Genomic DNA, 107,257 nt, shown 5'->3' on the forward strand with positions numbered 1-107,257 from the left:
ACAGCTGCACTTCAGCCAGGCGTGACGGGCCGGGTCTGGGCACAGCTGGGGGCGTCCGCTCAGGGTGAATTGCTCAGACTTGGGGCTCCTTACAGCCCCAGACTGGAGACCTTCCCGAACAGGCCACAAACCAGTCACACCGAGCTCCAATCTGGCCAGCCAGAAGCCTCACGAGCAAAACCCCTCGGACCTGCTCCGGGTCAGGCCCGAATGCTCTCGACTTCTGCTGACTCGGCTGGAATCCAAACACCAGGGCACAAAACTAGCCGGTGGCAGCCTGCGCTCTCGACCGTGCACCGTAGCGCGAGCCGACCACGGCCCGACACGCAGTCACTTACTGCTGGGCCAGGGAAGACAATGGTGCCAGTAATTAAGGGCTCCCTCTGCAAACAGCTAGAAGCTAAGAAAGGGCTCGGTGAAGCCAGCAGGGACTGTGCCGGACCAGCCCGCGCTCTCTGGCAGGGTAGCAAGCCCGTGGAGGGGGGGCGGCGGACGTGGTAACCTCGCCTGGAGAGAGGCTTTGACCCGGTCTCGCACGACCGTCTCAACAACAGCTGGGGAGGCACAACCCAGAGGGGGCTGCTGTGGGCGGGCGCAGGACTGGGGCTGTTGTCAGGGGCTCAGGTTAACTCCCAGGGCAGTTGTCAGTGGCTCAGGCCAGGGCGTGACGCATGGGGCTCTGGGGCTGTGACGGGCTGTACCAACCCGGCCCTGGGCCTGAAGGGGTTAACCTGGCTCCTCTGGCTAAGAAGGCCCCGCCCCATGGCCTTTCTGGGCATGCTCCAGCCGGAGGCGGCTATAAAAGCCTGTGGCACTGCTCAGTCTAGGCTGTTTGCACCTGGGCCAGGCGGCAGGGACCACAGCAGGAGCCCCAGGCTGAAGGAAAGAGACGGAGAAGACTCGGCAGGAGAGACTGGTAGGAAGGTATACCCTGGGAGTCAGCCTGTCGGGGGGGGGGGCCCTGCCAAGCTTGTGGGGCTCCCCTCCACCATGCACCAGCCCTGGGCTGGGACATGGTAGAGAGGACAGGCCCTGTGTGACTGACCGGGCCGTGTCTGGGCACAGCTGAGGGCGTCCGCTCAGGGCGAATTGCTCAAATCCGGGCTCCTTACAGCCCCCAGACTGGTGACCTCTCCACACAGGCCACAAACCAGTCTCACAGAGCGCTTCAGCTGCCTGCCTGAAGCCTCCCGAGCAAAACCCCTCCCACACCCCAGCAATATCCGTGCCCCCGATGGCCCTGGGCCTCTTACACAGGTGGGGGGTCCTAGCACCCAATCCCACCTACCCCGAACAAGTTCTGTCCAGTTCCAAGAAACCAGCCACAGATCCCTGGTCAATTTACCCTCTGGACCTTACCCACAAATCACGCTGGGCCAATCCTTTAGAATCTATATCTAAAGATTTATTATTACAAGAATGAAAAGCCTGAGAGTCAGGTTATTAAAGTACAGTACGTTACATGCACCGAATCTCCCAGTTCTCGATGCAGGCTCTAGCAGAGATGTCACAGCTGCTGGTTTAAAAGTCCTTGTTGCACATCCTACGATCAGGATGGGTTCACAGGTCTTCCGGGCTCTTCAATCCCTGCAGTGCTGCCTCTGGGATGAAGTGCTGAGCTGAGAACAAGATGGAGTCCCCCACATGGCCCCTGTATCCCTCCTTCCTGGCCTCTTCTTGGCTGCAGCAGGTCACCTGGCCAGCGGCCAATCTCTGTGTTCCCTGCTGGCAGCTCTCAGGTGACAGCCTCATTCTTTAGGTGTGTCCTTGGCCCATTGAGTGCCATTGTCCCACAGGGCCTCGCTAATTAGCATGTCCACAGGCCCGGCCCTGCCCAACGCTCAACCACATGCAGGGAAATCTTCAGTGTCCATACAAGTACATGCTAATAATTGCACACACAGACATTCTACAAACACATGAACAGCGTACATAGGACTATCAGACAGTAAGCTTCTAGTAAACACCTCACATGGCCCCTTTTATACCATTTCTGGGGCCAACACCCCCACCTATGGGTGCAGCAGTGATCTGGCTGCTCCCCTCAAAATCCAGTAACGTGACACCCTGCGTGACGGGAGCTGTACCACTGGCTCTGGCTGCTAGGCCACGCTGCCCTGCATGACGGGAGCTGTACTACTGGGTCTGGCTGCTAGGCCACGCTACCCTGCGTGACGGGAGCTGTACTACTGGCTCTGGCTGCTAGGCCACGCTACCCTGCGTGACGGGAGCTGTACTACTGGGTCTGGCTGCTAGGCCACGCTACCCTGCGTGACGGGAGCTGTACTACTGGGTCTGGCTGCTAGGCCACGCTACCCTGCGTGACGGGAGCTGTACTACTGGGTCTGGCTGCTAGGCCACGCTACCCTGCGTGACGGGCGCTGTACTACTGGCTCTGGCTGCTAGGCCACGCTACCCTGCGTGACGGGAGCTGTACTACTGGGTCTGGCTGCTAGGCCACGCTACCCTGCATGACAGGCGCTGTACCACTGGTTCTGGCTGCTAGGCCACGCTACCCTGCGTGACGGGAGCTGTACTACTGGCTCTGGCTGCTAGGCCACGCTACCCTGCGTGACGGGCGCTGTACTACTGGCTCTGGCTGCTAGGCCACGCTACCCTGCGTGACGGGAGCTGTACTACTGGGTCTGGCTGCTAGGCCACGCTACCCTGCATGACAGGCGTTGTACCACTGGTTCTGGCTGCTAGGCCACGCTGCCCTGTGTGACGGGAGCTGTACTACTGGCTCTGGCTGCTAGGCCACGCTACCCTGCGTGACGGGAGCTGTACTACTGGGTCTGGCTGCTAGGCCACGCTACCCTGCGTGACGGGAGCTGTACTACTGGCTCTGGCTGCTAGGCCACGCTACCCTGCGTGACGGGCGCTGTACTACTGGCTCTGGCTGCTAGGCCACGCTACCCTGCGTGACGGGCGCTGTACTACTGGGTCTGGCTGCTAGGCCACGCTACCCTGCATGACAGGCGCTGTACCACTGGTTCTGGCTGCTAGGCCACGCTGCCCTGCGTGACGGGAGCTGTACTACTGGCTCTGGCTGCTAGGCCACGCTACCCTGCGTGACGGGAGCTGTACCACTGGGTCTGGCTGCTAGGCCACGCTGCCCTGCGTGACGGAAGCTGTACTACTGGGTCTGGCTGCTAGGCCACACTGCCCTGCGTGACGGGAACTGTACTACTGGCTCTGGCTGCTAGGCCACGCTGCCCTGCGTGACGGGAGCTGTGCCACTGGTTCTGGCTGCTAGGCCACGCTGCCCTGTGTGACGGGAGCTGTACTACTGGCTCTGGCTGCTAGGCCACGCTGCCCTGCGTGACGGAAGCTGTACTACTGGGTCTGGCTGCTAGGCCACACTGCCCTGCGTGACGGGAGCTGTACTACTGGGTCTGGCTGCTAGGCCACGCTGCCCTGCGTGACGGGAGCTGTACTACTGGCTCTGGCTGCTAGGCCACACTGCCCTGCGTGACGGGAGCTGTACTACTGGGTCTGGCTGCTAGGCCCTGCTACCCTGCGTGACGGGAGCTGTACTACTGGGTCTGGCTGCTAGGCCCTGCTACCTTGCGTGACGGGAGCTGTACTACTGGCTCTGGCTGCTAGGCCACACTGCCCTGCGTGACGGGAGCTGTACTACTGGCTCTGGCTGCTAGGCCACACTGCCCTGCGTGACGGGAGCTGTACCACTGGCTCTGGCTGCTAGGGGAAGGATAGCTCAGTGGTTTGAGCATTGGCCTGCTAAACCCATGGTTGTGAGTTCAGTCTTTGTGGAGGCCACAGTCAGCAACAATGCTTGGCTGGCAGGGAGCTTGCTCAGCTGCCGTTTGAGTAACAGAAAAGGGGCAACATTCAGCAGGAGTGCTCTGAGCATGTGCTGGCAACTCCAGCTGGCTGAACACATGCAAACAGCACGTTCCCCCTTGGGAACTGGTGTGTCCACTGAAATCCAAACTTTCTGCAGGCTCATGCCAATGGTGAGGAAATTGCACTTTAGAAGAAAAGTCGAAAGGCTGCATTTTGATAATGCTGAAGGGGAACATTTCAACTTTTCAGGCAGAAATGCATTTGATTTTATATTGTAAGAATCCCCATGATAAACAGCCAAACTGAAACAAAACAAAAAAAGTTCTGAGTGACCCAAAATGAACTTTTGAAAATTTCGTTAAATTTCATTGTGTGGGAAATTTCAGAATTGGCTGTTTTGTTTGAATTGGAATCAAAACACAAGCTGAGGTTATTAATTATTATTACATACAGGCACAGGTTTAAAACAAACCAAAGGAAGTTTTTCTTCACTCACCACACAGTCAACCTGTGGAACTCCTCGCCAGAGGATGTGAAGACTAGAACTTTAAAAGGGTTCAAAAAAGAGCTAGAGAGGTTCATGGAGGTTAGGTCCATCAATGGCTATTGGCCAGGAATGGTGTCCCTAGCCTCTGTTTGTCTGGAAATGAGGGACGGGGGGAGGGATCAGGTGAGGATTCCCTGTTGTGTCCCTCCCTCTGGGGCAACTGGCACTGGCCACTGTGGGCAGACAGGACCCTGGGCTGGAGGGACCCTTGGTCTGACCCGTCTGGCCGCTCTCGTGGGAGGCTGAGACCAGATGGACGCGGGTGGGGCGCACAAGGCTACAGTGAGTGACAGATCCGGGCCTCCACAGCAAAGCGCCCACCTAACGTCAAGCAGCTTGTGGGTGCCACTGCCAAGGGCAACGTGAAGAGCAGAAAGGTGGCGCCCCCGAAGGCCGAGGGGCAGCAGGACAGGGGGGAGCATCTCGCCCGGGCATGGCCTGATGGCAGGGAGCAGGCGCTGCTGTCTGGTGCCCAGCGGCGGCAGAGCCAGTGGCGGGGTCAACGCGCCGGGCAGGGGGGACAGCCTTTGCTGCAGCACTCGGCGTGGACACAAAGGCCACGTCTACACTGCTGCGCCATTTCGGGCTAGTGGAGTAATCGAAGCAGCTACTGCCCGGCGTCCCAGCAAGCGCGCGATCTCGGGCTCGCCAGTCTGACGTCCCCGTAGCCCTCGTTCCGCGGGGAGCGCGGGCGCTTCGGACAGCGCGGTGCAGACTGTGCCAGGCTGTGCTGTTTCAAACCGGCAGCGAAAGAAGAGACGCGACTGGCGTGGCTCAAACCACGCCGCTCATTTCGCCCTGCGGTGCAGCGGAGACGCACCAGACAGAGCAGGGCCAGCGTCCAGGCGGGGCGGGCACGGGACCAGGCCTGGGGAGGAGCCAGGCTAGTTTGCTTGGGGCAGGCAGGTTCAATACAATGACACGCCCCCCCCCCCCCCCCCGCCCCGCTGGAATCATCCCCAGCGAGTTTCCGTCCCCCCGTGGTATCCGCGCCAGGCGCTCGCCCAGACTCACACCCGTCTGTGTGCCTCCCTGAGCAACCCACAGGGTCGTTCCGCACCCGGCATCTGCCGCCTGCTAATTGAGCTCATTAGATTTAATTACTGATTTTTCATATTACTGCCGTCCTCACGTTCTACGTGTCAAGGGAATAGGGAATAGGCTTTAATTGCAGCATAATATCAATCAGCTGCATACATCCCGATTTTTATTGCCAGCCTGATTTGCATATTCATTTACCTAAGTGGTATTTTTGGAAAACAAGCGGTGGCCTGCTGCATTCTTACATGACTGACGCGCTGCGCCCCAGGGCGGTTAGCAGGGCAGGGTGTGGGGGGGGGGGCAGTGCGTTTGTCCAATCCATGCTCCCTTAACTTGATGGCAAGAATATTGTGGGAGACCATATCAAAAGCTTTGCTAAAGTCAAGGTACATCACATCCACTGACTTCCCCATGTCCACAGAGCCAGTTACCCTGACATAGAAGCTAATCAGATTGGTCAGGCCTGACTTGCCCTTAGTGAATCCATGTTGACTATTCCTGATCACCTTCCCCTCTTCCAAGTGCTTCAGAATCGATTCCTTGAGGATCCCCTCCATGATTTTTCCAGGGACTGAGGTAAGGCTGACCGGCCTATACAGGCAGTCCCCGACTTACGTCGGATCCGCACTTACGAACGGGGCTTTCTCGCCCTGGAGCTCACAGGCAGTGGTCAGCCACCTCGAGCTCCGGGGCGAGAAAAGCTGCTCCCGGTGCCCCTGGTCTGCTGGGGACCGTCTCCAGCAGACCAGGGACACCGCGAGCGAACCCGCAGCCGCGGCGGGGTCCCCCGCTTCTGAGGCTTTGCTCTGGCTGCGGGTTTGCTCTGGCAAAGTCTCAGAAGCGCGGGGACCCCGCCGCGGCTGCGGGTTTGCTCCTAGTGCCCCGGTCTGCTGGGGACCGTCTCCAGCAAACCAGGGGCACCGGGAGCAAAGCGGTCCGGCGCCAGAGCAAAGCCTCAAAGGCGAGGCACATCTCCCCCCCCCCCCCCCCGCTGCCGCTTTGCTCCCTGTGTCCCTGGTCTGCTGGGGGGGGGGTGCAGCTAGTGTGCCCCCCCCCAGCAGACCAGGCTTTTGTTGTGGACACTGGGGCAGAGCAGGTGGGATGCTGCCGGTTGGTCCCGCAGCGCCGCTCTGGGCACTACTGGACCAACCCGGCAGCACCCCAGCTGCTCTGCCCCAGGCGTCCTGATTCAGCCACTGCTGGTCAGTTTCAGCAGCCGCTGAATCAGGACTCCTGGGGCAGAGCAGCTGGGGTGCTGCTGGGTTGGTCCACTAGCGCCGAGGAGCGGTGCTACTGGAGCAACCCAGCAGCACCCCAGCTGCTCTGCCTCAGACGTCCCCAAGTCAGCCGCTGCTGAAACTGACCAGCGCTGACTACAGGAAGCCCGAGGCAGAGTTGCTCTGCCCCCGGCTTCCTGGAATCAGCTGCTGATCAGTTTCAGCAGCAGCTGACTTGGGGTTCTTAAGTTGAATCTGTTTGTAAGTCAGAACTGGCGGTCAGTTTCGGCAGCGGCTGAATCTGGACGCCAGTTCCGACTTACATACAGATTCAACTTAAGAACAAACCTACAGTCCCTATCTTGTACGTAACCCGGGGACTGCCTGTAGTTCCCTGTATCGTCCTTCTTCCCTTTCTTAAAGATGGGCACTACATTTGCCTTTTTCCAGTCATCCAGGACCTCTCCTGATCTCCACGACTTTTCAAAGATAATGGCCAAAGGCTCCTCAATGACATTTGCCAACTCCCTCAGTACCCTCGGATGCATTAAATTCGGACCCATAGATTTATGTACATTTAGCTTTTCTAAATAGTTCCTAGCCTGTTCTTTACCCACCAAGGGCTGCCCACCTCCTTCCCATACTGTGTTGCCTAGTGCAGTAGTCTGGGAGCTGACCTTGTCCGTGAAGACAGAGGCAAAGAAAGCATTGAGTACTTTCCCCACATTGTCTGTCACTAGGTTACCTCCCTCATCCAGTAAGAGCCCCACACCCTCCCTGATCACCTTCTTGCTAACATGCCTGTAGAAACCTTTCGGCTACATCTAGACTGGCATGATTTTCCGCAAATGCTTTTAACGGAAAAGTTTTCTGTTAAAAACATTTGCAGAAAAGCGCGTCTAGATTGGCACGGACGCTTTTCCACAAAAAAGCCCTGATCGCCATTTTCGCCATCGGGGCTTTTTTGCGCAAAACAAATCTGAGCTGTCTACACTGGCCCTTTTGCGCAAAAGGACTTTTGCCTGAACGGGAGCAGCATAGCATTTCCGCAAGAAGCACCGATTTCTTACATGAGATCGTCAGTGTTCTTGTGGAAATTCAAGTGGACAGTGTCAGCAGCTGGCAAGTTTTTCCGCAAAAGCAATTGCTTTTGCGGAAAAACTTGCCAGTCTAGACACAGCCTTCTTGTTCCCTTTCACATCCCTTGCGAGTTGCAATTCCAATTGCGCTTTCGCCTTCCTGAGAACTCCCCTGCATTCTCAAGCAATATATTTATATTCCTCCCTGGTAATCTGTCCAAGGTTCCACTTCTTGTAAGCTTCCTTTTTGTGTTTAAGCTCACCATGGATGTCCTCGGTAAGCCAATCTGGACACCTGCCATATTTGCTTTTCTTGCTGCGTATCAGGATGGTTTTTTCCTCTGCCTTTAATAAGGCTTCTTTAAAATACTGCCAGTTCTCCTGGACTCCTTTCCCCTTCACGTTAGCATCCCAGGGAATCCTGCCCATCAGTTCTCTGAGGGAGTCAAAATCTGCTCTTCTGAAGTCCAGGGTGTGTATTTTGCTTCTCTCCTTTCTTCCTTTGGTCAGGATCCTGAAATCTACCATTTCATGTAGAATAGTAATAGAAATGTAGCAGTATTAGTCTGGTGTAGCTGAAACAAAATACAGGACTATGTAGCACTTTAAAGACTAACAAGATGGTTTATTAGGTGATGAGCTTTCATGGGCCAGACCCACTTCCTCAGATCAAATAGTGGAAGAAAATTGGCACAACCATATATACCAAAGGATACAATAAAAAAACACATATGAAAAGAACAAATCAAATTTTAGAACAGAGGGAGGATGGGGGGTGGGGAAGGTAAATGTCTGAGCTAATGATATTAGAGGTGATAATTGGGGAAGCTATCTTTGTAATGGGTAAGATAATTAGCGTCTTTGTTGAGACCTAGGTGTAAAGTGTCAAATTTAAGCATGAATGACAGTTCAGAGGATTCTTTCAAGTCTGGTGTTAAAATGTCTTTGAAGCAGGATGCAGGTAGTTAAGTCCTTGAGACAATGCCCTCTCTGGTTGAAATGGCAAGAAACTGTTTTTTCTTTGATCCTGTCTAATATCTGTTTTGTGGGCATTGCGTCTTTGGCGAAGTGTCTGAGATGTTTGTCCAACGTACATAGCGGACGGACACTGTCGGCACATGATGGCATAAATTATATTTCTGGATGCGCAGGAATCTGTGTTCTTGATCTTCTAACTGAATTGGTTAGGTCCAATAAAATCACTCTGCTGATACCAGAGGGTGGGGAGTAGAGGGGATGGTAATGCCTCTCTTCGGGGGTACTGGGTTTGGCGGGCGAGGTGGGGAATAGCGGGGATGGTAACTCCTCTCCGGGGGTATTGGGTCTGGCGGGCAAGGTGGGGCATAGAGGGGATGGTAACGCCTCTCTTCGGGGTACTGGGTCTGGCGGGCGAGGTGGGGAGCAGCGGGGACGGTAACGCCTCTCTTTGGGGTACTGGGTCTGGCAGGCGAGGTGGGGAGCAGCGGGGACGGTAACGCCTCTCTTTGGGGTACTGGGTCTGGCGGGCGAGGTGGGGAGTAGCGGGGATGGTAACGCCTCTCTTCGGGGTACTGGGTCTGGCGGGCGAGGTGGGGAGCAGCGGGGACGGTAATGTCTCTCTTCGGGGTACTGGGTCTGGCGGGTGAGGTGGGGAGTAGAGGGGATGGTAATGCCTCTCTTCGGGGTACTGGGTCTGGCGGGCGAGGTTGGGAGTAGCGGGGAAGGTAACGCCTCTCTTTGGGGTACTGGGTCTGGCGGGCGAGGTGGGGAGTAGCGGGGATGGTAACGCCTCTCTTCGGGGTATTGGCGTCTGGCGGGCGAGGTGGGGAGTAGCGGGGATGGTAATGCCTCTCTTCGGGGTATTGGCGTCTGGCGGGCGAGTCATGAATGTTGCACTGCTAGTTAATACAGAGAGCGTGGTCCAGGCTGTTGACCCTGGTAGCGTGACCTCAGGAGCATGCCAGGCTCCGGACCAATTGTGGTAGAAAGAAAAAATAAATGACACTGGGGGATGGCAAAGTGGCTACATGCATTTACCAGCGGTGGATCGGGCCAGGGCAAGCCGCTGTTCTCCCTAGAGACAGCCCTGCCGTGCTCCGCCACGGAGCGGGCAATAGACCTGTCACAATAGGAGCTGCTAAAGGGAGTCTGACTTACCTGAAGAGTAAGGAAAGGGTTAAGCAACTGGAGATACACTCAGGGAGCTGTCTCTTTGTTTGAGCTCAGAGCTGTTTCTCCCAGGTACTGAGGGAGAGGGGAGACACTTTCTCTCTCTAAGAAGGGACTTCTTGAAATGTGTAAGTAGGGAAAAGTGTAGCCAGGCTGTCAGGGTTGATTGTTTTCCCTGGTTGGGGATTTGGAAATCATGTCTGAGCTGGCTAATTGTTTTTCTCTTTGTAACTAAGGGACATCCCCTGAGTCTATGTCACTTCATGGCTATTTACCACCTAGTCAATGTACTATGCTTGCAACAGTAGTTTTGTTTTGGTAATAGAAGAGTTTCCCTTTTGTTTTTGATTAACTGGTATTGGTTGACTTTTGCGTCCTTGGGGTTACGAGCCTCGTTCCCCGGGCAGAGCCCCTTGTTCTCTGTGGAGTTCCTCTGTTTTCCAACTCCAAGCAGGGGGAGGGGGCGAGCTTTGCCGGGGGGAGGGGGGCTTCCCAAGTGAGCTCTTCCCTGGAAAAGGGGTTATTTATCTTTTCTTTTGATCACGTGGGTGGTGGCAGCAAGGGGCCAGTTTTGTGTGTGTCTTGGATCTCGGGGGCACTGAAATTGAACAAGTTGTCTCTGGGCATCATCAAGACAGGTTTGGCAGCGTTTACTCTGAGCCAGCCCCATGCTCTGCACTCGGAGTGGCAGGTGGGGAAGCGAGCCATGACAAGACCCAGGACTCCAGGGTGCTGCTGGGGGACTCGTTGGCGAAGGGCGAGACGGTGAGGCTCAGCACAGGCACAGCCCGCAGTAAGGCAGTAGCCACAGGCGCGAAGGCAGAGGGCGGAGCTGATGGATGACGTCTCGGCCTGGAGGCAGGGGGATGGGAGTGGTTCTCTAGCACCAGGACCAGTCAGTCGATATTGGCACTAATGGCCCGGCTTGAGGGAACACGGGTGCTTGGCTTAGCTGGACTCTGAGCCACCAGTCCGGGCGGAGGCTCATCACACATCTCAGCGCCCGGCCGCTGGGCTCTGGTCGCCACCCAGAGCCTTTCACTGGTTCTCCGCGCCCCGGAGCGGCTCTGTCGGCGGAAGATGAATTCCCCAGCTGGCCCAGGGCAGGCTGGCGCGGGACCCCGGCGGACGCGCTCCTCAGCGGCACAGCGACACAGACCGATAGCGACGCCCCCCAGGCAGCTGCGGCTCGGCCCGGGATCCAGCTGCCAGGCTGCTGCTCTTCTTAATAGCCCAGGCCAGTGATGGAGCCTGTCGCTGTGGTACCTGGGGCCCGCGTCTCCATCACTAATCAGGTGCCTAACTCCCACTGGAATCAAGGGGAGTTAGGCACCTAAATGAAAACAACAGTGTGGCCAGGCTGGGTCAGCCGAAGGCCCATCGAGCCCAGCGTCAGGGCTGCCCACAGCAGCTGGTGCCCCAGAGGGAGGGGACCCATCACGGCCTCCCTCCCCCATCACCCACTCCCAGGGCCTCTTGGAAAGTCCAAGCCCCCCCCCTTTCCCCACTAGCCAGGACTTGCCCCCCCACTGCTGCTCACAGTGTGGCCGGGCCCCTCAGCCTTGGCACTTCTCGGGGGTCCCAGCTGGGTGCCTGCTCGGAGGGGCGGCCCCCCAGGTTCCTCAGAGAATCAGAATTGGGCCCCAGCTCAGTGGGTCACAGGCACCAGCCTTCGCTCCGAGTGACCCGGCTCCTGGGGCTGTAGCCTTCCGGGCTGGGAGTGGCCACCAGAGCACTCAGCCTGGCCGCCTGTAAGTCACAAGCCGCCTCCCCACAGGGCGCACAACCGGCCCAAGTGTTCCAGCCACAGCTGCGGCACCTGTGTGTGGGGGGGTGCTAAAGTGTGTGTCCCTCATTTCCCCCCCCCCCATTGCAGTGCTCGCTGCACGAGGGGAGTGGCCAGGCAGGACTCACGGGGGCAGCGTGTCAGTCACCCCCTGGGGGGCCAGGTGACAAAAGGTTCCCCTTGGGGCTGGGCGCAGGACACTGGCGGGGGCGGGCGGCCTGGGGATCAGGGCCCAGTTGAGTCTTGGCTGGGCAAGCATGGTGTGACATTGTCACGTTGCTGGATCTTGAGGGGAGCAGCCAGATCACTGCTGCACCCATAGGTGGGGGTGTTGGCCCCAACAATGGTATAGGAGGGGGCCGTGTGAGGTGTTGAGTAGAAGCTCACTGTCTGCTGATCCTATGTACGCTGTTCCTGTGTGTGTGTAATGTCTGCGTGTGCAATTATTAGCATGTACTTGTATGGACACTGAAGATTTCCCTGCATGTGGTTGAGCGTTGGGCAGGGCCGGGCCTGTGGACATGCTAATTACCGAGGCCCTGTGGGACAATGGCTCTCAATGGGCCAAGGACACACCCAAAGAATGGGGGCTGTCACCTGAGAGCAGCCAGCAGGAAACATAGAGATTGGCCTCTGACCAGGTGACCTGCTGCATACAAGAAGAGGCCAGGAAGGAGGTATAAAGAGGCCATGTGGTCGATGCCATTTTGTTCTCAGCTCAGCACTTCATCCCAGAGGCAGCACTGCAGGGATTGAAGAGCCCGGAAGACCTGTGAACCCATCCTGATCGCAGGATGTGCAACAAGAACTTTTAAACCAGCAGCTGCAACATCTCTGCTAGAGCCTGCATCGAGGACTGGGAGATTCGGTGCATGTAACGTACTGTACTTTAATAACCTTACTCTCAGGCTTTTCTTTATTGTAATAATAAACCTTTAGATATAGATTCTAAAGGATTGGCCCAGCGTGATTTGTGGGTAAGGTCCAGAGGGGAAATTGACCAGGGATCTGTGGCTGGTTTCTTGGAACCGGACAGGACTTGTTCGGGGTAGGTGGGATTGGGTGCTAGGACCCCCCACCTGTGTATGAGGCCCGGGGCCATCTGGGGCACGGATATTGCTGGGGTGTCGGAGGGGTTTTGCTCATGAGGCTTCAGGCAGGTTGCTGAAGTGCTCTGTGGGACTGGTTTGTGGCCTGTTTGGAGAGGTCACCAGTCTGGGGGCTGTAAGGAGCCCGGATTTGAGCAATTCGCCCTGAGCGGACGCCCTCAGCTGTGCCCAGACACGGCCCGTCCGTCACAGACGTAGTGCGGGTACCTTGCTGGTTGCTGGGCTTAGGCTGTGGGTGACCCCCACTGGTTACTGTCTGTACCCCGGCCCAGCTGATGGGACAGGGAGGGGACCTGTTCGACCGGTTACACCCCAGGGAGAGGAACACAGGGAGGTGGGATGCTGCCCCTGGCTGGGGGGCAGGGCTGGAAGGGACAGTCTGGTAGTGTCTGTCCGGGAAGCAGGGGAGAAGGAGCTGGGGAGGGGGTTGGGATTGTAGGGCCCAGCCACCCCCCATCTCAAGGGGGGGCACTGAGGCCTCTTAGCCCCAGTTCCTGTAACCAGATTCCATCTGTGCTGTACCCTGGAGAGGCAATAAACTCCCCTGTTCTACGGGCTGGTGGAGTCTGTTTGAGCCACTAGGGGGATGCAGGAGGCGGGGGACCCCGACACGCTGCCACATATGGAGCGAAGAGCCTGAGCTGAGTGCTGGGGCTCAGGGGACAGTGACCTGCCCCAAGGGGTCTGGGCTGCCTGCCCCTGACTCCACTGCCCACGTGGGACCCGGGCCACAACCCCTCCCTGTTCGCGGGGTGGGGGCGGCGTCACCTCTGGCTGCAGACGGGGTGCAGGGTGGGGGCCCCGAGGTGCCGGCAGGGAGGCTTTGCCTTGGCCACGCTGCTCCGGCCCGGCGGGGACGTGGGGGCGCCGTGGCGGGGGAGGGGCAGTGGCTGTAGGGGGGGCCCCATTCCCGCCTGGCCAAGGCGCGGCCCAGCCCGAAAGGCAGCGTGTGAAGCCAGGCCCAGGGTGGGGGCAGGCTGGGGCGCTATTACAGGCCCCCTGGGGGGGGGTACAGCCCCGGTGGCCCCGTGACCAAGGAGCCGCACAGCTGAGAAACCCCCTCAGCTGGGGGGGGCGGTAGGACTGGCACAGGGCCCTGAGAGCTGAGCGGGCTGGGGGGGGGCGCTAAGGCCGGCACAGGGCCCTGAGAGCTGAGCGGGCCGGGGGGGGGGGGGGGCGCTAAGGCCGGCACAGGGCCCTGAGAGCTGAGCGGGCTGGGAGGGGGGGGGGGCGCTAAGGCCGGCACAGGGCTCTGAGAGCTGAGCGGGCCAGGGGCTGGGGGGGGGGGGCGCTAAGGCCGGCACAGGGCCCTGAGAGCTGAGCGGGCCAGGGGCTGGGGGGGGGGGCGCTAGGGCCGGCACAGGGCCCTGAGAGCTGAGCGGGCCAGGGGCTGGGGGGGGGGCGCTAGGGCCGGCACAGGGCCCTGAGAGCTGAGCGGGCCGGGGGGGGGGGGCACTAAGGCCGGCACAGGGCCCTGAGAGCTGAGCGGGCTGGGGGGGGGGGTGCGCTAAGGCCGGCACAGGGCCCTGAGAGCTGAGCGGGCTGGGGGGGGGGGGCGCTAAGGCCGGCACAGGGCCCTGAGAGCTGAGCGGGCTGGGGGGGGGGGTGCGCTAAGGCTGGCACAGGGCCCTGAGAGCTGAGCGGGCTGGGGGGGGGGGAGGTGCGCTAAGGCCGGCACAGGGCCCTGAGAGCTGAGCGGGCTGGGGGGGGGGGGGCGCTAAGGCCGGCACAGGGCCCTGAGAGCTGAGCGGGCTGGGGGGGGGGGGAGGTGCGCTAAGGCCGGCACAGGGCCCTGAGAGCTGAGCGGGCTGGGGGGGGGGGGGCGCTAAGGCCGGCACAGGGCCCTGAGAGCTGAGCGGGCTGGGGGGGGGGCGCTAAGGCCGGCACAGGGCCCTGAGAGCTGAGCGGGCTGGGGGGGGGGGGGGGGGGGCGCTAAGGCTGGCACAGGGCCCTGAGAGCTGAGCGGGCCAGGGGCTGGGGGGCGCTAAGGCCGGCACAGGGCCCTGAGAGCTGAGCGGGCTGGGGGGGGGCGCTAAGGCCGGCACAGGGCCCTGAGAGCTGAGCGGGCTGGGGGGGGCGCTAAGGCCGGCACAGGGCCCTGAGAGCTGAGCGGGCTGGGGGGGGGGCGCTAAGGCCGGCACAGGGCCCTGAGAGCTGAGCGGGCTGGGGGGGGGGCGCTAAGGCCGGCACAGGGCCCTGAGAGCCGAGCAGGCTGCGGGGGGGGGGGGGCGCTAAGGCCGGCACAGGGCCCTGAGAGCCGAGCAGGCTGTGGGGGGGGGGGCGCTAAGGCCGGCACAGGGCTCAGAGCTGAGCGGGCCAGGAGTGGGGTGCACGCGCCCGGCCAGCATTAGTGCTCGGAGCAGAGGGGTGCGCACTAAGGGGGCCATGCCCCACGGAGCCCGGGCAGGTATCACTGGGGCAGACGGGTTTGGAGCCCAGCACTGCCTGAACCGTGTCAGCCCATCGCTGGGGGGAGCCGTCCCGCAGGCACACCCGGCGCTGGGCCCAGGGCAGCTCCCTGACCCGCTACCCTCACGGGCCGGGCTCGTCGGCTCGCCTGCAAGTCCGTAGGCCCAGGGCCACTTGGGGATTGTCCCGCAGGGACGGGCCTTACCCCAGCCTGGGCAATGGTGCAGGAAGGGGCCGGGGCCTGCCCTCCCGCTGGGCACAGGGCTGGGCACGGGCGGATACAGACACACCACGAGCCCGGCGGCCGGATGCGAGGAGCTTTAATAAACCGTCCGTGTAGCAGAAAAATAGTTCTGAAAGTTTATCCCCCCGCCCCCCCCCCCCGCTCTCCGCCCGCCGCGGAACCAGCCCCAAAGCGCCCTCAATTGGGCTGGGGGACCCCGAGCACCAGGGACGCAGAACGACTGACCCCCAGCACCCGCCTCTGAGTGGGGCTGACAGCCCCCCCCATAGGAAATCAGCCGGGTGCCATGGTCAGGGGAGGGTCACTGTGTCCCCCCCCCCCATAGGAAATCAGCCGGGTGCCATGGTCAGGGGAGGGTCACTGTGTCCCCCCCCCCCCATAGGAAATCAGCCGGGTGCCATGGTCAGGGGAGGGTCACTGTGTCCCCCCCCCCCCATAGGAAATCAGCCGGGTGCCATGGTCAGGGGAGGGTCACTGTGTCCCCCCCCCCCCCCATAGGAAATCAGCCGGGTGCCATGGTCAGTGGAGGGTCACTGTGTCCCCCCCCCATAGGAAATCAGCCGGGTGCCATGGTCAGTGGAGGGTCACTGTGTCCCCCCCCCCATAGGAAATCAGCCGGGGGCCATGGTCAGTGGAGGGTCACTGTGTCCCCCCCCCCCCCATAGGAAATCAGCCGGGTGCCATGGTCAGGGGAGGGTCACTGTGTCCCCCCCCCCCCATAGGAAAACAGCCGGGTGCCATGGTCAGGGGAGGGTCACTGTGTCCCCCCCCCCATAGGAAATCAGCCGGGTGCCATGGTCAGGGGAGGGTCACTGTGTCCCCCCCCCCCCATAGGAAATCAGCCGGGTGCCATGGTCAGTGGAGGGTCACCGTGTCTCCCCCCCCCATAGGAAATCAGCCGGGTGCCATGGTCAGGGGAGGGTCACTGTCCCCCCCCCCCCACATAGGAAATCAGCCGGGTGCCATGGTCAGTGGAGGGTCACTGTCCCCCCCCCCCCCACATAGGAAATCAGCCGGGTGCCATGGTCAGGGGAGGGTCACTGTGTCCCCCCCACATAGGAAATCAGCCGGGTGCCATGGTCAGGGGAGGGTCACTGTGTCCCCCCCCCATAGGAAATCAGCCGGGTGCCATGGTCAGGGGAGGGTCACTGTGTCCCCCCCCCCATAGGAAATCAGCCGGGTGCCATGGTCAGGGGAGGGTCACTGTGTCCCCCCCCCATAGGAAATCAGCCGGGTGCCATGGTCAGGGGAGGGTCACTGTGTCCCCCCCCCCAATAGGAAATCAGCCGGGGGCCATGGTCAGGGGAGGGTCACTGTGTCCCCCCCCCCATAGGAAATCAGCCGGGTGCCATGGTCAGGGGAGGGTCACTGTGTCCCCCCCCCCCCCATAGGAAATCAGCCGGGTGCCATGGTCAGGGGAGGGTCACTGTGTCCCCCCCCCATAGGAAATCAGCCGGGTGCCATGGTCAGGGGAGGGTCACTGTGTCCCCCCCCCCAATAGGAAATCAGCCGGGTGCCATGGTCAGGGGAGGGTCACTGTGTCCCCCCCCCATAGGAAATCAGCCGGGTGCCATGGTCAGGGGAGGGTCACTGTGTCCCCCCCCCCAATAGGAAATCAGCCGGGTGCCATGGTCAGGGGAGGGTCACTGTGTCCCCCCCCCATAGGAAATCAGCCGGGTGCCATGGTCAGGGGAGGGTCACTGTGTCCCCCCCCCATAGGAAATCAGCCGGGTGCCATGGTCAGGGGAGGGTCACTGTGTCCACAGCCAGAGCTCTCTGGCCCCCAGGTTTGAAGAAAAGGGCGTGTGTGTCGGGGGGGGGGGGGGCGAAGCAGCATGGAAACCAGCTGGTTATCCCAGGCAGGGCCAGGGGACACTGCTTACTGCCGTCCGTGGGTTGCAGGGCGGGGGGGGGGGCCTTTCCTGTCCACCTGGGCGGAATGGCCCATGTCCTCTCCTGGGGTTGGGGGGTGCTAGAATGTGAGAGCGCGAGCGAGCGACTGAAGCGTCCTTTGCTGTTCTGGGTCTGTCGGCTCCGGGGCGGGCGGCCAAGTGTCTGACCCCGGGAGGCCGGGGACTCCTGCCCGTGGGCTGCTGGCCAAGCCGGTGCCGGTGCCTGAGCGTGTTCCCTGCGCGGGCGCGGCCCTGGCGCCGCCTGGCTGAAGCAGGCTTGGTTTGAGCCCAGGGCCCGCGCTAGGCCAGCGCCTTGCTCCACGTACTGAGCGTGGCTGGGGAGGCGCATGGTCCCGCCGCCGTTGCTCCCGTTTATATGCGGGAAAGGAAACCCCCAGCTCCGTTTTCTGCCTCCGGCGCCGCCGTTCTGTGCTCGAGCCTCGATCCCCCGCCTCCGGCGCCGCCGTTCTGTGCTCGAGCCTCGATCCCCCGCCTTCGGCGCCGCCGTTCTGTGCTCGAGCCTCGATCCCCCGCCTCCGGCGCCGCCGTTCTGTGCTCGAGCCTCGATCCCCCGCCTCCGGGCCGAAGGAAATGGGCACCCGTCCCTGCCCAGATCGTGCCTCTACGCGCCGGTGAGGGGCTCCCGGTGGAGTGCAGGGCAGTGTGGCCCCCGGAGCAGCTGGCGAGCCGGGGGGCCAGGCTCTAATGCTGCAGCGGAAGCGAGATCCTTGTAAACACAGTATTGCATAACCCAAGGGGCAGGAGACGAAGAGGTGCAGGATCAACCCGCTGCAGCGCCAGGGCCCCTCGTCCCAGCCCGGGCGTCCCAGGGGCACGTTGGAGGTCGCAGTCCCAGCCGGCCTGGCTTCCGGCGCTACAGCGCGGCCCGGCCGGCCCCTCACGGCTCATAGGTGGTTGTTTTTGGACAGGTAGGCGATCAGGGCCACGGCGACTCCCACGTAGATGCCGGTGCCGATGGTGATGGACAGCACGGCCAGGAAGAGCGCGCGCCGGGAGCTGGAGCTGGCTTGGTGGAAGTCGCCCTTGGCCACGGCCTTGTTCGTCTGCAAGAGAAACCGAGACAAGCGGCAGTGACTGACCCTGCCAGTGGGGCGGGCGCCCTGCCCTGCCGTGGAGACGCGCCTGCCGCTGCAGCGGGCTGGAGCAAGTGAACACGACCCACGGGGGCCTAAACCCCTTTGACAATGAGCTCTAGGCACCTAAACCACCCAGGCGGTGCGACGCTGGGCTCCCTTTAGAGATCAGGGCTGTACGAACTGAGCCCGGCCCCACGCAGGGACGCACCAGGATCTCATGGCACCCTCTCCTGCCAGCCCCTCTCCCTTCCGGACGTGGCCATGCTCAGCGCTGCCCTTCCCAGACGGCATAGCCCACCACGGGGCCCACGGCCGAGGGGCCTTGCCGAAGAGCAGCCTGTTGCTAAGCTGCCTGCGGCCTCAGCCGCCCTTCCCCTACGAGCGCCACGCCTGCAGCCTCGGCAGCCCCTCCCCTACGAGCGCCACGCCTGCGGCCTCGGCAGCCCCTCCCCTACGAGCGCCACGCCTGCGGCCTCGGCAGCCCCTCCCCTACGAGCGCCACGCCTGCGGCCTCGGCAGCCCCTCCCCTACGAGCGCCACGCCTGCGGCCTCGGCAGCCCCTCCCCTACGAGCGCCACGCCTGCGGCCTCGGCAGCCCCTCCCCTACGAGCGCCACGCCTGCGGCCTCGGCAGCCCCTTCCCATACGAGCGCCACGCCTGCGGCCTCGGCAGCCCCTTCCCTACGAGCGCCACGCCTGCGGCCTCGGCAGCCCCTTCCCTACGAGTGCCACGCCTGGGGCCTCGGCCGCCCTTCCCATATGAGCGCCACGCCTGCGGCCTCGGCAGCCCCTTCCCTACGAGCGCCACGCCTGCGGCCTCGGCCGCCCTTCCCATACGAGCGCCACGCCTGTGGCCTCGGCAGCCCCTTCCCTACGAGCGCCACGCCTGCGGCCTCGGCAGCCCCTTCCCTACGAGCGCCACGCCTGCGGCCTCGGCAGCCCCTTCCCTACGAGCGCCACGCCTGCGGCCTCGGCAGCCCCTTCCCTACGAGCGCCACGCCTGCGGCCTCGGCAGCCCCTTCCCTACGAGCGCCACGCCTGCGGCCTCGGCAGCCCCTTCCCTACGAGCGCCACGCCTGCGGCCTCGGCAGCCCCTTCCCTACGAACGCCACGCCTGCGGCCTCGGCCGCCCTTCCCATACGAGCGCCACGCCTGCGGCCTCGGCAGCCCCTTCCCTACGAGCGCCACGCCTGCGGCCTCGGCCGCCCCTTCCCTATGAGCGCCACGCCTGCGGCCTCGGCCGCCCTTCCCGTACGAGTGCCACGCCAGCGGCCTCGGCAGCCCCTTCCCTACGAGCGCCACGCCTGCGGCCTCGGCAGCCCCTTCCCGTACGAGCGCCACGCCTGCGGCCTCGGCCACCCTTCCCCTACCAGCGCCACGCCTGCGGCCTCGGCAGCCCCTTCCCTACGAGCGCCACGCCTGCGGCCTCGGCCGCCCTTCCCATACGAGCGCCACGCCTGCGGCCTCGGCAGCCCCTTCCCATACGAGCGCCACGCCTGCGGCCTCGGCAGCCCCTCCCCTACGAGTGCCACGCCTGGGGCCTCGGCCGCCCTTCCCATACGAGCGCCACGCCTGCGGCCTCGGCAGCCCCTTCCCTACGAGCGCCACGCCTGCGGCCTCGGCAGCCCCTTCCCTACGAGCGCCACGCCTGCGGCCTCGGCCGCCCTTCCCATACGAGCGCCACGCCTGCGGCCTCGGCAGCCCCTTCCCTACGAGCGCCACGCCTGCGGCCTCGGCAGCCCCTTCCCTACGAGCGCCACGCCTGCGGCCTCGGCAGCCCCTCCCCTACGAGCGCCACGCCTGCGGCCTCGGCCGCCCTTCCCATACGAGCGCCACGCCTGCGGCCTCGGCCGCCCTTCCCATACGAGCGCCACGCCTGCGGCCTCGGCAGCCCCTTCCCTACGAGCGCCACGCCTGCGGCCTCGGCAGCCCCTTCCCTACGAGCGCCACGCCTGGGGCCTCGGCCGCCCTTCCCATACGAGCGCCACGCCTGCGGCCTCGGCAGCCCCTTCCCTACGAGCGCCACGCCTGCGGCCTCGGCAGCCCCTTCCCTACGAGCGCCACGCCTGCGGCCTCGGCCGCCCTTCCCATACGAGCGCCACGCCTGCGGCCTCGGCAGCCCCTTCCCTACGAGCGCCACGCCTGCGGCCTCGGCAGCCCCTTCCCTACGAGCGCCACGCCTGGGGCCTCGGCCGCCCTTCCCATACGAGCGCCACGCCTGCGGCCTCGGCAGCCCCTTCCCTACGAGCGCCACGCCTGTGGCCTCGGCAGCCCCTTCCCTACGAGCGCCACGCCTGCGGCCTCGGCCGCCCTTCCCATACGAGCGCCACGCCTGCGGCCTCGGCAGCCCCTTCCCTACGAGCGCCACGCCTGCGGCCTCGGCCGCCCCTTCCCTACGAGCGCCACGCCTGCGGCCTCGGCCGCCCTTCCCGTACGAGTGCCACGCCAGCGGCCTCGGCAGCCCCTTCCCTACGAGCGCCACGCCTGCGGCCTCAGCAGCCCCTTCCCGTACGAGCGCCACGCCTGCGGCCTCGGCCGCCCTTCCCCTACCAGCGCCACGCCTGCGGCCTCGGCAGCCCCTTCCCTACGAGTGCCACGCCTGCGGCCTCGGCCGCCCTTCCCATACGAGCGCCACGCCTGCGGCCTCGGCAGCCCCTTCCCATACGAGCGCCACGCCTGCGGCCTCGGCAGCCCCTTCCCTACGAGCGCCACGCCTGGGGCCTCGGCCGCCCTTCCCATACGAGCGCCACGCCTGCGGCCTCGGCAGCCCCTTCCCTACGAGCGCCACGCCTGCGGCCTCGGCAGCCCCTTCCCTACGAGCGCCACGCCTGCGGCCTCGGCAGCCCCTTCCCCTACGAGCGCCACGCCTGCGGCCTCGGCACCCTTCCCGTACGAGCGCCACGCCAGCGGCCTCGGCAGCCCTTCCCGTACGAGCGCCACGCCTGCGGCCTCGGCAGCCCCTTCCCTACGAGCGCCACGCCTGCGGCCTCGGCAGCCCCTTCCCTACGAGCGCCACGCCAGCGGCCTCGGCCGCCCTTCCCGTACGAGCGCCACGCCAGCGGCCTCGGCAGCCCTTCCCGTACGAGCGCCACGCCTGCGGCCTCGGCAGCCCCTTCCCGTACGAGCGCCACGCCTGCGGCCTCGGCCGCCCTTCCCGTACGAGCGCCACGCCTGCGGCCTCGGCCGCCCTTCCCCTACCAGCGCCACGCCTGCGGCCTCGGCCGCCCTTCCCCTACCAGCGCCACGCCTGCGGCCTCGGCGCTCAGCCTGGGAGCGGAACGCGCTGCAGAGCACCGCGGGGAAAACACCGCACAGGCCATGCCCAGAGGCCCTGACATCCACAGGCTCCGTCCCCACCCCCAGGATATTCACCAATTCCAGGGACACAGGAAGCAGGTGCCTGGCCCCCTCCTCCTGCAGGGCGCTCGTCGGGCTCTGGGGAGGGAGGGCGGGAGACTCGCACTCGCCGGCCCCACAGGGAACAGTTTGTGGGATGTGGCCTGAGGCCGCTTCCCCATCGCCACCCGCAGTGTTCCAGGGGGAGTCAGACGGGGCCGGGACTGGGTGATGCTCACTGGTAACTGGATAACCGGTAGCCCAGCTGGGCTGGAGCATCCCCCTTGCCCCCAGCAGCCGCCCCTCCACCCGCTGCAGGCTCAGCCCGTCCTAGCCAGATCAGCCGGCCGCGCGGTGGGCCTGGCTGGGCAGGAGCAGCCCCCCACTCTCAGCGCCGGTGGGGGCACGCCAGCCCAGCCGGACCCGCTGCACCACACCCACGGGGTCCCGCTTAACCGTCACTTTTAAGCGTCTGCCCTGAGGCGGGTGCGGGGTGAAAAACACTCGTTGGGTTGATTGGCTGGCGCTGCAAACCGAGGGGCCCAAGTCTCCTGGAAGGCGTGGCCCTGGGCGGAGCACCACGTGGCCCTGGGCGGAGCCCCACCTGGCCCTGGGCGGAGCCCCGCCCACTCCAGGCACAGGGCCCAGCGCCTGCACCATGGGGGCCATCTCCCAAGGCCCTGCCTTGTATTGCGAAATGCCCGGCTGCCTCGCGCGCAGGATTTGCCACTGGCCGGTCGCAGGCGGCTGAGCACAATTCTCTTTTGACGTTACACAGGTCCCAGAAAACCGGCCTGCGCTTTGGAATCCGTCTCCATCCACCTACAGATTCGGCGCTGAGAGGGATTGGGGGGGGGGGGGGGTCGATTCTCTGGTGACAGGAGAGGCCGAGATTCAAAACGCCAAAGCTCTGTAACCGTTAAAGCACAAATTGTCAACACCACGTCAGCCCACCACACCGATCTCCAGCCCCGCTCCAGGCGCTCTCCGGCCGCGGGCTCCTGCCTTGGCCTGTCTGCGGACGGCAGCTAGGAGCCAGGGAATCGCGTCTGGTGAAACTGACCAATACACATCCACCCCCTCCAAGTCTGATCGCTATTAGATCGGTATGTCTGTGCCGGGGCTAGACAGTGTGATACCAACCACCGAGCACAGACCTTTGACCCAGGTCAGTCGGTGACCAGTGAGAAAGTGAGTACCAGCCCAGAGTCAGACTGCCGGTAAATCTCAGAGTGCTGTGCAAATGAGGTCAGCGTCGTTACCCTCATTAAACACATGGGGAAACTGAGGCACGGAGCTGTGCAATGACTAATCAGGCCGGTGGCACAGCTGGGAATAGAACTTAGATCAGGAGGGGCCTGCCCTCCCCCCCACTGCACTCCAGCTACCAGGCCACAGGGCCTCCCAAGTGGCTTCTCTGCTCTGTGGGCTTCCTAGTATGCTGCCCGAGTAGCCTGGTGACTGAAGTCCAGCAGCTCGGTGCGCAGGGCTGGGGGGGGCGCCCAGGCACAGCTCGGATGCCACTGCTTGGCATGCAGACACTGGCGCCAGCGCTTTGCTTTCCGGCCGCGTCCCGTGGCGCCTGCATTTGTCTCTTTCGCCGTCTCGCTCCTGAAGCAATTCGGAGCAGCCAAATGCCAATCCACGAGGCTGCGAAAAGGGCCGCGGCGGAGGGACTCCATTAGGAGAGCTGTCTCCTCTGATTGATCAGCCTCGTGCCTTGGGAGCAGAGCGCGCGAAGCGAACACAACACCGAGCAGCACATGAGCGGGGCTGGGCGCAGGCTGGGGAGAAGCAGCTCTAAGGACCGGCGCAGCCTCTGGGGCTTAAAGAGCAGCCTGCCCGGAGTCCTGCCGGGCCAGCGGGGGGGGAGCTAACAGGGCCGAGGGCAGAGAACACGATGAACGAGCTGGGGCCATTCAGCGCGCGTTGGACGGGGCGCTGGCTCCCGCACAGCCGGCTCATCCTTCCTGGGCCCCGGCTTCCCATGCACTTGAGTGCAGCTGCGCCCAACGCCCTGGCTGCCGGGCAGGCTGTGGCCCCGGCTGGAAGGAGCCCACAGCGGAGCCGAGTGGCAGGAAGGGCAGCGTGCAGCCACGCTCCTTGCACAGCCCGCGGTCGCTGGCTGAACGGTGTTCTCTGGAAGCCGGGGAAAAGCGCTGGGAAAATCCCCGGGCCTTGCTGCTTGGCCAAGCGCCTGACGTGAGGGCGGGGGCGTTTCCCCAGGCAGGGCGCCACACGTGGCTCGTGTCTGGGCAAGGGGCTAATCGGAATAGTGCAGCTCTAGGTGCACGGTACCAGTCAGGGGCATCGCGCAGGGCGCCTCACCGTCACCCACGGCGCTGCCACCTGGCTCCTCGGCCGCGCCGGCCCTTCCACCAGCCACGCAGCCGCCACAGGCCTCGGTGAGCCCCTAAAACCCACCCCGGCCTGAGCAGCGGGCGGGAAAGGCGGCTCCTGTCAGGCTGCGCCGCGTGGAGGAGGCTGCCGCCCTCCTCGGCCACAGAAACAGGGAATGTTACCTGGGCGGCTTTTGTGCGCTGGGTCGCGTCTGGGCATGAGGCCCCCTCCTCCGTGTGCAGTGGGTCGCCCCTGGGCACGAGGCCCCCTCCTCCGTGTGCAGTGGGTCACACCTGGGCACGAGGCCCCCTCCTCCGTGTGCAGTGGGTCGCACCTGGGCACGAGGCCCCCTCCTCCGTGTGCAGTGGGTCGCACCTGGGCACGAGGCCCCCTCCTCCGTGTGCAGTGGGTCGCACCTGGGCACGAGGCCCCCTCCTCCGTGTGCAGTGGGTCACACCTGGGCACGAGGCCCCCTCCTCCGTGTGCAGTGGGTCGCACCTGGGCACGAGGCCCCCTCCTCCGTGTGCAGTGGGTCACACCTGGCCATGAGGCCCCCTCCTCCGTGTGCAGTGGGTCACACCTGGGCACGAGGCCCCCTCCTCCGTGTGCAGTGGGTCGCACCTGGGCACGAGGCCCCCTCCTCCGTGTGCAGTGGGTCGCACCTGGGCACGAGGCCCCCTCCTCCGTGTGCAGTGGGTCGCACCTGGGCATGAGTCCCGCCCTCCTCCGTGTGCAGTGGGTCACACCTGGCCATGAGTCCCGCCCTCCTCCGTGTGCAGTGGGTCGCACCTGGGCACAAGCCCCCGCTCCTCTGTGACTGGGGCCTGGCCATGAGGAAGTCCATCAGATAAAGAGCGTCTCGCTATTACCATTTGGATGGCTGGTTCCCTTGTTTAAGGGGCTGTGGGGATTCTGCCTTCATGCACGGCTGAAATTTTGCATTCCAGGCGGTTCCAGAAAGTTGCATCGTAAGTAGAAATGCCGGAACTCAGACCCACAACCCACCCCGCTGAGGGACCAACGCTGGGAGGCCAGGACCAATGTGGCAAGCCGATTGGGGTGTCAGTTCAGAAGGCTGCAAGTGCTGGTCCTCATTGGCTGGAGCCGGAGGACGGCCTGTGTTGTGATTTCAGGCCGGTTGGGCTACCCCGCAAGCTGGAGCGGAACCCAGGTGTGGAAGTTGCCGGCAGGGTCCCGCTGCCGTTCAAAGGGTCGCAAGCTGCTGCCTGTCAGTGCGTCTGCTATTAAAAGCAACGGGACACTGCCCCGCGAATAGCCGGCTGTGGGAGCGGGCTCAGCCCGCCGCCGTGCGGCGTTTTGCACGTTCCTTCAGCGAGCCAGATTCCTGGCAGCCTCTCAGCACATCCGCGTGCGAGGTGTAAAAACCGACAGCACATCTCGTCCCAGTTCACACGCCGGCAGCTGAGCCTCCTGGAGCCAGGCCAGCGAGAGCTGCGCTGAGGGTGGAGTCCTGCCACTGAGAGCCTTGGCGAGATCCGCCCAGGCAGCGTGGGCCCCGTACGCGAGCGCCGAGGGCTGGGATCTCCAAGCGCACAGGCCTGGGGTTCTCTGCGCTCCCACAGAGACGGGAGAGCGTGACGGGCCTGGAAAGTCGTGTGAGCGACCCCCCCAGGCCGTGTCCCCGCTGTAATGGGCAGCATGGCTCTGGGCCAGGTTAGCAAAGGCGTCTCCCCAGGCCCACGCCTGCATTCCCGTGGATCGCTCCATGCGGCGCGGCGCCTCGTCCGTGGGGCACGCCTGCGTCTCCACCAGGAGCCCAGAGGCCGGGGCGGCGGCTTGCGAGAGCGCAGTGGAGACGGAAGAGCCAGTTTGTCAATGAGCGTGTCTGAAATGGGGGGTGACGAGAGCCCGTCCCTGTATTCAGACCCCGCCCCTCGCGGTGCTCAGCGCGGGCGAGCCTCGGAAGTATCACAAGACTCACAATTTGCTGGTCACTATTCTCCTAATACAAGGGCAGGCAATAATTTTAGATGGGGGGGGCAACTTCAGAAATGTTTGAAGTGGCCCTAGGCCCCCCCAGAAGGGGTGGGGCCTTGGGCGGAAAGGGGCGGGGCCAGGACACAGATCGATTGGCCTGGGGGAGGGGGAGTGCATGAGTGCAGCATCAGGGGAACCCCGAATGCCTTGTCACAGCAGGTCTCATCCTACACAAAGGGAGGGTGTGGCTGCCCGAATTCACTTGCAAGCAATAAGAATAGTCCTCAAGCAGGAAGGGAAAACAAAGGACGCTCAGCGCAGTAACACCCAATCCAACTGCCTAGCCAGGGACTTCCTCCCACGCTGCCTCGGCCTCCTTTCCAAGAGGGGCGCTGGAACGTACGAGGGGCACAGCGCCGATGGCTCCTCTCTTCCTTAGCGCTCACCCCCTGCGCCGGGGAAGGCGACGGAACAGCCCCTGGGCCCGAGGTCCTGGCGGGAGTTGGCCAGAGAGCTTGGCAGCCTGTGGCGGGAGAGTTTGCTTGGCAGCTCAGTTTCGCAAGTCGCTAATAGAAAGACTTTTCTCTATTTTTCTTGGAACCGTTTCTGCTGTTTCTGCCTCGTGACTTCTGCTGGCTTTGACCGTATCGCTTTGCAGCTCAACAACTGGCTTATTGTTTCACCCCATACAGGGGTCTGAGGCACAGCACCGGGGCTCTTCATGCCTCACGCTCAGGTCGTGTCTCAGTTCTATTTGTGGACCACCTGCTGGATGGGCAGGACTCGCATTAGGGGTCAGTGCGGGGGTGGGGGGCGCATTCGGGTCTCCCTGCAGCGTGACCCAGGCTGGCGAGAGCCCTGGTGCGACTGGCAGACCAGAGTTACACAAACCTGCGGGAGCGGCCCACATGCTGGCGGCTGGTGGTGAGCAGTCCAGGTTGGACTCTCCCGGGCACCTTGGGAAACTTCCTAGCCGGCTGGTGGCAGGAAGGGGGCTGGGTGCTCGGAGGGGAGGTGGCGCTCGGATGCCAGATGTGCTGGGAAATCTGGGAACGCTCGAGAGCAGCGACACTCTGGGCCGTCCCCAGCAGCAGCCGTTTGCCAACGCCCAGTCCCGGGGGCGGCGTGGTCAGGTGCAGGGAGACGCCCAAGCCTGACATGCCCCGCCCCACCCCTCCTGGCTTTCCCTTTTGTTCAGAATCTCATGGAGTCGGGGGCCTTGGTGCGTCCCTTTGGGAGTGACACGAGAAGGCCGGAAGCAGCAAATACCCACCCTGGCAGATTAGAAACGTGACTGAACGTCTGCCGGGAGGCTCGCGACACGGACGTCACGAGGGCACTGGGCGGCCGTTGGACAAAGACATGCCAAGCGTTCCACAGGGGAGGGGACGCCAGACACACACCGGCACGGCGGCGAGGTGGCAGGACTACGTGGGCGGGCGGGGGGGCAGTCGTCAAAAGTGCTGCAAAAAGGGTGCAGATCAGTTGGCGGCATGTCGAGCCCAGGAGCGAGTTGTCAAGACGCCGGTGGGCCCTGGGCGCCGCGCTCAGGGACCGAGGGGGACAACCTGGAGAGTCCAGAGGAGAGCCGCACACTGGCAAGACTGAGGCGTGAGGCCAGACGACGGAGCAGGGACGTGAGAGCGACCTCAGCCATGGGCGGGGCTGGCACAGAGAGGACAGCGACCGGCCATTGCCCATGCTCATCCTAGCAGGCTAAGCTTACATTCTTAAAAGCACGTGGGAGCGGCCGGACGGGGTCAGACCAACGGTCCATCCACCCAGGGTCCTGTCGGCCCGAGGGGCCAGTGCCAGGTGCCCCAGAGGGAGTGCACAGAACAGGGAACTGTCAAGTGATCCCTCCCAGCCTCTGACGCACGGAGACCAGGGACACCTCCCTGGCCACGAGCCATCAAGGGACCTGGCCTCCCTGAAAACAGATTTCTCTAGCCAGAAACGGGGCTTTCACCCCCCCACACACACTGACAAAACCAAATCACTTGGGGTTTTATCAAAATTGTCCATAGAACGGTTCCATTTTTCAGCAAAACATCAAGAAAACGATTGTAACCCAAGTATGAGGCTCCACTGCCATGGTGCCTTACGGGGCTGTAGTGTGAGCTCCTCGGCATGCTGGCTGGAGATGAATCATGTCTACTCATATTTGGGAGAGCATTGCATCATGGGACATGTAGTCTGGCAAGGGAGCCTGGCCCTCGAAGGAGAACAGGAACAGGGGGAAATGAAACTAGGCGCTCCAAGTCACCGTGTTTCGCTTTTGGTTTGCTTTTCTTTCAAAATCTATTTTTTTTCCTGCAAAATCCGACACTTTCTGGCAACCCCCCATTTTCTAACAGAACCCAGCTGGGAAACGTGCAGCCAGCCCCTTGGTTTTCTTAGTGAATCTAGCCCTGTGGAGCCCACTGGAGCCCGGCTCTGGGACCGCGGTGGTTTTGTTTGTCGGGAACTCTGGGCTTTACCAGCCACTAGGTTCATGGACTCAGCAAGATGAGGTGGGAAGGGACCCCAAAAAGTCAAGTCCAGTCCCCTGCAGCGAGGCAGGGCCAAGGAGCTCTAAACCAGCCCTGGTCTCAAACACGCCCTGCCCCGGGCGGGGATCCTGCAGCCTGCCGGGGAAGGTGATGCCAGAGGTTGGGGATGCTGGTCGCAGGAACGTTCCCGAATAGCCAACCTAACCCTCCCTTGCTGCAGATTCTTTCTTGCCTTCCCTTCTGTAGCATCTATTCTCGGAGCTCTGGAGCGGCAGCTCAGCACCGACGCCCACGCTGCTCGACGTCTTTCCCAGTTGATTTCAAAGGCAATTTTTAGAAGATTTTACTTCTGAAAAACAAAGCGCGGAGAGAGCCAACATTTCCCACTCTGAGCAGCTGGGAAATCGGCAATTCACAAGAAAGGAGCAGGTAACATCCAGGCCAGAAACCAACGCAGCCAACGAGCATCGAATCCCACAAGAGAACGAGCCAAGAGAAGCCGGGCAAGAGTTAGCCGTGCTATGACCGGGGAGCGCTCGCACCCCAGAGGGGGATGCAGCAAAGAGCTGCCCTGCGTGCGGAAGAGAAGCCGTGAAACGAACCCTGGCTCTGAAGGAGCAAGGGAAAGGCGGCAGGTGAATCGAATACACCCACAGAACTGACCCAGCCGCTGGATTCGTTCCACGGTTTAACAGCACGGGAGGAAGCGACAAACCCTCTCCCATCGGGTGCTGCTCCACCGCCAATGTCACGTTGAAATCACCCACAATTTCTCCCTCCTGACAGTGTCATTGGGTCTGGGGATCCGCCTGCCAAGGGCCCCCTCTCGAGCGCCTGTTGGCTGAGGACACGTGCCCACAAGCACCCACTGTGGTGACTGGCTCCGGGGGCCCGGCTGCCCTTTCTTCTCTGTTGCCAGCCGCCCGAGCAGCTACTGGGGTTGGGGAGGGGGACCCAGCTTGTCCGCTCCTCTGGGTCTCAGCCCAGGGACCCTGTGACTAGCAGCTGCCTGCTACAGTCCTTACTGCCCACTACTCCTCAGTCCCTGGGCCACGTCCCAAGGAGCCGCTCCAGCCTTGCCCTGGCTCAGGGCTTTGTCTCACAGTCCTCAAGCCCCTGGCCAGGGCTCTGCAATTCGCCCTAGTCCCCATGGCCCGGCCTGGGCTGCAGCCAGGACTGCGCTGTCCAAGGTACCGCTGCCTTCCCAGCCAGTCCCTGGGCCTGCCTGCCTTGAGCTGCAGCAGGGAACTGCCTGGCCCCGGCCCAGCAGCGGCTTTATACCAGCTTGCTAGGCCCTGATTGGCTGCAGCAGAGGCAGCCACTCTAGCTTGCCTGGAGGACTTCTCCGCTGCTCTTTTCCCTGGGATGGGGTGGGGCAAGGCGTGACACAGTGGGGGGGGGGGGGGTCCGCTCTGTAACCCGGTGCCCCCACCTGGCTGCGCTGCGCGATTCCCACCAACTCACCCACCTGTGGAGTGGCCCAGACACCCAGTCCCAGCCTGAGCAGGGAACAAGGCTCTTCCCAGGGGGAGACGGCACCTGGCTGGGGGCAGGGCCTGGGCAGAGGCAGCGCGTGGGGGAAGCAGACTGACCAGAGTAGGGGGATTGAGGGGCCTGTCACCCCTTCCCCCAAGGGGACCAGGGCTGTCGGCCTGTCCGCACAGGCCTGCATCGGCCCCATGCGGCGCAGTGTCTCGGAGCAGCAATAACCCCTCTCGATTCTACTGCCCGGCGGAGTCGCATCTTGCTGCAGACGGGGGTGCAGGGTTGGGGGCTCCCCGATGCGTCGTCCCACAAGGCCACAAGCCTGCAGCAGGGGGCTTCGGCCCTGGCCCTCCCTGTCACCCCCCCCCGGCTGTGTCTACATATGAGAGGGGGGTGGGTGTGATTCTCCTGCTTGAGCGCCCACAGTTGCGCCAGCGCGCACCGAGCTAGCCTGCATGGAAACGGGAGGGCAGCCAACACGGCCGAGGAGCATTGCTGAGCTGTGCCACACACCGGCCTGCCCACAGCGCTGCTCGATCTCGGCTCTCCCCGCCCCGGCCGCTCCAGCCCGCTCGCTGGGGTATAAGTCCCATCCCTCGCTCCCCGCTCAGCCTTCACCGAGGAAACCCCGCCTCCCGCGGTGACAGAGTGCACGGCCATAGCTGGTTGCCGGGCTGGTATTGTGTATTAGCGGGCGCCAGACGGGCAGGGGCAAGAGTTCCACTCCCCTAAAGCATTCTGGGATTTCAGACTCTGACCTCATTTGCATTCAGAACAAACCCAGTTTCAAAATCCTCCACGGAGGCAAACTGTGGGGGGAAGTCAGGAATTCGGAGGGTTCATTTTGACTCTTCTGAGTAGCGTGTTACACTGCACAGCGCACACTGCAAAACAGAGACAAGGCACAACCCCCGGAAGCTGCTTCAGAACAGCAGCTCGGGCCAGGTCGTTGCCAAGCCATGTCGCCGCTGGCGGAACGGGCCGTGCTCTCGCACAAGCTGGCCTGGCTCGGGCCCTAGCGCAGACGGTCCCACTGACGAGTCTCTGACCTGTTGCAGGGCGAGGCGCTGGCCCCCACCACACACAGCTTTGGAATCTCAGACCCAGCGCCTCCCTTTTGCCAACTTGCGCCCGCCGCGGGGTTGGGCGCCCGCCGTGGCCGTGGCTGGTTGCAGCTCCCACCGATGGAAACCCGTCCCAGGGGCTGTGGCACTGAGCGACCCTTTCAGGGACTCGCAGGCGTTCACAACGGCAGACGGCCAGATGCCGGGGTCTCTGCGGCAGCTCCCTTGTGCTGGGGGTGGGGCGGTTCCATTTTAGCTCAGAGGCAGCCGTGTGAACACGACCCCAGTGCCCGCTCCCTGCCGCTGGCAAAAGCTCTTCTCAAGCAGGAGGCGCCGGGCAGCCTGCGAGACCTGGTTCCCGGCTCCCGGCCGCCTCGGCCTTCCAAAGGCTCCGTGGCCATGTGGTGAACTGTCCAAAGGCAGGGCCACGGCTGCGCGGTTTGGACTGTGAAAGGCCCGGGCACTACTGGACTGGGCGCGTCGGGGGAGGGGCCGGCGTTTTAGTCTGTGCCGGGATCGGGGACTGGGGCCCCCGGCGTCATGTCACTAAATTACCAGCGCGATGCCCACGGCCGGTCCCGCCACGGGGCCCACTGAGCTCAGCGGAAGCTGCCGAGGCGCCGCGTTTCCAAAGCCCCATTGGCTCCATCCGAGACCTAAGCCCGTCAGCCGCCTGGTTTCACAGGGCTCAGCCGCAGCGCAGAGCTGGGCCGGGACGCCCCGCGACGGAAACGCAGAGGAGAGCCCGTAGCAACGGCCATGACGATGGCGTTTTAGCTCTGTGAGCCGGGCCAGGGGCCGGAACAGCCACCGCGCCCGGCTTTCCTGGGGAACCGGCTGGGGAGGGGAAGTCGGGCACTTCCCAGCCTCAGCCAGCAGACGGTCGACTTCCAGCCGCTGCCGCCTGCTGCGGGGCTCTCGGGAGCACGTTTCCCAGAGCTCCTGAGTCAGCTAATTCCACCGCTCAGTTCATTTGGGCCTGAGGCAGCGGCGAACGGTTAGTCCATTAGCCAGTATCACTGCAGCCTTCCCGAGGAGACAGGCTGTTTGTAACCCAAACGGCCCTTCGCCGCATTCAGCCGCCTTGTCTCCCAGAGGTGCCGGGTATGATGTAGTGGGGGTACCTTGCTGGGGCTGTGGGCGACCTCTGCTGTCTGTAGCACGACCCAGCAGGGCAGGGGGTGGGTCATTATGCAAAGGGGGCTCCAAACCTGTCTGACCAGCTACCCCCCAGGGAGAGAAACAAAGGAAGAGGGAATGCTGCCCTGGCTGGGGGCAGGGCTGGAAGAGAGGGCGTTAGTCTCTGTCTGGTATCATGGAGGAAGCAGCCTAAGCAACAGGCTGGGATTTAGGGGCCCAGTCTCCCCCCTCTCAAGGGGGCCTGAGGCATCCTAGCCCAGCTCTGTGACCAGACTACATCTGTGCTGTGCTGTATCCTGGAGAGGTAATAAACTTCCTCTATTCCACTGGCTGGTGCAGTCTGTTTGTGCCATTTCGGGGTGCAGGAGACGGGGGACCCCCAACGCGCCATCACACTTGGCTAGGCAGTTGGCGCATTGGGCAGAGGGGCCAGCTCTGGACCTGGGGGGCAGGGCACTGCCGGGGGGCAGGACTCCAGGCCTTGCTCCAAGGTGGGTGGAGCAGGGCTTTGAAAACAGGCCCCCACGCTCCAGCAGCCTGCCTGGCCTGGGGCCCCAGGGTGCCACGGAGGGAGGGCTCTCGCCCTCTGGCCTTTCCTGGGGAAACTCTGACCTGCTTAGGTGGCCACTTGCAGGGTGGGACTCCCCTGGGTGCCTGCAGATGTGGGGCACACAGGGGGATGGGTGGGACAGCCCACGCCAGGCACTCCTGGCTCCAGGCCTTGTGGGCGCTTCCGACTGTCCCCTTCCCGGGGTACGCCTCGGCGGTTCTGACTGTCCCCTTCCCGGGGTACGCCTCGGCGGTTCCGACTGACCCCTTCCCGGGGTACGCCTCGGCGGTTCCGACTGACCCCTTCCCGGGGTACGCCTCGGCGGTTCCGACTGTCCCCTTCCCGGGGTACGCCTCGGCGGTTCCGACTGTCCCCTTCCCGGGGTACGCCTCGGCGGTTCCGACTGACCCCTTCCCGGGGTACGCCTCGGCGGTTCTGACTGACCCCTTCCCGGGGTACGCCTCGGCGGTTCCGACTGTCCCCTTCCCATATCAACGTGTCCCACATGAATTCCGCCTGCCAGCCTGCCGTTCCGTCACACAGCTCCACAAGAGCCCTATGAAGTCCCTCGTCCACCGCATGGAAATCAGGCATTTCTGTAACCCCCTGGCCCTCTATCACAAGGCAGTGCGCTGACAGCGGAGGCTCTGCATGGAGTGGAACAGGCGGGAGGCTCCGTTAGCACTTCCTGGAGCAGCAGCGTTACAGTGACCCAGCAACAATAAATGAGGGCCCTGGCCAGAGCGCTGGGTCCCAAAGGCACCAGCACGGGACAGCTCTCTCAGCGGCAGGAAACCCTTTCACAGGGGTTGTCTCCAGGCCACTGCCAGCGTGGGCTGCAGGGTGCCAAGCCGCCGCGTTGCGTCACCAGCGAGGGACGCCCACTCCCAGCGTTCTCCTGCAAACCCCGGAGGCAGGCCTGGAGTAACCAGTGCCCCTCCCACAGGGAGAAACTTGCTGGGATCTCTGCCCACAATCGGTCTCCACCCTCTGCCGGCCGCAGAAGTAAAGCTCCAGGGCTCGCGACATTGGAAATAAAACAGCGTCCTGCCTAGTCCCTCCTTCGGTGGCAGGGGAGGGGTTAAAGGCCAGGGCTCCGAACAGCTCAGAGGTTTAGGTTCACGCCTGTAGGTGGATTTCCGACAAACAGGGCGAGTGGAGGACCACGCGGGGACACTGAACCATACAACCAAACAGTATCCAAAAGGAACAGCCATTCGTTAGGCAAGCAGCAAACCGTACGCACAAGTGCTACCATGACACCTTTGGCCTTGGAGTGTCAGCGTATCGTGAGTGGCCCGGCCGTCTCGGCCCAGGTCACACTCCCCTGCTTACAGGTCAGCAGCTTACAAATGAGCATTAAACTGCCCTTCCCCAGTGTGACACTACAGCCACCTTCTTGCTGGCCCTTTACATCGCACGTTATTTTAAATTAACATCCGCGCCCACGTCCTCCCATGGTCTCAGACAGCGTTCTACTGACAATCGCCAGTCTCAAAACCACTAACGACAAACCTTGCTCGAGCCAGCTATACCCAGCACAAACCGTCCCGGGTTACGTGCTTGCCGGCTCTTCCTTTCCCACAAACTGCCATCTCCAACCCATCTCTGACTTTTGTCACACGAGCAACTTCAGTTTCCCATATTCCTCCACGTGCTCAGAGCCGAACTCTGGCTGCATTTGTACCTTAAAACCATCCTCTAGGGGACATGACACGGGAACCTGCATTTTCAGGTTCCGTTGATCTTATGGGCCTCGGACGTACCTGGGTACATACATACAACACCGCTACACTTCAGGGCTGGGAGGTTCTGCAGTCAGCCTGGAACGCGAGTGATTGCAGGACTGCGAGGCAAAGCTCCAACCGGCATATGCTCCCATGTTCTTCTATGTTTGCCTGGCACTGGCAGCACGCTGCTTTAGAACCACTGATGGGTCCAGCGGTTACATTACCCAATGTGCCGTGGGGGGGGCTGTCTGCTCTAACCCGGGGTCCCCCTGCATTGTGATGTGATTTCCACTGACCCACCCACCTGTGGATTGGCCCAGACACCTAGTCCCAGCCTGAGCAGGGAACAAGGCTCTTCCCAGGGGGAGAGAGAAAGGGAGGGAGGCGGAGACGGCACCTGGCTGGGGGGCAGGGCCTGGGAGCTGGGCAGTCGGGTCTGGAAAAACATGGAGAGAAGAGACTAAGCTGAGTACTGGGGTGTGAGGGGTCGGTGGACCCCTCCCCCAAGGGGTCTGAGGCTGCCTGGCCCTGACCCCTGTAACCACATCACGTCTGTGCTGGGCTGTATCCTGGAGAAGCAAAACTCTCTCTATTCTACTGGCTGGCGGAGTCTCATTTTGCTGCTACGGGGGTGCAGGATTGGGGGGTCCCCGACGTGCTATCACACTCTCAGTCTGAGAGACTCGTCAGGCATGTCTGGCTTTACGAAGACACGCTGGCCGGAGCCGGAGCGGGGTCAGGGATACTGGCCAGACTGTGAAGTGGAGCTGGAAACGATTTCGGAGGCGAACGAGGACGAACAGTCAAAGGAGGAAGTTGTCTGAGTGCAAGGAATTCCCAGAACAATTCCGTCTCGGTGGGAACCCAAATGGAATTTTCAGCTCGCCCGTCTGCCCGCCTGGCACACGCTTGTCAATTTCCCAGGCCAGAAAATGAAATGGACAGAGCCTCCCATCTTGCTTCCTTGGGCAGGCAGAGCGCGAATCTGACCGGAGCCTCCCGGGTGGGCTCCGAGAACTCCCATTTAGTGTTTCCTGGGGCCACGGACGCTTTTCAGCAAAACTGAAATTTTCCCCAAATGGCATTTTTCAATAGAAATTGCCGACTCACGACTAAGGAGCAACACGAGACCAGAGCACGGGACTCAGAGCTCCGGGCTCTGCTAGCATCGGGACGGCTAAACACGCAGGTAGACCAGAGCACGGGACTCAGAGCTCCGGGCTCTGCTAGCGTCGGGACGGCTAAACACGCAGGTAGACCAGAGCACGGGACTCAGAGCTCCGGGCTCTGCTAGCGTCGGGACGGCTAAACACGCAGGTAGAGCAGAGCACGGGACTCAGAGCTCCGGGCTCTGCTAGCGTCGGGACGGCTAAACACGCAGGTAGACCAGAGCACGGGACTCAGAGCTCCGGGCTCTGCTAGCGTCGGGACGGCTAAACACGCAGGTAGAGCAGAGCACGGGACTCAGAGCTCCGGGCTCTGCTAGCGTCGGGACGGCTAAACACGCAGGTAGAGCAGAGCACGGGACTCAGAGCTCCGGGCTCTGCTAGCATCGGGACGGCTAAACACGCAGGTAGACCAGAGCACGGGACTCAGAGCTCCGGGCTCTGCTAGCGTCGGGACGGCTAAACACGCAGGTAGACCAGAGCACGGGACTCAGAGCTCCGGGCTCTGCTAGCATCGGGACGGTTAAACACGCAGGTAGACCAGAGCACGGGACTCAGAGCTCTGGGCTCTGCTAGCATCGGGACAGCTAACCACGCAGGTAGACGCCGCCGTCTGTGCACACCCTGTGACGCACTCACCAGAGACCCACACGCCCCAGAGCTCCTAGCTCCCCGTGGCCTGGGGGTGGGACCCAGCGGCCCCTCCCCACCCCAGGCGGCCGCGCTGTGAGCGAGCAGGCGAGATTCTGACCTTACCTCGTGGGACAAGTAAAAGGCAGCGATGCCCAGGGGCCAAAAGCAGCAGAGCATGGAGAAGACGCTGAGGCCGAGATGGTCGCGGGGGGGCATCATGAGGAAATCGTCTTCGCTCTCGGTGTCGCTCGAGTAGTCGCTCTGCAGGAGAAAGCAGAGGCCGGTCAGCGCGGCCGTGGCGCAGCCTGCGAGGATCCGCTCCGGAACCTCCCCAGCCTGGCCGCTGGCCGGTGCTGGCTCTGGGCACGGGTTGTGCACCCACGCGCTGGCCCAGTGTCCAAACCCGCCTCCGCCATGAGAGGCCTCAGGATCCCCTTAACTGGGGCCACTGGGGTGCAGTGTCAGTTCCTTGCGGGTCGCTATGCGTGGGCTGCGGGGGACCCCCCGGCGGCTGTCTGCAGCACGGCCCAGCGGGGGGGGGGGGCCCTACCGCCCCAGGGCAGTGGCTAAAACCAGTTCCACAAGCTCAGGGAAGAGGCTGAGCACAGGAAGCGTGTGCCAGGGGAAGGGGCACTTTTTTGGGCTGGAATCGTGGAGGAACCAGTCTAAGGAGGGGCTGGAATCCAGGGGCCCAGGGACCCATCTCAAGGGGGCTGAGGTATCCTGGCCCAGACTCCGGTAACCACACACGCCTGTGCTGTGCTGTATCCTGGAGAAGCAATAACCCCCCGTTCTACCAGCTGGTGGAGTCTGTTCTTGCTGCTCTGGGGGTGCAGGAACGGGGGAACCCCAACTGCGTCATCACAGCCACAAAGCAAGCCAGCCCGGGACCTCGGAGCAGGCTGGGGGCCTGGCTTTGCCAAACTCCATCCCATGCCCCCCTTGACGGCACTGGGCAGGGCGCCCCCAGCACCGGCCTGTGACTCAGCAGAGCTCGATCTCAGCTCCCCCCCATGTGGATGAGAAGCTGGAGAGGAGTCAACAGGGCACCCTGGTAGCCAAGAGGGCTAATGGCATGTTAGGAGGCATTAAGAGGAGCACTGCCAGCAGATCCAGAGATGTCATTATTCCCCTTTATTCGGCTTTGGTGAGGCCACATCTGGAGTATTGTGTCCAGTTCTGGGCCCCCCACTACAGGAAGGATGTGGGTGCATTGGAGAGGGTCCATGGAGGGCGACCAAAATGCTGAGGGGGCTGGAGCACACGACCTACAAGGGGAGGCTGAGGGACTTGGGTCTGTTTAGTCTGCAGAAGAGAAGAGTGAGGGGGGATTTGAGAGCAGCCTGCAACTCACTGCAGGGGGGTTCCAAAGAGGCTGGCGAGAGGCTGTTCTCAGTGGGGCAGGTGGCAGAACAAGGAGCAATGGGCTCAAGTTGCAGGGGGGGAGGTCTAGGTTGGAGATTAGGAAAAACTCTTTCCCTAGGCGGGTGGGAAGCGCTGGGCTGGGTTCCCTGGGGAGGGGTGGAGTCTCCATCCCTACTCCCTAGGGGTTAACGACTCTCGGTTTGACAGGGCCCAGGCTGGGCTGATTGAGTCGGGTTGGTCCTGCTTTGGGCAGGGGCTGGACGACTCCTGAGCTCCCTGCCCGCCTGGGGCTGTGATTTGAGGACGACTAACTACCCTTCCCAGTGCTCGTTACAGACGCCAGACGGCTAAACAGAGACAAGGCGGGGGAGGGGGATGAGCGATTTGAACGGGCCCGTGGGAAATTAGAGAGGAAACAAAAACCAGGCGGCAGTAAAACAGGGATTCCACGCAGGCCCGTTCTGACGGGGCCGGGGCCTTCTCAGGGCAGGATGCAGAGGTAAAACGTCCAGACGTGATTAAAACTGCTGCTGGCCCCCACGGGGAAAGGCAATTCCCCATCTAGTCCGACCTGGAGCGCAGGATCCGACCCAGAGCTGGATACAGCAGGGCCACTGGCTAACGGCAGCCAGGAGAGAACAGACCGAACACGCGGGGGTGGGTACCAAAAAACGTAACAGCATTTCACTTCCAAAAAGGGAAGGACGCCAACGGGGAGCCAGTGAAATGGGAATGGAACGGAACCGCCACAAAGCTGAACTGCCGCAGATTGTGGGAGAACTATTTTTAAGGAGCGTAATAGAGGCTCACATGAAAAGCCCAGGACATTACAAACAGTGAGACCCCCCCCCCCCCCGGCCAAACCAAGCAAACGGGGGAGTGAGGGGCAAAAAGAGATTCTGTACAAAATGCAAATCAAACCCTGCTGAGGAAAACAGAAAGGAGCATCAGCTGTGGCCTAGGGGTGGCCAGCCAGTTAGAGACGAAGAGCCAGAGTGCAGAGCCATGTATTCGATATTTATCTGCATCTAACTGTCTATAGAAAGATCGATAGATCGAGCACACCATGGAGTGATAAAAATAACGTTACAGGACATTTCAGACAAAAACCAATAAAAAAGTCTCCAGTCACTTAAACAATTCACGGCCAGTCCATCGATCCTCAGAGAACTTGACAAGGAACAAACATCAAATTAAAAAAAAAATCCTTTAAAAATACAGTAACATTCTCACACTAAAAAAAAAAAAAAAAAAAATCATCCCCACCCTGTATTTTAAATGGAACCCGACGGCCCTATGAGGTCCTGTGAGGTTTTTTTTAATTAAAACTGAACTGAGAAGTAAGTTAGCACAATTTGAAGTGCCTGCGCCAGACTGCAGATATGAGCGGTTCAAAAACAATACGGGAGAGACCCAGATCTCAGAATAATGGCTTCAGCCTGGCCAGCAATCGCCTTTACATTTTCTTTAAAGAAACACAGTGTAAACCACGTACATGCTGATTCTTCTTTGTCCTGGAAGTGAAACAGGACATCTGTGCTGGCTGCCTTATTCAGCATCCACGAAGACTGAGTTTAAGGTGCACCCCCTCCCCCAGAGCCAGGCACCCCCAGGTCCCCCCCTTGCTCTAACCCTATCCCCTGCCCTCCCGCAGAGCCAGGCACCTCCCCAGTTTAATTGGGCCACAGAACCCCTTTCATCTTAAAAGAATTGCGAGGAACCTTTAGGCTTGCCAGGGTAATTTGTCAAGCAAAACAAAAAACAAAACCCCAGAATTGGTCAAGTTAAAAAAAACACAAAGCCAAACTCAAAATAGACAAGTATCAGAGGGGTAGCCGTGTTAGTCTGAATCTGCAAAAGCGGCGAGGAGTCCTGTGGCTCCTGATAGACTAACTGAAGTGTAGGAGCATAAGCTTTCGTGGGCAATGACCCACTTTGTCAGATGCATGTAGTGGAAATTTCCAGAGGCAGGTATAAATATGCAGGCCAGGATCAGGCTGGAGATGATGAGGTGGATCCAATCAAGGAGGATGAGGCCCACTTCTAGCAGCTGATCTGGAGGTGTGAATTCCAAGAGAGCAGAAGCTGCTTTTGTAGTTAGCGAGCCATTCACAGTCTTTGTTTAATCCAGAGCTGATTGTGTCAAAACTCAACTCTGGATTAAACAAAGACTGTGAATGGCTCGCTAACTACAAAAGCAGCTTCTCCTCTCTTGGAATTCACACCTCCAGATCAGCTGCTAGAAGTGGGCCTCATCCTCCTTGATTGGATCCACCTCGTTATCTCCAGCCTGATCCTGGCCTGCATATTTATTCCTGCCTCTGGAAATTTCCACTACATGCATCTGACGAAGTGGGTCTTTGCCCACGAAAGCTTATGCTCCTACACTTCAGTTAGTCTATAAGGTGCCACAGGACTCCTCGTCGCTTTTTCAAAATAGACAGTGTCTCTTTAAGAGGGGGCGGGGCAGTTCCGTGTTCTCATGGAACCCCTACTTTCGCTTCGCAGAACCCCGGGTTCCCGCGGAGCACCAGCTGGGAACCGCTGCTCTACCCGAATGCCTGGGTCCCGGAGCCGCTGCCACCCCACACGCTGGGTGCCTTGCGCAGAGCGGCCGGCCGTGGGCAGTGCGGGCACACGGCTCAGACGCAGAAGGAGCCGCATTTTTTAAATCAAAGAGCTGCGGGGTGGCCACCCCTGCTCTGGCCAATCAGGTGTCAATGCAGAATTCGGCAGGCCAAAACCGACAGAGCAATGAACAGAAGACACCAAAGCTAACAGCGAAGAGCAGTAAGTGAGGCGCATTGGAAGCAGGAAGCTGGCGCCCAGGCAGCGAGCCCCGGGCCCGTTGGGATGCCGACGGAGCACTCCAGAAACTCTCGGCCACCAGGGAGACGCGAGTGGGCGTCACGGCTGGGGACGTGGATTCCCTGGCCCGGCCCCTTCTTCCCAGGTAACAAAGCTGAGGGCGAGGGCTCTGGAACCGTTTGCTGATGAAGCAGCGATTAGTCCCCAGACCAGCCGCTCTTCGCCCCAGTCTGGGAGAACGCCTCGCGGGGGGCACCGGGGAGCCAGCTGGCAGAACGTGCGCGGTCTAGGGGGCCTGGGCGTTCAGAAAGCCCGAGCTCTCTGAGCGGAGCGGGACGGCCTCTCCAGGACACACGAGTGGTCGGAAGGCCGGGAGCGAGTGGTAGGATAAGTGGCCAGTTCTCGCAGCGGAGAGGGGTACCTAGCGGGGGCCACAGGCTCTGCAAACTGAGCTGCACAAAGCCGAGCACAGGGAGGGCGGCCGACAGGACAGATGACTCAGGGCAGTTAAGTCCAAAGCACACTGCAGTTACCAAGGGACCTGGGTAAACCGGGGCACTGGCCCACAAGCCAGCAGAGGGTCCGTTCGGCGTGTAGCTAACCCGGGTTACGCACTGGCTGTACATTCAAGCCAGTAAAACCTTCCCCTGCAGACAGGGCCCTGGCCACAGGTTGGCCTGCCAGGAAAAGATCTGCCACGGGGTGAGCCCTGGAAAGAAGCCACAACGCAGATGCCTCCCCTCCAGCTTGGAGCCTGGAACGGCACCATGCCATGCAGCGCTGCTCCTCCCACGACGCAGGGCGCTGCTCCTCCCACGACGCAGCCCTGAGCCCTGCACGCTAGCAAGCTGGACCCGCTGCTCCGAGTCTCTCCCACCAGGGAGGGAAAGAGACTCGGCTCGCTGCTCCCACTTCCCTTGGCTGCCGCCCAGCCGCAACCCAGCCACGAAAATGGCTACCCACCCAGCCACAGCCCGGCCACGAAACCGGCTCCCCGCCCAGCCACAGCCCGGCCACGAAACCGGCTCCCCGCCCAGCCACAGCCCGGCCACGAAACCGGCTCCCCGCCCAGCCACAGCCCGGCCGCGAAACTGGCTCCCCGCCCAGCCACAGCCCAGCCACGAAACCGGCTCCCCGCCCAGCCACAGCCCAGCCACGAAACCGGCTCCCCGCCCAGCCACAGCCCAGCCACGAAACCGGCTCCCCGCCCAGCCACAGCCCAGCCATGAAACCGGCTCCCCGCCCAGCCACAGCCCAGACACGAAACCAGCTCCCCGCCCAGCCACAGCCCGGCCACAAAACCGGCTCCCTGCCCAGCCACGAAACCGGCTCCCCGCCCAGCCACAGCCCGGCCACGAAACCAGCTCCCCGCCCAGCCACAGCCTGGACCAAGCCGGCTCCCCGCCCAGCCACAGCCCAGCCACAAAACCGGCTCCCCGCCCAGCCACAGCCCGGCCACAAAACCGGCTCCCCACCCAACCGCAGCCTAGCCACAAAACCGGCTCCCCGCCCAGGGGCACCCAGACCAAACCCGGCTCCCCGCCCAACCACAGCCCGGTCACAAAACCAGCTCCCCGCCTAGCCACAGCCCGGACCGAGCCAGCTCCCTGCCCAGCCACAGCCTGGCCACGAAACCGACTCTCTGCCCAGGGGCACCCAGACCAAACCCGGCTCCCCGCCCAACCACAGCCCGGTCACAAAACCAGCTCCCCGCCCAGCCACAGCCCGGACCGAGCCGGCTCCCTGCCCAGCCACAGCCCGGCCACGAAACCGACTCTCTGCCCAGGGGCACTCGGACCAAACCCGGCTCCCCACCCAGCCACAGTCTGGCCACGAAACCGGCTCCTCGTCCAGGGGCGAGTGCAGGAGATGACTCTCCCGGTGCGTGGGAGGGGCTCCAGCTGCCTCAAGCCAAAGCTCTCGACCTACACACAGCTCTGCCCACGTGAAGCCACTAGCCACCCAGCGCAGCTCTGGCCCCGCCTTGGCGACTGCTGCTCGAAATGCCTTCCCCCTTCCCACGGGGGGAGCCATGCAGCGGAGGCCAGCGCGCTGATGCCGGGGGGCAGGCGTGGGCCACATGTTCCCATCCCAGGGGGCTGCAGGGAGACCCGCCAGGGTCCCTGGTCCCCATCACACTGGGGCGGGGGTTGGTGCAGGCTGGGGTGAGCCACAGGGCAGAGGCTCCGGCTGTGGAGACGGAGCTGGCGGGGGCTGGACCTCAGGGCTCTGCGTTGGAGGCCTGGGGCTGCCACAGACCCGGCTCTCGGGCTCCGACCCTCACAGCCCCGAAGGCGGCCGAGGTCCATTGAACTCACTGGAACTCGTTCAGGTTCCTCCGAGACCCTGGGCCCCACCTGCTCCCTGCCCCCATTGCGTGACCCTCTGCAGGCTCCCGGGGCTGTGGTGATGGAGCCGGCGGGGCGCAGCCGCTGGAGCAAGGGGCAGGCAGGCAGGCCGGGCGCGGTGGGGGCAGGCTTGGTCACGCGCGCTGACAGCGCTGGCTTGACACGAGAGGTCCAGCGCCCGCCGGCTGCTGCCAAGGCCGTGTCCTGCCGCTCAGCGGGCAGCGAGCCAGCAGCCTGTGAGCGGGGAGCCGCCGCAGCCTGGCTCAGACCCACCCTCCCGTCTCACGTGCCAGCCCGCAGCCGGGCTCCAGGCGGGTCGAGCGCTTAGCCCAGCCCCTGCCCCCACACGGAGCCAACGGAGCCCTGCAGTGCAGAGACGCTGGGCCCAGCACAAGAGCCCTGCCCGCCGGCTGGGGCCGGGGGACCACTGCTGTGTGTCTGCGGCATTAGGGAAGATCGGGGCCCACGCCACACATGCCGCATCTGTGCTGGGCTGTATCCGGGAGAAGCAATAAACTCCCTCTGTTCTCCTGGCTGGCGGAGTCTGGCCGTGCCATTACGGGGGTGCAGGAGGCAGGGAACCCCGACATGCCCCCACGCTGGCGAATTCCCCTTTCCCGGGCCCCTCAATGCCGAAACGGCGAAGGAAAAGCCGTTCCGGCGGCTGCTGAGTGCCAAAGGGCAACGACAGCCAAGACATGTGGGCCTCGACTAAAAGGGAAGGGAGCAGGGTGGCGGGTATCAGAGGTGGGGGAGGCCCTCAAGCACCAGCCTGGCCCTGCCCCCAGAACGCCTGCTGTAGGGGTGGAGCGTTGCTGCCCTGAGCACCTGCTCCAGGGCTGGGGCCACGTGCTGGGCGGGGCTGGGCTCCCATGGGGGTGGGGCCTGGGTAGAAGGGGCGGGGCTCAGGGCTTGCTTCCCCCAGCCCTACCTTCACCCATCACCCATGGAAGGGAGGCTCCGGATTTGCCCTGACTCGCAACCCCTGCCTAAATCTGCTGGGGAAACCGGCCCAGGCCTCCGTCCAGCAAGGCAGGTGTAGGGGAGACGGGTGCGATCCTGGCCCTGCTGACGATGGTGGGCCCAAAGTTTCACCCCAGGAGGGGCAGTCCCGCCTGCGCTTGAGCGCCCCCCCCGACCAGCCACCCCCAATGTCTGACCTCCAGCTCCTGGAAGTCCTCGTCGTCCTCCACCTCGTAGGAGAGGGTGTGGATCTTGCTGTCGCTGCTGGCGAGGCTGGGGGCAGGCGGGCGCTCCTCGATGAAGGTGGTCTCGCAGCACTCGGCGCCCACGCCCTCGCCCCAGGAGCGCAGCACGTTCTCCGAGTACAGGAGGAGGTTGGGGCGGAGGTGGGACTCCGCCGTCTGCTGGAGCGTGGTGGGGTCCAGCAGCTGCTGCGCCGGGTCGCCCCGGCCGTTCTGCAGGCAGCCCAGGGCAGCCCGAGTGCCCATGAGGTGGCTCTGGTAGTGCGGTGCCGGGTACACCGAGACCAGCCCCTCCCGGCTCTCCGCCAGCAAGCTCCGGGTGTTAATCAAGCCGTTCTTCCCCGCGCCCGCCCGCTTGCTGTGCAGTAACACGCCGCTCGGCTCCAGCAGCCCAGCCATGCTGGGACTCGCCGTCCTGCCCCGGGACTCGGGACCGCTGCTCACGCCGGCGCCACGGCTCCCATCCTCCTGGGGGGCGACAAATACCAGGGTGAGAACGGGAACCTCGGGGCCCCCAAATCCGCCTCCGACACCCGACCGCAGACACACGGCCCCGAGCCACGCGGACAGGTCACCCGGCCCCCCAGGCACGCACCAGCTCGCAGGCCCGGGGGCTGCCTCTGCCCGAGCTGTGCCTGTGGGAGCAGCCCCCCGCAAGGGGGACCAGCCATGTGGCCGGCCCAAGCCAGCCTGGTGGAGGCTTTTGGCAAAGCACTGACCCACAGGAGGCCGCCTGAGCCTGCGGCCGCCTTCCCAAGGAAAACACACGGCGCACGGGGACTGCCCGCCCCTCTCCCACGAGAGGCGCCTTGCCCGGAGGGGCCACGTGCCCCCCCGAGCGCCAGAGTGTCCCAACCCCGAGTGGCTCGCCACGTCCACAGGACATCGCTGGGCGGGCGGGCGAGGGGCCAAACCCTAGGCCAGTGTGGGCAGCGGGGTTCTGGGCGTGGCCCAGGAGACACTGTCCCCGTGCAGGTTGCCAGATGCCGCTGGCTCCTGGCCGCACCATGTCCCTACCGGTGTTACTACGGCGACGGGCCCGCACAACCAGGCCAGGCGACACAAGGGCGCGCCGGTTGTACCCAACAGTGGCGGTGAGAGCCGGGTGCTCCCTCTGCAGCCAATCACAGCGCGGCTACGGTACAATCGGCGCCGCCCGCACGTTCCAGGGGCGCCAGCGCCGGGCGCACAACGCCCCTAGCCCGGGGAGCACCTCGGTTACAACAATCCTGCAGCCCCCGCAGACGAAGGGGGCCGCTCGCCGGCCTGGCTTGCCCAGCGCTGCCCAGACCTCCACGCGACGGCAGCCACGCTGTGGCTCGAGCTACGGCACAGGCCTGTTCGCCCCTCACCCTCGTACTGACCGGCCACGAGAGGGGGCGGAGCCATAACACGGAGCGGCGTGCCCCTCCCTCCGCAGCTGCTGGTTCCACCGGAGCAGGAGAACGGGCCGGGGGGCCATGTGTGCACAACAGGCAGGCCCTCCCCCGCCCCGAGAGCAGGCACCAAGGCGCCCCCCCGCGGGAGCAGTTCTCTTCCCACCTGCGGGAGGGGGCGGCTGTCTATGGCTGAGTACGGGCTCGGTGTCAGACGGGACTGGCTTTCGGGTCACAAGGGGCGTCTACCCAGCAATTGGGCACCCGCAGCTAGTCTCTGCCCCGGCCGTTTAATTGCAGCGGCGACCTTCCGGCTGCAGGCTGAGCTCTGGGACTCGGCCCCCTCGCCGGATCCTCCCGCCTGGCTCCCAGCCCGAGTCACTGCAGAGCGGAACATTCCTGCGGGGAGCCCAGGACGGGGGAGAGCTGCGGTTCCCCACGCTCAGCCACGGCCGGCTGGAAAGCACCCGGCCCTCGCAAGGCCAGCCCGAGACCCACAGAGCAAGGGGGCACGCTTGCAGCGTGGACAGCAACATCGACCCCCCAGTTCTCTTAAAGGAAATCAACAGCAACTTCGGCTGCAAGGGGTTTATCGTTACACCGAAAGGTACTACAAGGATTTAAAAGAACAGACGCAACGAGGAGCCCTGTGGCACTTTGAAGCCTAACAGGTTTATTTGGGCATCAGCTTCCCTGGGTAATACCCACTTGGTCAGAGGCAGACAATGACGCATCGGACGCAGGGGGTTTAGCCATGAAAGCATCTGCCCAAAGAACTGTGTTGGGCACCACGGGACTCCGGCTGTTCTGGCAGTTGCCGCGGGCACCCTGCTGGAAAGAACGTTTCTTACAATTGGGAGCCCACCAAGTCACCGCAGGGTGTGTGCTCGGTTTAAAAGCACTATAAGGATAAACACAAGTCTGTGCTCTAGAGCAGCCACGGGGAGCTTGGCACAAAGCTGACCTCTACCCGCCCCAGTGGCTGGACAAAAGGGCCTCTAACGACCCCGCCGGCGCTCACCAGCCCCACCCGCAGCTGTAAATAGCTGGATCTGAACTGCCCTACCCCGTACGCCTGCGCGTGACCCCGAGTCCTTTCCAGGCCAGGGAAACGCGCTTGCCTCGGTCGTGCCGTGGACGGAGGCGCCGCGCTGCCGATTCATTGCCGCCGCCTCTGCAAACAGCTGCAGTTACCAGCGCGTGGGTTGTAAAAACCCCAGTAACCCCCAGCATCCGCACACCCCCCAGGACCCCCGGCCCGCCGCAGGGCTCCCGGCAGTGCAGACATGCCCCTAGGGGCAGCACGACCAATGCTGCCTGGCTCGCCCAGCGGGTTCGGGCGCAGGCCCTGCAGCCCGGAAAGCAAACACACCTGCTGCTGGCGCTAAAGCACCAGTGTCCCTAGCCAGGCCCAGCGGGAGCCTCAGCCACCTCTCATGCCACTCAGCCTCTGCGAGGGGTCCCAGCCAGACACTTGACGTGCCCGGGGCGGGGATCGGGCTACGGCACTTGTGACGGCTTTGCCGGGGCCCTGTTTGCTTCCAGGGCTGCGTCCATTGCTGGGTGACGTCCACAGAGCCCAGAACACCCCTCCCTCTCCCAGTCTGGCCCCAAGCCCGGACGTACGTGTGGGCTTCAGTGGCTTTGGCGCAAGCTCTCCAAGGCCACGCAGCCTCCTGGGGGGCCACGGCCCTGCGCACTGTCTAGAGACTCAGCTGGGTTAAGCAGGGGCTCGTGAGCGTCTCTGCCCTCTCTCCAGCCCAGCGGATGGCGGGGAGGCAGGACATCCTCATGGAGGGAAGGCGACCAGCAGAAGCCCCGTCTCGCATGCCGGCTTCCTCCAAACAATTCCAAGTTTCATATTTGCCGTCTCCCTGCCCAGCTGTGGGGACACCCAAGCACTTGTAACAGCTGCGCCCCGGAGACGGGGCAGGGAAATTGTTTGGAGCCCAGGAAAGCGGAGAGAAGTACTTTCCAGCTGCTGCCCAGGGCTCCTCTTCATGGCTCCGGGACCCGTCTGGCTGAACACACAAAGGATCCCCGTCATTCCCGGGGCAGAGTCTCCCCTTGCCCTGACACAATTCAGGCTGCCGCAGGGAGGAATTGGACTCTAAACTGGCTGAACCCACAAGGAATATTTAAGCTCAGTCCCAGAGGAAGGTAGCTAGGAACTGGAGGGTCGGTTCTTTAAATCCCCTTTCCATAGAACGGCCGCGAGACAACGTCAGAGGAGCCAGAAACGGGGCCTTGTCTTTACGACTAAAACTCATTTATGCAACGACGCTCGTCAGCCCCTGAAACAAGCAGCCGCTGCTCTCCTTTCGCCTGCGCCGCTGCAAAGCGGGCCAACTCCTCCGGCCACCCACAGCAGCGACGCCAGCGTACATGTGGCGCGAGCCAAAGGGGAACTGCTTCTCCAGCTGGGAAGTGAAGCTGGCTGCTGCAGAGCAGCGATTGCGCCGCCCTGCGTGGAACTTGGAGAGCGGAGCACCGGGTGCAGGAGGGAAGACTTTGAGAAACGCACCAGAAAGCCAGTCTGTGCGCACATGGCTGCAGCCTCAGCGCACAGCCACGAAGGCGGCGTAGATTACCGCTAGGGATGGACTAGTGCAGTCGATTAACCAATTACCCAGTGAGCAAAAGCTCACAGGTTAATGCTACAGACCACAGGCATCCCCCCGACCACCGCCACCAGAAAATGTTTTAGCAGGCTGGCCAGCAGCCTGGCTCTGGGACCTACCCCTGCTGCAGCTCTGCATTAAAGTGCATTAGGAGCCGGGCAGGCAGGCAGCCCGGCTCAGTTCCAGCTCATGACAGGTCCAGGAGCTCAGGGCCCCCCCAGACAGGGGTTGCTGCCACCTGTGTGAGAGGCAGCCGTGCGGGGCAACAGGCAGCTGGTCCGTGAGGGGAGCTGGCTTTTAAACCAGTTCCCCTCGCCAACCAGTTCCCGCCCGGCACCTCGCACTGTGGAGCAGCAGGGGGCTTCTGGGAGAGTGCCTGGAGTCCACAGGCTGCCGGCCCCGCCCCTAGGGGCCACTGAACAGTCGACTAACCGATAAGAATTCACGTGGTTACTCGACTATTCGATTAGCCAATATCGACCATCCCTTGTTACTTCCTATTCGTGACACGTGGCAGTGATGGCCCAGGGAGACCCATCTCGGAGTCCGTTCTCACTGAGCTGGACACCACCCATGTCTGAGGCCTCAGGCTGCCATTCCCCGACCCCCACGTAAAAGGGGGTTTTCAGCCTAACACCAAACCGCTCTGTAGTGGCGGGGTCTCCGCTCGGCCTCGGAACTGAAAGTCGCCTGCATGGCGAGGCCACGAACGGGAAAGTGGCCCGATGGTAACAAGCCGCAATATTTCTGCTCCGCTGCTTTGTGAAATAGCCTCCCCCTGCTGCCATGGGGCTTCCCGACCACGAGCCGGGCCAGCCACCAGTGGGGGAACACTCATCCTGCACCTGCCAGGGGACAGCGGGGCCCCAGAGCTGGCACAAACCCGCGTCGCCTTGCTGAGCCCCGCGCTACCAGCATTACACCCGGCACCTGCCGACGGCGTGCGGCAAGCACCTGGGAGCAAAGCCGAAGGACAGTCCTGCTGTGCCTGTGCAGAGCTGCCGACAATTTCCTTTGCTGTGTGCGGGTGTCACTTTGTTAAGACTAACTCGGCATCTCAGGTCTACGGGTCTATCCCGCTGCTGGAAAGGGCTGTCTGTGAAACTCTGAAAATTCGCAGCCTATTAATAGAGCCAGCTGGGAATCCCCCCCCTCGCCCCTCATTACTTTTTCATTACAAAATGCTGATTCGTGACGCATTCTGGTGCTGACACAGGGCCACTGTGCACAGCTCTCCCGAGGCCAAGCGCTGGGGACAAATATTCCTAAGCTGTTGAAACACTTTGCTTTGTGCAAAACAAAAAAATGCCAGTTTGCTGGTCCGGCGAGTGTGAGGGGCAAAGACAGAGCACTTCTAAATTACTGACACAAAACATTTCATTTTAAACCTCTGTTTTCACTTAACATTTGCAAGGTGGCCTTCCCCAGCTACCGAGGGTCGATTTGACGGATGGGGTCCGCTGCGCTCTTCCCCTCCCACGGACGGTGGCGGGGCTTTTGCCGAGGATTTGACTGAGGGGAGACCTAAGTCATTGCCCCCCCCACCACAATCACAGAATCACAGAACACTAGGACTGGAAGGGACCTCACTAGGACTGGAAGGGACCTCAAGAGTCATTGAGTCCAGTCCCCCACCCTCACGGCAGGACCAAGCACCATCTAGAAGATCATCCCTGACAGGTGTCTGTCCAACCTGCTCTTAAATATCTCCAGGGATGGAGATTCCACAACCTCCCCGGGCAATTTATTCCAGTGTTTAACCGCCCTGACAGGTAGGAAGCTTTTTCCTAAAGTCCAACCTAAACCTCCCTTGCTGCAGTTTAAGCCCATTGCTTCTTGTTCTATCCTCAGAGGTTAAGGAGAACGATTTTTCACCCTTCATCTTGTAACACCCTTTTAGATACCTGAAAAACGCTCTCATGTCCCCCCTCAGTCTTCTCTTTTCCAAACTAAACAAGCCCAGTTCCTTCAGCCTTCCCTCACAGGTCATGTTCTCTAGACCTTTCATCATTCTTGTTGCTCTTCTCTGGACCTTCACCAAGTTTTCCACATCTGTCTTGAAATGCAGTACCCAGAACTGGACACAAGACTCCAACTGAGGCCTAACCAGCGCAGAGTAGAGTGGAAAAATGACTTCTCGTGTCTTGCTCACAACACACCTGTTAATGCAGCCCAGAATCAGGTTTGCAACACTGTCACACTGTTGACTCCTATTTAGCTTGTGGTCCACTATGACCCCAGGATCCCTTTCTGCAGTTCTCCTCTCTGGACAGTCGCTTCCCATTCTGTGTGTGAGAAACTGATTGTTCCTTCCTAAGTGCAGCACTTTGCATTTGTCCTCATTAAACTTCATCCTGTTTACCTCAGTCCATTTCTCCAGGTCATTTTGAATTATGACCCTGTCCTCCAAAGCACTCGCAACCCCTCCCAGCTTAGGATCATCTGCAGACTTAATAAGCGTCTTCTCTATGCCAATATCTAAATTGTTGATGAAGATATTGAACAGAGCCAGTCCCAGAACACACCCCTGCAGAACCTCACTCGTTATGCCTTCTTCTTGGGGGTTAATCAGTCGTACTCAGGGACCCCGCTCCTGGCGGGAGTCCACCCCCCAGGACTAGGCAGAGCGCCACGAACAGGCCAGTGCTGCTCTCCGTCAGCCCCTTAGCCGGGCCAGTCGGAGCCTGCAGACACAGCTGCGTGCGGGGTGGCGGGAAGGGCTCTGCCCTTCTTGTGAGAGCCCCTCGGTGGCCGAGGGGAGTCTTACGGTCTCTCCCCGGCTGTCTGTGGAGAGGAAGTGTCCAGTACGCGGCCTGGGACCAGGCTGCTTTTTACCCCCTTTTGTGAGTGCTGGGTGTTGGGGGGACCCAGGCCCACACACTCCGCTGGGTCCCGGGTAGCTGTAAGTAGCAGTTGCCTGCTGAGTCTCAAAGAGATCCGTTGCGGTCACATTCCCTGGGCCACTCCCCCGGGACGCTGCTCTGTCCAGCCCTTTCTCTTGGGCCGTGTGGTCAAGTCCTCCCTGTGCAGGGTTCTCCAAGGTTTGCCGTGGGCTTAACCGGCTAGTCTTCTGCTGCTGGACCTGGTTCTGAGCCGGTCTGAAGTGCCGCTGTTCTCCCAGTCAGCCCCTGAACCCGCCTGGGTCGAGCTCCAGGAGGACACTAACAGGCCCTGGCCCGGCAGCTTCTTTTATATGGGTCTGCTGGGTCCTGATTGGCTGTCTCTGCAGCAGCCACTCTATCCTGCCTGGAGGACCTCCTTTCTGCTCCTCTTGCCGGGATAGGGTGTGGCAAGGCCTCTGGCCTCCTGTAGGGGGCGTCGAGCTTAGTCCTCCCCATCACAGGTGGAGAACTCACTCTCGGTTGGTGGGAAGCCAAAGGAGGGAGAACACGTCCACCTTGGACCCAGACTGCGCCTAGCACAGGTCACTGCGGCCCTGGCTGTGGGTTTTAGCAAGGGTCAGAATGGGGCACACTCCGGAAACTCAGATTTCTCCGTGTCACAAGGGACAGATCCGGAACCAGAGTGCCTCCTATTCCAGGGTCTGCAGCCCACCCAGCTCTGTGGGGTCTCATCAGCCTACAGGGGAGGCCGAGGGCTCCATGGGTGAGGCCTGAGGAGACCTGGCTCCTGCCTTGGCTCTGCGACTAGTCTTGTGCCTCAGTTTTCCCAGATGTCAAATGGGAATAAGGACACTTAAATCCTGAAGTGCTTTGCCCAGGAGCACAAAGGGCTCTCGCAGCCAAATTACCTGGCTGTACATTGCCCCTGCCGGCAGGCTTCCCACCCCAACCCGCCGGTCTCCGCGCTGGTCCCTGGGCCGTGTGCCCCCAGGCACCCATAGCCTGGCTGCGTCATGTGGAACCAGAGCCGTTCCTCATTCCTCCTCGTAACACCGATGCCAGGGGTCCTCCCGCTGGCACAGCACACATCACGGCCAGTGAAACGTCGGCTCCAGAGCCCACTCAACAGGATGCACCAAAGCCCTGACGTCAGGCACCCGGCCTGGCTTTGCAACCGGAGCGTGGCGGTCGCCCAGCAGGTTTGAACGCTGCCCTGCACCGAGACACGGACGGCAGAGTCCAAAACGCCTGCGGCGAGGGAAGGAGCCACGCAGAGCAGGGCACGGGCAGAATATGCCACCCCCTCAACCGCCAGCTGGCCACGCTGGATCGAGATACCAACCACCAAATTAACACGGTGCCACGGCTGTCCTCCGCACTGCTGTGCCAGGCACTGCAGGGGTGTGCGGTGTGTTACTGTGCGGGGATGTGCCAGGTGCTGCAGGGGTGTGCGGTGTGTTACTGTGCGGGGGTGTGCCAGGCACTGCAGGGGTGTGCTGTGTGTTACTGTGCGGGGGTGTGCCAGGCGCTGTAGGGGTGTGCAGTGTGTTACTGTGCGGGGGTGTGCCAGGCGTTGTAGGGGTGTGCTGTGTGTTACTGTGCGGGGGTGTGCCAGGCGCTGTAGGGGTGTGCAGTGTGTTACTGTGCGGGGGTGTGCCAGGCGCTGTAGGGGTGTGCAGTGTGTTACTGTGCGGGGGTGTGCCAGGCACTGTAGGGGTGTGCAGTGTGTTACTGTGCGGGGGTGTGCCAGGCACTGTAGGGGTGTGCAGTGTGTTACTGTGTGAGGGTGTGCCAGGCATTGCAGGGTGTGTGTGGTATGTTATAGTGTGCGGTGGTGTGACAGGTGCTGCAGGGGTGTGCAGTGTTACTGTGCGGGGGTGTGACAGGCATTGCAGGGTGTATGTGGTGTGTTATAGTGCGCGCAGTGTTACAGGGGTGTGCGGTGTGTTACTGTGTGGGGTGTGCCAGGTGCTGCAGAAGTGTGTGTGGTATGTTACTGTGCGGTAGTGAGACATGCGCTGCAAGGGTGTGCGGTGTGTTACCCGGGGGCGGTGTGCGGTGTGTTACCCGGGGGCGGTGTGCGGGGTGTTACCCGGGGGCGGTGTGCGGGGTGTTACCCGGGGGCGGTGTGCGGTGGGTTACCGGGGGGCGGTGTGCGGGGTGTTACCCGGGGGGCGGTGTGCGGGGTGTTACCGGGGGGCGGTGTGCGGGGTGTTACCCGGGGGCGGTGTGCGGTGTGTTACCCGGGGGCGGTGTGCGGTGTGTTACCCGGGGGGCGGTGTGCGGGGTGTTACCCGGGGGGCGGTGTGCGGGGTGTTACCGGGGGGCGGTGTGCGGGGTGTTACCCGGGGGCGGTGTGCGGGGTGTTACCGGGGGGCGGTGTGCGGTGGGTTACCCGGGGGCGGTGTGCGGGGTGTTACCCGGGGGGCGGTGTGCGGGGTGTTACCCGGGGGGCGGTGTGCGGGGTGTTACCCGGGGGGCGGTGTGCGGTGGGTTACCCGGGGGCGGTGTGCGGGGTGTTACCGGGGGGCGGTGTGCGGTGGGTTACCCGGGGGCGGTGTGCTGTGTGCGGTGTGCCACGTCCCTCCGCTTGATTTACCGACCTGCAAACGCGTTTCTCGGTCCGCACGCTCGGGAGCCGCTGAAATGTCACCTTGGCCAGGAGGAGAACTCGGATCCCGCGGGGCCCGGCCCGGTGCGACCTGCCCTCCGGCTGCGCCCTCTCCCGGGCGCGGGGTCTGAGCGCGGCTCCTCCCTGCCCGGCGCTCGGCCCCCCGGGCTCCCGGGAGGTCTCTGCCCAGCCCGGCCCTGCCTGGCAGGGAGGAAGGAGCCGATGTCCCCGGCCGGGAACGAGCGAGCAGCGCCCGCCGCCTAGGGCCGAGCCCGGGGCGCCCGCAGCAGCGGAACCGGCACGAAGTTCCCCCGGATTTGTGGGGCCGGGACCCCCCCCGCCCCGCGCCCCGGCTCGGCCCCCGCGGGGAGCGGATCCGCAGCGCCGGACCCTCCGCGCGCCCCGCCGGGGCCCCGCTCACCTGCCCGCAAAGCGCCCGCGCCCGGCTCCGGCTGCCCGCAAGGCGCCCCGCGCCCGCATGGCCCCTCCCGCGCGCTGAGCCGCCTAGGGCGCCGCGGCGCTGGGCTGCGGGCGGCGGGCAGAGCCGGCGGGGAGCCTGCCCGCAAAGCGGCCCCGCATGGCCGAGCAGCCCGGTGCGGAGCGGGGATGCCGCAGACAGGGCGGGAGGGAAGCGCCGCAGCCGCCGCCGCTCGGGCTGGCCGGGGACTGACCGCCCCGCCCCGCTCCGCCTGGTCCTAAAGGCAGCTCGGCGCCGCTGTGCCCCCCCCGCCCCCCCAGCACCCGCAACCGGCCCCGCACAGCCCCCCCCCCGGCACCCGCAACCGGCCCCACACCGCCCCCTCCCGGCATCCGCAACCGACCCCGCACAGCCCCCCACCCCCGGCATCCGCAACCGACCCCGCACAGCCCCCCCCCCCCGGCATCCGCAACCGGCCCCGCACAGCCCCCCCCCCCCCGGCACCCGCAACCGACCCCGCACAGCCCCCCCCCCCCCCGGCACCCGCAACCGGCCCCGCACCGCCCCCTCCCGGCATCCGCAACCGACCCCGCACAGCCCCCCCTCCCGGCATCCGCAACCGACCCCGCACAGCCCCCCCCCCCCGGCATCCGCAACCGACCCCGCACAGCCCCCCCCCCCCGGCACCTGCAACCGGCCCCGCACAGCCCCCCCCCCCCCCCCCGGCACCCGCAACCGGCCCCGCGCCGCCTCCCTCCCCCGGCACCGCGACTAGCCCCTCCAGCGGGTTCCTTAAGCCCGGCCGGGAGGAGACGTGGCTGCGCTTTGGCTCGGGTCTGACCCCGGCCCGCATCCCGACTGGCTCCCGTGAGGCCCCCGGGGCTTTGGCCAGGCCCAGGAGTCTGGGGTGAAACGCGGCTGCAGGCCTGAGTCCCTGCCCTGCACAGCAGAGGGGAAGCGGCTCCTGCCTGGCTGGAGCAGGCCCCTGGCCTAGGGACCAGTCACAGCCCCAGGCCCTGGGCGCGGGAGCAGAAACAGCCCTGGGGGGAGCCCAGACTCCCACTGCAAAGCGGCTCTGCTCTGCCTGTACAGCACCGAGCACACGGGCTAGGCTGGCTGCAGGGCGAGGCAAACACAGCAGGGGGCGCTGACAACTGCCAGCCGGGCACCATCAGGCCACAGCACAGGAGAGCTCGCCCTGCCTCAGTCATGGCACAGCCCACCGGGGGTGCTACCCCATGCCGTGGCGCCTGGGCCGAGAGGACCCGCTGCACTGGGTGCTCAGGGTGAGCTTGCACGTTGCCATGGCAGCCAGGTGCCCTGGAGGGAACACACCAGGGAATCCTGGCATGGTCCCGCCCGTCACCCACTCCCCACATTGACACAGGCCAGGGACCTGGCTCGCAGCCCCTGATGGACCTGTCCTCAGCCGTAGCCTTGGCGCCCCTGCCTCACTGGCCCTGTGGCTGCATTCGTGCCCGACAGCTGAGCCGGGCCGGCGGAGGCCAGGGGTTCGCAGCCTCCCTTCGCATCCTCTCTCCTTCCTCAGCTGAGAAGCTGGGACAGGCTAGTGACTCCAGGCTCTTGGCCAAGAGGCGGCCACGGGCGCTGTTCCCAGCTTGCCCAGCCTGGCGGGAAGCCAGTGAAATGGAGCCATCCCGGGACCGAGCGCATGGGGCCGGACCAGGGCCCTAGTGCTGGGAACGAGCCGCCATTCGCCATCCGTTTGGTCACTGACGGGGCGTTTCCCTGGCCCACGCCACGGCCTACCCTCTGGGCCCCCCTCGTGTCCAGGGCGAGCACGGGGCTAGAGCCACTGACTCGCTCCCCCCACTGGTGGCAGCAGTAGGCTGGAATCCTGCCATAGGGGAAGGCGTGGGCCCTGCTGCACGGGTGGACCCGTTAGCCGAAAGGGAACAAGGATCGCTCACCCCCTTCACGGACGTGGAAGATAAGGGCGACCAAAAGGGTGCAGCCCGCGGCTCGCCCCCCTCCCTCCCCCCCACTGGTACAGCCAGCGCCCACTTAGCTCCTCCACCCTTGGAAAGGTCAAGCCAGGCCTCTGCTGCAACTTGGCACCCACCTGGGAGAACCAGCCCTGAGGAAATCTGGGGAGTGCCCCTCTTCCTCCAGCCTGCAGCCAGGCGGGCGAGGGGCCTTGTGAGTGGGGCAGCGTGCTGGAGGGAGCAGAGCTCGGTGCAGCCGGTGGCGATCGGAGGGGGGCACTTACCACAGCACCGTGAATTGTGCACATCAGATACCGCTGGCCACGGAGCATGACCGGCACCAGAGCCCCGCACGACCGGCACCAGAGCCCCGCACGACCGTCGCTTAGCAAACGCTGCTGGAGGGATCTGGGCCTGTCTCCCCACTCACCCGACTCGCAGCTGTGCCCCTCGGCGCTTCGGCCAGTCCCGCTCCTGCCGCGAGGTGCTGGCTGCGGCGGGACCAGGAGCCACGGCAGGGAGGGCTCAGCATTCGGAGTAAGCCAGGGCCTGGCTCTAAGCGTGGACGAGAGCCTGGGCATCTCTGCCTGGACGGGGTCAGACCCCAGCCTGGAGACGCACCAGAGGCACGTGCAGGGTTAAGAGCAAACGGGCTCGGTGCAGAGCCATGTTTCTGCATCGAGTCAGCTGATTCCCGCGGAGGGCAACTTGGATCTCGCCAGGGCTGACACCCTGACTCCCTGCTGCGCTTGCTGGGACCAGGTACAATCTCTTCTCTGGCTCCCGGCCCAGGAACCAGCCCAGCCCCCCAGGGGCCAGGCCCACAGAGCCACGTAGCTCTTACGGGCAGGGGTGGGGCCTGTTTACACGCCCAGCGGCGTAAGTCAAGGGTGCGATCTAATCCTTAAGCAACATGGTCCTTTTTGCCCCACGCTGCTGCTCCAAGGGCCCGTGCTAGGAAGGAACGCCCCCTCCCCCCGAATGGAACAGATGTTTCCCTCCAAACACACTGCCAAGCGGCGTCAGGCCTCATCACACCGGGGCGGCTGAGAAAAGGTCCCAGCTGAAATCAGTCGGGTTCTGCTTCCAACGGAATGGCTCACGCTTCGTGTCTGGGCACCACGTCAAAACCGCTGAACCAACAAAGCCGCCAAGAGCTGCTGCTGTAACTACCTCCCCTCCACGGCGAGCGCCTCGGCTGAGCACGCGTGGCCCGTCAGCCCAAGAGGGGCCACGAGGGACGGAGAGCAGCCGAGCGCGTCACACGAGTTGCCAGCGCTCTGACGGTCTGTCTGCACGGCTGTCCCGAGCGGCGCTCCCATCGCTTTACAGCTGCAGCTGGGACGTGGCATCGCATTGGCCGCTCCCCTCCTGGGAGCCGAGGGCCGGATCTCAGCCGGGGTCAGCTGGCGCTGCTCCGCCGGGGTGGAAGGAGTGCGTGGATGTGCACTGGCCGGGGGCATGGCACACGTGCTGCTAAAAGGGGAGAGCCCAGTCCAAAGGAGAAAGAGCCCCCAGCATGACGGAACCTGCCTGCTCCGAGCCAGGGTAAACCGAACACAACGGGCTCGGTTCTCGCTGGCACGACTCCTCCGAAGCCAAGGGCTCCCCTGACTGCTCCCATGCGGCCTGACACACGAAGTGCACACGAGGGGACCGGTGTGACTGAGCAGCTAGTGCACTGCCCTAGAACTCAGGGCCCCTGGACTCCAAAGCCCGTCTTGCCACTGGCTTCCTGGGTGACCTTGGGCAAGTCACTGTGCCAATCTGTGCCTCGGTTTCCCCATCCAGTAAAACAGGAATGACAGCAGTGACCCCCATGGTAAGTCACTTGGCGATGTACAGAGGAGCTGGGTATTATCAAAGGGCTGAAGGCTCCCCCCAGCAAGTACCTGCTCACACGAGCAAGCCCCCGGAGTCTAGGGAGCTGCTCCTGTGAGTAACTGCTCATCCTATGGGAGCCGGCTTCCCCAGCAGCCCGCAAAGGCCCACGCCTGCGTTCACACCCAGCATGTGTTTGAGGATGGCTCCCATTTCCAATGTTAAGCTTCCACCAACCCTGCTGATGTGCCAATCCCATTCTGAAGGCTACATAGCGACTAGCATGGGAGGGATTGCCTCCGGGACGGCTCCTCCCTTCTCATCTAGCCAACGGAAATAGCCCACCGCTTATTCCTGGGGAATTGTCGGTTCCGCGCGTGGGAGCCACGGAAGAGCCGGCGCAGAACTCGCCCTGCTCCCCCGTGCTTCATCCTTCCCAGCAATCTCCCAGCCACTTGCACCAGAGATACCCCATCTGGTCCCTGCTCACTGTCTCCACTTTCCCACCAGCCACGGGCAGCGCAGTACAGCTGGGCCAGCAAAGAAAAACTCAGAAAAGAGAAGACTAAGGGGATAGGATTGAGGTCTATAGAATCGTGACAGGTGTGGGAAAAGTGGATAAGGGAATGTTATTTACTTATTCCCACAATATAAGAACTAGGGGTCACCAAATGAAAATAAGAGGCAGCTGGTTTAAAATAAAATGAAGTTTTTTTTTTTTCACTCAGCACACAGTTAACCTGTGGAACTCCTTGCCAGAGGATGCGGTGAAGGCTAGAACTTTAACAGGGTACAAAAAAGAGCTCAATAGACTAATTGAGGTTATGTCCATCAATGGCTATTAGCCGGGAGGGTAGGAATGGTGTCCCATCTTCTGTGTTTCTGGAACTGGGTGACAGGGGAGGGATCACGTGAGGATTCCCTGTTGTGTCCCTCCCTCTGGGGCAGCTGGCGCTGGCCACTGTGGGCAGACAGGACCCTGGGCTGGACGGACCCGTGGTCTGACCCAGTCTGGCCGTTCTATGTTCTTAGCAGAGGGGAGACCCAGGCCCAGAGGCACAGGGGTCCTGCCGAAAGGAAGTGTGGTTTCCCAGACACTGCGTCATTCAACGGAAGGCGCCGGCAGGACAGCTGGGCTTGGAAGGCCAGAGCTGCAGAGGAAGCAGAGCTGGGAAGAGCTGAGCTGATCTCCCTTGGGAAGACTTTCATGGTCTTTGGGGCAGGGTCCTAGTTTTGAAATGGGCTAGGGAACGACTTGAGCTGTGCCCCCCACAGGAGAGTGCGGTGGGGGGGGGCAGTGAAACATCAGCCACAGATACTGACAGCCAATCCCCAGCCAATCCCCAGCTGGGCCGTGATTCTGCACCAAGGAGGCCGAGAACAGAAGAATGGGCCCTGGGCCCCCTTGGTGCCCTGTTCTCTGCCCCGTGCACGTGGCGGATCGGTCTCCCCAGGGCTGTCCCACATACGTGTGGCTGTGGCTGGACTCATCGCTGGGGGGCCGAGGGTCTCGTGGGCCAGACTCCGGAATCCAGCTGCCCTCTGGCCTGCCCCCCCGTGAAGAGAGGCTGTTCTTTTGCAGCAGAGGGGGGCACGTAGAAGCCAGACTTTCCTCAGACTGGTCGGCTCTCTGCAGCCCAGGGCACCGAGCTCACGGGGGGGATTGTTGGGGGGCGGGACAGCCCCTGACAGGAGTGTTCACATTCACAGCGTCAGCGGCGAGCAGTCCTGTGGCTCCTGATAGACTGACCGAAGTGTTGGAGCATAAGCTTTCGTGGGCAAAGACCCACTTCGTCAGATGCATGTAGTGGAAATTTCCAGAGGCAGGAATAAATATGCAGGCCAGGATCAGGCTGGAGATGATGAGGTGGATCCAATCAGGGAGGATGAGGCCCACTTCTAGCCGCTGTTCTGGAGGTGTGAATTCCAAGGGAGGAGAAGCTGCTTTTGTAGTTAGCGAGCCATTCACAGTCTGTGTTTAATCCTGAGTTGATTGTGTCTAACTTGCAGATGAACTGTAGCTCCGCAAAAGCGGCGAGGAGTCCTGTGGCACCTTAGAGACTAACTGAAGTGTTGGAGCATAAGCTTTCGTGGGCAAAGACCCACTTCGTCAGATGCATGTAGCTCAGCAGCTTCTCTTTGAAGTCTGGTCCTGAAGTTTTTTTGCTGCAGGATGGCTACCTTGAGATCTGCAAGTGTGTGTCCAGGGAGACTGAAGTGTTCCCCTACAGGGTTTTGTATGTTGCCATTCCCAATATCTGATTTGTGTCCATTGATTCTTTTAGGTAGGGACTGTCCAGTTTGGCTGATGTATATAGCAGTGGGGCATTGTTGGCACGTGATGGCATATACTACGTTAGTAGGTGTGCAGGAGAATGAACCAGTGACGGTATGGCTGATCTGGTTAGGTCCTGCGATGGGGTTGCTGGTGTAGATATGTGGGCAGAGTGGGCACCGAGGTTTGTTGCAGGGATTGGTTCCTGAGTTGGTTACTGTGGTGCGGTGTATAATTGCTGGTGAGAATTTGCTTCAGGTTGGCGGGTTGTCTGTGGGCGAGGACTGGCCTGCCTCCCAAGGCCTGGGAGAGCGAGGGATCATTGTCCAGGACGGGTTGTAGATTCACAGCGTCCTGGCCCTGCAGCTCAAGCATCCAGCCACGAAGCAAAGAGCTGGGAATCAGCCCTTCACAACTGCGCAAGCGGCTTTGTTCGGGCTGCGCTGCCTGAGAGTCCTGGTTCTTCCGGGCAGAAATCTGTCTCCTGGGTGGGGGGGCCCGCACGACCCTGCCTTGGCAATACATGGTGATGCCTGCCTAAAAGCAAACCCAGGCCTCACGCAAGCCTGGTGCAAACAAGCATGCAGGCCAGGCCCCAGAAGAAGGAACGTTGGGATTACAATGCAGATTCAGCCTGGGCGCGAGACCGCATTAAGAACACAGGAGCAGCGGCCTTGTCCCGGGACTTCTGTTTCTGATGAGCAAAAATTACAGATGCAGCCACGAACTGTCAACTGCGCACAGAGCAGCACCCCCCTGGGCAGGAAGTACCCCAAACAGGGGCATTGTGACGGATCCTCCACAGCACGCAATCAGTCGGTGAATAGTATTGGAACGACCAAGTCTCGCTTTGCTCTCCAATGGGCTTAGGAAGAGGGAGTGGGCAGGACTGACCCACACATCCTGCGCGGTGTAACTAGAAGTGATTAGGCCCTTCACACCGGCGACCCAGTGCCTGGCGTTCCGATGCGTGGGAAGAAAAGGAACCGCGACCTCCTGCCTGGCATGCGGGTGACGTGTAAGTGAATTAGGCTGGTTGGGGACTTGAGGGGTTGTGTCCTTCCCCTAGGGCAGGTCTATTTGCTGGCACAGTGAATCGCTCACACTCCAGAGCCATGGGGAGCCTGAGTTATTGGTTTGCCCCCCCCAATGAAAGCCGTGCAATGGTACATAAAGGAAACGGGAGAACGATGCCAGGTGAGTCTGGCCTCGAGCTGACCCGGGGCAAGAAAACCCTGCCTGGGGATTGGTCTGCTGTCCACGGGTTCATCCTGCCAGGGAATCCGCTTGGAGGCCCGTCACTTGGCCGCAGTCTGTTCCTCCCCCTGACCTACAACCCACCCTCCTCCTGCGACTCCGCGCAGGCAGGGGGTATCGCTGGCCCGCCCCGGCACAGCCAGCCCCATTCTCCAGCCCTTGGGCTGCGCCGCCTGGCTGCCGCACCCCCGCCCGCTCGCTCGGCGCTCTAGGGAGAAGCGCCTCCCGCCCAGCGGCCTGCGGGTGCTTGAACGGCCTCACATTCACTCTCCGGCCAGGCCCACGCCCACGGGGAAAGGCGACTTACGGGATGCGGCTCCAGCGAGGTTCATCACGTAGCGGAGTCGAAGTATCCCCTGTCGCGGTTGGCGCCGTCCACGCAGCGGGCGGTCGACGGGAGCACACGCTCCTCTGGGCCTCCCTTACTCCTCCTAGGAACAGGCCCACCGGTGCCCACAGGCGTTCCTCTTCTCCGGACCTGCTCATTGGAACCCCGGCAGGTGGACAGCGGCGATCTCCGCAGCGCGGACACACCTGAGGGCCTGTCTCCAGGGATATGGAGAGCCCCTCAGCTTTTGCCTCCAGTTTTCACACTCTTTACAACGGGGGTTCAGGCACCTCCAGGTCCTCATGAGGGAACCAGGTTCAGCAGTGTTACCACAGACATGGCCTCAGGCGAACCTTCAGCTCTTCTTGTGTCCTCTTCACACCAGAGTGCAGGCTCCAGGTTTGTCAACCGCTGCGTCTTCACTCGGTGTTGTCAAGCACCGCGGTCCTGGAGCGCTGTCACGGGACGTCGTTACCAGGGCCGGCTTGGCCTTTTGGCGCGATACAGCTGAGCGCTGCCTGCCCCGAGGCTTGGTGTGTGCTCGGCGGCTGCTCTGCACTGGCGCTGCTGGGGAAGGTCTCCAAGCAGATTTGCAATCTCCGTCGGGGGGCGTCTCGCTAACTCCTACTGCAACCGCTGGAGAGGTGCCCAGGGCTCTTATTTCCCTAATAAATATTTTACAACATTCATAAAAACCCTTCACTCGAATCTCTTCCTCCCCGGGCCCAGCCCACCCACGGGCTTGCCCAAAGACAAAACCAGTTACACAACTAAAATCCCGATAGTTTTACTGGCTTTCAACCGTCGGTCAGCTGTAACCACTAGAGGAGTTTCCTTTTCAGCGGTCTTTCTTTCTGCTTGTAATTGCGTATACACTACGGTAGAAGGGTCCCTGCGGTTTTGACTGTATTTGCGGGAGAGGGAGAGCAGCAGTATTACAGAATACATGAACCGGTCTTGTACAAATGGATACATTGAATAGTAATTAGGGTCGTTTTCTACTATTGAAAAGGGTTGTTGTGTTATAACAATCCATGTCAGCTGTGAAACAAGCACTCACACATGCCGCTGCCCACACGGGGTTGGGTTTATTTCTACCATTTGTGGTTTTTCCCAAAACAGACATTCTTGATACAAGCCCCTATCTCTTGGATGTGCCCCAAACAAAGTTTGCCACAAAGTATTTCACTCCTGTGCCTCCCTCCCCAGTGCGGACATTTCCCCGTAGAGGAGGAGGGGCGGGAGACACATGGCACATACCCCTAAATCACAACTGAAACATTAAAACCAACGTTTTAGCTATTTTAAACACACATGAAACACACTTTGCACAGAGTAATCTCCCCCCCATATTTGAAATACACAAGCCAAACCATTTGCAGCATACTTTTAAAGAAACCCACACACCTGTCTCCCCTCCTTTTCTAAAGGCTGGCATACGTTCCATGGGGCGCGGGGAAAAGAAAGAGGCACATGTGGCATATCCCCCCAAATCCCAGACAACAATTTCACTATCAAAGCTAACTTGGTTAAAACCTCCATTTAAAGCCAAGTTTCAGAAATGTATCTTCCAGTACTGAGTAAACAGGAGAGGGCACATTGTCATTCTGTTTCCTCCCATGCACGTTTGATTAAACAAACAAGCAAAACGTCCTTAGCATTATTCTCCCCCAAGACACTAGCTTTTCAAACCCAAACAGCACTGAACACAACCATAGTTAGAAGAGGATTCTACCTTGCCCTGGGGAAATGCAATTTGCAGTTGCTGTTTCCATATTAATCAGCTCTCCCTGCAAGAAGGACACACAGTGTTATTAGTCTGGACAGTCCGGACACAGAGTAAGAATCTACAGCATATATTTTCAAGTTATAAACCCAGCAATATACATCACCTAGCAGCAGTCTCTCTCTGTTCAAAACCAGTCCCTAAAAAAAGCCCACGTCCTGCCTCTTTTTTCAAACAAACTCCAGTGTTTGCTGTGAGTGGGTTGAGTTGATCCCTGCAGGTCTTAATTAGAGCAGGAATGTATACGCCCCTCCCCAAACATTCCCCTTTGTGATCTGTGAGTGAAAATTAAATTGTCTACACACCAGGGCTGCTTTACAATCTATTTTCCTGCTTTAATTAAAACCAGAACTCGCTAGCCTTCTTCACAATATGAAACACACAGTTCTTGATGCTTTTGCCCCTTCCAGGCTGAGGACCCTGCAGATGTTCATGTGCAACTTGATGGTTTTTCATTTTAAACATTTTTCTTTTATAGACTAGTTTGTTTTTAAATGAAAAATCACTGTAGCACAACCACCACAGTGACCACCTCACAATCCCAGAATCACAGGACACTAGAACTGGAAGGGACTTGAATCATTGAGTCCAGTCCCCTGCCCTCACGGTCGGACCCAGTATGGTCTTGACCACCCCGACAGGTGTCTGTCCCACCTGCTCTTAAATATCTCCAGGGATGGAGATTCCACAACCTCCCTAGGCAATTGATTCCAGTGTTTGACCCCCCTGACAGGTAGGAAGCTTTTCCTAATTTCCCAGCTAAACCTCCCTTGCTGCAGTTTAAGCCCATTGCTGCTTGTCCCATCCTCAGAGGTTAAGGAGAACAATTTTCTCCTCCTTCCTTGTGACACCCTTTTAGATACCTGAAAACTGCTGTCATGTCCCCTCCTCAGTCTTCTCTTTTCCAAACTAAACAAGCCCAGTTCTTTCAGTCTTCCCACATAGCTCATGTTCTCTAGACCTTTCATCATTCTCGTGGCTCTTCTCTGGACCTTCTCCAATTTCTCCACAGCTTTCTTGAAATGTGGTGCCCACAACTGGACACAAGACTCCAGCTGACGCCTTATCAACGCAGAGTAGAGCAGAAGAATGACTTCTCGTGTGTTGCTCACAACACTCCTGTTAATGCCTCTCAGACTCATGTTTGCTTTTTTTGCAACAGCATCACACTGTTGACTCATTTAGCTTGTGGTCCACTCTGACCCCTAGATCCCTTTCTGCAGGACTCCTTCCTAGACAGTCACTTCCCATTCTGTGTGTGATACGGATTGTTCCTTCCTCAGAGCACTATGCATTTGTCCTTATTGAACTTCATCCTGTTTGCCTCGGACCATTTGTCCAGTTTGTCCAGATCGTGTTGATGATCACTTGCAACCCCTCCCAGCTTGGTATTATCCAAAATCACTTGCAACCCCTCCCAGCTTGTTATCATCTGCAGACTTAATAAGCAGGGCTTGACAAACTGCGGCGAGATCTACTCGCCAGCCCCGCCCCGCGCATGCGCCAGACCGGCACTGTACATGCGTGCAGCGCTGGTGAATGGGGCGCACAGAGTGAAATCTACTTGCCACGGACGAGTAGAAACAGCGGTTTGTCGAGCCCTGTCAATAAGCGTACTCTTTATGCCAATAGCTAAATTATTGATGAAGTTATTGAACAGAACCGGTCCCAATACAGACCCCTGCGGAACCCCACTTGTTCTGCCTTTCCAGCATGACTGTGAACTGTTAATAACTACTCTCTGAGCACGGTTATCCAGCCAGTTATGCATCCTCCTTGTAGTGGCCCCATCTAAGATGTATTTTCCTAGTTTATTGATTAGAAGTTCATGCGAGACCGTATCAAATGACTTACTAAAGTCTAGGTACACCATGTCCACCGCTTCTCCCTTATCCACAGGACTCCTTATCCTATCAAAGAAAGCTATCGGATTGGTTTGACAGGATTTGTTCTTTACAAATCCATGCTGGCTGTTCCCTATCACCTTATTATCTTCCAGGTGTTTGCAGATGGATTCCTTAATTACTTGCTCCATTCTCTTTCCTGGCACAAAAGTTAAACTGACTGATCTGTAGTCTCCTGGTTTGTTCTGATTTCCCTTTTTATAGATGGGCCCTAGATTTGCCCTTTTCCAGTCTTCTGGAATCTCTCCCGACTTCCATGACTTTTCAAAGATGATAGCAGTTGTGTAACCTGTAAAGTTCTCCTGTTCCTCCAGCCAATTCTCAATGTATAGATGAGGGGAGGCTTGTGAGCTCTTGCGGCAGTTCAGGTTTGGGTTAGAGCCAAGCATACTTTTCATTTGTTTAAACTTTAAGGATTTTGAGTTGCTAGAAACACTGACCCGCCACGTCCTGCAAACTCCTGAGGTTTTACTTGCATTATAATATTCATAGAATCACAGGGCTGGAGGAGACCTCAGGAGGTCACTGAGTCCAACCCCAACTAAACCAACCCTGCCAGGGCTGTGTCAAGCTGGCTGGGACCTCTAGGGATGGAGATCCCCCCCCTCCCCCGGGAACCCATCCCAGGGCTTCCCCACCCTCCTAGGGAAAGAGTTTTCCCTAATCTCCAACCTGGACCTCCCCCACTGCCACTTGAGCCCATTGCTCCTTGTTCTGCCACCACTGAGAACAGCCTCTCGCCAGCCTCCTGGGAACCCCCCTGCAGTGAGTTGCAGGCTGCTCTCAAATCCCCCCTCACTCTTCTCTTCTGCAGACTAAACAGACCCAACTCCCTCAGCCTCCCCTTGTAGGTCGTGTGCTCCAGCCCCCTCAGCATTTTGGTCGCCCTCCGCTGGCCCCTCTCCAATGCACCCACATCCCTTCTGTAGTGGGGGGCCCAGAACTGGACACAACACCCAATGAGGGATGTTAGATATCATGCACCTGAATAGTTGTGTAACTGCATGAATTCTTAGTGGTAACACGACTATTCAACAGTGCCCTCCACCTGTGCCCTCCCCTCCCCTCCTGAGCATATGGGTCAGTCTGATCCCTGCCCGCCCTCCTCCCCACGGACAACTGGGGTCCTTCTGCATCTCCCCAGGCCCGGGGCTGCACAGTACCTGCTCCCAGGCCTGGCTGGGGTGGGGATGACCTCCTGGAACTGCAGAAGCTGAGGGGGCGATGGGGGACTTGCTAGAGGATGCTGTGATTTCTGACCCCCTCCCCTGCCCGGTGTTTGGTTTTCCCCACTGTGGGGGGCCCCACTCTGCCTGCTCACTGGAGGAGTGGGGCAGGGCTGGGTGTGCAGGGCTCACCTCTCGCAAGCGCCCCCTTTGTGGCAGAGGGCATGGCCGTGACTCCTCCGCCCGGCTGGCTCTGGGAGTGGCCGTGGCCCTGACGGCTTTCCTGGCTGGGCGCCTGGGAGCAGGCTTCTTCTTACCCCCCTTTTGGGGGGCACCCAGGCCTGCCCCCTCCTCTGGCTCCCGGTCCACGGAGCCCGTAAGTAGCAGTTGCCCACTAAGGATCACTCAGTCTCCTGCTCTCTGGGCCACCTCCCCAAGAAGCGGCTCCGTCCAGCCCCCTCTCAGGGCTCTGAGGTCCCGTTCTCACCGCACCTGCCCAGGGCTCTGCAAGTTCTCACGGTCTAGCACAGGCATGTCCAAAGTCCGGCCCGTGGGCCAATTGCGGCCCGTGTTCCGGTTTAATACGGCCCCACAGGTAATTTGGCAATATCTATCTTTTATGGCCCCCAACGAATCCATATGTATTGAGATGAATACATTGTAAAATCTCAGTTAATGTCAGTTGGTCTAAATCAGTTATAAATATATTTGGACACAACATGTATACTTGGTGTTATGTTCCTGTTCATATTTTTTGAACTTAAAAGTTGACAGACAACCTTTATTACCAATAATATGTAATGTACTTTACAATGTTCCTGACGTATATTTCAGCTTCCTGGATTTTTTTTTCATCTGGCCTTCAGATATGAAAGGCAGAGTGATTTAACACCTGTTTAGATTTGTCATCCATGTGACGAAATGAAAAGTATGCCGTGTGCAATAAACTTTGCATAAAATAGTTCATTTGCATTTAATTTTAATGGTTCAAAGAATGTCAGGCAAAATGGTCGGCCCTCACGCATGTTCACTTCATCAAATCTGGCCCTCTTTGAAAAAAGTTTGGACACCCCTGGTCTAGCATGTCCCGTCCTCAGCCGCCAGACACCAGGTCTGAAGTCCGGCTCCAGTCGGAGCTGTCCGAGGTGCTGCTGTCCTCCCAGCCAATCCCCAGGTCTGACTGGGGAGAGCTCCAGTGAGGAGCTGCCAGACCCTGCACCAGCAGCATCTTTTATATCAGCCTGCTGGGCTCTAATTGGCTACAGCAGAAGCAGCCACTCTAGTCTGCTTGGAGGACCTCTTTTCTGCCCTTCTCCCTGGGGCGGGGTGCTGCAAGGCCTCCAGCAGGGGGCGTCAGACCTAGTCCATCCGTCACACTGGGCTTCTTGTTCAGTTAGGGTGGGCTCTCCCTCCAGGTGCAGCCACATGGCCCGGCTGGGCGCTCACCTCCACAGCCACCCTCCGGCCCCTCACACTCGGCTTGTCAGGTTGTGAGCTGGGGGTGCCGTGCACACAGCCTGGTGATCGCAGCACACACGTGGCTTGTGCAGCGGACGGCGAGCGGCTGCGCTGGGATGGGCCGACTCTGCGCCGGGGGCTTGGCCTGGACACTAGGAACAGGTGCTGCCTGTCCGGCCGGTACGCTCCGGAGCAGGTTCCCAAGGCAGGCCGGGGGCTCCCTGCACTGGGGCTGGACAAACCCCTCTTGGGCCGGTCGCCGTTGGCTTGCCCTGCTTCAGCCCAGGCAGACGCGCTAGCTGAGCTCCTGAGGGCCCTGGCACCCACATTTCTAGCAGAGTCCCATCTCCATCTCTGCCCAGCACATCTCGGGGCGTGTCCTTCGCACCGACAGGCCATGCCCAGGTCTCCGTAGCACCCGCCTGAACCCGCAGACAGAGGGCAGCCCCTGGTGTGTCTGAGAGCAGATGGCAGACCCCGTCCGAGTCCCACCCTCTCCTGGCTTCTACACGGAAAGCTCTTCCCATCCCCACGCCTGCGTGGTTCCCATAGGAACTAATGCACTTCAAGTGGGAACACAGGAGTGGGAAGCAGAGAGGGAGCAGGCCTGGGAGTTAACCCAGGCTGTGACTGAGGCCGCTTTTATGGCCGTTTGGGAAGATCTGCAGTGTGCCCCCCTGCCCTCCCCAAGCGCCGGGCGATGCCCCGCTCCCACCACAGAGCTGTCACAGGCGCTGTTAGTCACAGCAGGATGCGCGGGGGCCACCTGCGGCATGGCGGGTCGGCAGGGGAAGTCAGCCCGGGGCCTGCCCGGTGCCGAGATGCCCAGCGCTGTTGCATAGCACTGTGACGGCGCGTTGGGGGTTCCCCGTCTCCTGCACCCCGAAATGGCACAAACAGACTGCACCAGCCAGTGGAATTGAGGGTGGTTTATTGCTCCTCCAGCACAGCGCAGCACAGATGTAATCTGGTTACAGGAACTGGGGCTAAGAGGCCTCAGTGCCCCCCCTTTGAGATAGGGGAGTCCCAGCCCCCTCCCCAGCTCCTTATACCCTGCCTTCCAGCGAGGAACTAACTAACCCTCTTCCAGCCCTGCCCCCCAAGCCAGGGCAGCATCCACCTTCCTTTGTTCCTCTCCATGGGGGGTGTCTGGCCACTGGTTCAACAAGTTTGGCCTTACCTCTGCCTAGTGAGGCTTTCCCTGCTGGGTCTTGCTCCAGACAGCAGGGGTCACCACATCCCAGCAAGTACCCCCACTACGTCACAAGCACCGTGCGCCACGGGCCGGCCGGAGAGGACAGACTCCAAAAGCCATGCGTGAACGCGCTAAGCAGAGCTACCGCCGGCCCTCCCATGGAGACTGGCGGGAACATTCCTGCCAACCCCCGGTGGTGGTTTTCTTGGGGTTACCCGCTCAGCTCAGCTCCAGGCAGAACAAGCTCCCAGTCGGTCCCACCCTGATCCCTGGGACCCCAGAGGGCCAGGGGTCCTGTCTGCAGCTGGCATCCCGCAAGGCCCTGGGCCAGTGTGAAGCCAGGCTCTTTAGCCACCCTCCTTTCTGTGCCTGCTGGTCCCTGGAGAGTCCAGTCTGAACTCGTCTGCCTGTGGCGTGCCAGGGAGGTGCCTTCTCCGGAGAGGTTACAGCCTGCGGGAGCGGGCTGGACCCTCCCCAGGGCAATGCCAGGGCCCCTCCGTAGCAGCCATGGAGCGGCGTTCCACGGGCGTACGCAGGAAGCCCGTTGCACTGGACCCAGCGGCGTTCCTCCCGGACACGGCAGGACACTGGAGTCTGCGCACTGGTGGGAGGCGCCTACAGACACTTGTGGGGCTGAGCCCTCTGGGGCTCTGGAAAGCTCCAGCCAGGCTCTCCAAAAAGAGGCAAACCGCGCTCTGCATGCCATGTCAGCGGCTGCCTCCCCCTGCGCTCCGCCCCCAGGCGCACAGGAAGGAACACAGCAATCGGCGGCGGCACAGCGCGGAGCGGACAGCCATGCAGGCAACGCGAGGGCCCTGCTCTTCTGTCCCGGGCGGTGCCCAGGTGTCCGTCTTCCCTGACCCAGGGTCGCCCTGCCCCCAAGGCTGGCTGCTGGATTTGCCACCCACCCGACCGGCTGCAGGACACGGCCTCCCCTTTCGCTAGCCGCAGCGGCTGACGCAGGGGGAGCGAGGAGAGACGCTGCCGGGCATGCTGCCCAATCGACCCCCATTCGCCCGCGGGCTCGCCAGGCTTCGGAGCGCGGGATGAGGCGTCATGGGGGCGTCGGCTGCAGGCACCGGTGTGACCCCCAGAGCTCAGCTCCAGGGCACATGTTGGCAGGTGTCAGCACCTCCCCGGCTCAGAGCCCCCCAAAGGAACAGACACAGGCCTGCTGCTGCCAGGGGAGACCTCCCGCTGGCTGGGGATGGGTCAGCCCCTGGGAAATCTGGTTTTGTCTCATCTCCAGAGGCCAGGGCGGGAAGAAAGTCTCTTCGCTTGGTGACCACGCTGGGGAGCTAGTGGGGTGTTCGTAGCCATGCTTGGCCTTGCTGCTCTATCACACGGGCTTGTCTGGCCCCTGCAGTATGTATCCTCACAGCTTCCTGTGGAGCAGGGCAGTGCTGCTATCCCCACAGCGCAGGGGGAAACTGAGGCACAGGGAGACTAAGGGAGTTGGCCAAGGTCACACAAAGGAAACCGCAGCTCCAGGAATTCCTGTGGGGCAGTTCTCTGGCCACTGCTGGACAGGAGGCAGATGAGATGATCACAGTGGTCCCCTTTGGCCTGGGAGTCTCTGAGCATGGAAGTAGCCTGCATCTCCAGGAATCCCTGCTGCTGATTTGCAGAGGAAAGCGCACAGCTATTCGGGGATGGGCAGGAGGATAGAGCCCTGGCCTAGGCAGACAGATCTCCCAGGGCAGGGCACCGCCTTCCTAGCTGGCATTGAATGGCCAGCGCCTCGCAACACTCAGCCCCGGGACACAGCTGCACTCCACTTCCTCGCCGGACTCACGCCAGGTTCTAACGCCCTTCGGCTCTGGCTCTGGGGATGGGCTGACCACGCGCCCATTCTCCTGTGCGCTCCTCATCCCCACCCTCCCTGCTTTCATCGCGCTACCAGACGCACCAGCGGCTCCTGATGGCCCAGGGGCACCAAAAGTGCAACATGGCAATAGCCTAAGCCCAAAGCGGCTTGCCCAACAAGGTAGCTCAGAGGCCAGCCTGGCTCTCGGTCTATCTCCGTCTCCTGGCTCGTACCCTGCTCAGAGATCAGCCTGGCTCTTGGTTTGTCTCTATCTCCTGGCTCGTACCCTGCTCATAGATCAGCCTGGCTCTTGGTTTGTCTCTATCTCCTGGCTCGTACCCTGCACGGCTGGGTCAGGTCTGTGGTTATCTAGCCAGCCTGGACGGCGCGACTGTGACACTGGGGGGTTCTTACATTGTGTCAAAGCCGACAGTGCCCCCTTCCAAAGTGGCAGCATTAGGAAGTGACATTCCCTGACCGCTGCCCCCTCCAGACAAGGAGAAGAGCTGGATTTTGCCACCCGCCCTCCCAGGAGAATTCCCACTGGTGGCTGCGTCCCATGCAGGGTGCTACTCAGCACCCGTCCTGCCAGAGCAGCCACGAGCGTCACTCCGATGCTTCCCTGGCAGGAAGCCGCACTAACATTGCCGATTGCCTGTCTTCCCTCGCTGGGATGAGTTCCAAGAAGGGGTGGGTGCTCCAGCAACAGAAATAGCTTTGAAAGCGCTTCCTCGGCCCACTTCATCCCACCCCCGGCGCGTGGCTCATTGCCCACATTTCATGTGGCTGCCTCTGCACCCGCAGGGACTGGAATAAGGGTCCCTGGGGTGCGGGGAGCTGCAGGTCTTTGCACCAGAACTCCAGTGCAGCCGGTAAGATTAGTCCTGCCAGTTGTAGCGGCTAGTGGCTCAGGCACTCGCATGGCTCAATCAACACTCATCACACGCAATCTCCATGTGGACAAACAGATACCTTGTGTGACACCGACGCCCCTTCCTTCTCATTCCTTCTCCCTCCTTTCGATGACACTAGCTGTTGGAACAATTCCAGCGCCCTCCCCTCCTCTGCGTAGGTATTTCCAGTGATCAGAAATGGCACCTCCTGGCCAGTCCAAATATGTCTGTCTTTAACGTCCGCTCAGGAAACGTGCTCCACTGCTGGCGGCTTTGGAAGCAGTTAATGTGATTTGGACACATCAATCTTCAAAGGAGACCCAGCCGCATAGCTTGGCACTGGACTGCACAGGCGCGTTATTTTACGGTGTCGGTACTGTTGTTAGTATCAGTGGGCTAAGAGCTCAGAAATCGCTACACTTCTAGCCAACTTTTACCCTCAGCCATTTAAAGAGAGCAAAGGTCAGACAGAGACAGAGCAGCGGCTAGAAACCATTAAACCAGTTACGATTACGCAGTCGCTGTCTCACCTGAGAAGCCGGCTCCATTGTGTCCACTGCCGAGTGAAGCAGCAGCACTAGACAGCCCCTTCCACAAAGAGACCGTGGCTGGAACAGACCCAGCCGACGATGAAAACGTTGTGATCTAGAGCTCAAGAACTAACAAGAACTGGTTGGAGAATTCTCAGCTGACCCTCTTTTTGCCCCAAAGTACCAATTCACCAACACTGAAACAGCGACACAGGCCCTGTTTGGACAAAATCCCCAGCTCAAAAAAGGTTTTTGTTTTTTTTTCAGAATTGTCAAACTGTCTCATTCTTGACGTTTTTAAAAGGGAATGTTTTGGGGTTTATTAGTCAAAATGACTTTTTGTTTAAACAATCTAGATTTTAAAAGATTTTAAAAAATGATTGTAAGAGGCTGAAAGTAAAACGAATGGTTGTGAAGTGACCAAAGCAAACCGTTGGGATTTGCCCAAACCGCGTTGCTTTTTCACTTTGTCAGTTTGCAAAAATCTTGACATTTCCTCCCAATGAGGAACCGGAACGTTTTTCCCAATCTCATAATTCCTTGCGGGACAGGCAAGCCATTTCTCCCCCACCCCAGGAGTCACCCACAGGCTACGTCCACACGGCACACGTATTTCGGAATAAGCTATTCCGGAAGAAATACTCTGAAGTAGCTCATTTCAAAATAGCGCGTCTACACTCCAGGGAAGCCTCAAAATGAGTCCGAGGCCAGCTCCCTAATGTGGACGCGCTACCTCGACTTAGAGCCCCAGGAGGAACTGGGGAGTCATTACTTTCAATGGCCCGTGGCAGAGCTACTTTGAAATAGCAGCAGTGGCGCGTCCACACGACTGCTATTTTGAAATAGCCGTTCCTGAAGAGGCATTACACCGCGTGGACTGAGGCTCACCGAAGTCGGAAGAGGCCAAAGTTATTATTTCAAACTGACGGAATTGCTGTGTAGACGCTCGCATTGTTCTTTCAAAATAACTGTGCTGTGTAGACGCCCCCACAGAGATAAAGCGGTCCCACAGGAATTGAGCTCACATTGCTGGACTCCTGAGACTGCCTGTCCTACAAGGCCACCCTTGTCACCCATCCAGCCTGACAACCATCCTGTACACAAAGTGGAAGAACAACCAGCCCTCCACAGCTCGCAGGTGCTGCTCCTTCCCACAGCAGACTCAGATGTTCTGTGACCCCATGCGAATATGGGGCAGTCTGCCCTTTAGAAAGGCAGGCTTGCCTCCAAAACGCGAGTCCTTAGCCCTCACCCAGACCTAACCTGGGCTCGCCAGCAAGCTGCGACTCCTCTCTACACCTGCCCCGCTGGGAGAAATCAATGGAGCTCTGCTGATTTACACTAACGGATGATCAGGCTCCACTGGGTACGTGAGTGGTTGTTTCCCTTTCCCCGCCAGGCTGCTGGAAGTGCGAGTGAGCAGAGAATAGCTTGTCAGAAAGGAGTTGGTCCCGGCATTTCTGCAAAGCAGCCGTTCCCATCACAACCCAGAGCAGCCCTGGCTAACTGACTCCAGGCTGGCTTATCTGCTATGATACTTCCCGTGGTTAAAGTGTCAGGGTACGTCTACACGGCAGTTTTTCCAGGATACCGGAGGTAACCCAGAAAAGCTCTGCCATGTCCAAGGAACGTGTCTGCTTTTCCGAAAAAAAAATTCAGCAAAGCAGATGCGTTTTCTCAGCATCCCTGTAAACCTCATTCTACGAGGAAGAGGAGATGTTCTGAAAGAGGCTTATTCCCGCCATTTGGCCCAGTGTAGACGGACCAAATGTCAGAAAAGCCTCTTTCGGAAGAAAAGTGGAAAAAGATACACAAATTGCGGTTTGCAATTTGTGTATCTCTTTCCTACTTTTCTTTGTAGTCTAGACACAGCCTCAGAGGGGTAGTTATGTCGGTCTGCAACTGAAAAACCCTCAGGTGCTGCAGGACCATTCCTTGTTCCTTAAGTGTCCCTCCCCCACCCGTGGCTAGTTATATAAATAAGTGCTCCTAAAACCTGCCTCGGACAGAGGGCCATGCGACAGCAGATGCATGACTTTTTTCACTCAGCTGCAAGCCACAGTGCTTCCTGTATGCAAAGGCCCGCTCCAGAGAGCACACATGCATTGCGAATGCCAGGCACACGTGTGTTATACAACGGGCTGATACTGGATGCTGCTCGCATCCCCTTTTCTTACAGATCATTGGCCGCATTTCAAGCCATTTCCACTAGCAGCTCAGGCACCGTCACGCTCTGCAATTGGGATCACTTGACTTGTCTTAAAATAAATGTGCAGCAAACCCCCGGGCCCTGGAACGAGCCATTTGCATTAAGACAGTCAGTTTAAATGTGAAGAAATGCTAGCTGGGCAGAGAGAGGCGTTAGCTCATAAGCAACAACTCCGAGTTCTTCCAGGGGGAATTTACTGGTGCCCATGTGGGAACACTGAGTCATCTGCACGCCAAAGGAAATTGTTTCTCCATTAATGCCTCCCAATTTACATATTCAGATACCTTCTTAATCTAGCATTCTGCCTTCAGCCATGTACGCCAGCCCGTCGGAGCCAACACAGCGGCAAACTCAGCTGCGCTCTGTATGAACAGAAACAAGGCCCAGAGTGTGCTGGTCCTGGAGGGAAAGCAGGCCGCCTTTTCCGGGCAAGATTGCTCCGCAGCTTGAAACTGAGGGTTGGGTTGTGGCTGGAGTCACGCCCGGCAGGACGCCTGGGGGCCTAGGGACGCCCTCTCTGGTGATGCTGCCTCCTGGCGTGGGATGGGAAAGCCACTGCAGCTTCTCCTCCTTAAACTTGGCCAGAGGGGCGGTTGCGGTCTGGCCTCTGGGATCCGACAGTCCACGGGACCATCCTGAACAGTTCCCGCTTGGACCTCCTAGCGCCGTGAAAACTCGCCGGAGCGGGGAGTCCACCCTGGCCTGGCAAAGTGCCTCCCATGGGGCTGACGCCCACTGCGAGGCAGGCCCCCTGCGCGCCAGTCTGGCCGTGCCTGGGTTCCAGCCCTGGGCCATGCTAGGCCTTTCCCCACTAGGCAGAGAGTTAAACGATTAAACATGAGCTGCCGGCACTTGCCTCCTGCCCGGCCGCTGCCTTCACCCTCATCAGGCCTCTCCACCCGCAGCGTTACAGTCCTGCCCCATGGCAGTGCTCATCCCTGATTTCCTGGGCTTTTCCCTCTCAGGTCCCGCTGGGGAGCAGGCACAGTCCCGTGGCTCACGGTCGCCTCCTGCACGCAAGGGCCTCGGTGCGCCATGACTCTAATCGCGTCTCCCACTCATCTCGTCTGCCTAGCAGCCGCCCTCTTCCTCGCTCACTGCCGAGCCTCCTCTTACGCGGCACGGTGTCCTCTCGCCGCCTGTAGCTGCATCAGCTCCTGCTTCCTCCCCGCCCCTTCTCCTTCACCTCTCCCAGACGGGGTGAATCTGGCCGGGCCTCCTTCTTAATTAGAGTGCCAAGTATTTTAACCGGCATCCCCTGCACCTTCTGCTGGCCCTTGAGCTCCGCCTGGGTCCCTTTGGTGATGGGCTGAGCCCAGGTCTCCATCTGGGTCTCTGCTGCAGCCACCTCGGCACCCGGATGGGTTCCCCTTTCTGGCTGGGTTCCCACTGCAGCCTGCAGGTCAGCGCTAGGCCCGTAGCGCCCCCTTGGGGAGCCCCGCCCAGCCCAGGGGCAGCACACACTGGCTCCCAAGGGGCACCTCCGGACACCGCTCCACTTGGCACAGCGCTGACTGGTTCCAGAAAGCCAGGACCAGGATCCGGGGAGAGCCACAGAAGGGCTGGAAGCAAAGGGCTGCGTCTAACCCAAACTCAAAGCCCCTCCCCCCGAGCCAAGCTTGGCAAACAAGGCACCGTCTCTTGGGAACGAGGCCGGTTCCCGTCGCCCTTCCTGCAGCTTTGGGCAGGCAGGGCAGCTGACAGCCTCTTATCCTGGGGACAAGCCTGCTGCAGCCGGTCTCCCCACGCACCGGACGCCAGGGCATCTCAGTGCCCCTCTGATCTATCTGGCCAGTTCTTTGTTCTTCCCAGTAACCCCGGCCCGGCCTGCTGCTCACCTCGCCCTCCCGCAGGTCCCACCACTCTGCCGGATGGAAACAGGCTTCTGGCTCCACACTCTGGAGGCTGGCCAGGGAGCAAAGTGTCTCCCACCTCTTGTCGGGAAGAACCTGGCTTAATGCATGTTCCCCCCCGGGTGACCTGCCTGTAGCTTCCCGGCTCCCAAAGCCTCGCTTTCCATGTGAGCACGTCTCCTTCCCTCTAGCCACACCTACCTGCCACCAAGCCACCGGGCCAGTGTGACACAGGCTCCGGCCGAGCCCTGAGCCACGCTGTTCAGTGGCCTCGTAGGTAATACCAGAGCCAGGGGATCCTATTCGTGCACCCTCTGCCAGCTTCATCACAACAGGGGCTGGGCGTCGCTTCTGTGGGAGAGCCAGTCCCTGCCCTGCCCCTGGTGGGTTGCCACAGGGTGGAGAAAACATCCTTCCAGGGCCACCACTCCCGCTCCAGCAGGGGGCCGGGGATGCAATGAGTGGGAGTGGCTAGGGCTTTAGGTCCACCCCACCTGGCTGCGGGAGTCAGGGCTGAGAAAGTGCCACGTAGGAAGGGCGCCTCCCTAGGCACAGGGCTGGCACAGCCGGCATCTGCCCTCGGTCACAGTCTGGTTCCCAGGCTGCCGCTTCCTCAGGACACAGCTACAACCCTGGGCCGAAGGGTGCAGCCCACTGGCTGGATCGTGGCTGGTGACCACAGGCCGGGGGCAGATGGATTCTGCGGCTTGTCTGCACAGGGCAATTGAGCCTGACAGCTATTCTGGAGTAAGTGTTCTGCGCGCTCCCACAAGCCTGCGCACTGCAGACCACCATTCCACAGGCGCAGCTGCAGGTTCGTAAGCCATTTCGTGGCCTCCTCTGGGATGCTGTGGACAGCACCCAGGCCTCCTTTGAACCCATATTTTGGGTGGTTTGGAGGACACACCAGGGGGAATCCTTCATTTTCCACTTGTGCGTCAGCTAGCTTCCTCGTCCATGTTTGTAGGGTAAGGTGTGTATGGTGCAAAGTCTGCCGGGCAGGCTGAGGCTGGAGGGGTGGCTGGCCGGGCCCATGGTGCATATGGATGGGCTGGATCCAGTGACCCTGAGTGGTCAGGCATGATCCATTGTGGTTTGTGAGATTTCAAGCCTTGCTGGGCACATGGTCCATAGCCTGCGGGGCAGGAAGTCCTGGGTAGTTCCAGGGGCGCTGCAGCTCGCGTGCTGTGGCTCTCGACGGACAGCTGGAGGCTCAACATCTGCCAATACAGAACACTGCGGTAGAGGTGTCGCGTCCACAGGCCCCAGGATGAGTCAGCGGCCGAACCACAAGGTAAGGTGCACACCGGGGCCAGGCCCGGGGCTAGTAGCCCGGAGCAGCTGATCCCCAGTCCTGCTCACTTCTGAAGAAGGCTGACGCGAGTCTGCGTTGGAGGCTGCTGTCCGGAGGTGGCCAGGAGCGGTCAGTGCGCAGGCAAGAGTGGCAGCCAGCATGAAGCGTCGGCTTTGGGGCGTAGCACTGTCCCACCCCACAACGCGACGCTTGTCAAGCTGGAAAGCTGAGACTCCTGCTTTGCTCGGGGCGGGCCCAGCGCTCTCCATGCCCCAAAGGCCGGGAGAAGGCCACCTCAGGTCCTTTACAGCTCCAGGCCTGAGGGGCGAGCAGCAAATCAGCAGCACCCACAAGCGTCTGCACGTCGCTCGTAAACACGGACTGGCAGAGCCACCGCAGAACCTTGTAGGAGCCCGTTACTGGAAGGGAGGACAAGCCAGCAAGTCCCCTGTGGACCCTTCACCCGCTAAGCACAGTGTTCAGCAGCCGCAGCAGGCTAGGTTCAGGACCTCAGCATCCTTCCAGCGTGTCAGTCCAGGCTGGCAATGACCGACCGCGGAAAGCGGAACCAGTCTGGAGTTGTTGTTAGAATCCCGCCTCCGCAGAACTTCCCAGGTGGCGCTCTGATTGCAGAGTGGCCAGGACTCTCCACAGCCTGCGCTCGCCGGGAGTCATGTCCCAGACTAGGGGTACATCTGGCCGGGGTTAATATCCCTAGCAGGGGTGTGATCTGAACGAGATGAGCTCCAACCCTGGAGAGTCGGCAGAGACGTTGCGGGACCCTAACTAGCAACAGCATCACCCACCAGAGCCCTCTCAGTGAGTCACTTGGGACATCTCATCTCGCGCTGGTTTTTAATCATGCAGCTGCTGTCAGAAACCAGGTTGCCCGGCTGGAGTGGGCAGAGCGCCAAGGAAGGAAGGCATCACATCACACGCAGGAAAGAATCTGGCAGCCGAGCAAGTTGCATGCAAATGTTCCTCTGGTGGAAGAGACACCAACACTTTGATTCATTCCAAACCTTTTGATGTAACACTCCACAGAGCCTCTGTTCCGCTCATCTCTCTGTTGCGTTTCACCTTCGGCCCACTGCAGCTGGTGTGTATTAGCACCTAGAAAATGGATTTTATCTCCTGTGGGAAATTCTGGCATCTCCAGCTTTGTTTTCCTTCTGGCTTGGAACAAAAGGCCAGCATTGTGACATTTACCGGGAAGCAAAGATGCCAGAAAATTGCTGTTTGACACATTGGTGTGTAAGTGATGTTAGAATGTTTTGTGCAGATAATGTTGCAATAGCACAACAAACAATAATCTTAACTAATTTATTATAAACTAGGGTCTATTACACGTATCACAACTATAATGGACAAGTTGAAACAAAATGAGGAAACCCAAACAAAAAGTTTCAATACGTCGCTGTAATTGGCACTCTCCTGGGAAACATTAACGTGTGGACAAAACTTCATTTTCCAATGGGAAACTCTTCTGCAAAGCTTTGGGGACCAGCCAGCAAATGGCCTAGCCGCCCGAGACCAAGTCCCTAGCCCTGGAGTCACAGTGTTGCCAGCACTTGCCATGTTCTCGCAAGGCTTGGTGGTTTTCTTAACGCCCCAGCTCCTGGAGCCAGGCTGACACACAAAAGGCCCTTGCTAGCCCGCGCGGGCGTAGAGAGAACCTTGGAAATGACACCTGGGCATGCCCTGGAGGCTCAGAAGCCGACGTGCAGACTGACTCTGAAACAACCGGACGCCGCGCTGTGGCCGGCCTCGAGGGCGGGGCTACCCAGGGAGCCCCAAACGTCCTGCTCTGGTTTACACAGGACCACAGAGAATCGGTGTCTGAGTGCAGACCAGGAAAATGGCCACGTGTAGCGGGGAGCTCGCAACCCGGTACAAACAGGACCCGCAGCCACGTTTTCGTGCTTGGGCCAGATCCCAACGTGGTTCCCCCTTATCTGTCCTCTGTCTGGTCTGTGCCACGTCCCCAGTGGCTGGCAGGGAACCGGGCCCTCCCTTTGCTCCAGGGCTGTCTGGTTAGCAGCCAGGGCCTTGCTGCCTCCCCCCAAGCCCTTTCCTCCCCTCCCCCCGCTGGGTTTTCCAGCCTCCCCATCCCTCCTCTCACACAGCAACTACCCATCTCTGCAAGCACCCCTCCCCCGCCAGCAGCCCCCTCTGCGGTCAGCCTCCGGACCTATATAGGCCCCTCTGGGGGCATCTGCTTCCATTCACTCCCTGAGGCCTGGTTCTCCTCCAGGTACAGCCTGTGGAGGTCCCAGTGGGGCGATACCTCTCCTGCCGGCCTCTGTGGGGATCTGGGTTCAAACTGTGACCTGGAGCAAAGCACTTATTCTCCGTGCCTCAGTTTCCCCATGGCAAATGGAGATCATCACGCTTCCTTGCTCCCACCCTTTGTCTTGTCTTTTGAAACTCTCACTGGGCGGATACCCAGGCCAGCTGCAGCCAAGGGTCACGCTGATGAGAAGTCACGCACTGTGCACTTCTGTGGGGGGTGCCGCTGGACTCTGTTTACACTGGCGCTATTAAATCAAAGGGACGAGGACCCAGTTCTCACTGCCCTGTGTGTGGTCTCAGGGCCCAGCAAGGCAGAGCCTCGTGGCAGCAGTGAAAGCGAATGTGGGGATTAAGCTGGAACCTCTGGAGCGTGGGACTGCCGCACGCTCTTAGGGGCGCATTTCTCACCCTCTGCTCCTAATACAAAACTGAGTGATTAGCAAGAGAGCTGCAGGAGCGGAGCGGCTGTCACACGGAGCCGTCTGAAATCCATTACTGCCAAGGTCTGCTTTCGTCACCCGGGGAGCTGGGAGGTGAACACGGCCAAGCCTCGCGGGACCCTCGTCTTTCCCTTCGCTGTTTTATAATTTCTCACAGTCCCAGGCCTGGTTCAGAGCCCTGTAACGTTCCCAGTCAAAACCTGGCCTTCACCTCCCTCGCCTCACGCAACCAGCCAGCTCCTCGACATCCCCAGGCCTGGCCTGCTCAGCCCGAGAGGGCCTGCTGCTCTCTTATGAATTCATCGAACCCGGGACCTTGGCATCCCGTCATCGGACCTCCTGTAGAAAACAGGCCACAACTCAGAGCTTTAAGCCCATCCAATCCGGATTTTGAAGTGGCCAGTGATGGAGAGCCCCCGTTGCTCCTGGTGCATTGTCCCACCCATTAAAACATTTGCCCTAGTTCCCCTGCGGATTTGTCTAGCTTCGACCTTCAGCCAATGGCTCCTGTCAGGCCTCTCTCGGCTAGACAGAAGAGTTCCCCATCTCCAGACTGTGGTCAAGCCGCCCCTTACCCGTCCCTTGCTCCTGGGTTGATGTTACCACCATCTTTAGGCCTTGTGCACACCTCGCGGCAGACAGCGAACGCAGCTGGAGAGGCGTTGCCATTGCCCTAGGGGGGAGAAGGCCTGTTTGTGCCCTTAGGGCGGTGACACTATGCCCTGGGATGAACCCTCACAGCCCTGGCTGGCACAGGGACGCTGCAGCGACAGCCCACACCGGCCCGGGCTAAGGCCCCGGCCCTGCGACGCACGCGAAAAGCCCCATTGGCGGTGGGCTTGGCTACGGCCCTGCTGCCAGTGTGTAGAAGTGCTGGGTTGGAGCAGGGCCACAGGGGCTCCTGGCTGCCCCGCCACAGAGCAGATGGTCTAGGGCAGCATCCTTGGGTGCTGCCCTCACTCGACACCCCTACCCCGGCTCCTTGGGCTTCATTTGCTGCACTGCATCCGTCCTGGGAGTGGGAGGCGGCTTTCTTTCACGTGCTCCTCCTGCTCCCAACCCCTGCCCCCAACACGTATGGGGGCACGTGACATCTCCTCCCCCCCACGAGGGGCTCAGCACTAATGTCACTGCCAGCTGCTGCTCAGCTGGTGGGTGACTCTAAGCAGGGCCCTCTTGCAGGGCGGGGGCAGGGAGCGAGAGACGTCATGTGCTCCCCTCCCCAGGCCCCGATTGACCTGGGTGCAGCAGGGGGGACCATGCAAAGTCTCCTCCCATTGCCGGGGGCGCGGTGCCTAGAGGGAACCTGTTCAGAACAGCTGGTCGTTCTGTGGGGGGCGGGGCAGACTTTGTGCACTCCCCCACCCCCAGACCAGTCAGGGTCTGTGGGTGAGGAAGCAGGGAAGTGTCCTGGCCCCGCCCCTTCCACCTGAGACCCCGCCTCTTCCGGGGCAGCCTGGGGCCACTTCAAAAATTTCAGAAATTTTTGAAGTGGCCCCCAGTCAAAAATGATTGCCCACCCCGGGTTAGAATCTGCAGAGAAATTGTTAACAACGAATGTAAAGTTGTGAGAGCACGATGTGATTCCAGGGTAACATCTTTACATTCCGTGCAGAAAGCAAAGCTGCACATTGCAGAAACAAACATCAACACCTGTGAATAGTCCAGGTCAGCCAGCTTCAGTCGAGCTCCGGGCCTGGATTTACAACATTTCTTGTATTATTCTCTTCGGCTAGTCTACACAGTCTACGTGGGCCATTGGTCTACGTTACGCAACCTCAGCTATGGGAGTAATGTAGATGAATTCCAAGTACTTAGATCTACTTACCACGGTGCCTCCACTGCAGTGGGTCGATGGCAGACCCTCTCCCGTTGGCTCCACCTGCACTTCTTGTTCCAGTGGAGTATGGAGTTGACGGGAGAGCGCGCGGTGATCAATTTATCAAGTCTATACTAGACACAACAAATCAATCCCTGCTGGATTGATCGCTGCCCGGAGATCCGGTGGGCAGTGTAGACAAGCCCTTATTCATCCAAACACCAGTGGTCACTGATGTTCCTCCTGCTTTCTGCTGCACCGGCAGTGTGAAGCTTTGCCTAGCCTCGGCCTGAGGATGTGTGTTAGATTTTGGTAGCTCAATGAAATTAGCGCTTTCTAAAGCTCCTGGAGACAAAAGAAGCAGTATGTCAGCACCTGCTAGCGGACTGTTACCTGCCCTCCCTCTCCCATCCACTGGCGCAATGCAGCACTGCCTGGAGGTCCCCTCCCCCAATTTACTAGCCTGGGCCCCCTAGGCTCTGCTGTGTGAGGGGAATGTGGGGGGAGGGTCTTTCTGCTTCCCAGTCGGGGGCCATCTCAGTGAGGTGGGAGGGGGTTTGTTTGCTTTTTGCTTCTCACTTGTGCACGTCCATGGACCTCGGCGCTGGGACACCACAACGTCCTGGGCAGGTGCTAGGTCCCAATCGACCTAGGCTGCAAGCAGAGTTCAGATGGCTGCAGCACGTCCGACTTCCTCCATCGGGGGGGTCTCCATGCCTCCTGCGTGACGTCCACGTCTTCCTCACGGACGCAAAAGCCCTTCTGTGCTGAGCCAGCGCTCAGGGGCTATCGGACCTAGCGCCGTGCAGGTCGGGTACCGGGCCCCACCGCCAGGCCGGCCCAGGGCAGCTGGGGGCGTTCCTGACGTGCAGTCAGTGCTGAATCCCGAGCAGAACGTGGTTCGGCTTTGTGCCCAGGGCCATAATCTCAGCACCGTCCTTAGCTCACCGCCTTCCCCAGCGGCACTGCAGGCGCCTCAGCCCCATCACCACGCTGAGCTTTTGCGCTCTCCAGCCACGGGCCAAGGGATGCACGCCCTGCCCCTGCCCTGGCGCTCTAGCATGTCGGGGATTTGCAGGGTCAAGCCAGGGCTGGGAACGCCACTGCAGCAGGCCAGGAGCGGTGCCATCAGCTGATGCAACAGCCCCCAGGCGACGATCCGCATTAGACAGCGTGGCTCAGGAGGGAGGATACGGGGCCCTTTGACATTAGGGTTTTATAGTCAGTGTGGCTGAGTCTCTCCCGCCGCGCTGCGTCATGAGACGCCGGGGAGGGCCGACGCGGGAGAATGGCAGCGACAGAGCAGGGGAGCCTTTCTACTGCTGACGGCCTGGCCTTACCGACGGTCTCTCAAGCAACAGCGGCCTGGGCCCCAGGCTCCCACTGCCGGCGGAGACAGTGTCGGCGCTAGCAGGGCGAGAACCGCGGTTCAGCTTGTCAGAGGGTCGGAAACGCTAGGAGCTGCTGAGGAATGAGGCCGCGGTCACAAACAACACTCGCACTTTTATTGGTCACAAGCCACAACCACTGGGACACCCCGAGGCCTCCGGCACCTGTGACGTCACACTCCCGCCCCTGGGCCACCCGGAGAGGGGTGTATCTCTCCGCGGGACCAGCCTTTGTGAAGGGTCGAGTAGTGCATCCTCCCTGGCTTACTCATGCTGGGGACCCCTTTGATTCTGTGTTACAGGCAGGCCCACAACCCTGAGACAGACGCGTGGCAGTTCAGCCCCTTGTCTCGTCTCTGGACTTCCACACCCCTTTTCACGGGCCAGCCTCTCAGTTCGCACGTCTTCATGAACATTTATGTCACAAGCCACCGCTGTAGTTAGCATCCTGGGTCAGCCACGGGCAACGGGGCATATTTTCCTGAACATCCCCCCAACATCTCCTGCAATAAGCTCATAATTTTACTAGTACAGGGTTACGCCCGGCTCAACCCGTCAGGCCCGACTTGGCTAAGCTGGAATTTGTTTTACAGCCTGTGATGGACCGGGCCGTGTCTGGGCACAGATGAGGGCGTGCGCTCAGGGCGAATTGCTCAACTTCGGGGATTCTTACAGTCCCCAGACTGGTGACCTCTCCAAACAGGCCACAAACCAGTCCCACAGAGCGCTTCAGCTGCCTGCCTGAAGCCTCATGAGCAAAACCCCTCCAACACACCAGCAATATCCATGCCCCAGATGGCCCTGGGCCTCATACACAGGTGGGGGGCCCTAGCACCCGATCCCACCTACCCCGAACAAGTTCTGTCCAGTTCCAAGAACCCAGCCACAGATCCCTGGTCAATTTACCCTCTGGACCTTACCCACAAATCACGCTGAGCCAATCCTTTAGCATCTAACATCTAAAGGTTTATTATCACAAGAAAGAAAAGCCTGAGAGTAAGGTTGTTAAAGGATAGTACGTTACATGCACCGAATCTCCCAGTCCTCGATGCAGGCTCTAGCAGAGATGTTACAGCTGCTGGTTTAAAAGTCCTTGTTGCACATCCTAGGTCAGGATGGGTTCACAGGTCTTCCGGGCTCTTCAATCCCTGCAGTGCTGCCTCTGGGATGAAGTGCTGAGCTGAGAACCAAGATGGCGTCGACCACATGGCCTCTTCATACCTCCTTCCTTGTCCCTTCTTGGCTGCAGGAGATCACCTGGTCCTCAGCCTCTCTCTGCTGGCAGCTCTCAGGTGACAGCCCTCATTCTTTAGGTGTGTCCTTGGCCCATTGAGTGCCATTGTCCCACAGGGCCTTGCTGATTAGCATGTCCACAGGCCCGGCCCTGCCCAATGCTCAGCCACATGCAGAGAAGTATTCAGTATCCACACAGACTACAGATTCCTAACTACACACACAGACATTATACAACCACATAAATAGCTTACATAGGATTATCAGATAATAAGCTTCTATTGAGCACCCCACATGGCCCCCTTTTATACCATTTTCTGGGGCCAACACCCCCACCTATGGGTGCAGCAGTGATCTGGCTGCTCCCCTCAAGATCCAGTAATGTGACTGTGACAGACCGGGCCGTGACTGGGCACAGCTGAGGGAGTCCGCTCAGGGCAAATTGCTCAAATCCGGGGCTCCTTACAGCCCCCAGACTGGTGACCTCTCCAAACAGGCCACAAACCAGTCCCACAGAGCGCTTCAGCAGCCTGCCTGAAGCCTCACGAGCAAAACCCCTCCGACACCCCAGCAATAGCCGTGCCCCAGATGGCCCTGGGCCTCTTACACAGGTGGAGGGTCCTAGCACCCAATCCCACCTACCCCGAACAAGTTCTGTCCGGTTCCAAGAAACCAGCCACAGATCCCTGGTCAATTTACCCTCTGGACCTTACCCACAAATCACGCTGGGCCAGTCCTTTAGAATCTAACAACTAAACGTTTATTATCACAAGAAAGAAAAGCCTGAGAGTCAGGTTGTTAAAGGATAGTACGTTACATGCACCGAATCTCCCAGTCCTCGATGCAGGCTCTAGCAGAGATGTCACAGCTGCTGGTTTAAAAGTTCTTGTTGCACATCCTAGCATCAGGATGGGTCCACAGGTCTTCCAGGCTCTTCGATCCCTGCAGTGCTGCCTCTGGGATGAAGTGCTGAGCTGAGAACAAAATGGCATCGACCACATGGCCTCTTTATACCTCCTTCCTGGCCTCCTCTGGTATGCAGCAGGTCACCTGGTCCTCAGCCTCTCTGTGTTCCCTGCTGGCTGCTCTCAGGTGACAGCCCTCACTCTTTGGGTGTGTCCTTGGCCCATTGAGAACCATTGTTCCACAGGGCCTCAGTAATTAGCATGTCCACAGGCTAGGCCCTGCCCAATGCTTAACCACACGCAGGGAAATCTTCAGTGTCCATACAAGTACATGCTAATAATTGCACACACAGACATTCTACAAACACCAGAACAGCGTACATAGGATTATCAGATAATAAGCTTCTATTCAATACCTCACATGGCCCCCTTCTATACCATTTTTGGGGCCAACACCCCCACCTATGGGTGCATCAGTGATCTGGCTGCTCCCCTCAAGATCCAGCAACGTGACAGTGACACAGCCGTGTACCTAACACAGACGTACCACTAATATGTTTCTCCAGCCTATCCCCCCTAAAACTAGCCTACAAATTCCCAGATTTCCACCTACAGCGTAATCCGCTCCTCCGTACCGATGGGCTAGCCCCAGTAGGTGACAGGTAAAGGAGCACACCCGGTGCTGAGCCACCATCATACACCGATTCCGTATTTGTAAAAGGTGGGAACAGATCTGTTGAAAAGGAAGTGGTGGGTTTTGCAGAGTGCCTAATGGCTTTTGAAAAACAAACTGCATGGAAAGCCAATGGGCCAAACTCTCCCTGGGGCGCCTTTGAAGAGCTCTCCCTCTTCTCCCTTCTCCTTTCCCCTGCGTGAGGGATGGGCAAGCAGGCAAGCATCGGGATCCTGGCGCTGCAGCCGTATCGGCTTACACGGGCCTCGTAATTGTGCTAATTATTTCTAATTGCTTCACTTCTCATTGCCACGCTCTCGTTAGTGCTGGTTCACAATCATTCAAAGCAGCGATTCTCTTCACGTGCTGCTCGCTCTGTATCGGCCTTTCATGCTCATGGGGGTGGGAGCGGAGCGGTGACGTCCTGCTTATGGACTACAGACAAGAGAAACGGCTAAGAGATAAGAGAGGAAGGATGACCTAGTGGTTAGGGCATGAGCTGAGTATTTAGGAGAAGTCTGTTCAATTCCATGCTTTGCCACAGATGTCCTGTCTGACCCTGGGCAAAGCTCCGTGCCTCAGTTTCCCCTTCTGCAGAATGGGGATAATAGCACTGTCCCACCTAAGCGGGGGGCTTGAGGATAAGGACACTCCAGACTGCACAGTGCTCACATGCTATGGTGAGAAGGTCTGCAGAAGTATCTCAGGAAGGACAGAGGGTTGATCTCCTGAGATGGTTGTTCTCAAGCATGCGGAACTACAGCCCTCAGAACAAGACAGCAACAAGCTATGCACAAATAGGCAGGTTTCCATCTTCTGTCAGTTACTAGTACGCACACCCTCCTGCGGCACGTCCAGTGCAACCCAGCAATATCGAATGGCTGTGCAGCATGACTCGCAGTTAAACGCTCGTCAGCTCATTCAAAACCCTCCCGCGAGCAAAAGGGACAATTTGCAAAAACGTTTGCAATCCCCTCCCCCCGCCCTAGTCATCAGAGCTCCGTCTCGGTGAGTCAGCCAGCTCCATAGCTGGGCAAGACTCACGAGAACAAATTGAATGGTTAGCACAGCCACCTTCGATCTTGGGCGCCTTCTCCAACCGGCCCCGCTGCAGCAGCTGTTACCTGGAAGTCTTTCACAATTCCATCCGCAGTGTTCTTGGCCTTACGGGTGTAGGGCCTGCACACAGCTCCCAGGGGCCCTAACGCTCCCCGTTATCGAAACCTGGAGAGGTTCAGACCTTACATTAAGGTCTGAGCCAAACACCCCTTTGGTAGCTGTGCTCTCTTGCGCTGCCCTTTAGCAGTAGCATGGCTTCCCATTTTTCCATATTTGTGCGTAGTTTTCACGACTAGGACCCCTCTGTGTGGGACGCCGCAAACACAGAACTAAAAGACAGCCCCGGCCCACACAGCTGAGGTTTCTAGCAGCAGCTAGCCCCAAGACACAGGGCAGCAGCACCACGGGTGTAGGTCTGGACGCTCTGCTTCAAGGGAGGCTTTCGCTTACTCAGGACGTGAGGCACTAACACGGCTACGTTCCCCTGGGCAGAGGGACCTCAGGGGCCGTGCTCCTACACCCCTTAGTCCGGAGCTGGGACTGCCCTGTTGTATCAGCCACGCCCCCGCTCTACCCAGAAACGGAATGGCCCAAGTGCGGGGAAGGGTTTGTGTGGGCGGATTAGTGTCCATTTCCCCATGTTTTACCAAGGGACACGGCGGATTCCGGGCAGGCCTCTCACCCCTGGCTGGGGAAGGGAGGGCGCAGGAGTAATTCACGGAATCCAAGCACTTTCCCCTCGCTCCCTCAGCGTCCAGGGAGCTGCCCCCTGCCCTGCCAAAACGCTGCCCTTGGGGCCCAGCCCAAGGCCAGGGGAGGTAATTGGAGCCTTCCTGCTGGCTCCCACTGTCACAGGGTCACGGCCAGGTGGGTTTGGCGTTGACACTGTGTGTTTTACGAGAATGACTCAATCCTTTTATGAGTCCCGTGTTTCAGTGCTGCGTGCCGCCACACTAGCTGTGCTGCTTGACAGCTAAAGAGAAGAGCTTTAAAGTAAGAACACGATGAATTAATTAGCTAACGTCAAGCCCCCAAAGATGGAAAAGGCTGTAAAATAACAAATATGACCCTTATTACAGTAATTATTAAACCCATAAAGAAATTCTGTGGGCCTTTGCAAGATGTTTCTTTCGTTTGTTCCACATGTAAAAGCTTTTGCCAGTAGTGAGGGAATCTCTTACTTAAAAACTATTTGTATTTGACACAAATTTGGACTGGATTCCTATGTGGGTGCCAATATGAAACAATGCTGAGATTAATTTCCACAAATATTTAAAAAACAGGCAAAACATATGGCACGTATACCAGATCCCAATACGATAGTTGGGTCTAACGCCCATTGTGCCTACTACATCTGTTTTTCAAATCTGATTTCCAAATGCCTTTGAATCCTTTTTTTCTTTGCCCTTCATACAAAATATTGCTTATGATGACAACTTCATTGCTGCTCAAATGATTCCTTTACCGGCTTTCAGATCATAATAACCTTGTTCTCCTTGTGAGTTGTACGTACTTTGGTTTTCTCTCTGTGATAATCATATTCATTATTTCATTCGTTTTAAAAAAATTTCCATAGTGATGTCTCCATGGCTGCAAGAGGCAAATTAATTAAAGGTATGGCTTGTCTCTTGGTGTTTGAAGCCCATGATGTGTGAAATACTGAAAATCATTAAAGAACACGTCATGCTGGTTATAACGTCTTTGGAAATGCAGCCAGAAACTTCAGCATGGCTGTTTGTCTTTCACCCAGTACTTACACAACATTCCTCAGCCTTGCCTCCTTTCCAGTGTGTGTCTGCATGGGCCCTGCTCTGAGCGTTCGAATGGTGCTGTGAATGGTGTCACTGATGCTGGAGTCATGCTGGCCCTGCACTCCGCTAGATTATATGCACTGGGGAAATATTTTGTAAGCTCCAGCATTTCAGCTTGCAGCAGCTGAGCGCCTGGCATGGTGTGCCGAAATCTTTAGACTATTTCCTGTCTTTGTTCCGAGCTGGTTTCCTTTTTCTTTCGTTGTGCATTTCATGGATACAGGGTTAAAGTGGGACCCTTCTGTGGCTGGGCCACGCTCCTACACCCAAACACGGGTTGTCCTGGTCTTTCTGGGGCGACAGCTCATTGGACCGTGCTCACCAGCTTCGGGGAGCAACCTCAGTCTAGTGAAGGTCAATCAGAAAAGAGGCGCTGGCCTGGTGCACAGGCAGCAAGGAGAGAACGTTATGGGCAGCCGGGCGTGGGGCTCTGCCGTCACACCTCCCAGGGGCTAGCAGCCCAGGGTCTGGAGAGGGGTGGAAACAGGGTGTAAGGTGTAACGGGGAGAGTGAGCATTCATTGGGACAACGGTGGAGTCTCCATCCCTGACAACTTTCCAAGCAAGGCTGGATGCCGTTCGATGAGCTCTGCCCTGGCGGGTGCTCGGGGGCAGGTCCCTGGCCTGTGTTGCGCAGGGCAGACTAGATGATCACAGAGGTTGCTTCTGGCCCTCTGATCTCTGCACCTCGCCACACAGAGGGCAGGCAAAGTGACAGTAGCTATGGCTGGATGGGAGGTGACTCAGCCCCTCCGTGGCCACCCTGTCGTTACTGGCAGGAGCTCGGGTCTGCCTCCACAGGCTGCGATCGCCCCTCCGGAGTACAGCACAGGCCAACCCCGGGGGCCTGGCCCCAGCACAACGGGGCCCGGATCTCACCCCGGGGCCCCTCCTCAAGGCTCAGCTTGGGATTAGCTCTCAACCAGTGTGGAAGTCCCTCCTTCGCTTGCTCACGCCGGGGCCTCCCTCCCCCGGACTTCAGCTGCTCTTCCCAACTCGGCCTCCACCCCTTACGGGGTATCGAAGCCAAACTCGGGGGCTCTTCCCAGCAGCCACAGTCTGACCATGGGGCTGTTTCCCTGGGCTCTTTCCTGTCCTCTGGTTCCGCCCCCCCCCCCCCCCCGGGTTACCACTGGTGCGGCATCTGCCCCCCTCCCTCCTGGCAGCATTACCAGGGCTGAGAGTCCAAGGCAGGCCCCCCGGCTCTCGCCCCGGTCTCTTGCCTCCTGGCTAGGTGTGGGTGCAGAGGCGGGTATGGCTACAGGCTCTCTGCTCCTGGTTTTGTACAATATCAGCTCCGCCCCTCCTCCAGGTGCCGGCTGTCTGGTTCATTAGCCCTTTGCAACCCCGGCCCACGCCTCTCGCTACTGTAGGGCCACAGGGAAGCCTTCCCCTCATCCCATCGCCATGGCCTTGGGGACGGGCTGCGTTTGCCACACGAAGGCAGCCGGTGAAGCTGGCCCGTCCCAGCTGGCGCGGGTGCAGGGCCCCTCAGGCACAGGGAAGGGTGTCTCCAGCGCTTAGCGGCTGCAGGGTGATCAGTTGTGACAACGCTCCAGTGGAAGCTGCCCGAGCGGCTCTCATTGCCTGGGGACAGCGGGCTCTGCCCGGCCTGCGGGGGCCATCCCTGCCCCCCTGCAGCCAGAGCAAAGCCGGAGTGGACATGTTAGCAGCTGCAATTCATCACGGAGCTGCACAGGCAGGCCGGGAGTGACAGGGGCTGCCGCTAGCAGGGCTTGTCTGACACGGTGGCAGTGTGGTCTAATGGCTAGGGCACTGCCTGGGCAATGAGTCGTCCCAGGTCCTATTGCAGCAGCCATGACCTTGGGCAAGTCTTGGCCCAACTCCTCACAGCAGGCAGGCCCCAGCGCCCAGGGCCAGGCCTTTGAGGAGCCCGGCTTTGCCCATGGGGCGGCTCCGTGTGCCTCCCACACTCTGTCAGGTCTCTCTGGCTATGAGAACATCCAGCAACGAGCACAATGGGACCCCCGTCTCAGTGGAGCCCTATGCACGACTGGCACACAGAATTAGTGCACACGGGACTAGAGCCTATGCACGACTGGCACACAGAATTAGTGCCCACAGCACTAGAGCCTATGCACGACTGGCACACAGAATTAGTGCCCACAGCACTAGAGCCTATGCACGACTGGCACACAGAGTTAGTGCCCACAGCACTAGAGCCTAAGCACGACTGGCACACAGAATTAGTGCCCACAGCACTAGAGCCTATGCACGACTGGCGCACAGAATTAGTGCCCACAGCACTAGAGCCTATGCACGACTGGCGCACAGAATTAGTGCCCACAGCACTAGAGCCTAAGCACGACTGGCACACAGAATTAGTGCCCACAGCACTAGAGCCTATGCACGACTGGCGCACAGAATTAGTGCCCACAGCACTAGAGCCTATGCACGACTGGCACACAGAATTAGTGCCCACAGCACTAGAGCCTAAGCACGACTGGCACACAGAATTAATGCCCACAGCACTAGAGCCTAAGCACGACTGGCACACAGAATTAGTGCCCACAGCACTAGAGCCTATGCACAACTGGCACACAGAATTAGTGCCCACAGCACTAGAGCCTAAGCACGACTGGCACACAGAATTAGTGCCCACAGCACTAGAGCCTATGCACGACTGGCACACAGAATTAGTGCCCACAGCACTAGAGCCTAAGCACGACTGGCACACAGAATTAGTGCCCACAGCACTAGAGCCTAAGCACGACTGGCACACAGAATTAGTGCCCACAGCACTAGAGCCTAAGCACGACTGGCGCACAGAATTAGTGCCCACAGCACTAGAGCCTAAGCACGACTGGCACACAGAATTAGTGCCCACGGGACTAGAGCATATGCACGACTGGCACACAGAATTAGTGCCCACAGCACTAGAGCCTAAGCACGACTGGCACACAGAATTAGTGCCCACAGCACTAGAGCCTAAGCACGACTGGCACACAGAATTAGTGCCCACGGGACTAGAGCATATGCACGACTGGCACACAGAATTAGTGCACACGGGACTAGAGCCTATGCACGACTGGCACACAGAATTAGTGCCCACGGGACTAGAGCATATGCACGACTGGCACACAGAATTAGTGCCCACAGCACTAGAGCCTAAGCACGACTGGCACACAGAATTAGTGCCCACAGCACTAGAGCCTATGCACAACTGGAGCACAGAATTAGTGCACACGGGACTAGAGCCTATGGACGACTGGAGCACAGAATTAGTGCCCACGGGACTAGAGCATATGCACGACTGGCACACAGAATTAGTGCCCACAGCACTAGAGCCTAAGCACGACTGGCACACAGAATTAGTGCCCACAGCACTAGAGCCTATGCACAACTGGAGCACAGAATTAGTGCCCACGGGACTAGAGCCTATGCACGACTGGCACACAGAATTAGTGCCCACAGCACTGGAGCGATTGTTATTGGAAGGGCAGGGAGCTCAGTCGATTACTTCGGTTGCTGGGCACTTCCCATTGTAAGACCCTGGTTTTCGTTCCTCTGAGCCATGTCAGGTGGTATCCATTTGGGCTGAAACTATTCACGTGGGGCGACTGACTGCCGCTGAATCAGTTTTTGGAGAAATTCAGCCAAGATGGCCCAGCTGTTTCCAAGCCGGCGGCCTGGGGAAATGTTTCACCCTGGGAAGCCGCAGCACCGCCAGTCTTTGGAGAAAGGGGGCGAATGTCCCTGGGAAACTCTGCCCCAATCCGGCCAAGTCATAGGCCTCTGGAAAGCCGCAGTTTGCACGGGCCTGGTCGAGGCTCACTAGAGCACCTCAGAGAAACCCTCCACAGCCTCGTCCACACTGAGCGTGCTCCTGCCGGGGGGCTGAGCAGGGATTTCCCTGCAACAGTGACTCCCAGCTGCTCTGACCTGGCCTGAGCGCAGGGATCCAAGCGCTGCTGTGCTCCCGGTGCCACCCAGCTCCCCACAGGGTCCCGCAGCGGGGAAGGCAAGGAGCAGCGTGGGTTAGGGGCCCCTTCAGCTAATCGGGATCTTATTGAACTGAGCCCCAACGGCATTCTACCGGCAGAGCACACATCTGTCGCTGCGGCTCTTCCGGGCCTCAGCTTTGCCACGTCGGGGGTTAGCCGTGGCTGACGACTTATCTCATCATGACCGTATATCACCTAATCAGTCACGCTTAGGATTAGACGGTTTCAATGTTATCGGTAGATGTTGGTAGACAGACTTCACTGCACACACAGAGGGATGAAAATCTATTTCCATCAACACTAACCAAGATGTACAGACAGGCAAAGAAAGAAAAGTGCACATGAGACTGATTGCAGTTTAAGGGTATTCACTTTGTGAATGCTGACGCTTGATGTGGATAACTTGGCTTTAAACGGTGATAAAGCTTTAATGGTTAGTATCGCAGTGTTGACTATCATTAAATAATTACTGTCAGGCCCCTCCTATTGTCTGACTTTCCCATCATTTCTCCCAACTGTGAAAAATGTAAATTGATAAAAATTGGGAAGAAAATGGCTAAAAACAATAATTCTGCAAACTGTGAACATTTAAAATTGATACAAATCTTAAAAAGTGCTTAAAATAAACATATACAAAATTAAATTCTGCCAAGCCCAGCCATGGTACAGAGATGTAATATTGCACTTACACCATTTGAAACACAATAATTAAATTATATTAATGAAATAAAAGGATTTGGTGCTTCTGTAATGTATAGTAAATATCTAGCAAAGCTCATTAAAACAGGAAGTAATTGATTTATTTCATTTCTTTTTACTAAGTAATGGATTTACTTAGTATTTTCAATTAGAGTCATTCAGTTTAGTAACAATAACGCTAAGTAATCCATTTACTTGCTATTTAACTGCTAGAAATTACCGCAAATGCCTGCCAATTATTCCCCGAAAAGGCCAATTCGCTCAGCGCTGGTAGGAACAACGCTTTGACATAAGCGATGCCGCCTTGGGTTTGGCCGTGGGCATTGCCGTGTTAGCTGGGCTGCGATGCAAAGGACCAGCATGGCCAGGCTGCTAGTGCCCAAGGAATGGTGCCCCCTAAATCCAACATCCTGGGGTTAAATTCCCACTGTGAAATGTGGAGAAAGGTCGGCACCTGACCCACTGGAGATCACTTCACAGGTTCTCTAGTTTAGAGCCTCTTTGGACTGCAGAGCGGTGGCTCATCAGCACTGTGGCCAACCCCAACGGGGCAGAGCCCCCTCACTTTTTGAAGACCAGCTGCACTGACCTCTGGCTCGGTCCTTACCACGCTCTAGATGGCTAGTCAGTGCATGTCCCTCCTGGAGGATCTCACCACCAGAACTGGCACCCAGGCGAGTGCCAGCCATGTGGCTACTTTCCTAGACACGTGCAATGGAGTGCACTGGACACGTGTCTGCCCCACGGACGCTGCAGAACCAGACTGCTGGCAGAGGCCACTGTGGGCTGGCCTTTGAAGGGCCCCGTTTCTCGCCTCGCCCGCCACTGGCTGCAGAGGAGCCGACTTTTCAAACTCCTGGTGAGTTCTGTGAGCCCGGGATGCACGACACGCCAAAACGTGTGCACACCCCGGTGACTCCATTCAAACCGCAGCACGAGCGTTACTGAGTCAGGGGTCTCTGCCCACAAGCCAGGGGCTAACCCTGCCCCCTACGCAGTCCTGCTGCTTTCACTGGGCTCACCATGCCCGTGCGAGTGACTCGTGCGAGTGTTCTGCCCTGTGTCCTTGCAGAACGTGAGAATCACTCCCCAAAGACCAGAGCAGCAGAGGAAAGGGCCCTCAACAGACCCCAGCCGGGCACCCGGAGAAGCAGCAATGTGAGCTTTGCCGTGACAAGCTGGGATCGCAACGCTTTTCAAAGGGCCGTTTGCCCGGTGACAGGGCCTCACACCCCAGTCCGGGGCAAGGTGTCACAGGGCAAGGCACTGCACAAACATGGAGCAAGACGACATCCCTGCCCCAAAGAGCTTGCTGCATCGTCTGCCTTGCACACGTAGGTCACCCAAGTGGTGGTGCGCCGGGTTTGCAGACAGTCTGGACTGGGAGCGCTCCGCTCTGCTCTGCAGCACGTAAGGGCCCCGCTCTTGCTTAGAGCCACCAGATGACACCAGCAGCGCCATCGGTAAACGGGAGAGTCAGTCGCTTGACCACAGTCTGGTGTGTTACGAAATATAATCAAGACACCAAACAACCAGCACTGGCCAGAGGGAGTGTGAAACACCAGGATGGTTCAATCTGATCCCTCTGGCTGGAAAGCCGGTGTGCAGCCTGGCCACATTCCCCTTGCGTAAAGGCCTGTGCCCACGGCACGCGCTTCGGCGGGGACATTTATTGGGGGATTTTATAAGCAGTCACCCAACTGCAACCTGCCTGTCTGTCCCATCCGCCCGACTTGTTCTGTTCTTTCTTTAGCTTCTTCACACCGGGGTGTTGCGGGGGCTGGTCCATGAAGGCCCTTCCCCAGCTTGTGCTAAGACACAAAAGTTTCTCCGTATGCCAAACGCTGATTTCTGCAAATGCAAGGAGTTATGGGCTACTCAGCAGACGTGAACGGGGTTACTGTACGGGCCAAATCACTGTTACAACATTGGCCCTTAATGTTCTTGGGGCTTCATGCAAACTAGTGAAGGGCACAGAACAATGTGGCGTTCCTCTTTTCGGCCTTGGAAGCGAAAAGGCCTGCTCTTACTGGTGGCTAAATTCTGCTGGGAAGTGAGTCACTAACCCAGACACAGAAGCAGGTGGAGTGTTGGAGATACTAGCTCATACATGAGTCCCTTTGCCAGTGGAATTCAGCACCGCCTAACACAAAACTGGTTTTGTGCTGTTCTTTCTAGATCCAGTAGAAATGTTTGAATTTAAACACAAACGCAAAGGCCGTGCACTAACGGGCCCCTTCTCCAGTGAGCTCACCCATCACCAAACGGCTGCAACAAGTGGGAAGGCACCACTGTGAAATTCTTCACACGCAAAGCTCTGTCACACTGGGGATGCTAAGGGGCCTGCACTGGCAGAATCAACAGTTTAAAGTTGAGAAGCTGCCTCTCTGGCCAAGAGGGCTAACGTACTGCCTCAGTTCCCCCACCTGGGAAGTGAGGATAATACTACTTAGGACTGCTACCCCACAGGACGGGGGCCCCAGCTCTTTGCATTGTTCCCGCACCGGGAGAGAGCGAACATGGGAATGTGAATCGGCTCCCCCGTCCCTGGAAAGGGAATCTGGTGGTTCCCACGCGCTACTCTCCAAAGTGCTCGAGGCAGCTGGACGCTAGGCAGAGTGGCCAGTTGCCATAGTGAGCCAGGTACCCTGCAGCCAGCATCTCACTCTAATCACAGCAACGGGAACCACATTCCAGCCGGATTTGCATATCCAGCCAGCCTGTAATTACCCTACGGGTGATTCCTGAAGTGAAATAAAACCAGAATCCAGCCGACCAGCAAGCCACAGGAAGAACATCGTCTGGGAGACTGTGCTCTGCCATGTCAATTTCATACAGCCTTGGAGAGACGGGTCTGGCCTTTGTACCTCGCAGCACAGCAGCCAATTGCATCTTCCTGCCATGCCCAAGTCGGCTGTGCCGAACTTCAGAGCCTGGCAAATTTCACAGCAGCAGTTGCAAGACACTGATTGCTTTGATTTTATGGCAGGAATAACACTTCCAAGTGACAGCGGCAGGCAGAGCATTCAACGTGGTTATTTTTGCCAGAAGGGCGTGGGATAGTTTACTTTGCCAGTCAGATCAAAGTAGGTTTTGGAGTGAAATTACTTGCTGCTGCAAAGCACAATTTGATTTGATTGGAGCAGAGAAAGGACCTGTCTCTCATTCCCTGCTACAGCCGTACGATTGCCAGCCACGGCAATGAGTACACGGAGAGATGTCTGCAGACAACCTCGGCTGCAACAGCGTGCCATTTCAACGTCCTTGAGAATGACGTCACAATCTCACCATTCATGTCTTGTGACACAGTCACTTTGGCAGGCTCCTTTGCCCGAGGGCAGCGATCCAAAGCACTTTTCCTGGGCTGCTGCAGTGCAGTGACTAACATGGAATGGGCTGCGGTTACGGAGGATGCGGTGGTTAAATTGTTGCTGCATTAATGGATTTCATTTTTACCATGTGTGGGGGCAGGGGCCCTTTCTGCTCCTTGGCAATTCTTTCATGTTTCCAGGGAGGGGGTGGCGCTGTCACTGGGGGAACGATTGTATTTACTGGAAGTCTATTACTCAGCACTAGATGTCTCCAGGTGCGCTCACTGGCAAACAAGAGACGCGAGCTGGGTGAGATGATAGCAGCTTTTTCGGGGCCAGCTTCAACTGGGGAGAGAAAGAAGCTTTCAAGCTACACAAGGTTCTTCCTCAGGCCTGTAATGCAGCATCGGTAATCAACCTCCCTGAGATGCAGACAGCAGAATTATTCTGGGAACTAAGCACTGTCTACGCAAGAGGTGGGCAAGAGGCCGCCAGTGCCCACCAAGCCACTGGATCCAGCCCGCGGCTGCCTCACCGGAACCCTTAGGCAGAGAACAGCTCACACTTTAAAAAGCCAGCTGTTCTACCTGCCGGATGGCTGGGGAGGGAGGAGGGAGACTTCTCATGCTGTTCCCGCCCCCCAGCAAAATCTCATAGCTCCCATTGGCCAATCTCTCAGTTTCTGGCCAGTAGGAACTGAGAATTGTTGCTGGGAGCAGGGGCAGTGTAAAAAGCCTTCTTCCTCCTCATCTGCCCTCCTTCTCCCCCTCCCTCTCATGCCCAGAGTGGAGCCATGTGGAGCAGCGAGCAGTCTGCCTCAGGTTTCTGCTGGTAAGCACCTCCCAGCCAAAGCCTGCCTCTGGCACCCCAGCCCCTCCCTTCCCAAACCCTCTATCCCCCTCCACATATCCAAACCCTCTGCCCCCTCCTCACCCACACCCCCTCCTAGATCTGGCACCCCAATCTCTTGCCTCAGATGACAACCCCCTCCTACCCTAGGTCACATCCCAAACCCCTGCATCCAGACTGTCCATTTGCCTCCTGTCTTTCGGTACGACTGCCTCTGCTCCTTCATTCCCCTCGGCACGGCTGGGCGCCCCGGAATCCCCTTTCTCCTCCATTCCTGGGGCGATCTTGCAGAGGTGCCAGTGTTTCTTTTGCTGGTTCGCAGCTCTGCGAGAACAGAGTCCTCTCCCCACACGCTGATGCTCGTCTGTGACCCTGGGAACTCTCAGAACTCGTGGCCAGGTGTGCTGCCTACCCTGAGGCCTGCTGGCCACATGTGAAATGAAATTCAGGTTTCCCGGGGCTTCTCCTAGTCACCCGGAAAGCGGCAGAGCTGAAAGTTGTGGGCAGAGCGGTCACCGCGGGGCGCTCTGGTACACCTCCCAGAGGCTAAAAACACCGACTTTCAAAGTGCCGTGTCTGCACTCCCGCGAGGCTGCCCACGCACAATCGTCACGTTACTCCTCGTGGAACGCTGGAGTTCGGATGCAGACTTTAACCCAATGCGGCTAAGTCCCACTTAAGCTCCCCGTGTGGACCGGGCCATGGGTAAGGTGCTCCTGTAGAGGAGCTGAAGCTGTCCTGCTAGCGTGCTTTCCGTGCAGACCAGCCCGTAGGGACGATAGATGCAGAGGGACGAGCCACTCGCCTGTGCTAGCAGCTCCACGCTCAGAGACTGCTGGCAGTAAAACGAACTGTAACACTCAGAATCCCTTTGCTTGGTCCTGTCTTCATCAGAAGCAAACGGGCTGCTCGACCCCCCCGGGGCACCCCAGTCTCTACCCACAATGAGGGGCTGAAAGGCTCACAGCCCTAGGTACCGATCCCGCTGAACGTTTGGGATGTGCTCATGAAACATTCCTCGCTCTCTGCATGCAGGCGGACCAAGGGAAGTCAGCACCATGGCCTGCTTGCATGGCCATTGGCTCCCCGGCCAAGCAGTGCTTTGCAGACAGCACACGCTGCCTGGCGGGACTGTTTGGAGACGCTGCTGCAGAGAACCGCCAGGCACAAGCGAGGGTGTGAACACAGTGACTGGCATTGGGAACACCGGCCCTGATCCGCATGCGCCCGAGGCCTGTGTCCCTTGAATGTGTGCCCACGCTAGGACCCTTGCACGCTAGCCAGGCCAGTGCACTAGAAAAAGCCACAGTGCAATCGAAGCGAGGAACCCATGAGCTGAAGCCTGGCCTTGCGCCCTGAGCTGTCGTCTGGGCCGGACGCTGGGCAGAAAGGGCGGGACTCTTGGGCCCGGTGTCTCTGCTCGTGCCCATTCATTAACCAGCTGCTGATTAGCGCTCGCCCCTTCTCCCGCCTCTCCGCTCCGAGGGGATGGCTAGAGAGAGGAGCCGCTGAGCAGGCTCTGGGGGGAGCTGTCCAGTGGAACGAGGAAGGAAAAAGGAAGATTTAAACCTGTCGGGGAGAGCTGGGAACGTCACCATGACAAGCCCAACGAAATCCCACTAACGAAGGCCCTGACTTGTGGCCAGAAGAGCGGGCCCACAGCACGTCGTAGCATGGCGCTCTTCCGAGTGCGAGGCCACAGAAACTGCTGTCCCTTGGGTGCAGTGCGCTGTAGTTGCTGGCCGGAGAGCTTTGGGCAACAATGCAATAGGCAGAGCACACCCCAGTAAGCCGTCTGTGACCTGAAAGCAATGGAGGGAGCACGCCGAGGCACTGCAGGGCTGCCGTGGCTAGCTGATGCCGGATTCTAGTAGCCAGGCCCGGAATACAAACGCTGGATTCAGCCAGATCCATGGCCCAAGCCTCGGCTGGTATCAACCAGCAAAGCGCCTTTGGCTTGAATCTAGCCACCACCAGCCGGAGATCTGGCCCACTTGCCCAAACGGAGCCACTGCTGATGGCCCCCACTGCTGGGGTAAAGTGGACCTGGCCAATGGCTTTACTCAGGCAGGTAGGGGTGAGCCCACTGACATCACAGGGGTTGTTATTCTGATGGGCGAGGCAGAATCTGCCCTGCTGTGAACAGGCAGATCTGGGGCACCTGTTGTCAAGCTCCCTGCCTCCATAGTGCCCACGCGAGAGCTGAACCGCACAGGTCTGGCAGGGCTCTAGCAGCCGTTGCTTCCCCCAGCGCCCGTTCCAGCCCCTTCCTCATGCCCCAGCAAGGGGACCCATGGGGCTCTGCCATTGCTCAGTGTGCCAGGGGCCTTGGCTTCTGAGGCAGATGGGAAGGGATGAGCTCTGGCCCGACTTGCGTCCAGGGAAACAGGATGAGAGTTGGGGCCTGGGGGAGGGAGGGCGGAGTCTCTGCTCGGCTAGGCACAAGCATGGCCATGGGACAGTCACCGTGCACATCTCCCGCCGGGCTCCCTGCTTCAACCTCCACAAGCAGGAAGCCGCCTGGGCCCAGCAGCTGGCAAGGCAGCGCTGCAAACCAGGCACTAGCATGGTGGTGCCCGGGCTGTGCCTCTCTCCGGGGACTGACAAAGGCCTCCAGTCCCACATGCCCCGCTGCTGCTGGGACATGCACGTGGGACACACGTGGCCGTGACGTGCCGATCGCTGAACCGCCTGCTCCACTGGGGGGAGATTCGTCGGGCGCCATGCATGGGAGCAAATCCGTCTGACCTGCTGGGTGAGCCCATGCAAGTTCATTGCCACCTCCTGTGCCTCAGTTTTCCCTCCCACCTTGCATCTGCCTGGCCTGTTTGAACTGTAAGTTCCTCAGGGCAGGAAGTATCTCCCCTGACAACTAGCACACCCGAGCCGGGCTCCTGGGGGTGATTCCTAGGCTAGCAGCAACGAGTATTTTGCAGTCAATGGTAGAAACATCTGAAAAGGTGCGGTTCCAGTGCGCCACTTTCCTGTCCCTGCTTTCCATAGCAGGGGGACTGCTCTGATTTGGTGTCTCTCCCTGGCCCGAGGTTAGTTACAGTGCATGCTGGGAACAGGTGTGTTTGGTATGCCTCGGCGGGCCGGGTGGAACGGCTTGTACTGTGCAGCGGGCCATGAAATATTCATGACACATCGTTTGTGCTACAATGTGCCACCTCCCCTGGAATGTCAAATAGCTGGGGGTGTCGAGGAGACTGCGATTAATGAATCTGACGGTAAAAACACTGAACAGCAGCAGGCGCCGCATTCTCACGGTGCTGGAGATTGAATGCTCCTCCCGTGGCTCAACACAGCCCTGTGGTGTGTATTTCACAACCCAGACGGGCTTGACTCGTCTCTTACTAAACTCTCGTGTCAATCGGGAGTCACCACACTTGAATGGGGGCGACTGCAGCAGCGTAAAACCTGCTCCCAATAGGGTTGCCAGGTGTCCGGTATTGTACTGGACAGTCCGGTATTTGCATGCTCTGCCTGGTAAAAAAACACAGACAATACCGGACACGTGCAATGTCGGGTATTTTCTGACTTTTCTGGCTGCGCACCGGACGGAAGCCTGGCAGGGGCGGGGGCAGGGGAGCGGCTGGGAGCCCTCGGTTGAGTGTGACGAGGAAGGGAAGCCTCCTCCTCGCTCATGCGTCACTGGGAGCCTGCGTGGCATAGGCAGCGCCCCGGGATCTGCAAGTGCCCAGGTAAATCCTACTCCTCGCCAGCCAGTTTGCTCCCCCCCCCCTTCCCGGCCAGCTGGTTCTCCCCCACTTCCCCTCCTGATCTTCCCCGGCCAGCCCCCTGCACTGCCCCCCAGCTCTGCTTCCCACCGGCCCGTTTCTCTTCCTGATCTCCCCCAGCCAGCGCAGCTGCATCTCCTCTGCCAGCTCTGCTTCCTGCCCCCCTTCCTCCTGGCCAGCCCCGTAGCCCCTGACCCGCCCCAGCTGTGCTTCCTGTACCCCCTTCCTCCCAGCCCCCCGTACCTCCCGGCCAAACTCACAGCCCCCAGCCTCCTCCCCCAACTCTGCTTCCCACCCCCCTCTTCCTCCTGGCCGGCCCCGCGGCCCCTGACCCGCCCCAGCTGTGCTTCCTGTACCCCCTTCCTCCCAGCCCCCCGTACCTCCCGGCCAAATTCGCAGCCCCCAACCTCCTCCCCCAACTCTGCTTCCCACCCCCCTCTTCCTCCTGGCCGGCCCCACCCCCCTCCAGGCCAGTCCCCCCCGCCCACGATCAAGTGTGTCCATTTTTTTGGGGGAGGGGTCTACCTGGCAACCCTAGTTCCAAAGGAGAATTAAGGTCTTTGGTGTCCCTAGCGCCTCCCTACGTAATCTCATGGAGTTACCTTGAGCGACTCTCACAGCCGCTCTGTAAACCAGGAGTCCCTCCTTCACAGCCATTGGAACCTCACCGACTTGGAACTGGAGTCACCCAGCGGCCAATCAGGCCCTGGCTGGAGTCTGAGAACCACCCTAGAATCTATTTCACTTGGCCTGTTTTGCAGCTCATGGGACAACCTGTCCCTCTTTCACGTGGGCCACAGGAGCAGCTGAGGTGAGTGTGGTGAATGAAACTCGGGGCTGGATTCTCACCCTCCTTGCCACTGGGATGGTTATTTACCCCCTCCCCCTACAATCCACCCCCTTGCATTGGATAACACAGGAGTTCTCAGCCGAAGGCAGGGAGGGAAGGGTGTGGGGAGGGAATCAATTTTTCTCAGAGGAAACAGCAACTTGACACACCAGGGCACAATCACAACATCACTCAGATTTGGCCTGTTTTCCCATCTGCAGTAATCTGGTTTTCACAAGGTCTGAATGCCCAATAGCCACAGCCAAAGTCAACAGTCAGTCTTGCAGAACACAGAGCCGGGGGTCAATGGAATGAAGTGGAGCAAGCGGAGAAATAACCGGAGGAAGTATTTTTGACTTAATGCACAATTGGCCTGTGTAACTCCCAGCCACAAGACATCGTGGAGGTGAGAATTTCAGAGCAGGCTTTAGACTTCTTTACCGATAATGTGGACTTCCACTGTTGCACTCAATGCTAACTTTTTATCCTAGAGGATAGAAGACTTTATACTCTCAGGCCTACATCAGGCCCTAACATGGGTGGACAAAGGGCCCCTGTGACGTAGTGGGGGTACTTGCTGGGCTGTGGTGACCCCTGCTGTCTGGAGCAAGACCCAGCAGGGAAAACCTCATTATGCAGAGGTAATGCCAAACTTGTTGAACCAGTGGCCAGACACCCCCCATGGAAAGGAACAAAGGAAGGTGGAATGCTGCCCTGACTGGGGGGCAGGGCTGGAAGTGGTGAGTTGGTTGCTGGCTGTCGGAGGGCATGGAGGAGAGCCTAGGGGAAGGGGCTGGAGTTTAGGGGCCCAGTCTCCCCCATCTCAAGGGGGCCTGAGGCATCCTAGCCCAGTTCCTGTAACCAGATTACATCTGTGCTGCGCTGTGCTGGAGGAGCAATAAACCACCCTCAATTCCACTGGCTGGTGCAGTCTGTTTGTGCCATTTCGGGGTGCAGGAGACGGGGAACCCCCAACGCGCCGTCACAGCCCCCCACGCCGGTGGATCCAGCCCACGGCCACCCTGCTGCTCCCTCACACCCAGGCCAATCAGAGCTTGGGGGCGGGGGAGCGCAAAGTCTCCTTGCCCCACAAGAGCACGCGGCAGCCAGAGAGACACGTGGGCAGTTTTAAAACAGCCGGCTTTTATCTCTAGCTGCCACACGCCTTTGGCAGGGGGAGGGGGGCTTTGCGCACTCCCCGCCCCCAGGCCAATAAGGGCCTGGGGCAGGGAGCACGTGAAGTCTCTCGTGTCCTGTCCCCGCCCTGCCAGGGGAGCGCGGCGGCTAGAGAGACGCCGGTTGTTTTAAAACTGCCGGTGTGTCTCTAGCCGCCGCACGTTCTTGCAGGGCAAGGGGACTTCGAGTGCTCCCACGCCCCAACCTCTGATCGGCCTGGGGGCAGGGAGAGTGCGCGAGATCGCCTCCCTTCAGGGGATGGGGGGGGGAGAGGGAGGAGGAAAACTTCTCGTGCTCCCCCTCTCCAGGCCAATCAGGGTGGGGGGAAGTGCAAGAAGTCTCCTGGCTCTGCCCCTTCTGGGGTCACCGGGAGCCCCTGTTAAAAAAGATTGCCCACCCCTGCCCTAACAGAAGGAATTTCCCTCTGGGGCATTGGGAATTTTTATGCCTTTGTCTGCCATGTGTCACTGCTGGAAACAAGCCATTGAGTGAGGTGTCCCAGTGATCTGCGCCATGTGCAAGGCTAACCCCCACCCTGTCTATCGCCAGCAAGAGGTCGATGTCAGCCTCCAGCTAACCTAGCACGCCAGTCTCCACTGCCCACTGGTTACCTTTCAAAGCAGCCCCTTTGCGCGCGCTCCCAACCCGCCCCTCCTGCAGGTGCCCCTACAAAAACCCCCAAATAATCTCCCGCTCCGCCTTTGCCTGCCTGCCGCTACGCGGAGACAATGCCGGCAGCTGCTGTGCTGAGACACCAGCTACCATGGACACAGCGGTGTCTGCACTGAGCGTTGTTTCTTCATACCCTGGACCAAGGTGGCGATGTCAGTTTACATGTCAATCTAACCGTAGCCAATGACTACGTAGTCATTATTCCCCTTTATTCGGCATTGGTGAGGCCACATCTGGAGTATTGTGTCCAGTTCTGGGCCCCCCACTACAAAAAAGATGCGGACGCATTGGAGAGGGTCCAGCAGAGGGCAACCAAAATGCTGAGGGGGCTGGAGCTTATGACTTATGAGGAGAGGCTGAGGGAGTTGGGTCTGTTTAGTCTGCAGAAGCGAAGAGTGAGGGGGGATTTGAGAGCAGCCTTCAACTTCCTGAAGGGGGTTCCAAAGAGGCTGGAGAGAGGCTGTTCTCAGTAGCAGATGGCAGAACAAGGAGCAATGGGCTCAAGTTGCAGTGGGAGAGGTCCAGGTTGGATATTAGGAAAAACTATTTCACTAGGAGGGTGGTGAAGCACTGGAATGGGTTCCCTAGGGAAGTAGTGGAGTCTCCATCCCTAGAGGTGTTTAAGTCTCGGCTTGACAAAGCCCTGGCCGGGTTGATTTAGATGGGATTGGTCCTGCCTAGAGCAGGGGGCTGGACTTGACCTTCTGATATCTCTTCCAGTTCTATGATAAGGGAATGGGTTGATGAGAGAATATGATCTTGGTAACTAATTGACCATTCATTTTCAGTGGGAAATAGGTCAATGGAGGGATGATAGGAGTTACTATAGAGAATTTCTGGGTGTCTGGCTGGTGAGTCTTGCCCACATGCTCAGGGTTTAGCTGATCGCCATATTTGGGGTCAGGAAGGAATTTTCCTCCAGGGTAGATTGGCAGAGACCCTGGAGGTTTTTCGCCTTCCTCTGTAGCATGGGGCGCAGATCACAGCTGGAGGACTCTCTGCATCTTGGGACCTTCAAAGTATTTGAAGGCTTCAATATCTGAGATATAAGTTAGAGGATTATTCTAAGAGGGGTGGGTGAGATTCTGTGGCCTGCACTGTGCAGGGGGTCAGACTAGATGATCATAATGGTCCCTTCTGACCTTAAAGTCTATGAATCTATGAATGACTGACAAAACGAGACAGTAACAGCCCGATCTTGTTCTGCCACACGGCTCATTAGAACAAGTAACCGGAGTGCACAGACCTGTCTGGTCCTCACCATTGAGGGACCCGCGTCTCAGAACTGGTACTCAGCTTTCTGCGTCTCTCCTTTCGTTCTGTATCAGCACGGCCCTTTCCTCAGCACCAGCTCTTCTTGATGCTGTAAAGCAGAGACAGTAAAATGCATCAGGGCAGAAGTAATATCCCCCCGACTGATAACTGTAGCAGATACAGGCGCCATCGCGCCATGATCGGTGTGACGAGAACTAGGGCAGGAGAACAAAATTAGATAATTTAAAAGGATCTTTACATGTTGGGCCCGGCCGGGCCGGGTCTGGGCACAGCTGATGGGTCCGCTCAGGGCGAATTGCTCAAACTCAGGGCTCCTTGCAGCCCCAGACTGGAGACCTTCCCAAATAGGCCACTAACCAGTCCCATCGAGTGCTCCAGCTTCCGATCTGGCCAGCCAGAAGCCTCACGAGCAAAACCCCTCTGACACCCCAGCTTTCCCTGTGCCCCAATCAGCCCTGGGCCTGCACACAGGTGAGTGGTTATAGAACCCGATCTCACCTACCCCGAACGGGTCCTCCCGGTCCCAAGAAACCAGCCACAGGTCCCAGTCAATGTACACTCTGGATCTTACCCACAAGATCATGCTGGGCCAGTTGTTTAGAATCTACAATCTAAAGGTTTATTATTAAAAGGAAGAAAAGCAGGAGAGTGAGGTTGTTAAAGGATAATGCATTACATGCATCGAAGCACTCAGTTCTCGATGCAGGATCTTAGCAGAGATATTATAAACTGCTATCTTAAGTGTCTCTGGTGCACATCCTATGTCAGAACGGGTCCACGGTTCTTTCCAGCTTGTTGTTCCCTGCAAGGCTGCAACTGGGATCAAGAGCTGAGCTGAAGACCGAGATGGAGGGTGCCGCATGGCACTTATATACCTCCCCTGGCATCTTCCTGGTCAGAGCAGGTTATTGCAGGTCACATGGTCCATTGACCTATCCTTGTCCCCCAAGTCAGCAACCATTCTCCTGGCTGGCTTGCAGATATCCAGGCATTCTTTCAGACGTGTCTCTAGCACTTAGAGATCTATTGTCCCTGGAGCCTTGCTAATTAGCATAGCCATTGACTGAGCATCCCTTGCCCATTGCTCAGCCACAGACAGAGAATTTTCCAGCATCCCTACAGAGTCCATGTTTCTAACTCCGCATCCAGATATTATATAAGTACGTGACTAGCACACACAGAATCAGTAGAACAGTAGCTTTCATGTGACACCTCACATGGCCCCCTTTGTATCTACTTTGGGGAAACACCCCCCCATGGGTGCAGCAGTGATCTGGCTGCTCCCCTTAAAATCCAGTAACGTGACACATGTGTCTAGGGATTTGGTACCCACAGCGCATAGCAAGGCCTGCAGATTGGTAGATCTCCTGGGGTGGGAAGAAAACAACATTCATTTCTAAATGTTCTAAGAAAAAAAACAACCCCAAAACAATGTTATATTCAGCTGGAGCTTTGTGACGTGTTTTCTCAAACCCTAGGAGAAGATTGTGCCCCTCCCCCCCTTACAAAGTCAGAGCCCAGTGGTTACAGGTCCCAGGCGGGAGCCAACAGTTCAT

The 107,257-nt window shown here is 59.7% G+C and overlaps 1 protein-coding gene across 4 annotated transcripts; it reads right to left on the bottom strand.

The window, feature by feature from the left end:
- Window positions 1–17,299: 17,299 nt before the first annotated feature.
- Window positions 17,300–63,445, bottom strand: SYNDIG1 (synapse differentiation inducing 1). Of its 4 annotated transcripts, none has more exons than XM_075925867.1 (5): window positions 63,364–63,445; window positions 63,207–63,261; window positions 43,931–44,443; window positions 36,373–36,510; window positions 17,300–18,343 (listed from the first exon to the last, which is right to left on the bottom strand). In XM_075925867.1, exons 3-5 carry the CDS (start codon window positions 44,372–44,374, stop codon window positions 18,185–18,187), a joined length of 741 nt encoding a protein of 246 aa, XP_075781982.1. In that variant the 5' UTR covers window positions 44,375–44,443; window positions 63,207–63,261; window positions 63,364–63,445; the 3' UTR covers window positions 17,300–18,184. The 4 variants fall into 4 exon arrangements, with proteins under 4 accessions (XP_075781982.1, XP_075781983.1, XP_075781981.1 ...); XM_075925868.1 differs by lacking the exon at window positions 63,364–63,445 and adding an exon at window positions 61,451–62,136 and having other exon boundaries at window positions 63,207–63,255; XM_075925866.1 differs by lacking the exons at window positions 63,207–63,261; window positions 63,364–63,445 and adding an exon at window positions 53,848–54,081.
- Between the last annotated feature and the right edge of the window lie 43,812 nt (window positions 63,446–107,257).

Source organism: Pelodiscus sinensis, chromosome 3 (genome assembly GCF_049634645.1).
Source record: "Pelodiscus sinensis isolate JC-2024 chromosome 3, ASM4963464v1, whole genome shotgun sequence".
NCBI classification, from domain to species: domain Eukaryota; kingdom Metazoa; phylum Chordata; order Testudines; family Trionychidae; genus Pelodiscus; species Pelodiscus sinensis.

Coding starts and splice junctions, on each gene's coding strand:
- SYNDIG1 (XM_075925867.1), bottom strand. CDS start 44,374: ATGGCTGGGCTGCTGGAGCCGAGCGGCGTGTTACTGCACAGCAAGCGG. Junction 36,511..43,930: donor AGGACTTCCAGGAGCTGGAG/GTCAGACATTGG, acceptor TTTCTCCTGCAG/AGCGACTACTCGAGCGACAC. Junction 18,344..36,372: donor CCTTTTACTTGTCCCACGAG/GTAAGGTCAGAA, acceptor TTTCTCTTGCAG/ACGAACAAGGCCGTGGCCAA.